Source organism: Populus nigra, chromosome 7, assembly GCF_951802175.1.
Source record: "Populus nigra chromosome 7, ddPopNigr1.1, whole genome shotgun sequence".
Classification (NCBI taxonomy): domain Eukaryota; kingdom Viridiplantae; phylum Streptophyta; class Magnoliopsida; order Malpighiales; family Salicaceae; genus Populus; species Populus nigra.
Genome location: NC_084858.1, coordinates 20,780,408 through 20,924,586, shown reverse-complemented (window position 1 = coordinate 20,924,586; position 144,179 = coordinate 20,780,408). Strand labels below are relative to the sequence as shown.

The window sequence follows — 144,179 nt, the reverse complement described above, 5'->3', positions numbered from 1 at the left end:
TATATTTAATTAAATAAATAAAAAATCATATATATCAATAATTATATAAAAAAGGTGTTTACGTATCTATTGAATTTTTTTCACTACAAGTTGGATATTTTTTCTTTAACACAAGAGAATAAATATGTAAATATTATTAACGTGTTTTTTTTACCAATTTATATATAATTAATTATTTAATATGTATTGAAATATTTTTTAAAAAATACATATTTAAAAAGGTATCAATAAAAAAAAAAAAAAAGTAATCCATGCATCTAGCTCGTGTCATGGTTTAAACTTATAAAATGTTAATCAAATTCTTGACTTGATCCAAGTTTTAAATTCAACTATGTGAGTATTTGCTTCAATGTAACATTTTTGATTTGACAAGTTTAAACTTGTCATCTTGGTTATAGACTCCACTTAGTTGAATTGTTTTTTAATTTTATCTTATAATAAAAAAAATATATAAATCAATCTATAATTAACTTAATATTAAATGATAAAAAAAACTCACATTTAAATAATAAAATTAAATAAATAAAAAATAAAAAATAAAAAAACCAATAAAAAAATCTAGTCATAGTGGGCTGGCCTTTATGAGTAGAATTTAAACTTAACTCAATGCTAGCTACTTGAGCAACAACACAAAGTTGTTAACTGAATAACTAAAACAATATATCAACTTGGTTAATTGATGATATAAACATATAATCCCACCTATTTTTTTGTTGTATTTATAATTCCTCATCATAAAAATGAAATAATACTATTATTAGTTAATTTTTTTTTAAAGGATTAGAGTACAAACCTCAGTTTGGTCACGATCAGATATAAAATTTTCAAGGATTCTCTAATTTCCAAAGCAGGTATCTTATCTTTGATAACACTAAAAAGAAGAAGTTAATGAAAAATCAACCTAAAAATACCACAAAAAAAAAATCAGGTAGCCAAAGAGAGTGAAGGACTTCAAGATGTGAATTATTAAATAATTACTACCTTCATAAATCCTAATTAAGAACACTACTAGAAAATCAATAAATATAAATGGAAATACTGAGGGAATATTTCTGTCGCACGTGTGCGGCGTCGCGGCGATCGCCCTCCACACTCAATTGTGTGTGGTATCTGGAAAATATGGGGAGACAAGGAATTCCTATCTCTTATCAGTGTAAAATGGAATGAGAGTCGCCACCTAGTATTTTGGTCATTAGGAACCCTAACTGGTCTCAGAGATCGAGTACGGAGACTGGTTGCGTAAAGGGAAGGTATTAGCACCCCAAATACGCCCTACCTAAGGTAAGTTGCAATGTTTTATTTATCTGATCAAAATCTAAGGTTTGGTAGCGTTTTTCTAATTGTTTGTCCTGACTGTCTAAGATTCAAGAAAAGCCCTCCTAAAAAAGGAGGTTCTTATCTTAATGGAGTAAAACCTAACTATTCTCGTCAAAAATAAAAAAAGCTATCTTTTTAATATCAGGAGTACATTTTACGTATAAATTCGTAATCCCGGATATTAAAAGAAAATAAAATAATTTTTTTGGATTTTTTTGAAATATTGGCCAAATTCTCGTGACTTTAATAAACTGGTTATTAAAGCCAAAATGCATGCTAAAATATTTTTTTGAAGTTTTCTTTGTTGTATGAAAATATGATGTAATTTTTTCTTTGAGAGACTTGGCCATATGCATGAAAACAAAAAAAAAATATTTTTTTAAGTTTTGACGAAAACCGGGTACTTTAATACCAGATTTGTATTTTTATGATATAAAAAATACAGACCGATATTAATCAAAATGGCGTAGAAAAATACGCGGGAAAATCACACATTTTCAAAAATGATTTTTGAATATAATTTTTTTTTTAAACTGGGCTGACCCGGCCCAAAAAGAGGTTGGGCCGAAATCAACCCAAAAAATAAAATCGGGCCAGGACCGGCCCAAAAAAGAACCTACTCGTGGCTGGACTCAACCCAGCCGCGTGGGCTGGGCTCATGTTCCAGCCTAAAAAAACCCAACAGGTGGTTACTGTTATATATACACACAGTAACCAACTAATTATTTTCCACTTTGCTGCGGAACGTGAATTCCTCAAGTTCTGCATGCAAATGGTGAACACAGCAGAGGAGCCAGAAAAGGGGAGGAGATTACCTGGAGTGAGGGAGCGTGGTTGCTGTCTCCGGTGGTGGTGGTGGCGGGTCACGGCTGAGGACGATGGTTCTTCCTCTTCTCCTGTATGCTTCCTTTTCACGCCGCTGTGTTTCCTTTCTCTTCTCCTCTTCGTCTACCTCAGCTTCCCCCTATTTTTCTGTTCTTCTTTTATTATCTGCTGGTGGTGGTGGCAGCTACTGGGACTGCTGACGGTGGTTGGGAAACCAGGTGGCAGCTGTTGTGATGATGGTTTTGCAGCGGTTCTTCTTCTCTGTTTTGTGTTCCTCCCCCTGTCTGTTTCTGTTCTCCTATTGCTCTCGCTTCTGCTGCTCCTTCTTCGGTCTCTGACAATGGTGGAGCGGCTGTCGTTGATGGTGCTGCTGGGTGGTGGCCGAAGGCCACGGTGGAGAGAGAGGAGGAGCTGCTGGGAACTGAGAAGGATGATTTTTTTATAACTTTGGACCCGAAAACCCCCCCTGTTTCTGCTTCGTTCCCTCTCTTTTTCTGTTTTTTTTCTCTTCTATCTGGCCTCTGTTTTCTATTCCTTTCTCCCTTCTCTCATCTTGCTTCCCTCTCTGTCTCTGCCCTTCTCTTCTTCTCCAAAATTTTGCCACCCTCTTCTCTTCGTCTCTCTTCCTCTATTTATAAGCAGTAAAAGAAGGAGCCCCCCCCTGCTCTGTCCCATCGTGGTGCAGGGGGGAAAACGGGCTACCTTACCTGTGCAGGGTAAGGTGGCCGGCTGTTTGCAGGGCATGGTGTCCCTCTCTTTTATTTATCACGTTGGCAGGGTATGTGGGAGTATGGGCTGTTGTCAGTTTTATGCAAGTGGGAGGGAGATAAACTGAGCGGGAAAAGATTTAAAATCTTCTTCTTCCCTGCCTCTGCATGGGCAGGGAAAAAGGGGAACAGTGCCGTTCAAAACGACACTGTTTTGGTTTTTTTTTTAAGGAAAAGAAATGTAATTTGGAAGAAGAAAAAAAATTTGGGAGTGACACAAAAATGGGTTATGACAATTTCCGTCGGTAAATTTTCAAGGAATTTTACCGACGGCAATATTCCCTCGGTATATATTGAGGGAATTACAGTGGGAAAAAAATTAAAACAAAGCAAAAAAAATGATGACTTGTCATTTTTACAAACGAAATTACCGATGAAATTATGTCGGTAAAATCATTGGTAAACTGTGAATACTATTCATCATGTCAATTACAAAGGGAATCACCGACGGACAATTCCGTCATTATTTTCCAGAGAGCTCCAGAACTGTTCACTTTCTAATTGCACTGTTAATTATACTTCTCTACGGATAAAATCACTGACGGATTGAAAAGTTGTCGATGTTATTTGGCGATTTTCTGAAAAAATTCAATTAATTTAAAATTTTCATTTAAATATTACAGACGGAATCACTGACGGATTGAAAAATCATCAGTGATTGTTAGTGGTTTCTGAAAACTTTTTATGAAATTAAATATGACAGACGGAATTACCAACGAAATAATTAAAAAATATTAATATTTAATTATCCTTTGGTAAAACCATCGCTAACGCATCCCAATAAAAAACCTGAATCCTCTTTTTTCACAAGAGACATGCTCATTTCTTATTCGTCTTCTTCTACTTCTTCTTCTTCTTCTTCTTCCCTATGTGTAAAAAATATCAATATCTATTTCTTTCTCTTCTCTTCTCTCCTCATCTTTTTCTCTTCTCCTCCATGCTCGGGTATGTCTTCTTCTTCTTTCTTCTTTTATCCTCTTATTTTTTTTAATTGATATGCTTTACGGATATGTTTTTCTCTCCTTAGCTTCACTTGCAACTACATTAAGGTAACATTTTTCTTTTTTCTTCTTTTTTCATGATTTTTTTCACTATATTTGTTTTTTTATTTTATTTTTAATTGTTTTTGTTCTTAATAATTGTATGAATGTTGTTGTGAGATTTTACTTTTCATATGAGATCAATTTTTAGTTGATTTATTTATAGGATTTTTAAATTTTTAGCAATCACAACTTTATTTTTTTCATATGAATTTTTTTAGTTGAATTTATTGTTTCGTTTTATTTATTTGTTGTAAATTTTTTGATTTGATTTTCTTCTTTTTTCCAAGCATTTTGAGTATATATTATAGAGTGTTAATTTAATTATTTTATAATTTTATAAAATGGATTTTTTTAAATGTTTTTAAATAATTACCGACAGAATTACCGTTGATATTTTTCAAGGGATATACTGAAGCAATGAAGCGGGTAATTTTTTTAACGCGTCTATTCCGTCAGTAAATCCATCGGTAATAATATTTTTTATTACCAACAAATTTACTGACAAATAAAAAATTACCGATGAAAGATTTATCGACAGAGTGTTTTTATCGATGATTTTATTGGTAAATTAATTACCGACAAAATATATATCTTATACCAACAGAAAAATTCTGTCGATAAAATTATTAAATGTTGTAATGTAAATTCTATTAGGACATCATCAAAAAAGAAAAATAACTTTCCAACGTAGAAAAACACACAAAGAAGAACTAACGGTACATGTTCTGCGCAACTAATGATCATTATACATACCTTAATCCCAAGGCAAAGCAACATAAAATCCAAATTATAAATTTCAGTATGGTGGGTGATTCGCTTCCTGAGAATTATTTTCGAATGACTTGTAAAAGTATTAAGGAAGGAAAATCTTTTCTCAACCACCAAGCAAGAATGATTTATGTCGAACATTCAAATATATCCAGAAGATGGAAATATACCTATATATATATATATATCCTCAAAAAGAAAAATAGAAAAAAATATTATGTTCCAATAACGTTGCACATACATGGTACACCACTTTTTCCAGGCACTTTTGTTCTTATTTTTGTACCTTTCTATACAGACCCAGTAAAAGTACCATTTATACTGTATTTGCTAACTTCACATGTAGAAAATTATTATTTTAAAAAATAATGTTCCAAATATGTAAAAAAAAAAAGATATTTGAAAAACAATGAATATATCCTCCTACAGGAGATAGGAGATAGCATCGGGAATTTTTTTACAACAGCGAAAGCTTGACGAGCAATGTTGCAGGGAGGTAACAGCATAGCTATTAAATTTGGACCAATCTGGTACGTTGACTCATGATCTAGAGATCTGATGCAGACCAGGTGGCAAGACTCATATTTAAGACACCCAAAACAACAAAAAGGCTTGACATTGCTAGGTCATAAATTTCACAACTGGGCACTTTAAGTTTTTTATGTAACGATTGGAGTTTCATTCCCGTTTCCTCATGTAGCTTTTATTTCCCTAATTAATTTGAGGTTGTTTGCTTTAGGAGTTTAAGAGTTTAATTTTCTTTTCATTTCTCCATTCAACTTTTATTTCCTAGTTAATGCAGGATTGTTTCCTGATCTAAGGAAGTTGTTTTTAGGAGTCTAAGAGGTCAGTTTCTCTATTTATTTGATGGTAATCGCTTTGCGACAGATATGATGGAATAAAAATAAAAAAACTTCTTTGAGTAGTTAACTCAAAAATCTTTTTTTTTTTGTTTTCTGCGGAATTACAGATCGAAGAAACCCTTGTGTTTTGGAACGCGTGTGAGTTCCGTTCTAGTCTGCATCAAGATTTGATAAAATCTGATTGAGATTTGTTTTTTTAGCTAAAGATTTTTTTTTTATTTCTTAGTTGGTTATTAACTTTTTTTTTAAAATTTTACTATATAAATATTAAAAAAATATTTTATTTTTTCAAAGTGGATATTTTAAAGCTCTTTAATATATATATTCTATGTTCATAAAAAAATATTATTTTTTCAATGTGGGATTTGAAACCATTTATTTAATATATATACTCTATGTTCACAAGAAAAAAATTGTGTTTTTTCAATGTGAGATAAAACATATTTTTGAATTAAATACTTCAATTTAAAAGGATAATATACTAATATAGTATCTTTTCAATGTGGGATGAAAAATCTTTAGAAATAATCTTTTAAATTTCATTATTTATAACATGTATAGCCTATATTCACATGGATTATTTCATAATTTTTTCATATAAAATATTAAAACTTCAAATATTTTTTTAAATTTTTCCGGATTGATTCGAGTTGAGTTAGGTCAACCCATGTAACCCAGGTCCTGACTTCTTGGCCGGGTCAACCCTGGATCGGGTCTAATAACTATGGGTAAAAGGTCTATGGATCCCAAAATAAGCTATATTGATGAAAGATGTTGAATTTATTAAGAATTCTTATCAATCTATAGACTTATTAATTTTGACTTTAATATTAAAAAATTAAATACAAAATTATCTGTTTAGATAATATATATATATATATATATATATATATATATATATATATAGAGAGAGAGAGAGAGAGAGAGAGAGAGAGAGAGTATTAATACATATTTGTTATAAAAAAAAAAAGTCATAGAGAGGATAATTGTATCTTGAAGAATAGAGAGAGCTATTCTCTTCCGATCGAAGACTGTATTAAAATTAAATAGGAAATATATTTTTAGGTTTCTTTGTTTGTAATAAAAATGTATAAGATGTTGGCGTCTGGTATCCCTTCCATAGGTGTCCCTTTTGCGTTTATCCCCTACGGTTCATGTGAGAAGGGTACAGGTATACTAGACAACGTCTAGTTATTGTCGTGAGATATAAGCGATGAAAATAGTGAATACATAAACATATTTTATTTAAAAGATAAAAATATAAAAATAGATTTGTTTTTAAGATAGATTTAAAGTTAATTTTTATACTTTTAAAACAGAAAATAGAGAATATGTGTCTAGAAATAATATTTATTATTTTTATTTATAAAATATCCTTGTAAAAAACTCTAAAGTTCAAAATATCAAACTAAAACATGTAAAAATAAAAATAATTATTATCATAGTTTTACCAACTTGAGGGTCAATCCATGACAAAACCTAGATCACTAATCGAGGCATAGGTCATAAGTCGAGTTGACCCGATTCAATGTAAGAATAAAAATGATTATGATAATAGTTTTAAAACACTATTTGGTGGTCGATCTCGGGCAAGGCTCGGTTCACGAGTGGAATTGACCATTGAACCAGGTCAACATAATAACAAAAATAATTATTAATATAGTTTTAAAACTTAACTCAAGAATTGACATAGGATAAGGTTCAAGTCACATGTTAGGAGGATCAACCTGTATTGACTCAGGTTAATATAAAATAAAAATAGTTATTATCATAGTTTTTAAAACTTGATTAGGGGGTCAACCAAGGAGCAAGACTCTAGTCATAGATCAAGTGGGTCAACTCGGGTTGACCCGGAGAAATGTAAGGATAAAAATTGTTATTATTGTAGTTTTAAAACCCTATTCAGGGTCAACTGAGGCAAGGCCCAGGTCACACGATTAGGAGGTTCAACACAGGTTAACCTGAGTCAATGTGTAGATAAAAATAGTTATTATCATAGTTTTAAAACCCGACTCGGGAGTCGACTCAAGATAAGATTCAAGTCATGAGTTAGGAGGGTCAACTCGGCTAGCCCAAAATTTTTAATGTTTTTTTCAAAAAAATCAATGGGACCCGTGTTTTATCCAAAGTTGACCTGAGTTTTTGACTGGGTTAGGTTGAGTCAATCCTTCCTTTATTTTTCTTATACTTGGACTACTTCAGGCTTCGAATCAACTCATCAAGTCGGTCATGGTTTTATAACTAGAGTTATTATAATATTATTAATTTCAACACTTAATATAAACTAAAGTAAAAATAAAATAAAATATTAAATTTATTTTTTAAAATATTTAAGTTTAATAATAATACATACTAAGGGCAAAATAAATTTTTTTTATATTTTATTTTGTTTTATCTATCATGACCAAATATAATACAAAAATAATCATTTTATCTTATATATGATTACTAAACATAATTATATCTATGTCTCATTTTATATCTTGCCTCCTCTATTCCCATTGTCTCTATCAATAATCAAAAACTACCTTAAAAAATAGCCAGGAATGGTGGAAGGTGACTAAAGTCCCGTTTGAATCAAAGAATGATGGTTTTATTGAAAATCCATAACTATATATAAAAACTTAAATTATGCATCAATAATATTTAATTCAACTAAAATATCTTGAAATTTTGTTCTCTTTATAACTAAAATTGGAATTTTAATAACGATTTTAATGTCTTTTTCGTTAAAGCTAATTATTAGTAATTTAATTAACTTTGTTTGTAAGAAATTAATTATTAGTATTTGTATTCATCCTATCTCTAATTAGGAAAGTTATTAAAAAAACAATACATAATTTCTAAATATAGTACGGAAATGACTATGCATTTATACTTTATTTAAAATAATAAAATTAATATTTTTTTTATTAAAAATTATTTTTGATATTAGCGCATCAAAATTATCTAAATAAACAAAAAAAATATTAATTTGAAGTAAAGAAAAAATAAAAATTTTTTAAATCTTTTTAAAAGTGTTTTTGAAACGTAAAAATAAAATTACCATTAATCTTTCATTAATTGTAAGGCTTCCTATAATTTCTTACCTTTCATTTATCCAGACAAGTGTTATTAGCAAATTAGTACTCTAGCATTTTATTTTTATTTTTCTTATTTTGTATTGTTAGAGTATTTTATTTTTTATTTAAATAATTATAATAGCTTTTTGAAAAATAAAAAAAATAAATGAATAAAAGTTAAATTTGTGAATTCTATTGTGTGTGTGTATTTGTTTTTTTGTAAATTTTAATTTCTGCGTCTTCTTGGGGTTTATATGTTTTCTATATTTTACCTAAAATTTTTAATTTATTTCAATTAATTAAATCCCGTATCTTTTATTTTTGTTTCACTTTGTGTAAATTTCAACTTCGTCAACAAAGTTTATGAAAAATCTTAATATCACCACGAATAGTGAAATGAAAATATTGAAAAAATCATCAAAGAAAGACAATTTTTTTTTTCAAAAAAAATATGATAATTTTTTCCCCACCAACATTATATAACATTCTTTCGACAATACAAAAATAAAATTAAACTAAAAACAGATATGATAAAAAATATTTTTAATTAATAAATAAAAGTATCAACCACCATTATCGCTATCTCTCACACACTCTTTCACTAGTGTGTGTGTATATATATATCTTGAACAAAAATCCTAGGAAAAAAACAATAATATCCCATATAAATTTAATTTTAGGGATTATGTTTTGAAAACCAGATGGCCAAGTATACTGGGTAGGGCAAGAAATTGGAAAACGCACAACAACCTCTCGGCTTTTGGATCTTCTTGTGGAAAATGCAGCTACGGGCTCATAAATACTCGTTGGGTCAAGTGCGGATAAGGACATAGATTCTTTGAAATTAGAATGTGATTGTCGATGCCTTGATGATATTCCTTAATAAGACCAAATTCCGTGTTTTTTTCTCCATTCATAGCATTAGATTATTATGTCGTACTTAATTTTATCAAATAAAATATAAATAGTAAAACTTAAATTTCTAATTAATTGGTCAAAGAACTATTTTAACTTTAAAATTAATTGGTGAAATTTTAATATATGATTTAATTTTTTTTAACAAAACAAAATAATAACAAGTATACACTCAACTATACTCGGAAAATGTCCATGTATTTGAACTTAGCAAATAGAAGACTCGGCAGGATTCATATAAAAGTCATATCTAGAAAATTTTCATTTGAATGCCAATTTATTCTTGGTCAATCAATTAAGTCAATGCTCAGGCCGGTCATTTTTAATTGACAAAGTAAAACGTATTCTCAGAGATAATTACAGTTATTCTCTCCCCATGATCACCTGTACAACTTTAATAGTCCCATTACTCCACATGGTTTCAAGTGAATTTCCAAGCCCCTTTTCATTTTTTCGTTAAATTTGCTCCAAAATGATCCTGATGACAACCATAGATGTAAATTTAGTCATGTTTTTGCTGATCATACCGTTTTCAGCTCTCCCAGCCATTACTGTTGCAGACCATCTTGTTACATCTTGCTCCGATAACACAAGCAACTACACTCTCAACGGTCCATTTGAGAGCAACCTCAAGCTTCTTCTTGAGAACTTGCCTTCCATCACTTCATTAACAGGTTTTAACCACACCTCTGTTGGAGATTTCCCTGCCAAGGTCTATGGCCAAGCACTGTGCAGAGGTGATGTCAACTCAAGTTCTTGTCAGGCTTGTGTGGAGTGTTGAAACTTAAACTCAATCCAGAAGGTCAAGGAAGGCAACCACCCACCGACCAGCCGCAGCCGCCAGCTGCAGCCGCTAGTCGCCTTCACACTTGAAGGTTGAATTTTCTTGTTTTGAATTCGTGTATAAATAGCAAGCTGAGCTTATGCTATTATGTGTGGAGAGAATAGAGAGAAATACTAGAGAGAAAGAGAGGGTGTGTATTGTTAAGCTTTTGTGTTAATTAATTGTAAGTTTGTGTTTTTGTAATAAAACCTTGTGTTTTATCCCCTCTGAGTGTTTCAAAGCCACCACCAGTGGTTCCTCCCACCAACAATTGGTATCAGAGCCCCGTTTGTCAGAAAACAGAAGTGTTTTGGGAGATATCTGAATTTTCAACGTTGTCCAAAACAAGTTTTGATCATTCCACAGTGTAGAGCTCCTCCATACGAGATCACTGACGCAAGAATCAGCTTGATCGGAGACGGAGGTAGACCACACGCGCCACCTAAAGATTCTGCACTGTTTGCCCAGTCGCAGCCACGCGCTCCAGAGGTTGAAGACGAGTGCCGTCCACGCGCGCCATATTCAAGCCGGTTAAGCCTCGCCGAGCCGCGCCGAAAGCCGAGCCCCAGCCGCGCCGAAGAATATTCCAGAGAATATTCTCTTTTCAAGCCGAGCCGCTCATTAGCCGTAGCCGAGCCGATAGAATATTCCACAGAATATTCCCGGTTCACCCCAGCGAACCGCCCGCCGTATAGAATTGGTTTTTTGACCGGTTCACCCATTTTCTGACCCGATTTATACAAAGTCAGGCCGGTTCGCTACTATTTCGACCATTCCGGATCGATCTACAGTGTCTGTTTTGCCAAATTCAATTCCCAGAAGGTGATATAGGCATTTAAAGAGCAAAATGACTACAGAAAGTACACAAACACTCATCCCGAAGCTGACCAAAGACAACTATGATAGTTGGTGCATCAGATTAAAGGCATTCCTTGGTTCAAAAGAGCGTTTGGAGATTGTACACTATGGTTATGATGAACCAGAATCCAAAGAAAAAGAAGATGCTTTACAAGAGGCAGAGAAGCTAGCCTTGAAAGTCAGCAGAAAGAAAGACAACAAAGCAAAGACGATCATCTATCAAGGTCTTGATGAAGACACATTCGAGATCATTGCTTCCGCTGAAATATCACATGATATATGGGAGGCTCTCCAACAAAAATACAAAGGTGCTGACAGAATCAAGAAGATTTGTCTTCAATCTTTGCGAGGTGAATTTGAGTTATTGCAAATGAAGTCCTCGGAGTCTATTTCTGATTATCACACAAGAATTATGGTGATAGTCAATCAGATGAGGAGAAATGGAGAAGCCATCGTCGATTCCCGAATTACTGAGAAAATTTTAAGATCCCTAGATCCAAAATTTGATTTTGTTGTTGTCGCGATTGAAGAGTCCAAGGAAGTGGACAAGTTGACAGTTGATGAGCTTATGAGTTCTTTGCAAGCTCATGAGCAGAAGATTGTAAAGCGAAATGGAGATAAGACCATCGAGCATGCCTTACAAGCAAAGCTGTCTCTCAAGGATAGATATGAGCAAGGGGAGACTTCAACAAGTGGATATACCACTCAAGCAGGAAGTCAACAATCCAGAGGAGGATTCCAGAGATTCCAAGGAAGAGGTTCTTGGAATACAAGCTTTAGAGGAAGAGGTGGTAGAAACACCACCAGAGGAGGTCGAGGACAACAAGCATTTACTTCTAGAGAAAGAGGAGGCGGTTACAATAACCGTGACAAGAGGAATATCCAATGTTATAGTTGCAATCAATTTGGGCACTATAGCACTGAATGCAGAAGGAAAGCTCCGTTGGAGATACGTGAGCAAGCCAACTATGCAGAGAAGGATGACAGAGAAGAAGCTGCATTACTTGTCCAACAAGGACTTGGTGAGAAACAGGAGAACATGTGGTATCTAGATACTGGAGCCAGCAATCACATGTGTGGCTACCGAGAGTTATTTGGTGATCTAGATGAGACCAAGCAAGGTCTAGTTACTTTTGGAGATACCTCAAAGGTTCCATTCAAAGGTAAAGGCAACATCCCAATCAAATTGAAGAATGGCGATTCCAGCTACATCGCCGATGTGTATTATGTCCCAGCCATAAAGCAGAACCTGATCAGCTTAGGTCAACTTTTGGAGAGAGGATATACTTTTTACTCGAAGAATTGTCATCTGACAATTAGAGACAACAATTGGAGATTAATTGCCTATGTGAAAATGTCCAAGAATAGGATGTTTCCTTTGAACATCCAGTATGATGCAGCAAGGTGTTTGAGTGCCATCACCAACAGTGAAGAATGGCTTTGGCACCTGAGGCTTGGACATCTGAATTTCACAAGTCTGAAGATGCTAGCAAGCAAGAAGATGGTCAAAGGTTTGCCCCACATTGATCATCCAGATGAAGTCTGTGAAAGTTGTGTCCTCAGCAAACATCACAGATCCAGTTTTGCCAAAGAAGTCAACTGGAAAACAAAGAGGCCACTGGAGTTAGTACACACAGATGTGTGTGGCCCAATAACGCCTATGTTGACTGGACAAAATAGGTACTTCCTCACTTTTATTGATGATTTTAGTAGAAAGACGTGGATATACTTTATGAAGAGGAAGTCAGAAGTATTCAATTGTTTTAAAGATTTTAAAGCAATTATGGAGAAGCAAAGTGGCTACATGATCAGAACCGTGAGATCTGATCAAGGTGGAGAATATATAGCAAATGATTTTGAAGCCTTCTGTATACAACAAGGCATCAGACATCAAACAACGCCTGCATATACACCATAGCTGAATGGTGTAGCTGAAAGGAAGAATCGCACGATTCTTGACATAGCAAGAAGTCTGCTCAATGCAAAGAAGTTGCCCAAGCAATACTGGGTTGAAGCTGTATCATGTGCAGTGTATTTACTGAATCGCTGCCCAACCAGAAGTTTGCAAGCTGTCACTCTAGAAGAAGCATGAAGTTGTCACAAACCAAGTGTTACTCATCTACGAGTCTTTGGTTGTGTGGCATATGCAAAGATCCCAGATGTAAGAAGGAGAAAGCTCGATGATAAAAGCGAGAAATGCATCTTTGTCGGATATGGTGAAAGAAGGATGGGATACAAGCTATATAATCCCATCACGAAGAAGGTGATTATGAGTAGAGATGTTATCTTTGAAGAAGATAAATCTTGGCAATAGACTGATGATGAAGAAGCAGTCAGATGGATCAACATTGATTTGATCCTTGAAGATGAAGTGGAAGTACCAACAGTACTTACAGAAGGTCCAATAGTACCAGCAGAGTCACAAAGTCCAGAACACAGATTCCCTGTATTCAACAGGAGAAACACACCAGAATCATCATCAACACCAGCATCAACATCCTCATCGTCAGAAGGACCAAGAAGGATGAGAAATCTAGACGAGTTGTACGATGCCACGCAAGTCATCGAAGATACAACTCTATTTTGTTTCTTTGCAAATAGTGACCCACTTAGCTTTAATGAAGCTATCACAGAAGAGAAGTGGATAAAAACAATGGATGAAGAAATACATGCCATTGAGAAGAATGATACCTGGAAGCTGACTTATCTACCAGAAAACAAGAAAGCAATAGGTGTCAAATGGGTCTACAAGACAAAGAAAAATGCAAAAGGAGAAGTGCAAAGATACAAAGCCAGATTAGTGGCTAAAGGCTACAAACAGAGAGAAGGCATTGATTATGGAGAAGTATTTGCTCCAGTAGCCCGGCTAGAGACAATTAGACTGATGATCTCACTAGCTGCACAACATAGATGGAAGATCTATCAACTCGATGTGAAGTCAGCATTTCTGGATGGCTTCCTAGAAGAAGAGATCTATGTTGAACAACCACTTGGATACATTGAAGCTGAAAATGAAGGCAAAGTATACAAGTTGAAGAAAGCTCTCTACAGTTTGAAGCAAGCTCTGCGTGCTTGGAATACTAGAATTGACAGGTATTTTCAAGATAATGGATTTGAAAAATGTCCATATGAACACACAATATATGTGAAGAAAGGAGCAGATGGCAGCATCTTTTTTGCGTGCCTATATGTTGATGATTTGATATTCACCGACAACAACCCTACCATGTTTGAAGACTTCAAACGAAGCATGGTACAGGAGTTTGAGATGACTGACATTGGTCTAATGTCACATTTTCTTGGCTTGGAAGTAACGCAGAAAGAAGAAGGGATTTTTGTATCCCAAAGCAGTTACGCCAAAGAGAATGGAGTAGAATTGAGGAAGAGTAAGGTTGGAAATGTTGATCCAACTTACTTCAAAAGCTTAGTAGGAAGCTTGAGGTACTTGACATGTACCAGACCGGATATACTCTACGGAGTCGGACTCATCAGCAGATACATGGAGACGCCAGACCAGTCTCACTTAAATGCAGCCAAGAGAATTCTTCGCTACATCAAAGGCACAATGAATGAAGGTATGTTTTATACCTCAAGTAAAGACTTTAATCTTGTAGGCTACTCGGATAGTGATTGGGGTAGAGATTTGGATGAAAGGAAAAGCACAACAGGGTTTGTCTTTTTCATGGGAGACACATCTTTCACATGGTCATCCAAGAAGCAATCGATTGTAACATTATCAAGCTGTGAAGCTGAGTATGTTGCTACCAACTCAGCCATATGCCACTCAATATGGTTAAGGAATATGCTGAAGTTTTTGGGATTTCCTCAAGAAAATCCTACGAAGATTTATATTGACAATCGATCAGCAATCGCATTGGCAAAGAACCTAGTGTATCATGAGAGGAGCAAACACATTGATACATGTCATCACTTTATCCGGGAACATGTGAAGAATGAAGAAGTCCAACTGATATCTTGCAACACAAATGATCAAGTTGCTGACATCTTCACAAAGCCATTAAAAGGAGAAGTATTTATCCGATTAAAGTTCATGCTTGGCATGATATCCCTCGATTGAGTTTAAAGGGGAGATTTGTTGAAACTTAAACTCAATCCAGAAGGTCAAGGAAGGCAACCACCCACCGACCAGCCGCAGCCGCCAGCCGCCTCCACACCCGCAGTCACCAGCCGCCTTCACACTTGAAGGTTGAATTTTCTTGTTTTGAATTCGTGTATAAATAGCAAGCTGAGCTTATGCTATCATGTGTGGAGAGAATAGAGAGAAACACTAGAGAGAAAGAGAGGATGTGTATTGTTAAGCTTTTGTGTTAATTAATTGTAAGATTGTGTTTTTGTAATAAAACCTTGTGTTTTATCCCCTCTGAGTGTTTCAAAACCACCACCAGTGGTTCCTCCCACCAACATGGAGAAGGCAAGCCAATAAATCTTTAATGATTGTAGAAATTATAAAGATGCAATCATATGGTATGAACTTTGCCAAGTTCACTACTCGTTTCAGAATATGACTTCCTTGTATGTTTATATAGGGAAGTATCCAGACTGGGATTCTCAGGAGAAATTTCTATCAGATCCAAAACATTTCTCTGATGTTCTAATCTACTTAATGACTAACCTGTCAACTGAGGCCGCTGTCAATCCTTCCAAGAACATGTTTGCAACTGGGTCAATCAAATTTAGAAGCGAAACCGTATATGGTCATGCACAGTGCACACGAGATATCATAGCAGATGATTGTCAAACATGTTTGACAACTGCTTTGGCTGAACTCAAAGGATGCTGTTCGTCACGGCAAGGTGGAATTATTGTTAGCAGGAATTGCGACGTGAGATTTGAGCTGTACAAATATTACAATGCCTCGAGTTACTCGTTAACATATCCGAATCCTAAAGGTTAGTGAACAGAAATTTTTTTGCTGAAAATCTGTGAGCGAAAAGAAGTAATCATGTCTTGCATTAATGACTGACATGGTTATTCTTAATTCTTGCCTATGACGGATAACATGCAGTGCAAAATTGTCCAGAATCTTAGTTTATTATTTTTGGAGATTAATATCTTTCTTCATAAATTGAATCTTATGCAAGTCTCTGCTTTGCATGGCAGGAAGTAATTGGAAGATTGGGATAGTGGCATTTGCTGCATTTGCTCCTGTAGTGGTGATTGTAATTGTCATTGGGTCTTGCATTGTCTGTCTGCTGAAAGAAAGAGGACAACAAAGGGGTAAATTAACTAAGCGATCAGCATATTGTTAGGCTAAATTGATATCAGAACTACAAAAGAGTAAAACTCCGATTCTTTGTCAGGCGTGGAAAGAAGTCACCCAGCATTATTACAGGAATTGGCCTGTCCAAGAGGGATCACAATGACAGATGAAGGTCAGTTGGTAAGTTCTGAGGACCTGCCTTTCATGGACTTAACTACTATCAGAGAAGCTACAGACAACTTCTCCGATTCCAATAAGCTTGGACAAGGTGGGTTTGGCACTGTTTATAAGGTAAGTGGTCAAGGGGCTTTGCTGTCATAATCCACTGAGATTCAGGAGTATGTCTTTCCAATCCATCCCTCTAGGAAAACCGAGTTTTTGTTCAGTTTGCCGTGGCTTAATATTGCTTCAGTTGATAATATTTGCCTCATTGCAAATTTGTTTCAGGGTGTGTTACCAGATGGGAAAGAAATAGCTGTTAAAAGGCTGTCAAGGAAGTCATGGCAAGGCTTAGAGGAGTTCAAGAATGAAGTCAAAGTAATTGCAAAATTACAGCACCGAAACCTGTATGAATTCTATGCATAACAAAAGCCTTGATATCTTTATCTTTGGTCTGTTCCTTTCATTTAGTTTGCCTTTGAATTCTTAAATATTACATTTTCAACAATTAAACGATGCAAGAGGCTGAAGTTTCTTCTTATTCAAATTTCAGATGCCGAAAGACAACCACTTCTTGATTGGGAGGCATGTTACAACATAGCTGGTGGGATTGCTAGAGGACTTCTTTACCTCCACGAGGATTCCCGGCTTAGAATCATTCACCGGGATTTGAAACCTAGCAATGTGCTACTAGACCATGAAATGGTTGCCAAGATATCAGATTTTGGCATGGCTAGAATTTTCTGCGAAAACCAGAACAAAGCCAACACTAGAAGAGTAGTAGGAACATTGTAAGCCCTCTTTTAATTTCTTTTTTTTTTTTACCTCTAATTTCTTTTTCTAGTTTGGTGATGATTTTAGTCCTAAATTCTTTTAACTTATCCAAAGTACGTCTTACGCACGAAACAGCGGATATATGGCTCCGGAGTACGCAATGGGAGGGCTATTCTCAGTGAAATCAGATGTCTTCAGCTTTGGTGTTATACTACTGGAGATCACAAGTGGGAAAAGAAGTAGTGGCTTTTATCTCTCAGAACATGGCCAGACACTCTTAGCATATGTTTGTACAATACATCGTTGCCATCAAAATTTCCATTCAAATAATTTTCAACCTATCAAAAAGAATTTGAAGCCTGAAAATTATAACTAGGTACTGTTATGATAGTTTTTTTCATGCAATTTGACAGGCGTGGAGATTGTGGAATGAAGGGAGAGAAATGGAATTAGTGGATCCTTCGTTGATGGACAGAAGTCAAACAGAAGGGATTGTGAGGTGCATACATGTTGGGCTGTTATGTGTGCAGGAAGATCCAGCAGACAGGCCAACAATGTCATTTGTGGTTCTAGCTTTGGGAAGTGACCCAATAGCTCTTCCTCAGCCGAAACAACCTGCTTTCTCTCTAGGTAAAATGGTTCCAATCTACAAGTCTTCACCGACAGATCCTTCTGTAAATCAAATGACTGTTTCTGGTATCACACCGCGCTGATTGTTAATAAGATTGCCACTGTTCTTGTCAATGTCTGTGCGGCAATTGGTGTGGTTCAGAATAGCTTGTTTTCTTAGCCATTTTGTTAAGATCTCAAAATGGTCAATAGAAGACCTCAAATTGTGTATAATAACAATGTGTCTGAATAGCTAGTTGGAATTATAAGGGGTTCTGACAAATTATAAGCCAGAAATAAATGGCATGAAGAGACACTATCCACTAATTTTAAAATAATTTTTTTTTTATATAAATATTAAGACGAAAATATATTAGATTGATTCAAATCAATTAAAATTAAAATGTAAACTTTGTAATCTGGATTATAAGACTGTTATAATCTCATAAAAAAAATATATTGAATTTAAATTCGCAATTAACTCAAATATTAAAAGATGAAATAAAAAAAATTAATTAAAAAAGAACAAAAAAACCTTGAATCAACCAAGTTAACCTACAAAACCTATTATCTGGATCATGAGATTACGATAACCTCAGAAAAAGTAAACCAAAAGAAATTATGAAGTTCAATCCTCTAATAAATCTAATATTAGGGATTAAATTAAAAAAATTAAATTAAAAATTAAAAAAAAGGAAAAAATTATTGTTTCAATTAACACTACTTTAGAAGGAGGTGAACAACGATTTTAATTATATTTTATATTTATATAAATATTAAATTTTTTTTTAACCAACCTAATAATAACAAAAAAATCAATGTGAAAATATATAAAAAATCTCTTAACGAACAATTTTAGATTTTTTACTTGTAATTATATTTTAGTAATTTTACTCTATATTAAAAATTAAAAAAAATTATTTATACTCAATGAATTTGGTCATGAATAATGATTCGTAGAGAAGATAAAATAATCATTGCATTATTTTATTAATTATTATTTTCGCTCACAGTAAACATTGTTTTTTCAAGGGGATTTAGGCTTTGTTAATGTTTTTCTAAGTAGGTTGAGAAAACGATAGGAATTGAGAGGGTTTTTATAGATATTTTTCTTCAGTTTATCAACAAAATCGTAATGGAAAGGAAACATTAAAAAAATTATATTGTTTAAGAGGTAAAATCAACGATTTTTTTATTTCAAAGGTTTTAAATTTTTTTTGTTGTTGAATTGCCAAAGAGAGAGGTGGCTCTCTCGACTCACAAGTTCACTTAAAGGGTTCATAAATTGGCATTGTCAAGGAATAATTAAGAGGTTGTATTTTAATAATTAAATCTATTCTTTTTTAAAAAAAAGTGCTATTACTTTCATTAATAATAGTTAAAAATATTATTGGTTATGCTATTATTTTAATTTTTGCATGGTTCGAATATGCTAGTATAGTTTATTTGGCATTGTTGTAGTTTTTATTTTTCAAAATACTTTTAAAATTACTTTTTATTGAAAAATATATCAAACTGATTTTTTAGGTGTTTTTTAATGATTTTGAGATGCTGATATTAAAAAAATAAAAAAAATAAAAAAATAATATTATTTTAATATATTTTCAATTGAAAAATATATTTAAAAAAAATACTATATACTACAATACTAAATACATAATTAGTTGAGTAGTTTAATGAGTGCCCTCATCATAGGCATGTGTGAAGAAGTCTTTTTTCCTTTGTTTATTATTAAAGAACTCTAAAACGCGTGGGATATTCACTGTAGTATTAGGTTTTTTTTTTACTTTTGTTTTTTTTTTACATGTTTTTTTTTTGCTTTCTTTTTACCCAAAATTGATTTCTTCTTCTTTTTTTTGTTTCTTTTTTTTAAAATTTTTTGTTTCAAAATTATCTTTGCTAATTTTTTTAAATATTGAGCTGATTGAAAATTTAACTACGTAGTTTTTTTTTTAAAACATTGTGGATTGCTATAATATTTTCATACATTGTTTTTTTATGATTTCTTTATTCTTTTTTTTTTCAAAATGATCTTTGTAGATTTTATTTTTTTTATATTAAGTTGGTTGAGAATTTAGCCTTGTAGTTTTAAAAAAAAAAAACAATATGGATTGCTACAGTGTTTCCCCTACATAATTTTTTGTTTTGCTGCAGTGTTTCCCCATATATATTTTTAAAAAATTATATTTATCGAATTTATTTTTTTAATATTGAGCTGATTGATAATCTAGCTTTAGTTTTCCCCATATGTTTTTTTATTTTTTTTTATTTTTCTTTTTTTCCAAAATTGTCATTTTTTACATATTTTTTTTTGTTTTTTTCAGAATTATTTTTGTTGATTTTATTTTTTTACTATTGAGCTGGTTGAAAATTTAGTTTTTTTGTCTTTTTCTTTAAAACACTGTAGCTTTCCCCACGTGTTTTTTTTTTTCACTTTTGTTTCCTTTTTTGTACATTTTTTTTCATTTCTTTTACCCAGAATTGACTTCTTTTTTTTTTTTTTTAGATAGCCTTTGTCATTTTTTTTTATATTTTGAACTGGTTGAGAGATTAGCTTTGTAGCTTTTTTTTAAAAAAAAAATACTATGGATTACTATAGTGTTTCCCTTACATGGTTTTTGTTTGGCTACAGTGTTTCCCCCACATGTTTTTTTTTAAATTATCCTTGTTAAATTTATTTTTTCAATATTGAGTTGGTTGAGAATTTAGGTTTAGCTTTAGCTTTCCCCATTTTATTTTATTTTTTAAATTTTCCCCACGTTTTTTCATTATAATTATAATTATAATTATTATTATATTGTATTATATTATATAACTGTTTTTTTCTTTTGTTTTTTCTTTTTATTTTTTTTAATGAATTTTTTTTGTTTGATTTAGTTTGTTAATTTTAATTTTTTTTATTTTGTTATCAGATTTTCATGATACGAATCTCGAGTTGATGGGTTAACTTGATTTGACGAGTTATTTTTTTCATTTAGTTTAGTTTGTTAAAGTTAATTTTCTTTCTATTTAATTATCAGACTTTTATACTTTCATAACACGTATCCTGGGCTTGACAGGTTAACTTGGTTTCATGGGTTAACCCGGTTAATTCTAGGTAAACCCGTCATTCTATTTAGTTATCAAACTTTCATGACGCAAATCCTAGGTTTTACGGGATAACCTGGTTTAAAAGGTTGACCCAATTAATTTAATGTTTTTTTCTTTTTCTTCATTAGTTTTTTCCTTCCTGTTGATTTTTTTTCTTTGTTTTTTTTAATTAATCTATTTAATTATCACACTTTTATGACACGACCTTATAGCCAGACCCACATCCAGTATTCTTGGGTCCGGTATTACAACCAGACTCACTTAAACTTGGGTCATGCAAGTTTAATTTTATTATTAATATTATAAATATTATTCTTAGGTCAAGCGTTGCAGCCAAACCCAAGATTCTTGGGTATAACTTTGCAGAAAAACCCAAGATTTTTAAATTTTTATTTTTTTAATATTTTTTATGCAAAAAAAATAACCCGCGGCATCGTGCGGGTATCAAAGCTAGTAATATAGCTAAAATACGTTGTGAAAGTACTGTAATTTTCCTTATATATTATCGTGGATTGCTATAGTGCTTTTTTTATTACTTTTTTTCCCAAAATTATCTTTGTCACTTTTATTTTTTTAATATTAAAATGGTTAAGAATTTAGCTTTGTAATATTTTTTCCTTTAAAACACTATGAATTGCTATAGTGTTTCTCCACATGATTTTTATGATTTTTTTTTAAAATTGTTTGTCGATTTTATTTTTTTAATATATATTGAGTTGGTTGAGAATTACAGCTTTAGCTTTTCTCATAAAACACTGTGGATTGCTACAGTGTTTTCCCACATGGTTTTTTTTCATTTTTTTTATAATTTTTTCCAAAATTATCTTTGTTGATTTTATTTTTTAATATTGAGCTGGTTAAGAATTACAATTATAATGTGGGGAAAACACTGTAGCTTTCCTCACAAATTACTGTGGATTGCTATAGTGTTTTCCCCACTTGATTTTTTTTAGTTTTTTTTAAATTGTCTTTGTCAATTTTTTTTTATATATTGAGATGGTTGAGAATTACAATTACAAGCAATATAAGTAAGGTTAAATCATGTTGGGAAAGCATTGTAGCTTTCCTCACACAACACTGTGGATTGCTACAGTGTTTTCTCATATGATTTTTTTTCTGATCTTTTTTGTTATGATTTTTTTTAAAATTATCTTTGTCGATTTTATTTTTTTAATATTGAGCTGGTTAGAATTTAACTTTGTAATTTTTTTCTTTAAAACACTGTGAATTGTTACAAGGTTTCCCTACATGGTTTTTTTTTGTTGTTTTTGTTATCATTTTTTCAAAAATTATCTTTGTCGATTTTATTTTTTTAATATTGAGTTGATTTAGAATTATAATTACAATAAAGCTAAATCATGTGGGAAAAACATTGTAAATTTTCTCGCAAAACACTATGGATTACTACATAGTCTCCCCACATGATTCTTTTTTTCTTATGATTTTTTTGAATTTTTTTTTAATATTGAACTGGTTGAGAATTACAATTACAAGTAATTACAAGTAAGGCTAAATCATATAGTAAAACATTATAGCTTTCCTCGCAAAACATTGTGGATTGCTATAGTGTTTCAAACATGGTTTTTTTTTCTTTTTTTGTGTTTTTTTTGTTATAATTTTTTTAAAATTATCTTTTTCAATTTTATTTTTTTAATATTGGGCTAATTGAGAATTTAGCTTTGTAATTTTTTTTAAAACATTGTGGATTGCTGTAGTGTTTTCCCACATGTTTTTTTTTGTTTTTTTATTATATTTTTTTTGAAAATTATCTTTGTTGATTTTATTTTTTTAATATTGAGTTGGTTGAGAATTATAATTACAATAGAGCTAAATCATGTGGGAAAAATATTGTAGTTTTCCACACAAAACATTGTGGATTGTTATAGTAATTCCTTACATGGTTTTATTTTGTTATGTTTTTTTTTTAAATTATCTTTGTTGATTTTACTGGGGAAAACAGTGTAGTTTTCCTCAGAAAATACTGTGGATTGCTATAGTGTTTCCCCTCATGGTTTTTTTTCAAAATTATCTTTGTCAATTTTTTTTTAATATTGAGCTGGTAACGAATTAAACTTTGTAATGTTTTTTCTTTTTATTAACAGAAAAGATAAATTATGTGAGGAAAACATTATATCTTTCTTCACAATTTACTAAGTGAATTTTATGAATAAAGAGATATAAAAAAATCCTAATAAATAATTACATAGTTATTCTATGAATTTTTAAACTAATTAGGAAAAATAACTTTAATAGGTATAATATTTAATTTTCTAAACTACATAAAATTTATAAAAACACCATTAAAAAATAATTTTCCAAACCATATAGAAATAAAAATAATTAATTTTATTTCTAAAAATCCCCCGCATCCTAAACAGATAGACGATCAAATAAACTGATTTATATTTGTTTCAATACACACAGCATATATAGTCATTACAATGCCTATGTAAGCAAGTATCCAAGTATGGAACTAACTCCAACCGAACCTCCTGAAGAATAGGATTCAAGCTATTGATAAGATTTGTATACAATGGAACTCTAATTATTGTGTTTCATTAGAACTCTGCAACATTATCTCTACTGTATATATATAACCTCTGATTCAATGAATAAAGATGAGTTTCTACGTTCCACAATCAGATTTCATCTCCACAGCCTATGACCACTCAGAGGTTCAATACACACAGCATAAAAATAATTTTAATTATTTTAAATACTGATATAAAAAATAAAAAAACATAAAAAATCATTATTATTATACATTTTAATTAAAAAAATATTTGTGAAAATTACTTCATACTATATCACCGAATACGTACCTCGAGGCTGAAATTTAAATTAATGAAGTAAAAGTGGGCCGATCGTAAATGCAGTTTCCTACAGTTTTCCAAGTACGAAATATGAATCACAAAACTAGTCTTGTTCAAACTCGGAATTGTCGTTCACAGACGAACATTGAATATTCATGAAACATTGGTTAAAACTTTGAGTCCAGGTCAAATATTCATTAACGTCCAGCCATGTTCTTAACAAATCTTACAAATTACATAAGACCTTCCTGGAAACTACACACCACGAATAGATCGCTGTCAAAAATTCAGTATTCATTGTCTAATATAGTTTTGTGGACCATAGCAAGTCCATTTTTCTTTTTCAACACACACATGCATGCATATATATTGTAAAAAATGGAAAAAAAATGAAGTTATGAAATAGGATGCAACTGTTTCATGAAGTTATGAAATAGGGTAAAAACTTGATTCGTATTTATTGATTTTTTTGGTTGAAATTTGATTTCATCCGAAAAATTTAATCTTATCGATGATCTTTAAGATCTTTGCTAATGTGTTGAGTTTTTTCCAAGGATATGAAATTAAATTTGATAATTAAATATGAATTTAATCCAAAATATTAATTAAAATTCAGTGGTGAGTGACTCATTTAATATTACCTTATATTCTTATAATTATTTGACGGGGGACTTCGTTCTATAACAATATTTTTCTTCTTGCCTTGATTTATCCCAATTCTTCCAAGAAAATTCCCATGTGCTATGCTTTTGGATGACCCACCATATTAGACTGCTTTATATATATAAATATGGCCTCCCGGCCGTAAAGAAGACAGAAAACAATTTCAGCTACACATTATAGATGATTCTTGATAGCTAGTGTCCAAATCTCAAAACACAAGATATGGGTCACAATTTCCTTCTTGTTAAAAAAAGTTTTCAAATGCTTTTGCTGTATTTTTCCATTGCCAACCTTCTTGATCTTGCTTATGCTGATCCTCCTTACAGACTTTGCTCGAACAAATCTAGTTATACAGATAATAGTCCATTTCAAAACAATCTCGTGACCCTCATGGCTTCTCTTTCTTCAAATGCTTCAGTTTCAAAAAATTTCAATACCTCTACTGGAATTGATCCAGACCGAGTGTATGCTCAATATATGTGCCTCAACTATGTAACAAATGAAAGCTGCCGTACCTGCGTAGCTGCAGCATCTCAAGATATCAGGCAGCTTTGTCCAGGAGATAAGGAAGCAGTTGTGTGGGGAGAGCTATGTCAATTGCGCTACTCGAATCAAAGATTCTTAGGCCACTTGGATGTTTCAGGAAACATTCCCCAATTTAATCCAAAGAACATTTCAAATCCAGAACATCTTAGTTTTGTAGTCAATAAAACCTTGAGTAGTCTTATCAAGAAGGCAGCTTTTGATTCTTCAGCGAATATGTATGCTACTAGAGACGAACCTTTCACTGATAGTGACAGCTTTTTCTCTCTAGTACAGTGCTCTACAGACTTGTCTCCAAATGATTGTTACAGATGCGTTGAGGTTGCCATAAAAAATGTTACGACTTGTTGCTATTTTTCTCGTGGAGCAAGGGTTTTAAGCCGCAGTTGCTATTTAAGGTATGAGTTATATGCCTTCTATGACGGCGCATCTGAATCTTCTCAAAGTCTGGTGACCGGAAAAGGTAATAATTTGCTTATAGATCAATTAAGACGTAAAAAGTGGTTATATTTGGTTGTATTTGCTAATAAAAAAACTATACTTCATGCACTGAAAATAATTTCTTTTCCCTAATGACAGGCAACGAAAGCAAAATATGGATAATTACCATCAGTACTGTGGCATCAACACTTTTGGTGGTAGCAATTTTAGGCTCCTTCTTCTGCCATCTTGCAATGAAATTCAGAAAGCGAAAATGCAAGGATTCTTCTTATGAAATTAATTCACTAACATGTTCTTTTTGGTTTTCTTTGTAACCCTTGTTGACTTCTTGGATCTTGTCATACAGGTAAGAAAGAAAATACTAGTCAAGATAGTAAATTTCGTGGGTTTGATCACCCAAACCGCAATGATTTCCAGCACCAAGATTTTCAGAGAGATGGCCTTAATGATCGGGAATCCGCAATTATGGATTTGGCATCCATAAATGCAGCTACCGATAACTTTTCTGAAGCAAACTTTCTTGGGCAAGGTGGTTTTGGCCCAGTATACAAGGTAAATGAATTACAATATCTTATGTTCAAGCTCAAATTACCTTACGAAGTACTCTAGAGAAGAGATAAAAGGAGGTTTTACTAATTCCTTTGTTGTGAATTTTTGAAGGGTATACTGAGTGATGGAAAGGAATTAGCAGTAAAGAGACTTTCAGCTTTGTCCGAGCAAGGCAAAAACGAGTTTACAAATGAAGTTCTGCTAATCATGAAACTTCAGCACAAAAATCTTGTTAAGCTTCTCGGTTTTTGTGTTGATGGAGGGGAAAAGCTTCTGGTCTATGAATTCATGCCTAACAACAGCCTAGACATGGTCCTCTTTGGTAACTAGTCCACTTTAATAAGTTTCTTAATGTTTTGAAATCAGAAATTTCCATTCATTGATCTCAGATAAAATATGCTGAAATCTTATTTCTCAAATACTGAATACAAGCAATAATTTGATTTCGTATCAATTTTGATTTAACTGTAGATCCGAGGAAAGGTGATCAACTTAGTTGGAGAAGTCGTATTCATATTATAAATGGGATTGCGAAGGGAACTCTTTATCTCCATGAGGATTCTAGACTTAGAATCATCCATCGGGACCTGAAAGCTAGCAATATCTTGTTGGACAATAACATGAATCCGAAGATTTCTGACTTCGGAATGGCAAGGATCATGGAAGCTAATGAAGGCGAAGCCAATACTGTTAGGATAGTGGGAACATAGTAAGTGAATTTTCACCTGAATTATCTTTGTATATTAAGTATAATCACTTCATTAGTTACCCGATTTCCTAGACAATAATAATATAACAAAGCATAATGACATGATCCATCATTTTCCGTGTTTCATGTTTCTAACTAATTTTCCGAGTCTGGAGTTTTTTGGGCCACCTCTGTTGGAGCACAGCACATAGGGCTTGTTGGATATTTACTTTTTCCAGGATTACTAAAACTTTCCTGTCCCTTCTGTTGAATAGTGGATACATGGCACCAGAGTATGCAATGGAGGGACATTACTCCACCAAATCTGATGTTTTTAGTTTTGGAGTTATTCTGCTGGAGATCATAACCGGAAGAAAGAATTCTGGATTCCACAAATCGAAACGTGCTCCTAGCCTCCTAGCTTATGTAAGTTTCTTCGGCATAGAATACACATAATCACTTACTTGACACTATGATAAAAATGTTTAGTTAAATGCACTTCCGAATCCTGAATCAGGCATGGGAATTATGGAACAATGGAAAGGAACTCGAGATGATAGATCCAGTGTTGGCTGATTCATGCTGCTCTGATGAATTTTCCCGATGCGTGCGTATCGGTTTATTATGCGTCCAAGAAGATGCTAGTGAAAGGCCAGCCATGTCGTCCGTTGTTTTAATGCTGAAAAGTGACAACTCAATTGATCTTCCCCAACCTCAACGGCCGGCCATTTTTGCTGGGAGATTTACAGACCACCACGAGGCAAAAGCTAATGATTGTTCTGTCAATGGCCTAACAGTTTCTGATATTTTACCTCGTTGATGAAGCTGGTGAATGAAGGGTGTGACCACGAAGCCCTCTTAGGTATGTCATTGTTTCTCAGTTACAAAACACGTTCATTGTTTCTCAGTTACAAAAATTGGTATGAAAGAGTAATAATGGAATGAAATCAATTATCTGTTAAAAAATTTGTTTAATATAATTGTTTTTTACAATATTTTGAATGTGGATACTGAATATTTGATTTGGTATTTACAATGATAATTGAAAATTTTGGTTGATAGTAATGTAAAAGGTATACATGGATGGAGGGACCATGAGTCACCAATCACTGAAAGTATAGGGACTTGGATGACCAAAATTCCAGTAAAGGAGTTGATATGACTAATTTTCAAAACTTGAGGGATTACAAATAATAAAACTAGTTTTATACTAACTAGCTCACACAACACTCACTATGAATAACTAAAGCACACTCAAAACACACCACACCACACCACACCAGGGGTGGAGATTGGAGAGGTTGGTAGGCCACGCCCCCCCCCCCCCCCCCCAAAAAAAAAAAAAAGCTCATTAATATTTTAATTTTTAAAACTAAAACTAGTAAATTTTAAATTTCAAAACTAAAACTAGTAAAATCTAAGTTTTGCTTTCCTTTAAAAAAAGTTATCTTAAAATTTTAATCCTTCTCACTCTGCACCACTCCTTAAGATTAATAACCTGATAAAAAATATTTTTAAAGTATTTTTTATTTAAAAATATATTAAAATAACATTTATTTTTTTAAAAAAATATTTTTAATATCAACATATAAAAATAAACTAAAAATATATATATAAATTAAAGTTAAAAACAATTAAAAAAACACAGTTTCACCCCCAATGCAATCACCACCTTAGTGTTCTCTAAACCACACTCAATTGATGGATGCAAAAAATTGGGAGAGGAAACTATTTATAGTATCTTTTTAACATAAAAAGCAAAACTAAAAAAGGTGCATTAATTCACCTCTCCCGAGTCCATGCAGATCGCACGATGAGATTGTGCATGCCATGAAATTTCAACTTGGTCCCGTGAAGACAAAGCATGCATTACACAGTTGAAGACAAAGCTGCTGGTTCCCTTTCATGTCGGTGCTGAGTATCGGTAGAAGATGCGAAGCTAGGGCAGACAAATACCGTGTTGATAACAAGTCAATTTTCGTGTATTGGATTCTTTTGCATGAATTATTAAAAAAAAAAAAGAGTACCAATGACAAGAGAAGAAACTTTTTTTAGTCAATAACTTAAATTCAATGTTACCTTATCTAATCATTGTTTAAAATGATTAACAAATTGAAGTCAAATTATCCATGCATCACATGTACATATGAACTTCATTAATGTAATGAAATTGGAGGATTACGCACGACCAAGTTGGATGACCCCACTTTACAATTACTTTTTTATCCTAGTATTAAATAATAAAGTGCATGCGTGATTTTAGTGGGTTTTTTTTCTTTAATTTCATTAGTTAATAAAACACATGTAAGGAACATGTGTAATTAATAATATTTGGTTATTATCTTAAAGTGAAATAGGTAGGGATAGTATGGATGAAAATGACATGTCTATGTTTTATTTCTTACTTTAGAAGTCTACATTCAAACTTAGTTGATTGGGGCATAGCTTCCTTTTCTCTTATAATCCGAATATCCCTTTTGTTTCTTCTTTTGAAATTCAAGTTTATGGATTAAGTTTTGAAATTCAAGAAAATATTAATATTAAAAATAATTTTAAAAAAACAAAAATACTTGTGAGGACATGGATTCTTCGAAATTAGAGTGAGATTATCGATGTCTTGATGTATTCCTTACTAGTTTTTAAGGGACCCCGAAGCCAGATTTTGCGGTGGCCCCCATAGCAAATAATGCTTGTGGTAACCATGCGACTGAATGAGAGAAAAACTAGGGAATTATTTATTGCTGATATTTACTATTATCACTTTATTCTTGTTGGAACATTTTCAACATTATCTATGAGTTATTATTTTTATTATACTGAATATTTATTTTATTAATCAAACTTACTGATCTTACTTTTTGTAAATGTTAAAAAAAAAAAAAGAAACTTTGAGGGTACCTTAACCACTTAAGTTTTGGATTTACGTTTTGAATTTACTCTCTGATGATCAAGAGTGTTCGAGTCTTTTTAGGGTCAGTAGAGGTTTATATAGTCATTAATTTTAGAGTATGTGAGATTAATCGAATTACGGATAAGTTGTTAAAATATTTATATTAATAATAATTAAAAAAAAAAGACAAGGAAAGGAAACCGGAGAGGGGAAATTAAGCCTGCATAGCTAAAATGAAATCGCAAGAGAAGACCTTTAGCGGAGACATGACTTTGGAAGGGAGCATATTTCATAATTTTGCACTTGATTATTTTTATTTTAATCTTTTTTTTAATTGTTAAATTTTTCTAGAATTTGTATGTAAGTGGTTTTATATAATAACATTTGATAAGGAAAATAATGAATGAATAAAAATTGATCGAGTTTTTGAACTTTCATATAACTTTGCCATGCTGTCTTCTTTGAGAATTTTTTAGTATGAATAAACTCTGTATCCTTTTTACTACCAGTCTTGTAAATTGTCATTAAAATGCAATTAATCTTTAAAAATTTTAAAAAATCACAACCCGTAAAATCCCAAATATAAATTAAAGCAAGAAACTTAATCTCCATTCAATTTAATTTTAAAAAATAAAATTAAAAAAAAACAATAAAAAAATGAGAACCAAACATGGAAAAAAATGATGATAAAATCACAAGAAATACATAAAATTTATAAGTCATTCTAAAAAAAAATCAAATGAATAAAAACTAAATAACAAGGTTAAAATTAAAAAAACTTTTCAATTTAAAGTAATTTTTCCAAATAAAACAAATAAAAGAGAGAACAAATCTCAAGAGAAAAGAAGTTTAAGGGTTAATGTGAATTTTTTTTATGGGCAACATGCAAACCGAGGCTGATAAGAGAGAAATGAAGGGAAAAAAAAGAAAATTGAACCGACATCAAATTTGACATAATTATTATATACGCACTATCTAGAAAGAAAAAATACCAAGACGCATCAAATAACATGGTAAAACAATGTTTTCAACCACTGTAGTTAGCCACACACATTATTCAAAAGTGACGAGGTAGCTGACACGCTGATGTAGCGATATATTTTTTAAATTTTATGTATATGAAAACAACATCACCTCCGGACCCGGTAAAAAATCATTATGAAATGATGAATTGACCCTGCAAAATTCAAGATACTGCCTGTCGAACTTGATGTCGATGTTATGAAGTAGATCTATTCCTTTGGATTGCGATGGTGAATTTAAAAGTATAGAGCTATTTTTGAAGCTAATATATTAGTGAATGAAGGGGATGTAAAGATTACGTTAGGAAATTTCGAGATTATGCACGAACCATGTGGCTAACAGACCATTAGGAAACATGGATGGCGAGAAGCACCAATCCTGGAATAAAGTACTAAATAGTGGCTTCGCTTTGGTAAAAGCACTTTGTTAAAGTAAGCAAGACTGAAAGGAGCCATCAACGGGTAAAGTAGCAAATGCCTGCGAGCAGGAGAGTCTTTATGGCTTTCCAACAATTGAAGAGCCATCCATTACAGGACTTTCTTTTCTTGTAACTTAAATGTCATTTGTTTGATGACTTATTTTCTCAATTTTATAGCAAAGGGAGAGTTTAATTTTTTATAATAAACCAGAGGACGAGTTTTTCTCAAATCCGGAGAGTATATTTTATAATTTCAAGTAAATTTGTCTTTATTCTAATCTTGTATTAATTGTAAAGGCTTCCTAGAATTTATTACCTTTAATTTATCCAGACAAGTCTTATTAGCAAATTAGTACTCTAGCATTTTATTTTAATTTTTCTTATTTTTTTATTATTAGAGTATTCCATTTTTTTTATTTAAATAATTATAATAGCCTTTTGACAAATAAAAAAATTAATGAATAAAAGTTAAATTTTTGCGTTCTATTGTGTTTTTTTTTTTTTTAAATTTTAATTTTTCCTGGGGTTTATATGTTTTCTATATTTTACCTAAAAAATTTAATTTATTTCAATTAATTAGATCCTGTATCTTTTTTTTTTACTTTGCATATAGGACAATTAATTTAACATCACATAAAGCATGATTATTTTTTGAAAAATCAAAATGCTCCTTGATGACAACATCAAAGAAAGAAAGAGACATGGTGGTGGAGATAGATCAGAATGGGGAGTGTTTTGATGAAGAAAATTAAAAGAGAGTTAAATAAATTTGAAAATTGATTTTTATTTAACTATATATAGTATTAACAAAGGAAAATACGAGATTACTAAATGACAATTGAAGGTGGTAATATTTGAGAATTTTTTTTTAAAAAAACTAACCCTATCAAGTTTTATCATATTTGTTCTAATAAACAAATATATTTTCGTTTTCATCTTTGTAATTTCAATTATTTAATTTCATTAATTTCCTTAATTACTTCTTTAATGAGATTGTGTTTTTTAATAATGCAATTAAAATCCACACACCCGACAGAAATGGGGGAGGGAGAAATTGGAACAAAGATGAAAGATGTAAGATCTAATTGAAACAAACCAAAGATTTTAGATGAAATTAAAATATATCCTTTATTTTTTTGAGTTTTTTAATAAGACCAAATTCCGTATTCTTTTCTCCATACGCAGCATTAAGACGTACAAGAAGACTTTTCATCAAGTGACTTTTCTCTATCCTTCGATGCACAAGCTGCATAAAATAGCAAGAGAAGACCTTCAACTCTTGAACCCCATCGAGGAAATAGCAACCATATGCGAATAGGCATTTGAGATTCTGAGTGGATAAGTCTGGACAGTACTCCTCGTGGCATGGAGTGTGACTCTTGAATGTATTTTCTCATAAATAAGACGACCGAAGAACAAGTCAATTTTGGTACAATCAGGGCGGAAGCAGGGGAGGTAATACAGGGGCGGCTCCTGAAAAACATTTTAAAATTTTTTATTATTTAATATTTTTTAATTTAAATAAATAAGCTTTTTAATAATATATATTATTATATTAATTTTGGCCCAACCCTGTAAAATACACCTAGCTCCGCCCCGGGTACAATGATCCCAATAGATAAGATTAATAAAGATGTTTGGGGTTGTGGGGTAATATGTTTTTTATTAATATTTTATTTTATTTTATTTTAAATTCATATTTTTAGTGTTTTTAAATTGTTTTAATATATTAATTAAAAAAATAAAAAAAATTATTTTTATACATCATCTACCACCCTCCAAACACTTCTTAATAGTCCTACTAAGAATTGAGAATAATTCAAAATCTAGATTAATTCAAGCAGGGAAATGGTTTGATAAAAAATTAAAAAAAAATCATCTAGAATAATCAAATATATAAAATGTCAGGGATTTCAGTGGAGATCACATACAACAACTTGTAACATTCCAACGCATGAGTTTTTCAAACTAAGAATATATTATTCCAATTCTTTTGTTAACAAATTCCGTTTTGAATATTCAATATTCAAACTCTTTTGAATATTCTGCTAATATTCTTAACAACAGTGCTGCATCTAATAATTAAGCTAATAATTGAAGTCATTTTATATCAGATTCTGAGTTTAGTAAGTAATATCATTCTATAAGAAATGATACCATGACTACTCTTTTCAAAAAACGCTCATGCTATCAAATTCTATTTATAAAATTTCACAGCATTAATCCAAGTAATGGATTTTGAATAAAATACTCCGTCGTTGTTTATAAAATATTAAAGAATATAACATAAATTATATTTTGAAGCTTTCCTTCACTATTTCAAATGATTTTTTTAGTATAATATTAGAGTTTTCATGATTAAAAGGTTATAAATTTGAATATGAAGACTTTTATTAATATTTTTATGTAAAGCCGCCAGAAGTTGCTTGCGTAAATGGAATGCCTTGCATAAATTTTTTGCTCATCTCAATCCTAGCTTTTTATTGCTTGTCTTGTCTAATTTTTGCTAAGATGTTCATCCAAAATATAATTATGACCAGGCATGCACTTTTAGCCATGTGTTTCTTGATTATACTTCTTTCAATGCTCTTTGCCCTTGTTCTTGCAGACCCTCTATTCACTATTTGTTCAACTACTGAATATGGTAACTATGATCTGAAAAGCCCATTCGGAAAGAACGTGAAGATTGTCCTTGAAACCTTGCCTTCCATTACTTCATCAACCGGCTATAACAGCACAGCTATCGGTGAATTCCCTGACAAAGTCACTGGCAAAGCACTTTGTAGGGGAGATGTCACTTCGAGTGCTTGTCAGACGTGTTTGAGAGATGCAAGCCAAAAACTGTTGAAAGATTGCGAAAGTAAAGAAGCAATCATATGGTATGAACGATGCCAAATTCACTACTCGTTTGAGAATATAACTTCATTGGATGTTTATGCCGGGAAGTATCCAGACATGGAATCTCATAATAAATCCGTATCAGATCCTGTTCATTTCTATGACAATGTAAGGTTCCTCATGGACAACCTGTCAAATGAGGCGGCGCTCAATCGTTCAAAGCTCATGTTTGAAACTGGGGAAATCAAGTTTTCAAGGAACGAAACCATATATGGCCATGTACAGTGCACTAGAGATATCAGAGAAGATGAGTGTCAGAAATGTTTGAGCTCTGCTTTGATTGATCTCAAGGGATGTTGTTCTTCAAAGCAAGGTGGAATTATTGTTAGTAGGAATTGCAATGTAAGATTTGAGCTGTACAAATACTACAACACCTCAAGTCACTTGATAACATTCCCAACTCCTAAAGGTGAGTAAACAGAATTTGTTTTTACTGATAAACTGTCAGCAAACAGAAGTTATGTTTTGATTGCACTTTAGTAAGAAAGGGCAGTACCACCAGTAACTCTTGGTGTTTCAAATGCTGGCTTTACTCATAATTACCAAATTTGTTAATGATTGATATTGTTACTATTAATTCATTCTTTGAAAGGTAATGTATTGGTACCAAATTGTCCAGAATCCTAGTCCATTATTAAATGATATGCTTTGCAAGGCAGGAGTAACTGGAAGATGGTGGCAATTATTGTGTTTATACCTACAATGGTGCTTACAATAGTCATTGGATCTTTCATTTTCTGTCTGAGGCGAAAAAGAAGAAGACAAAGAGGTATCTGAATCAAGGGATCACGTCTACTTTAATTAAATAGGTTAATTTACATCCGAATTCAAAAGTACTAAAACTCCTATTTTTTGGCAGACATGGAAAGAAGTCACCTAACATTTTTAAAGGAATCAGCAAGTCCAATAGGGTTCACAACGACAGAAGAAGGTCAGTTGGTAAGTTCTGAGGACCTGCCTTTCATGGACTTAAATACTATCAGAGCAGCCACAGACAACTTCTCCGACTCGAATAAGCTTGGACAAGGTGGGTTTGGCACTGTTTATAAGGTAAGTTGTAAAGGGGCTTGTCTGTCACAATCCACTGAGATTCAGCTGTCTTTGCAGTCCAACCCTCTAAAAGGAAAACCCAGTTTTTTATTCAGTTTGACATGGTTAAATATTGCTTCAGTTCACAAAATTTTCCTCATTGCAAATTGTTTCAGGGTATGTTAACAAATGTGAAAGAAATAGCTGTTAAAAGGCTTTCAATAAAGTCATGGCAAGGTTTAGAGGAGTTCAAGAATGAATTCATGCTAATTGAAAAATTACAACACCGAAACCTGGTGAGGCTGTTGGGATGTGGCATGGAAGGAGAGGAAAAGCTGCTCATATATGAGTTCATGCCTAACAAAAGCCTTGATATTTTTATCTTCGGTCTGTTCCATTCATTTATTTTGCCTTTGAATTCTTAAATTTTACATTTTCAACAATTAAATGACGCAAGAGGCTGAAGTTTCTTCTTATTCAAATTTCAGATGCCGAAAGACGTGCACAGCTTGATTGGGAGACATGTTACAACATAATTGGTGGCATTGCTAGAGGACTTCTTTATCTACACGAGGATTCGCGGCTTAGAATCATTCACCGGGATTTGAAACCTAGCAATGTTCTACTGGACCACGAAATGGTTGCCAAGATATCAGACTTTGGCATGGCCAGAATTTTCGGCGAAAACCAAAACAAAGCAAACACCAGAAGAGTAGTAGGAACGTTGTAAATCCTCTTTCTTCTCCGCTATTTCTTTTTTCTTGTATTCTGACGATTTTGATCCGTAATTTTAATCTCCTGGGGTTTTCTTACATGTGAAACAGCGGATACATGGCTCCAGAGTACGCAATGGAAGGAATATTCTCAGTGAAATCGGATGTCTTCAGCTTTGGTGTTATACTTCTTGAGATCATAAGTGGGAAAAGAAGCAGTGGTTTTTACCTCACAGAGCATGGCCAGACACTCTTAGCATATGTGCGTACAATATTTTCCCTACCCTTGAACATTTTCCCTTAATCTTGGCAGGTAATGTTATGACATATTATGAAACCAAATTCACAGGCATGGAGATTATGGATCGAAGGGAAGGCAATGGAGTTTGCGGATCCTTTGTTGGTGGAAAGAAGCCCAGCAGAAGGGATTTTGAGGTGCGTGCATATTGGGCTGTTATGTGTGCAGAAGGATCCAGCAGACAGGCCCACAATGTCATTTGTGGATTTAGCATTGGCAAGCGACCCAATAGCTCTTCCTCAACCCCAGCAACCAGCCTTTTCTCTTGTTAAAATTGTTCCAGCTGACAAGTCTTCATCAACAGATCGTTCAGTGAATCAGATGACAGTCTCTAGTTTCTTACCGAGGTGATTGTCAATGAAATTGCCACTATGTTAATGTGTCCGGCAACAGGCATGGTTGGGAATATATTATTTCACTAGTGTATAATAACAATGTGTCTGATATTCTTAACCACTTTGTTTATGTGCCATGCTTGTGAATGAACATATTCAACTTGTGTCTAATTTCAACAACAACAACAACGAGAAAATAGTGACATTTAGTTACTTGATTAGCACTTAATCTCCTAAAAATGAGCTAGGTTAGTAGTCCAGATGCAGTAGGTTGATTGGTATACCTAGGTAAATACAAATATGGGCTTAAAGCCTACTTTCCATCGGATTTTGTTTTTTTCGAAAATCAAAACAAAAGAATATTCAGATTTTATTAATGTGTATTTAGTTAAAAAAAATATAATCATAAATTAAAAAGTCTATGTATTTAATTAAATAAATCAAGAATCATATTTTTTAATAATTACAAAAAAAAAGTGTTGATGTATTTATTCGACTCTCCTCACTGCGAGTTGGATATTTTTTCTCTAATACAAGAGAATAAATGTGTAGGTATTGTTAATGTGTTTTTTTAACCAAAATATATTAAATTAATTATTTAATCTGTATTAAAAATTATTTTTTAAAAAATACATATTAAAAAATATATCAATTAAAAAAACAAAATTTTAAAAAAAAGTGATATACACACCTAGCCCATGTTTAAAAGGGATAGACAATATGTTATTTGCACTATTGACAGTGGAAAAAAAAAAAAAAGCTCAATCATGCATACCTGGAAGTGTAAAGTAAAAAATATCTCAAGTGTCAAGAATAAGAAATAATAAATTTTTTTAGAAAAAAATTTAAGGGAAAAAAGCAAAAAATTACAAAAGAATATAGATAAAATAAAAAGAATGTTGATAGATATGCCAAATTTAAGGGGAAAAAAGGAAAAAACAACAAAAGAATTCATGAAATGTTTTTTACAAATCTTCCATTCTATAGTACAGCTATAGTAAAAAAAAATTAAAAAATTATAAAATCGCCATTTCTCAAAGAAATTCAAAAATTACAAATGACTATTTCTACATTGATTTATCATTTCCTTTCAATATATATATATATATATATATATATATATTGTCAGTTGGAGGCTTACCAACTTGTATTTGAAAGGTGTAGATTTAAACCACTTTAATGAATGTGTTATAGCTGTATCTTGCATGAAAAAAATATTTGAATATAAAATAATAATATCTAAATTATTGAAAACTTTTTAATATTATTATTATATTCAACATAATAATTCAAACTTGAAAAATCATAATCTGACTTGTGTAGGTTTAAAAACAAAAAAAAAATAACAGAATTCTCAAGTTGACCTTAGAATACAAACCTTAATTAAGTCAACCTAAAGATATCTTATCTTAATTTGATAACACTAAAAAGAAGTTAATGAAAAACCAACCTAAAGATACCACAAAAGAACAAAAAAATCAGGTAGCCAAAGAGTGAAGTACTACAGGATGTGAATTATTACATAATTACTACCTTCATAAATCCTAATTAAGAAATTCTATTCAGACATCATCAAACAAGAAAAACAACTTTCCAACGTAGAAAAACGCACACAAAGAAGAACTAACGGTACATGGTCTGCGCAAGTAATGATCATTATACATACCTTAATCCCACGGCAAAGCAACATAAATTCCAAATTAGAAATTTCTGCATGATTCCGATAGTTGTGCTAATACTGGTGGCCGTGGGTGATTCGCTTCCTGAGAATTATTTTCGAATGACTTGTAAAAGTATTCAGTAAGGAAAATCTTTTCTCAACCACCAAGCAAGAATGCTTTATATATGTCGAACATTCACATATATCCAGAAGATATATATATATATATATATATATACACACACACACACACTCAAAAAGAAAATAGAACAAATGTTCCAATAACGTTGCACATACATGGTACAACACTTTTTCCAAGCACTTATGTTCTTATTTTTGTACCTCTCTATACGTACATACCCAGTAAAAGTACCATTTATAATGTATTTGCTAACTTCACATATAGAAAATTATTTTTAAAAAAATAATATTCAAAATATGTAAAAAAAAAAAGATATTTGAAAAACAATGAATATATCCTCCTACAGGAGTAATAGCATTGGGAATTTTTTTACAACAGTGAAAGCTTGACGAGCAATGTTGCATGGAGGTAAAAGGTCTACGGATCCCAAAATAAGCTATATTGATGAAAGATGTTGAATTTATTAAGAATTCATATCAATCTATAGACTTATTTTGACTTTAATGTTAAATAATTAAATACAAAATTAACTGTTTAGATAATATATTTAAATTCATTTTTTCAGGGGGGAGAGAGAGAGAGAGAGCGTATTAATACATATTTGTTATATATATATATATATATAAAAAAAAAGTCAAAGAGAGGAGAATTTCATTCCTGTTTAGATAAACGACGTGGATGATAATTGTATCATGTAGAATAGAGAGCTATTCTCGTCCGAAGACTCTCTATTAAAATTAATTAGGAAAGATATTTTTAGGTTTCTTTGTTTGTAATAAAAATGTATAAGATGTTGGCGTCTGGTATCCCTTCCAAAGGTCCCTTTGGCGTTTATACCCCTACGGTTCATGTGATAAGGGTACAAATATCTTATATAGTTATTGACGTGAGATACAAGGGATGAAGACAATGAAGATATAAATACATTTTGATTTAAGACATAGAGATATAGAGATAAATTTATTTTTGGAACATATTTGGAGTAAATTTTTATACTTTCAAAATAAAAAATACAAAGTGAATATGTTTTCAGAAATCATATTTATTATTTATATTTTTAAAATATCCTGTAAAAAACTCTCAATTCTAAAATATTCAAGACATGTAAAAATACAAATAATAATTATTATAATTTTAAAATCAAACTCGGGGGTCGATCTATAGTAGAGCCTAGATCACTAGTCGAGGCACGGGTCACAAGTCGGGTTGACCCGATTCAACATAAGAATAAAAATGGTTATGGTAATAGTTATAAAACACTATTTGGTGGTCGATCTCAGACAGGCTCAGTTCACAAGTGAGATTGATTATTGACCCAGGTGAACATAAGAATAAAAATGATTATTATCATAATTTTAAAACTCAACTCGAGAATTGACTTGGGATAAGGTCCTTGTCACATGTTAGAAGGATTAACCCGTGTTAACTCAGGTCAATATAAAATAAAAATGGTATCATAGTTTTAAAAACTTGATTAGAAGGTCAATCAAAGAGCAAGGCTCCAGAGCAATGTAAGAATAAAAATTATTATATCATAGATGTAAAACCCTATTCGGGGATCAATCAGGGCAAGGCTCAGGTCACATGATTGGGAGGGTCAACACATGTTAACCCTAGTCAACGTATAGATAAAAATAATTATTATCATAGTTTTAAAACCTGACTCGGGAGTTAACTCAATGTAAGATTCAGATCATGAGTCAGGAAGGTCAACTCGGATGACCCAAAATTTTTATTTTTTTTTCAAAAAATCAACGGGACTTGTGTTTTATCCCAAGTTAACCTGAGTTTTTTACTGAGTTAGGTCAAGTCAATCCTTCCTTTATTTTTTTTAAACTCGGACTAGCTCAGGCTCCGAATCAACCCATCAAGTCGGTTATGGTTTTATAACTAGGGTTATTATAATATTATTAATTTCAACAATATAAACTAAAGTAAAAATAAAATAAAATATCAAATTAATTTTTTTAATATGTAAGTTTGATAATAATATATATAAAGGGTAAAATAATTTTTTTCATATTTTATTTTGTCTTATCTACCATAATCAAATATAATACAGAGATAATCATTTTGTCTTGTATATCACTACCAAATATAATTTTTTCTTAGTCTTGTTTTATATCTTGTCTTCTCTATATCTATTATTTCTAAAAAAAATTTATTCTGGAACAGTAAACCAACATTATCTTAAAAAATAATAAGGAAGGGTGGCAGGTGACTAAAGTCCCGTTTGAAGCAAAGAATGATGGTTTTTTCGAATAAAGCTAATTAAAACCTAATCGTTTTAATAAATATTTTTATGCCTTTTCGTTTAAAGCTAATTTTTAGTAATTTAATTAACTTTGTTTGTAAGAAATTGATTTTTAGTATTTGTATTCATCCTATCTCTAATTAGGAAAGTTATTAAAACAACAATACATAATTTCTAAATATAGTATGGAAATGACGATGTATTTATACTTTATTTAAAATAATAAAATTAGTATTTTGTTTTATTAAAAAAGAAAGAACTTATAGAAATTTCAAAGAAAGGGATACAAAAGTAGCACAAACAATACGGCAAAGGGCACCGAATGATCTCTGCCCACTATCATTATCACTGAAGGACGACCTTTAGCACTTCTGCATGATTCCATATTTTTTTCAATAACTAAGACCCTTCAACATTTTTTTCCCTTACACAAACACGCAATAAAAGTACTGGCATGACTTTTCTCGTGAAGTGAAAAGGTTTAAAAGGTTTTAAAGGCATAACTAAGCACAGTCTCCAGTTTTTTGGGTTGAAAATTTAATCTTCAACCAATTTTTATGAATAAATAAATCCAATAAATACCATAAAAAATCTTTTTAAATTATTTAATTACCCTAAAACACACTAAAATAACCCCAAACAAATATGAAAATCAACCAAATAAAAAATCTCTAAACTGAGCCCAATCAATTTTTATAAACAAGATAAAAGTTTAAAACCAGTACAATCAAATCTTCATTATCAAATAGAATCGGTTGATACTATTAACAATGAGTTCCTTTATTGAGAAATAACTCACCTGGTAACGTTCTCTATTCTAACTATTTTCTATGAAGTTTCTCTCTCATCTCTCTAACATAAAAGAGCGAATAATGAAGAGATGAATTTTAGGATCAAAATAAAAATTTTAATAAATTTAAAATTGACCATGCATGTATTTTCACTTTTTTTTTCATTTTAGTCCTTTGTTTCTTAATTTTGTATTTTCATGATAATTTAAAATATAATTTCATCTAATTATACTATAAAAGAAAAAAAACATTGAAAATGAAAAAAGAAAAGGCAAGAGCTTCATTCTTTATATAAACAATGAAACCGACCTTAGTTGGTTTAATTGTTTTTATAATTATATCCAAAGACTCTTTGAAAATTAATTAAATAAAAGACTTTTAACTCTCTCTTTTTATGTAATAAAAAATAGAAGAAGTCGGAGTTTGGTATTCCCTCCATATGTAATCCTTTGGTGTTTATAGCATATATAAGATTCATGCGAGAAGGGTATAAATATTTTAAGATATGGCTAGGAATTGTGGCAAGTGAGTAAAGAGCCGTTTATTTTTTATGGTTTTGATATATTAATATTAAAATATATTTTTAAAAATAAAAAATATTATTTTATTATATTTTTAAATAAAAAATATTTTAAAAAATAATTGTTATTGTAAAAAACAATAGTGATAGCATCACTAAATATTATTAAAAAATAATTTTGTTAACATCATATCGGCCTCACACTTAAAAAGCCTAAAACCATGCACTAATATTGATACAAACATGTTTTTATACTATTTATCTTATAACCCACAACTATATATAAAAAGCATATATATTATATAAACATAGTTGATTTAAATAAATTTTATTAACTTTATAACTAAAATAGGAATTTTAATACTGATTTTTTATTTGTTTTTCATATAAAGATAATAATTAATAATTTAATTAATTTTTCCTTTTTTTCATAAAAGCTAATTGTTAGTAATTGTACTCATTCCATATCTAATTAAGAAAAAGACTAAAACAACAATATATAATTTATTAAAACTAGTTAATTTCTTTTTCTATATGCCACCTCATGCATTATACAAAATCTTAAATAATATAAAAAAAAACCTCTTAAATCATCCCTAACCTATATAATACATCATATATATAAACTTTATATTGATTATCAAAACTGTAAAATACTTTAAAACTAGTCATTGAAGGCCAATAATTCAAATATAAAATTATATCAAATCTTTAAGGATTTATGTTATGAAGTTCTCCTTATATATATATATATATATATATATATATATATATTCTTTATTTTCTAGCTACTAATTATAGCAGCAATCCATGAAAACTTAATAAAAAGTATTAAATATATAGGTGGATAATTCATGTGTGAAGCCCATGATAAGAACTCTAATAATTAAATACATGTAAGTTTTTGCATTTAATACTTGAGTGAACTTAGTTGTTGTCTAAAAGACTATTATATATTATATCGATGATATTGCCAACTAGTTTTTCAAGCAGTTGATTATAAATTCCTTTAAATATAGTATGAAATAATAATGATGTATTTGAATTTTAATATTTAGCACAATGAAATTACTATTTTTTTTTCTAAAAAAAGAAAAGAACTTATCAGTCAATAAAAAAGCTTCTAGAAATTTCAAAGAAATGGAGACAAATTAATTAGCGCTCGTCAACAAATCCAGAATGACTTTCTGTGTCCACTATCATTATCAAGAAGTGCCGGTGCTAATCCTCTCTGGTTATAGAAATTTCTAAGAAATGAACACAAAGTAGCAGAAAGCAACACGGCAAGGGACTCCATGGTCTCTGTCCCCACTATCATTGAATTTTTTCCAATCAGCAATAAATGAGATCACGACTTTTTTCATTGACTTAATCTCCAGTTTTACTAAGCTTCTCTCCATTCCTTGTCTACATTACCTCTCATCTGATAAAAGGATGAACTCTCTTTCTTCCACCATGAGGGCTGTTAGCTGGCTAGCTAGCTAGAGAGCTTGATCACCCAAAAGATGAATTCTCTCAAATTCTACATTATCCTGCTCCCGTTGCTTACCCTTGCTATTCTCACTCTAGCACAGGAGGATGCCAATTATCTCTATCATAATTGCCAAAACGCAACCACCTCCACAATAAACAGCACCTACCGAGTCAATCTAAATCTCCTCCTCTCTTCACTTGCCTCTAATGCAACCCTGAATAATACCATTGGATTCTACAACACCTCTTTCGGGAAGAACACTGATCAAGTGTACGGCCTGTTTATCTGCCGTGGCGATCTTAGCAACACTGTTTGCCAAAATTGTGTCACCTTCGCCACTGAAGATATAGTCCAGCGTTGCCCAATCGGAATAGCGTCCATTGTGTATTACGATGCGTGCATCCTACGTTACTCAAACAGGAACATTTTCTCTAAGGTGGATCAAAGCCCTGGTTTCTCCTTGTTAAACACACAAAATATCACAACCGAACCCCAGCGTTTTAATAATCTAGTGGGAGCCACCGCGAATGATTTGGCTGCTCGAGCTGCAAGTGCTCCTCCAGGTGCTAAAAAGTTTGCCGTGAACAAAACGTCTTTCAATGCGTTCCAAAATATATACAGCCTTGCCCAGTGCACACCGGATTTATCTAGCTCTGATTGCAATCGATGTCTCAGTGCAGCTATAGCTGGATTGCCCAATTGCTGCAGCAGCAAGATAGGAGGAAGAGTCTTGTTTCCTAGTTGTTATATTCATTATGAAATTACTGTATTTTATAATGCAACGGCAGTTGCAGCGGAGTCACCGCCTCCTCCTCCTCCGCCCGTGGTTCTTCCTTCTCCTCCAACTCCTCGTTCACCAGAAGGTAAAGTTATTTTGCACTATTTATTGTTTTTGTCAATATCTTCAGTGGCCACTTTCTAGCAAAGTCGTTACTATAGAGTGCACTCGTCGAAATTTTAATTTATTTCTTAGATTTTTTGGATGAGATTTATTTATTAAATTACAAAATACAAAATCATTAAATTATTTCGGAAAAAAAATTAATCCTTTTATAAATTTTAAAATTAAGCTACGGTTTGTTTATTTTTTTTTTCCTGGTCGGTTGATATTCTTGATTCAAATGTGATGGTTTTTGCCCAATTCTTGTAAGGTGTTGTTGCCATGTGATCTTACGATTTTATCCTCCAAAAAGCATCTCACATGTTTGAAAATCAATTCCTAGTCCTCGTTAGAGGAAAGTGTATCCCACGCCACGTGATAGTACCTCGGTACCTCCCAAATGGCTCGGTTGTGTATGGGATGGTCGTGGCCTCATCCTTTGAGATATTTATCCTCTTTGGTTATGGGGTCACACGATTTTTTGCGTGTTGTGCAAAACTTGCAACAAAATAAAATAAAATAACAAACACAATTATCTTTTAACTAGGCGTTGATGGTAATATTATCTATTTATTATAACCCACAGAATTATCTTTAACAATTTATATAGGGTTAGGTTGGTAATTTAATATTTTTTTCACAATAAAAATATTTATGTACCCCTACAATAAAAAAATATATATACTTAGGAGTGTTTTGGTATTTTAAATTTTTTTAAATAGTTAAATTATTTTTATACATTTAAAGATAAAATCATCATAACTCTCTCACATAGATATTTTCATCTTTTTATCATAGTTTTTTTTTTTAATATCATGTTAGTTTAGGGGCATTGTTTTATTTTCATAAATGTTTAATATTAAAAAAAATCTTATTGACACATGCTAATAACTCCCAAGTCCTCCAAACGGTGTGTGTGGGGTTTCTCGGCCATCAAATGCTTCTTTCACTAACATTGTGGAATCATCATGGTGTCCCCAACGTAATGGTGTGGCTCATGTTTCAAGATTCTTAATAGTTTGGCGTCAACAACTATTTTTTCTTTCTCTTCTCTTTCTCCTCACCTAGATTTTCATGTCAACCTGTTAGTAACTCTAGAACAATCCTTTAATTTTTTTAATTCTTCAGACTTGATCCCTATTCTTTTTATTAATTTTTTTTATCTTGAATAATTTATAAAATTGGTATGCCTTTCGATTTCATCCCTCTTCACTTGTTTTCATATTTTAAACTTGAGCACCGTTCTTTTGATTGTTATTTTTTTGTTTGAAATTATTTTTTAAAATTGATTTTGGTGTACAATTTCAACCTTCTTTTTTTTTTTCCTATCAAATTTAATCCTTACTCTTTTGATTGTCAATTTTTTTTTGTTTTGACAAGTTTTTTAAATTGATATTTTTAATTGGTTCGTAATGAAATTCTTCATTGAACTCGGATCCAGGGTTTCACACGATGCGAGTTTTAAAGAATTAACTGGTTTATGATGTTTCCTGTGTTTGCTTGGTTTTTTATTTTTCTTTGTCTATGTTAATTTTTTTTCTCATCTCATCTTTTAATATTTATTCAATTGGAATCTGGGTTATATATTTTTTTAGCTTGCTTTGTGCTAAATTTTTTTTTGGTTTTGAAAATCACCCCGTTATCTTGAGCCTTTTATTTATCGTTTTTTATTGGATTTTTTGGCTAATTCTTTAAATTGATGATATCTTTTCTTGATTTCATCCTTAAATAATTGAAATTAGTTTTTAAACAATTTATAAGATTAAAATTTATTTTCTATTTCATCTTTTTTTTTTGTCTTTCGGATTGTGTTCTCACTTTTTTTATTTCTATTTGTTTTATTTGAGATAACTGTTTAATTTATTTTCTTTCTCTAGAATTTTTCATTGATTTTAAAAATGACTTGGGTTTTCTCGAGTCTTTTTATTTTTTTTCTTTGTTGGGTCTATGGCCTAAGTTAGATTAAAAAAAAACAAAATTAAAAAATGTTTGCCTCATAAAATTACAAATATTTATCAACTTCACCCATTTCATTTTTTTTCTTTTAAATTTGGTTTTCATTATTTTTATTGTTAGTTGTTTTGTTTGAGATCACTTTTTAGATTGTTTATATATATATATATATATATATATATATATATATATAATTTCATCCTCCACGAGTTTCTTTTTCTATTATATTTGATTTCTATTCTTTTTATTGCTATCTTTTCTGCCTTTTCAAGTTTTTTACATTAATATTTGTTTCATGATTTCATCCTTTAAAATTAAATTGGTTGAGAATTAAGTTTCTTGATTCAACTCGGGTCCATGAATTCATCAATTGCGAGTTTTAGAGATTGGACCAAGTTTAGGAGGTGTGCTCGAGTTTCCTTAGTTTTTTTAAAAGATAATGTTTTTTATTTCTTAACCTTTTTTTAGTTTTGCATTATTATTTTTTACAGTTTATCTTCTATGAGATTAATCTCAGATTCATGACCAGGGTTACCGATTTCAAAGCTTAATAGGGGTTGCCTTTGTTTTGTTTTTTTTAAATAGATTTATTTTTATTTTATCTTTCAATATTTAATTTATTGAAAAGTGGTCTTTATACCTTTTCTTTTCCTTTCCTTTTATTGATTTATCTCGATCATATGCCCATAGTCATGAGGTTTGTAGGTAAATCCAGGTCGACTCATATCTTTTCCCGTTGTCTTTTTAAATTATATTTTATTTTTTTATTTTTTAACATTGAATTGTTTGATAATTGAGTTTCATGATTATATTCAATTTGCTTTCAAAAGTGGTCACTCTAGTATCACAATTAGGTCATAGATTTTGCATCATAACCTCGCTGGGTACATATCGAGTTTTTTCATCCTTTTTTAATTATTCTTCTTTTTTAATTTTTATCCTTCAACATTTTATTTGCTGGAAATTAAACTTCAACTTGTTTCTTTCTATTTTTCATTCTTTGAAGTTATTCTTATTTGATTTATTAAGAATTGGATTTTAAGCTTTTTTTCCTGCATTTTATTTATAAGATTATCTCAATATTATGTTAATGGTCATGAAGTTAGCAAGTTAATCCATTTTAATAGAGATTGTTTTTGAATTATTTTTTCTTTTGCCCTTCAACATTAGAGTTGTTTGATAATTCAGTAGGCTTCTTTTTACCTTTTTTATTTGATTTTTTTGTCAGTTTATTTAGTGTTGTTGTATTTTGTTAATCATGTCATTTGAATTACTAATTGAACCAATAACTTAATTCTCAAAAAAAATTTCCTTAGCATTTTTTTTCTATGTTGAAAAAATATTTGGTTTTTGTGGAACACAAATCTAGTACATTCTAAAGAGGGAACATAAATCTGAACTATCTCTTCAATCCCAATTTTTTTTTTATTCTTTATCCTGTTACTAAATATTTCAATTGAGTATATCCATGTCGTCCATCTGGACTATTAAATTTCAGTATAATAGTAAATGCAATGGTTTTGATAACCATCACTATTGCACGGATGTTATGAAAATAGGCATTGGTGCTTTCCCATGGCCTTTGAGAAAGTTTAACCAAATTGCGAAGGACATATTTTGATAGCATTTGATCATTCCATGAGAAAGCAATAATGAACTTATAAACCTGTTTCTAATTGTAAACGTGGTACAAAAGGTTAATTACTGGCTTGAAAGCCGCTTTTGACTTTAGATCATGGAAGGAAAGTTATAAACTCAGTAAAGTTCAGAATTTAGTCCAAGACTTGAATTATAAGTAAGATAAATTTAAACTAGTATGATTTCAAGATTTATTTTAAAAAACATTTAAAATGATATCAGGTTGGAAAAAAATTTAAAAAAACAAAAAACACTTATAAAAAATTTTATTCGGGTTTTGACTAGATTAATCAAGTTACAGGATAATCAAATTTGACATGGTTAACTTCCAACATGGTTTGATATAAAACCTTGCCTGAGCTAATTACCGGGTCAACGATTTGACTCGCCAAACCAAGCTAGGTTTATAGTATTTTTACTAAAAAAATTAGTTATCTAGAAATAATTTATTATCTTTTGTTCTTTGAAAAAATGTTTCTTGACATGTTTAAATATTTTCTTTTTTCTAATTTCTTAACCCCCTCCCCCCACCCCCCCAAAAAAAAAAAAAGAAAAAAAAACAAGAGCTCCCATGTCATTCACAAATGGATTCGTCTCTGTCTGAATATGCTTGTATGAGAAAGTTAAAAGCTTTTATGAATTACAATGCGTTTTTGAATGATACATGTTTCTTTATGCAGAGAAAGGCGGTGTCCCGACAGTTTTAATTATGGCCATTGTCATTCCCTTTGCTGTTTCTATCGCGCTTTTCTGCATGTGTTTCTGTTTCCTGAGGAGGGCAAGAAAGACCAGAGATTATGTGCCAGAAAATGATGGTAAAGAACATTAGAAATCTTTTTTAATTGGGAAACAAAAAAAAAAGCAGAGTCTTTTCTGTTTTGTACTCTGCCTAATAATATTTTCAAAAGCTCAAAGGAATATCTACTTGTGTTGTGTAGTTGGAGATGAGATTACCACCGAGGAGTCCTTGCAATTTGATTTGAGTACTATAGAAGCTGCCACGAACAATTTTTCCGCTGATAACAAGTTAGGTGAGGGAGGATTTGGTGAGGTTTACAAGGTAAGCAATTCGTAAAGCATTTAAATTTTCAAGAACAGGAAATACCTTGTTGCATTAGGATTTAAAAATCCCTTGCTCAACCATCGGTGAAAGTGCTTTCTCAGGGAACACTTCCTAATGGACACCAAATTGCTGTGAAGAGGCTATCAAAAAATTCTGGACAAGGTGCAGCAGAATTTAAGAATGAGGTTGTATTGGTAGCCAAGCTTCAACACAGGAATCTAGTGAGGGTGCAAGGGTTTTGCTTGGATGGAGAAGAAAAGATTCTTGTCTATGAATTTGTCAGCAACAAAAGCCTTGACTACTTTCTATATGGTATATATTGATGATTTTCTAAATGTTCTTCTCATTGCCTTTTAGTACGAGAAATGCATATTTGCCTCTAGGAATATAGTCGATTCTTCGTAATCAGGCATAATTGTCTTTGAAACAGTTGATCTGCACTCTGACTTGAAGGTTCTGTTTTCTTGATTTTATAGACCATGAAAGGCAAGGACTGTTGGACTGGTCCAGACGGTACAAAATAATAGGAGGCATTGCACGAGGAATTCTTTATCTTCACGAGGACTCTCGGCTACGAATTATACATCGTGACCTCAAAGCTAGCAATATTCTGCTAGATGGAGATATGAACCCCAAAATCTCAGATTTTGGCTTGGCTAGGATTTTCGTAGTTGATCAAACTCAAGCAAGTACCAATAGAATTGTTGGAACATAGTAAGTTCGGATCAAATTCCCATTGATTAGTAAATTCATCTGCTAACAGAGTTCTTTCATTTCGTTTTTTTCTAATCATTTCTCTGTTTTTCTGGTTTGTAGTGGTTATATGTCCCCAGAATATGCAATGCATGGGCGTTTCTCTGTGAAGTCTGATGTCTATAGCTTTGGTGTCTTAATCCTTGAGATTATAACCGGAAAGAAGAACAGTTCCTTCTATCAAACAGGGGGTGCTGCAGACCTTGTTAGCTATGTGAGTGCAAGTTTTTCTCTCTTGAAAACAAATAGCATAAGATGTAGCAACTTTTGACCATTCATTTCTCTTTTTTCAGGTTTGGAAACATTGGAGAGATGGGACACCATTGGAAGTGCTGGATCCAACTCTGACAGATACATATTCAAGAAATGAAGTAATTAGATGCCTCCACATTGGATTGTTATGTGTTCAGGAAGATCCAGCTATCAGACCCGCAATGGCAACAATTGTTCTCACACTCAATAGTTACTCGGTTACCTTACCATCACCGCAAGAGCCAGCTTTTTTTTTCCATAGCACTATAACAGATGAATTGAACAGTTCAAGCAAGGAATTTCTTTTCGAACATTCTAAAAGCAAGTCTGTTGCTTATTCTGTAGATGAAGCTTCAATTACTGAAGTATATCCTCGATAGGGAGTATATGTATTTTCTCTAAAATAAGCACTGGAAAAAAAAACATGAGGTTAATTTTTCAGTACCGAACACTTTAAAATTGTGATTTTCATTGTTGACAATAAAACACACAAGTATTTTGGATGAAATCTCCAAAGCTTTGTTGATTAGCTCACACTTAATTTACACACATTTATAATTCTAAATATATTGGCTCTTATATTTATAACGAAATTAATCCTTTAATTTTCATAATCTAATAAGAATTCTAACTAACTAATTAAGAATTATAATTAACCTTTTTTTATCACAAGGATTCCTACGTACACAATGATTATAATGATTATCTAACCATCTCTCTGATGTTTTTAAACACCCAATTTAACAATAAAAGATTTTCATTTAACCATTGGTTTTTCATCCTTTTAGAAGCTCTGTTAACTCTCTAGTATTGTTTTTCTTAATGATAACAATTTCATCATCCATAAACTTTTGTCACTTTATTTCTTTTACAGTATTTTCAAAAGTCATAGGATCACACAATGAAAATAAAGCAAAATAAGTAAATGAATCATCATATTAATTGATTTTAGTTGCCTCATAATTATTCATCCATGTAGGTCTTTTTGTAGCATGTTATGATCGTTGATTTTTTATAGGCTATAATTATTCATAATTATTCATCCATGTAGGTCTTTTTGCCTCATTACCTATTAACTGTTGTGATTTTTTATAGGCCTCTCCTTTTTCTCATCATTAAGTTTCTTTGTATCTAAAGCAACTTGTTCCAACTCTTTTTCTGCTTTTTTTTTTAAAAAAAAGAAGTAATATGTTGAAGCTCACTTCTCTTTTCTAACTCAAAGACTTTCTCTTCATTCCTTAAACAGCTTTCTATCTCTTCTTTCTCTTCTTGCCTTTTATCAATATTCCTTTCCAATTCCTTATTCTGCATCTCAATGACTAACATGAAGTCTTCATATTCCTTCTAAAATCTTGTTTGAACAATTCAAAATGTTCTTGCTACATTTTATATTTGAAATCTTTATACTTACGATTAAGTGTTCAACATCTTGTTAATGTTGATCTTGTATTGTTATTTTCTTTAGTTTAAGGCTGTCACATTCATTTTTTAGTAACCTAAAAATAATTTATCTCTCCTCTACTACATGTTCGACTTTATTTCTTAGCTCTTCATTTTTTTTTATTGATCAACTCTCACTCAGTTTCAAAATCATATTCATCCCGATCAATAAAAGTAAAGCCTTCTTTTCTCATTAGCATTAACATCACAAAACTTGATTAAATCTTAATAAGATTCATCTAAACAAGAGAAGATTGATTTATCTCCACTCATGTGATTGCTATACCTGGTGTCTAAATAATATAAATTTTGATGATATTTCTTATTTATATGCAAGCCATCAATAAAGACATTTTTTCTTTCTTTTATGTAAAATTAGATTTACCATCATTTCTATTCAAATTAACATGACATTCAGATTTGTAATGTCAATACCTATGACACCTAAAACATTCAACCTTTGATTTGTTCATTGGCTTTGGCTTGTAAAAAGTTAAATGATTATTATCATATTCTTTTTTCCCTCATTTGAGAATTAGAAGAATGATTATTGTCATAACCCATTTTTAGGTTATTCTTCAAATTCACTTTATCTCTTTCAAAAATACAAAAAAACAAAATATTCGGACTAAAAACAAAAACAAATCCAAAAAATAATAACAGTGAGAAGAGGATGTCGGAGCACCCAGAAAATAGCTAGAAATTGGTTGAGGATGATCAAAAAATTCAAAGATTAAAATTTGACAGTATATTTTTTACAGATGAAGAGCCTTGTTAACAAAGAAAATTCAATTTGAAAAAGAACGGTCCAAAAACAAATATTTATAGACTCAATTAAATTTTATTGGAGGTTTAATTGAATTTATGAAGGGTTTGATTGCAAGAAAAATTGATTTTTAAGTCAATTTGGGCTTTAATTGGAAGAAATTAAAGTTCTAGGGTTAAATTAGAATTTTTAAGAGTTGATTTGGTCAAATCAGGGGCTTAATTGCATAATTATTGAAGTTTGATGACCAATTAGGGACTTAATTGAATAAATTCGAAACCAATGACCAAAAGGGAAAAAGGCGCTAAAATCTGGGGCTTGATTTGAAGTTCTTCAGGGGTGAAATTGAACAAAATTGAAAGTTTGAAGCCAAGCAGGGGTGTAATTAGAGATAAATCACACATTGAAGGACTAAAGCGTAATTGACAGAAAAGTTATTGTTATCTTCTTCTTCAGAGAGCTTGCCCGAGGGGCCTCTTTCCCAAGGCATTTGACACCACGTTTCGTCCCCAAATTAGATGCAACTTCCACGAAAACGATCTTGTGATACCTGAATACACGTTAGTATAAACCATTCGGGCTGATCAAGGCTTCCGAGGCGACGACACCCCCCCAAAGTAGCCAACCCAACCAGCCATTTTCCTGCACAAAACTGGCGGTTCATCATTGCTTTTTTGAAGTAGTGGTTGGAGTGTTTTCGGGTCGAACTAAAGGCCAAAATTTGGCACTACAAGAGACAAAGTGTCCCTTTTCCACCACCTATAAATGAATGTGATTTTCATGCTTCAAAGGTGGAGAAATTTGGGTCCAAAGACAACCAAAAAACCAACCTCCCTAACCTGGTTTCTACTGCTAGCAGAACCTCTCTCTCTCCCCTCCACGGCGTTCAGCCACCAACATCATCACCACCAGCTTGAACACCTCCATCTCCATCACAAGCAACCGTCTAAATACCTCATATAGTGAGCGCACCGCCGATCCTCTCTCCTCTGCAACTTTTCTTCTTCCTTCACCAGCAACCGACACCGGCCACCGTTCCCTCCACCGAAGCCTACTGAGCCACCGGCCGAACCTCCTCGTCGCAGCCAAGCTTCCACCATAGGTCAGCCTCCTTCCCCTTCCCTTTCTTCTTCTTCTTCTTCTTCGGCGGGTGCTCCACTGTTCACGTTGCATGTGAACAGTGGAGAGTAATCCATTGTTAAAAAAAATTAAAAATTCCATAAAATCTTTCTAAAAAAATTTGTGATTTTCTCTTGTATTTTTCTATCTATTTTGCGTAATATTGATTTGTATTTTTATACCGTAAAGATACAAATCTGGTATTAAAATACCCGGTTTTCATCAAAACATTGCTAAAAATTATAAAATAAAAAAATATTTTATTTTCATGCATACGGCCAAGTCTCTCAAAGATAAGAAAAAAATCAACACATCATATTTTCATACAAAAAAATATACATGTTTTAGCATGCATTTTGGCTTTAATAACCAATTTATTAAAGCCATTAGAACTAGGCTAATATTTCAAAAATACCCAAAAAATATTTTGTTTCTTTTCTTTTAGTATCTGGATTATGAATTTATACGTAAAATATATTCTCGATATTAAAAATAAAGTTTCTTTTTTTTTACTGACGTTAGAACGGTTAGGTTTTTACTCGATAAGATAAGGACCTCCTTACTGAGGAGAACTTTTCTTAAACCTTAGATAGACCAACAATTAGAAATACAATAACACCTTAGCTTTTTATTAGACAATCAAACAATGCAGTTTACCTTAGGTAATGCATATTTAGGTTGTTAATACCTTTCTTTTATGCAACCAGTCTCCGTACCCGATCTCTGAGACCAATTAGGGTTGCTAGTGACCAATTTACTAGGTGGTGACTCCCTTTCCTGCTTTCCACTGATTAAAGACAAGGAATCCTTGTCTCCCCATATTCCATATTTGCTAGATACCTAGATGAAGTGGAATATTCACCGTAACGCCGAACACGTGCGACAATTATCTTTAAATTTCTGATGTTAAAATCTACTATTATTGTTCTTTGTTCTCCTTCCTCTTCCTTCTCAACCTAAAAAGTGATTATTAGATAAACTTGTAAAGCTTGCTCCTCTTTATCTCTCTTAATTCAACTTTTGCTCATGAATTAGCAAGGAACTTTGCAATTCATCAATAGAAAGTTCATCAATATTCTTATCTTTTTCCATTGAACTCATAATAAAATTGAATTTTGGTGTCAATGATCGAATAATTTTTTCTATGATGGTAATATCCTCTGTTTTATTGTCATGGATTTGCATCTTGTTAATGATTTTCATTGTTCTTGAAAGACAATCTATGACTAACTCTCCCATATTCACCCTAAGGAATTTAAACTTTTTTCGAAGTGCTTGAAGTTGTTGCGTCTTTGCTGTAGTTTTTCCTTTGTACTTTTTTATCATCAAATCCCAAATATCCTTATAAAGAATGTTTCCAACATTAATTGGTCAATCTATTGAAAAAAATAATTTATTTTTCCTTGAAATCTTTCAATCACTGCACTTTTATCTTTGTTTTTTACACATTTATTATTGTTGATCTGGATGGTGATTTAATTATTTCTTGAGAAATAATTTGTCAATATTCCTTAGGTCTTAAGAAGTTATTATTAACATGCTCTAATGATCATAATGAACATCAAAATGTGGAATGGATAGTTGAATAAAATTATAGAAGCCATGATTAGAGACTCTTTTCTACTTCTACTATTATTAGGGGCTAACTTGCTACCTTGCTAGTTGGATACTAATTGTTGGAAATTTTTGGTGCTTCAAAAGAACTTTTTTCTTCCTGCTGCGAAGAGTTTATCTTACTTGGTCTCTAATCAATCTAAGCTCAAATATCAATTATAAAAAATTAAAACACAAAAGTATTTAGATGAACCTCCCAAACTTTATTAACCAACTCACACTCATCAACACACTTATAATTTAGAATACATTGACCAAGGATTCTAATTAATTAGTCTTACATAAATCTTTTTTTTTTAATTAAGGAATCCTACCTAAAATAGGATTATAACTAATATCTAACATTCATGTCATGGTGTGCTATCATGATTAGTAGTTCACTAGCTACTACTTGATGAATTGACATAATGTATAACAAAAGAAAGAAATATGATTTGTCAAGTCTTAAAATTACAACCTTAAAACCCAGAGAAAACTATGTATGATATGTTCTAAATTTTAGTAATTTATAAAATTGTTTTGAAAATAACACATCAACTATTTATATAATGGCTAAACCAACCTATACTATAAAGCAAATTCAAACCAAAATTAACTAGAAAAATAAATAAATAAAACTAAAAATAACAAGAAAAATCAAGAAAATTCCTGGAGATTATCTATTGGGTAAAATTTGAACATGTTCACCATCTTAACTAGTGCTTATCAACCAATCTTTATAAGGAATAAGGACTGTAGACACTACCAGAATTCTTATATTTACCAACAGCATTTTCCGTCGGTATTTGTACTATCATTTCGTTAGCAGTTAATTTACCAACGGGATCACAGACATAAATGCTTCGTCGATGAATCTCTTGTTGATAATTTTTTACCTGTAGGTAAGTCTATCAGTAATAAAAAAATATTATGGCCGATGGATTTACTAACAGGAAAAGTGCGCTAAAAAAATTATCTGTTTCATTCCGTCGGTATTTCCCTCGAGAAGCTTGTCATATAACCGATAAAAATACCGTATGCAATTCCTTCGGTGATTATTTAAAAATATTTTTAAAAAATCTATTTAACAAAACTAGAAAATAATGAAATTAATATAAATCAATATTCCATAATACTCAGAACTGAGTTGCTTGAAAACAAAAGAAAGAAAATCAACTCAAACAAATTTACAACAAATAAATAACACAAAAAAATAAACAACAATAACAAATAAATAAATAAATCAACTAAAAATAATTTCATGTGCAAAAAATGAAGTTGTGATTGCTAAAAATTTAAAAATACTATAAATAAATCAACAAAAAATTGATCTCATATGAAAAAAGAAAATCTTACAACAACATTCATACAATTATTAAGAACAGAAAAATTTAAAAATAAAATAAAATAACAAATATAATGAAAAAACAAACACAAAAAAAGAAAAAAAAATCTTACCTTAATGTAGTTGCGAGTGAAGATGAGAAGAGGAGAAAAAAACAAATTAATAAAGTATGTTAATTAAAAAAAACACTGAGAAAAGAAAAGAAAGAAAGAGAAGAAGACATACTTGAGCGTAGAGGAGAAGAGAAGGAGTTGAGGAGAGGAGAGAGGAGAAAGAAAGAAAGAGATGTTGATGTTTTTCACATAATAATAATAATAATAATAATAATAAGAAAATGAGACCCGTCTGTTGTGAAATTAAGGATTCTAGTCTTTTTATTGGGGCATTTTACCTACAATAATTAAATATTAATATTTTTAATTCTTCCGTCGGTGATTCTATTTGTAATATTTAATTTTAATTTTCAATTTAATCGAAAATTTTTAGAAACCGCCAAATATCACCGACAACTTTTCAATCCATTGGTGATTCTATCTGTAATATTTAATTTAAATAATCATTTTAATAAAAAAATTTCAGAAACCAACCAAATAACATCAACGACTTTTCAATCCATTGGTGATTTTTTCTGTAAAGAACAGTAATTAACAGTGCAATTGAGAAGTGAACAGTTCCACAAGTCTTTGGAAAATACGGATAGAATTTATCCGTCAGTGATTTCATTTGTAATTGACATGATGAACAGTGCTAGGGAGAAGTGAACAGTTTACCAACGAGTTTATGGATAGATTTTACCGACGGTATTAATACCGTCGGTAATTCTATTGATATAAATGATGCGTCATCATACTTTTTAGCTTTGTTTTAATTCTTTTTTTTTTTACTGTAATTCCCTCAGTATATATCAAGGAAATATTTCTGTTGGTAAAATTCACTACAATTTACCAACGGAAACATTCCGTCAGTATTTATATTTGTATTTATCATTTTTCTAGTAGGGAGAACTTTATATCAAACTTTCAAATTGATAAATAATCAAATCAAAAGTTATGCTATGCTTTTTTTAGAAAGCTCCTTTTAACATGTCTAAACGTTTTTGGATGTGGTCTTGTTTATTTGATTTATGAATATATCCACTAGAGATTCCACGTCATGTATATTGTTTTAAATTCCGATATTATGGGTATGTATTCTAGCTGGTTGTTTTATTACAAAATTATAACCAACTAAAAGCATACTAGAGGAAGCTAAAAATTGCAAAATTAGCTTGTAAAGGACTTAAATACTTTAAATAAAATTATATTTGAATTAGCAAGTGTCAACTAAAACTAAGTTTCTTTTCGGACAATTTTAAGAGTATTTTCACATTGGTTTTAGGTATTCATAGTAATTTAACAAATTCTCTTAAATATTGTTATCCAAGATTTAAACTAAAGACAATAACAAACCTTCTTAATCATCCGTTGAACTTCTCGAGATTAAAATCCTTTTCTTTTGGAATACAATAATGCACTCGGATACATACAAAATTAAAATTTTATCGGTTAAGTTACTTAATCGATAAATTTAATTTAATTTTTTGTTTTGCTAGATTTTAAACAGATCAAAATATTAATGAAAAATGTATTTCTCACCATCTTTGTCTTTGAATTAAAATCCATGGTAATAATTGTACACACAGATTTTAATAAAAAAAAATAAACAAGGAAAAAGTGTAGATAAATAGTGTGTGATGGGTACAATTAATTTTATAAATAGGTTATCGTTTCTAAAATAATTTAGAAGAAATATAGATATACATATATGAATCTTATAATTAAAAACTTATTTGAAGCTGCACTATATACCTATTTATCTCAAAATTTTATTGCCATATATTATTCCCGGAATAATATATGGCAATAAAATTTTGACTTGCCAAATATCTTTATGAATATTTTATTTAATTATCATAAACATAAGATTCCACTTAATCCATAATTTTAAAATTACAAGGACCATCTTGCTATAAATTCGATAATTTGTGGTAGAAATATTTTCGATCCTACAATAACACAGAGAAAAAAAATCTCCTCAATAATTCGAAACAAGCCTGGAATGCTGACATCCTCAAAAGTAGAATGGAAGAGATGGAGAACACAAAAATTAAAAGACAAACTAAATTTATAAAATGAAGTTTTAAACCCACAAGTGGCCTTCCAATAATGAATTAAGGAATTGGGCACGAATTATCATAAACATAAGAATTCAAAATAAATTTAGTTGGGTCATTTTTAACCAAAAAACAAAAAAACAAATGATACATTGCTTATAATTGTAGACGGTAAGTCGCGTATGAGCACCAACTCGGAATCTGTCCCCTCTGTTGTGATGGCTAAAAAAACTTTGGAGGGTTTTTTTTGGGTTAAAAGTTTAATTTTTAATTAATTTTTACATAAAAAAACACTTTATAAATACTATAGAGACATTTCTAAACCGTTTAATTACCCTAAAACACATCAAAATAATCTAAAATAAATATGAAAATCAACCAAATAAAAAATCTTTAAACTGAGCCTAATTAATTTTTAAAAACAAGATAATAATTCAGAATCATCACAATTGAATCTTTATTGTCAAATAGAATCTTTTAACACCATGAATAATGAGTTTTTTTTGTTGAAAAATAGCTCACCTAATAACATTTTCTTTTCTAGTTGTTTTTCAATAAGTTTCTCTCTTATCTTTCTAATATGGAGACCAAAAAATGAACAAGATAAATTTTAGGATCAAAAGAAAAATTATAGTAATTTAAAATTGGCCATATATTTTTCTTTTTTACCATTTTAGTTCTTTATCTTTTAATTTTGCATTTTTATGATAATTTAAAATATAATTTCATCTAATTAGACTATATAAAGATTCCATTGAAAGAAAACAATATTGAAAAAAAAATAAAAAAAAAGAAGGCAAGAGCTTTATTGTTTATATAAACAATAAAACCGACCTCAGTTGGTTTAATTGTTTTTATAATTCTATCCAAAGACTCTTTGAAAATTAATTAAATAAAAGACTTTTAGCTTGCTTTTTATGTAATAAAAAATAGAAGAAGTCGGAGTTTGGTATCCCCTCCAAATGTAACCCTTTGGTGTTTATAGCATAAGGTTCATGCGACCTGCCTGAATAGAGATTTGTTAAAATTTTAATTTAAAAAAAATAGTTTTTTTTATATATATTTTTTGTTTTAATATATTAATGTTAAAAATATTATTTTAATATATTTAAGAATAAAAAATATTTTCAAAAATAATTTTAATACGGATTTTTTTATTTGTTTTTCATATAAAGCTAATAATTAATAATTTAATTAACTTTTCCTTTTTTTCATAAAATCTAATTATCAGTAATTGTACCCATTCCACATCTAATTAAGAAAAAGACTAAAACAACAACAATAATTTCTTAACACTAGCTAATTTCGTTTTCTATATGCCAACTCATGCATTATACAAAATCTTAAATATTATTAAAAAAAAAACCTCTTAAATCATCCCTAACCTATCAAGGTACGTGTAAGTTTGAGTTTTACAAACCTCAGGACTACTGAAAGTTAACATTGTTGTTAACTTTAGGATCCGTAGGATTAGTTAAAGTACGTGTAAGCTGGCTCAGACATCTATGTTAATCTAAAAAAAAATTACAAAGACCATGTTGCTATAAATTCGATAATTTGTGGTAGAAATATTTTCGATCCTACAATAACACAGAGAAAAAAATCCCTCAATAATTCGAAACAAGCCTGGAATGCTGACTTCCTCAAAAGTAGAATGGAAGAGATGTAGAACCCGAAAATTAAAAGACAGCCTAAATTTATAAAGTGAAGTTTTAAGCCCTCAAGTGGCCTTGCAATAATGAAATAAAGAAATAGTCATAGTACGCGCAAGCTGATCCGAATAGCCACATGAATGAAAAAAATAATGAAATAAAGAATTGAGCACGAATTATCCAACATCCCAAATTGCCATCAGTGATTGGCTTTGGGCCCAATTTGAAGGATCTCGAGTTCAAAATAAATTTAGTTGGGTAAACATACCAAATTGTACAACATCTTTTTTTGTTCGCTCTTATTTTATAAAAAAACCAAATGACACATTGTTTATAATAATGATAGATGAGAAGTTGCCTACTAAGCACCAAATCGGAATCTGTCCATCTATGTGATGGCAAAAAAATAATGGAGGAGTTTTTTTGGGTTGAAAATTTATTTTTTAATTAATTTAAAAAGAATATTTAATAAATTCCATAATGATATCTCGAAACCATTTAATTATCCTAAAACACATCAAAATAACCCAAAAAATAAACATTAACCAAATATAAAATCTCTAAACTGAGCCCAATCAATTTTTATAAGCAATATAAAGGTTTAAAATCAGCACAATCGAATCTCCATTATCAAATAGAATTTGTTAATTCCATAAACAATGACTTTCTCACCCGATAACATTTTCTTTTTTAGTTGTTTTCTAGTAAATTTCTCTCTCATCTCTCTAACATAGAAACCAAAAAATGAACAAAATAAATTTTAGGATTAAAATAAAAATTGTAGTAAATTTTAAATTAGCCATATATTTTTACCTTTTTTTTCATTTTAGTCCTCATCTATTTTTTAATTTTATATTTTTATGATAATTTAAAATATAATTTTATCTAATTAAACTACAAAAGGATTCCATTGAAAGAAAACAATTTTGAAAATGAAAAAAAGAGAAGGCAAGAGCTTTATTGTTTATATAAAGAATGAAACCGATCTTAGTTGGTTTAATTGTTTTTATAATTCTATCCAAAGACTCTTTGAAAATTAATTAAATTAAAGACTTTTAGCTTCCTTTTTATGTAATAAAAAATAGAAGAAGTCGGAGTTTGGTATCCCCTCCAAAGGCAACCCTTTGGTGTTTTTATAGCATAAGGTTCATGCGAGAAGGGTATAAATATTTTAATGCATGGCTAGGGATTGTGGCAAGTGACTAAAGTCCGGTTTGAAGCTACTCTTTAAAAGTGTGGTCTAAATACAGATTTGTTAAAAATTAATTTAAAAAAATTAATTTGTTTTATATATTTTTTTTATTTTAATATGTTAAAATGAAAAATATATTTTAAAAATAAAAAAATATTATTTTAATATATATCAAAACAAAAAATATTTTTAAAAATAACAACTGTCATATTATCAACTAACCTGAAAAGAAATGGTGGTGTCATCACCATATATTATTAAAATAATTGTTTTTTGTTAGCATTATATGGGCCTCACGCTTAAAAAGCCTAAAACTATGCACTAATATTGATACAAACATGTTTTTATACTATTTACCTTATAACCCATAACTATATATTAAAAGCATAGATATTATATAAAAATAGTTGATTTAACTAAATTTTATTAATTTTATAAATAAAATAGGAATTTTAATACGGATTTTTTATTTGTTTTTCATATAAAGCTAATAATTAATAATTTAATTAACTTTTCCCTTTTTTTCATAAAAGCTAATTATTAGTAATTGTACTCATTCCATATCTAATTAAGAAAAAGACTAAAACAACAATATATAATTTCTTAACACTAGTTAATTTCGTTTTCTATATGCCAACTCATGCATTATACAAAATCTTAAATAATATATATAAAAAAACCTCTTAAATCATCCCTAACCTATATAATACATCATATAAACTTTATATTGAATATCAAAACTGTAAAATTACTTTAAAACTAGTCATTGAAGGCCAATAATTCAAATCTAAAATTATATCAAATCTTTAAGGATTTATGTTTTGAAGTTCTCCTTTTATATATATATATATATATATATATATATATATATATATATATATATATATATATTCTTTATTTTCTAGCTACTAATTATAGCAGCGCGCAATCCATGAAAACTTAATAAAAAGTATTAAATAAATAGGTGAATAATTCATGTGTGAAGCCCATGATAAGAACTCTAATAATTAAATACATGTAAGTTTTTGCTTTTAATATTTGAGTGAACTTAGTTGTTGTCTAGAAGACTATTATATATTATTATATCGATGATATTGCCAACTACTTTTTCAAGCAGTTGATTATAAGTTCCTTTAAATATAGTATGAAATAATACTGATGTATTTGAATTTTATTTAGCATAATGAAATTACTATTTTTTTTTCTAAAAAAAGAAAAGAACTTATCAGTCAATAAAAACAGCTTATAGAAATTTCAAAGAAATAGAGACAAATTAGCGCTCGTCAACAAATCCAGAATACATCGCCATTCAAATGTTCTATAAGAACTTTCCACCAAGTCAACATTTGTTTTCTCTAAATGTGGCATGACCTTTTTCATTGACTTCAGTCTCCAGTCTTGTCCACGTTACCTTTACCAGATCTGATATATATATATATATACACTTTCTATTTATCCTGAGAATAATTAATATCTAAAAATTATAAAATTTAGCAAATTATTAAATTAATATTTCCTTACAATAGATCCTTAGTTATAGTTTTATGTTGTTGATTGATGAAAAATCTTTCGTTTATTAAAAGTGAACTAATAGGTAATTTTAAATAATGAGAAAAGAAAAGAAGATAAATAAGGATATGTTTTTATTAAAAGAAAAATTGCTGTTTTTCATCCATTATTATAGTGTATATTATTTAATTAATTAATAAAATGATATAAAATATTAAATGATTTTAATTAGTTATTCTAAAGAAATGATTGCGATCAATCAATAAGTGCCAGTGCTAATCCTCTCTGGTAGGAAGACAGCTTGATATAGAAATTTCTAAGAAATGAACACAAAGTAGCAGAAAGCAACACGGCAAGGGACTCCATGGTCTCTGTGACTCTGTCCAATATCATTGACTTTTTTCCCAATCAGAGAACAATAAATGTGGCGTGACTTCTTTCATTGACTTCAATCTCCAGTTTTGCTAAGCTTCTCTCCATTCCTTGTCCACATTACCTTTCATTTCATCTGATAAAAAGATTCAACTTTCTTTCTTCCACCGTGAGGGCTGCTAGCTAGCTGATCACCCAAAAGATGGATTCTCTCGAATTCTACGTTATCCTGCTCTCGTTGCTTACCCTTGCCATTATCACTCTAGCACAGGAGGATGCCAATTATCTCTATCATAATTGCCAAAACGCAACCACCTCCGCAATAAACAGCACCTACCGAGTCAATCTAAATCTCCTCCTCTCTTCACTTGCCTCGAATGCAACCCGGAATAATACCATTGGATTCTACAACACCTCTTTCGGGCAGAATACTGATCAAGTGTACGGCCTGTTTATCTGCCGTGGCGATCTTAGCAGCACTACTGTTTGCCAAAATTGTGTCACCTTCGCCACTGAAGATATAGTCCAGCGTTGCCCAATCGGAATAGCGTCCATTGTGTATTACGATGCGTGCATCCTACGTTACTCAAACAGGAACATTTTCTCTAAGGTGGATCAAAGCCCTGGTTTCTCCTTGTTAAACACACAGAATATCACAACCGAACCCCAGCGTTTTAATAATCTAGTGGGAGCCACCGCGAATGATTTGGCTGCTCGAGCTGCAAGTGCTCCTCCAGGTGCTAAAAAGTTTGCCGTGAACAAAACGTCTTTCAATGCGTTCCAAAATATATACAGCCTTGCCCAGTGCACACCGGATTTATCTAGCTCTGATTGCAATCGATGTCTCAGTGCAGCTATAGCTGGATTGCCCAATTGCTGCAGCAGCAAGATAGGAGGAAGAGTCATGTTTCCTAGTTGTTATATTCATTATGAAATTACTGAATTTTATAATGCAACGGCAGTTGCAGCGGAGTCACCGCCTCCTCCTCCTCCGCCCGTGGTTCTTCCTTCTCCTCCACCTCCTAGTTCAGTGACAATACCAGAAGGTAAAGTTATTTTGCACTATTTATTGTTTTTGTCAATATCTTTAATCCCCACTCTAACAAAATCGTTCCTATAGAATGCACTCGTCGAATTTTAAATTTATCTCTTAAATTTTTTGGATGAAATTTATTTATTAAATTAAAAAATACAAAATCCTTAAATTATTTTGGAAAAAAATTTAATCCTTTTGTAAATTTTAAAATTAAGCTACGGTTTGTTTTTTTTTTTTGTTTTTCCCTGGTCGGTTGATATTCTTGATTCAAATGTGATGGTTTCTTGTAAAGTATTCTTGCCATGTGATCTTACGATTTTATCCTCCAAAAGGCATCTCACATGTTTGAAAGTCAATTCCGAGTCCTCTAATGTGTATCCCACGCCATGAAAGTTCAATCCAAAGAGGTCCATTCTGGTGTTAGGTCAACATTTCTTTTCGGATCCCACCACGTCATAGTACCTCCAAAATTGTTCACGATTTTGTGCGTGTTGTGCAAAACTTCCAAAAAAAAAAAAAAAAAAACACTTGCAATATTTACCATGTTTGGATCAAGAATTCTCTACCTCCATGAACAATTTAAAAAAAATCCATCTAAATTAAGAAAAAAAAAACCTTGGAAGAACAAATCCCTCAAGTGAAGCCCTCTTAAGATAAACTTCTCAAAGCTACAACGGAATCGTCACGAATAGAGGAATTCTACACTACTTACTTTTCCTAGTAGAGATTTGCGACACGATTCAACAATTCAATTTTTGCTCATCAAGATTAAATCAATCTCTTTAATAGTTAAATATAGTGTAACGAGACTAGAAAATTCATCAGGTTTTTCCTTCTTACATCTTGAACTTAGATTAACAAATTAAAAAGAACCTGAGAAATTATTATAGCTCTAGAGACAAATCAAAATTGCTCCTTACTCAAAAAACATTTTAACTAGGCGTTGATTGTAATATTTACTATAACACAATTATCTTTAACAATTTATGTAGGGTTAGGTTGGTAATTTAATATTTTTTTCACAGTAAAAATATTTATGTACCCTACAATTAAAAATATATATGTTGCTTTTCTCTTAGGAGTGTTTTGGTATTTTTAATTTTTTTTAAATTGTTAAATTACTTTTATACCTTTAAAAATAAAATAAACATAACTCTCTTATATTGACATTTTCATCTTTTTATCATGGTTTCTTTTTTTTAATATCATGTTACTTTAGGGGCATTGTTTTATTTTCATAAATATTTAATATTAAAAAATTCTTACTAGCACGTGCTAGCAGCTCCTGAATCCTATAGTCGGTATGTGGGGGGTTGCTCGGCTACCAAATACTTCTTTCACTAAAATTGTTGGAATCATCATGGTGCCCCCGATGTAATGGTGTGGCTCGTGTTTCAAGATTTTTAATGGCTTGGCATCAACAACCATTTTTTCTTTCTTTTTTTCTCCTCACCTAGATTTTCACACCAACCCATTAATAACTCTAGAACAACCCCTTAATTTTTTAATTCTTCAAACTTAACCCTATTCTTTTTGTTACAATTTTTTTTATCTTGAATAATTTATAAAATTGGTATGCCTTTCGATTTCATCCCTCTACACTTTTTTTCATCTTTTAAACTTGATCACCCTTCTTTTGATTGTTATTTTTTTTGTTTGAAATTATTTTTAAAAATTGATTTTGCTTTACAATTTCATCCTTCTTTGTTTTTTTTTCTTATCAACTTTAATCCTCATTCTTTTGATTATCAATATTTTTTCTTTGACAAGTTTTTTAAATTGATATTTTTAATTGGTTCATAATAAAATTCTTAATTGAACCCGGATCTAAAATTTCACAGGATGCGAGTTTTGAAGAATTGACCAGGATTATAATGTTTCCTGGGTTTGCTTGGTTTTTTTATTTTTCTTTGTCTAAGTTAATTTTTTTTTCTCATCTCATCTTTCAATATTTATTCAATTGGAGTATGGGTTATATATTTTTTAGCTTGCTTTCTGCTAAATTTTTTGTTGGTTTTGAAAATGACCCAGTTATCTTGAGCTTTTTATTTATCTTTCTTTGTTGGATTTTTTTGGCTAATTCTTTAAATTGATATCTTTTTCTGATTTCATCCTTAAATATTTGAAATTATTTTTTAAACAATTTATAAGATTAAAATTCATTTTCTATTTCATCTCCCTTTATTTTTATTTTATTTTTATCTTTCGGATTGTATTCTCACTCTTTTGATTTCTATTTGTTTTATTTGACATAACTGTTTTAATTTATTTTCTTTCTCTATGATTTTTCATTGATTTTAAAAATGACTTAGGTTTTCTCGAGTCTTTTTATTTGTTATTCTTTATTGGATTTACTTTTGGTAATCAATATTAAATTAGTTGAGAATTGAGTTTCTTGATTCAGCCCGGGTTTGAGATTTAAAGGGCTGCGAGTTTAAGATCTTTGCCTATGTTTAAAAGGTTCGCCTAGTTTTTCTTGGGTTTTTTTTTTAAGTTTATGACTTTTTAATTTTATTATTCAATAGTTATATCATTAGTGATTAGACTTTTTATCTTCATTATGAGCCTTCTATATGATTTTTTTGAATGTTTTTTTTGTGGTTCCCATATTTTTGTTTTTATGTTTTCCATATGTCAACCTTTTTTTCATTGTTGGGTCTATGGCCCAAGTTACATTTTTTTTAAAATAAAATAAAAAATAATTGCCTCATAAAATTACAAATGTTTATCAATTTCACTCCTTCCATTTTTATTTTTATTTTGTCTTTTAAATTTCATCATCATTGTTTTGATTGTTATATGTTTTGTTTAAGATCACTTTTTATATTGTTTTACACACACACACACACACACACATAATTTCATCCTCCACGAGTGTTTTTTTTCTATTATACTTGATTTTTATTCTTTTTATTGTTATCTTTTCTGCTTTTTCAAGTTTTTTAAATTAATATTTTTTTCATGATTTCATCCTTTAAAATTAAATTGGTTGAGAATTAAGTTTCTTGATTCAACTCGGGTTTAGAAATTCATTAGTTGCGAGTTTTAGATATTGGACCACGTTTAGGAGGTGTGCTCGAGTTTCCTTAGTTTTTTTTGTTTTTTTAAGATAATGTTTTTTTATTTCTTAACCTTTTTTTTAGTTTTGCATTATTATTTTTTACAGTTTGTCTTCTATGAGATTAATCTTCGGTTTATGACCAGGTTACCGATTTCAGAGCTTAATAAGGGTTGACTTTGTTTTTTTTTTTAAATTGATTTATTTTTATTTTATCATTCAATATTTAATTTATTGGAAAGTGATTTTCATACCTTTTCTTTTCCTTTCCTTCTATTAGTTTATCTCGATCATATGCCTATAGTCATGAGGTTTGCAGGTAAATCCAGGTTGACTCATATCTTTTCTCGTTGCCTTTTTAAATTATATTTCATTTTTTTATCCTTCGACATTAAATTGTTTGATAATTGAGTTTCATGATTATATTCAATTTGATTTTTAAAGTGGTCACTCTAGTATCACAATTAGGTCATAGATTTTGTATCATAACCCCAGTGGGTGCGGATCGAGTTTTTCATCCTTTTTTTAATTATTTTTCTTTCTTAATTTTTATCCTTCAACATTTTATTTGCTGGAGATTGAACTTCAACTTGTTTCTTTTTAATTTTCATTTTTTGAAGTTATCATGTTCTCAATTGATTTATTAAGAATTGGACTTTGAGCTTTTTTTCTTGTATTTTTTTTATGAGATTATCTCAATTAATCTTATATCAATGGTCGTGAAGTTTGCAAATTAACCTGTTTTAATGTAGGCTTTTTTTTTCATTATTTTTTGTTTTTCCCTTCAACATTAGAGTTGTTTGATAATTCAGGTAGAGTCATATTAGGTTCTTTTTACCTTTTTTGTTTTACTTTTTTGCCAGTTTTTTTAGTTTATTTAGTGCTGTTGTATTTTGTTAATCATGTCATTTGAAATTACTAATTGAACTAACAACTCAATTCTAAAAAAAAAAAATTCCTTAGCATTTTTTTCTAGATTGAAAAAATATTTGGCATTCCCATGGACTTTGAGAAAGTTTAACCAAATTGCGAATGACATATTTGATAGCATTTGGTCATTCCATGAGAAAGAAATACTGAACTTATAACCCTGTTTCTAATTATAATGGATCCAAAATCAAATAGATATTCATGTTGGATTGTAAACGTGGTACAAAGGGATAATTACTAGCTTGAAAGCCGCTTTTGACTTTATATCATGGAAGCAAAGTTATCAAACCCAGTCAATTATATGAGATGATTCAGCTCAAGACTTGAATTATAAGTTGGTTAGTTTGTACAGGTAAATCTAATCTAGTATCATTCAATTGAGTTATAAAATAATCAAGTTTGACATGATTAACTCCCAGCACGATTTAATATAAAACCTTACTGAGTCCAGGTTTATAGCATTTTTACTAAAAAAATTAGTTATCCCCGCCCCCGCGCCCCCAAACCACCCCCCCCCCCCAAAAAAAAAAAAAAAGGTCCCATGTCATTCACAATGGATTCGTCTCTGTTTGAATATGCTTGTATGTTAAAGTTCAAAGCTTTTACGAATTACAATGCGTTTTTGAATGATACATGTTTCTTTTTGCAGAAAAAGGAGGTGTCTCAACAGTTTTAATTATAGCCATTGCCATTCCCATTGCTGTTTCTATCGCGCTTTTCAGCATGTGTCTCTGTTTCCTGAGGAGGGCAAGAAAGATCAGAGATTATGTGCCAGAAAATGATGGTAAAGAACTTTAGAAATCTTTTTTAATTGGGAAACAAAAAAATAAAAGCAGAGTCTTTTCTGTTTTGTACTCTGCCTAATAATATTTTCAGAAGCTCAAAGGAATATCTACTTGTGTTGTGTAGTTGGAGATGAGATTACCACCGAGGAGTCCTTGCAATTTGATTTGAGTACTATAGAAGCTGCCACGAACAATTTTTCCGCTGAGAACAAGTTAGGTGAAGGAGGATTTGGTGAGGTTTACAGGGTAAGCAATTCGTAAAGCATTTAAATTTTAAAAAACAGGAAATACCTTGTTGCATTAGGATTTGAAAATCCCTTGCTCAACCATCGGTGAAAGTGCTTTCTCAGGGAAGACTTCCTAATGGACAGCAAATTGCTGTGAAGAGGCTATCAAGAAATTCTGGACAAGGTGCAGCAGAATTTAAGAATGAGGTTGTATTGGTAGCCAAGCTTGAACACAGGAATCTAGTGAGGGTGCAAGGGTTTTGCTTGGAAGGAGAAGAAAAGATTATTGTCTATGAATTTTTCAGCAACAAAAGCCTTGACTACTTTCTATTTGGTATTTATTGATGATTTTCTCATTGCCTTTTAGTACGAGAAATGCATATTTGCCTCTAGGAATATAGTCGATTCTTCGTAATCAGGCACAATTGTCTTTGAAACAGTTGATCTGCACTCTGACTTGAAGGTTCTGTTTTCTTGATTTTATAGACCCTGAAAGGCAAGGACTGTTGGACTGGTCCAGACGGTACAAAATAATAGGAGGCGTTGCTCGAGGAATTCTTTATCTTCACGAGGACTCTTGGCTACGAATTATACATCGTGACCTCAAAGCTAGCAATATTCTGCTAGATGGAGATATGAACCCCAAAATCTCAGATTTTGGCTTGGCTAGGATTTTCGTAGTTGATCAAACTCAAGCAAGTACAACTAGAATTGTTGGAACATAGTAAGTTTGGATCTAATTCCCATTGATCAGTAAATTCATCTGCTGACAGAGTGCTTTCATTTCGTTTTTTCTAATCATTTCTCTGTTTCTCTTGTTTGTAGTGGTTATATGTCCCCAGAATATGCGATGCATGGGCGTTTCTCTGTCAAGTCTGATGTCTATAGCTTTGGTGTCTTAATCCTTGAGATTATAACCGGAAAGAAGAACAGTTCTTTCTATCAAACTGGGGGTGCTGCAGACCTTGTGAGCTATGTGAGTGCAAGTTTTTCTCTCTTGAAAGCAGATAGCATAAGATTTAGCAACTTTTGACCATTCAATTTTCTTTTTCCAGGTTTGGAAACATTGGAGAGATGGAACACCATTGGAAGTGCTGGATCCAACGATGACAGATACATATTCAAGAAATGAAGTAACTAGATGCATCCACATTGGATTGTTATGTGTTCAAGAAGATCCAGCTATCAGACCCGCAATGGCAACAATTGTTCTCACACTCAATAGTTACTCGGTTACCTTACCATCACCGCAAGAGCCTGCTTTTTTTATCCAACCAGAAAATAAAAATTGATTCATTTTGAATCTTGTTACTGTTTTATTAAGCTCATTTTCAGCTTAAGGAGTGCTTTAATTTCTATGCAATGGGAAGATGAAGAGACGTACGTGTAATTACACGAAGCCAAGATTACGCGTAATGCTACTTTAGAATCTTTTGAACTGAAAATGTTTGTTTGACATAAACAAAAGCAGTTAGTTAGTTAATTACTGAAAAACAAAATGTTTGTTTGACATAAACATTAGAAATCACATGTTTACTGAAATTGTTTGTTTGGCATAAACATTAGAAATCACATGTTTATGAAATGTGATTTAGTAAAATTTTAATTCTTTTATTTCAAGCAGTTAATTAGTTAGATGCAATTTTACTAATTGGTTGACTATTTCTTATAACAATTATAATTTTATAAAGTTTTTTTAAATATATTTTATAAATTAAAATATAAATTTTTATTTAATTTACTATTTTAAAAAATAAAAAATTTTATTTTAATATATTTTTAAATAAAAATCACTTTAAAAATAAGCTATTTGTAAAAACAACATAAAAACTTATCAAAAAGCATATTCCTTCTTACCGTCATGAAAGAATGTCAAAAGGGTCACTTATCATGATGAAAAGAAGTCGTCGTTAACTAGTTGGATGCTTACACTACGAGGGTTTATTTTATATTTTTATAAAAAATTCTATAAAAATTTATAATATAAAAATTAATATTTTTTTAATATTAATAATAATTTTATTTTCAAATTTATTAATAATAACAGATGAAGTGAACATTTCAAGCAAGGAATTTATTTTCGAACATTCTAAAAGCAAGTCTGTTGCTTATTCTGTAGATGAAGATTCAATTACTGAAGTATATCCTCGATAGGGAGTATATGTATTTTCTCTAAAATAAGCACTGGAAAAAAAAACATGAGGTTAATTTTTCAGCACCAAACACTTTAAAATTGTGACTTATTTACACACACTTATAATTCTGAATATATTGGCTCTTATCTTTATAGGAAAATTAATCCTTTAATTTTCATAATCTAATAAGAATTCTAACTAACTAATTAAAAATTCTAATTAACTAGTCTAACACAAATCTCTTTTTTTTTTTCTCAAGGATTCCTACCTACACAATGATTATAACGATTATCTCACAGTCTCTCATTAAACTTGATCTTTCATCCTTTTAGAAGCTCTGTTAATTCTCTAGTATTGTTTTTCTTAATGATAACAATTTTATCATCCATAAACTTTTGTTACTTTATTTCTTTTAAAGTATTTTCAGAAGTGATTGGATCACACAATGAGAATAAAGCAAAATGAATAATTGGATCATCATATTAATTGATTTTAGTTGCCTCATAATTATTCATCTATGTAGGTCTTTTTGTAACATGTTCTGATCGTTGATTATTATTTGCTGATGTTATCAATGGGACTTGATTACCTATTAACTATTGTGATTTTTTCATAGGCCTTTCCTTTTTCTCATCATTAAGTTTTTTTTATATCTAAAGCAACTTGTTTCAACTCTTTTTCTGTTTTATTTTTTTTTTTCAAAGAGAAGCAATATGTAAAAGCTCACTTCTCTTGTCTAACTCAAAGACTTTCTCTTAATTCCTTAAATAGCTTTCTATCTCTTCATGTCTTTTATCTTTTCTAACTCAAAGACTTTCTCTTAATTCCTTAAATAGCTTTCTATCTCTTCATGCCTTTTATAAATATTGCTTTCCAATTCCTTATTTTGCATCTCAATGACTAACAAGAAGTCTACATATTCCTTCTAAATCTTGTTTGAACAATTCAGAATGTTCATGCTACATTTTATATTTGAAATCTTCATACTTACGATTAAGTGACTCAACATCTTGCAAATGTTGATCTTGTATTTTTCTTTTCTCTAGTTTAAGGCTATCATGTTCATTTTTTAGTAACCTAAAAATAATTTATCTCTCCTCTACTACATGTTCGACTTCATTTCTTAGCTCTTTATTTTTATAATTGATCAACTCTCACTCAGATTCAAAATCATATTCATCCCGATCAATAAAAGTAAAGCCTTCTTTTCTCTCTAGGATTAACATAACAAAACTTGTTAAATCTTGATAAGATTCATCTAAACTAGAGAAGATTGATTTATCTGCACTCATGTGATTGCTATACCTGGTGTCTAAATACCATAAATTTTGATGATATTTCTTATTTATATGCAAGCCATCAATAAAGACATTTTTTCTTTCTTTAATGTAAAATTAGATTTACCATCATTTCTATTCAAATTAGCATGACATTTAGATTTGTAATGTCAATACCTGTGACTCCTGAAACATTTAACCTTTGATTTGTTCATTGGCTTTGGCTTGTAAAAAGTTAAATGATTATTGTCATATTTTTTTTCCCTTGTTTGAGAATTAGAAGAATGATTATCTTTAAATTTCTGATGTGAAAATCTACCATTATTGTTGTTTGTTCTCCTTCCTCTTCTTTCTCCACCTAAAAAGTGATTATTAGATAAAACTTGTAAAGCTTGCTCCTCTTTATCTTGTTGATTCAACTTTCGCTCATGAATTAGCAAGGAACTTTGCGATTCATCAATAGAAAGTTCATCAATATTCTTATCTTTTTAATTTCTATTGAACTCATAATAAAATTGAATTTTGGTGTCAATGATTGTATAATGTTTTCAATGATTGTAATATCCTCTGTTTTATTGTCATGGATTTGCATCTTGTTAATGATTTCCATTGTTCTTGAAAAGAAGTCTATGACTAACTCTCCCATATTCACCCTATGGAATTTGAACTTTTTTCAAAGTGCTTAAAGTTGTTGCCTCTTTACTCTAGTTTTTTCTTCGTACTTTTTTCTCATCAAATCCTAAATATCCTTAGAGGTTTCCTTATAAAGAATGTTTCCAACATTGATTGGTCAATCTATTGGAAAAAAATAACTTTTTTTTCCTTGAAATCTTTCGATCATTGCACTTCTATCTTTGTTTTTTACACAATTGTTATTATTGATCTGGATGGTAATTCAATTATTTCTTGAGAAACAATTTGTCAATATTCCTTAGGTCTTAAGAAGTTATTATTAACATACTACAATGATCATAATAGACATCAAAATGTGGAATGGATGGTTGAATAAAATTATAGAACCCATGATTAGAGACTCTTTTCTACTTCTACTGTTATTGGAGGCTAACTTGCTACTTGCTACTTGCTAGTTGGATACTAATTGTTGGAAATTTTTGGTGCTTCAAAAGAACTTTTTTCTTGCTGCTGCGAAGAGTTTATCTTACTTGGTCTCTAATCAATCTAAGCTCAAATATCAATTATCAAAAAAATAAAGCACAAAAGTATTTGGATGAACCTCCCCAACTTTATTAACTAGCTCACACTCATCAACACACACTTATAATTTTGAATACATTGACCAAGGATTCTAATTAAGTAATCTTACATAATGTTTTTTTTTTTAATTAAGGAATCCTACGTAAAATAGGATTATAACTAATATCTAACATTCATGTCATGGTGTGCTATCATGATTAGTAGTTCACTAGCTACTACTTGATGAATTGACATAATGTATAACAAAAGAAAGAAATATGATTTGTCAAGTTTTAAAATTACAACCTTAAAACCTAGAGAAAACTATGTTTGATATGTTTTAAAATTTAGTAATTTATAAAATTGTTTTGAAAAACACATCAACTATTTATATAATGGCTAAACCAACCTAGACTATAAAGGAAATTCAAACCAAAATTAACTAGAAAAATAAATAAATAAATCTAAAAATAACAAGAAAAATCAAGAAAATTCCTAGACATTATCTTTTAGGTAAAATTTGAACATGTTCACCATCTTAACTAGTGCTTATCAACCAATCTTTATTAGGAATAAGGACTGTAGACACTATTAGTATTTTTTTATTTACCGACAGAATTTTCCATCGGTATTTGTACTATCATTTCGTTGGCAATTAATTTACCGACGGGATCACAAACAGAAATGCTTCGTCGATGAATCTCTTGTTGATAATTTTTTGTCTGTCGGTAAGTCTGTCAGTAATAAAAAAATATTATTACCGATGGATTTACTGAAGGGAAAAGTACGCTAAAAAAATTATCCGCTTCATTCTGTTAGTATTTTCCTCGAGAAGCTTGTCATATAACTGATAAAAATACCGTATGCAATTCCTTCGATAATTATTTAAAAATATTTTTAAAAAATTCATTTAAAAAAACTAGAAAATAATTAAATTAATATAAATCAACACTCCATAATACTCAGAATTGAGCTGCTTGAAAAAAAATTCAACTCAAACAAATTTGCAAAAAATAAATAACACAAAAAAATAAACAAAAATAATAAATAAATAAATCAACTAAAAATAATTTCATATGAAAAAAATAAAGTTGTGATTGCTAAAAATTTTAAAATCCTATAAATAAATCAACTAAAAATTGATCTCATATGAAAAAAGAAAATCCTACAACAGTATTCATACAATTATTAAGAATGGAAAAATTTAAAAATAAAATAAAATAAAATAACAAATATAATGAAAAATCAAACACAAAAAATTAAAGAAGAAAAAAAATATTACTTTAATGTAGTTGCGAGTGAAGATGAGAAGAGGAAAAAAAACAAATTCATAAAGTATGTTTATTAAAAAAAAACTGAGAAAAGAAAAAAAAAAAGAGGGGAAGACATACTTGAGCGTGGAGGAGAAAAGAAGAAGTTGAGGAGAGAAGAGAGGAGAAAGAAAGAAAGAAAGAAAGAGATGTTGATATTTTTCACAAAATAATAATAATAATAATAATAATAATAATAATAATAAGAAGAAGAAGAGACTCATCTGTTGTGAAATTAGGGATTCTAGTCTTTTTATTAGGGCATTTTACCTAAGGATAATTAAATATTAATATTTTTAATTATTCCGTAGGTGATTTCATTTGTAATATTTAATTGAAATTTTTAATTTAATCGAAAAGTTTCAGAAACAACCAAATATCACCGACGACTTTTTAATCCGTTGATGATTCTGTCTGAAATATTTAATTTAAGTATTCATTTTAATCAAAAAATTTCAGAAACCCGCCAAATAACACCGATGACTTTTCAATCCGTCGGTAATTTTGTCTGTAAAAAACAGTAAATAACACGTCATCGTACTTTTTGGTTTTGTTTTAAATTTTTTTTCACTGTAATTCCTTCGGTATATATTAAAAGAATATTTCTATCGGTAAAATTCACTACAATTTACCGACGGAAATATTCTGTTAGTAATTATATTTGTATTTATCAATTTTCTAGTAGTAAGAACTTTATATCAAACTTTCAACTTGATAAATAATCAAATCAAAAGTTATGCCATGCTTTTGTTAGAAAGCTCCTTTTAACATGTCTAAACGTTTTTGGATTTGTTCTTGTTTATTTGATTTATGAATATATCCAGTTGAGATTCCACGCCATGTATATTGTTTTAAATTCCAATATGATGGGTATGTAATCTAGCTGGTTGTTTTATTACAAAATCATAACCAACTAAAAGCATACTAGAGGAAGCTAAAATACTTTAAATAAAATTATATTTGAATTAGCAAGTGTCAACTAAAACTAAGTTTCTTTTCGGACCATTTTAAGAATATTTTCACATTGGTTTTATGTATTCATAGTAATTTAACAAATTCTCTTAAATATTGTTATCCAAGATTTAAACTAAAGATTAAAATCCTTGAACTTAATCACCCGTTGAACTTCTCGAGATTAAAATAATGCACTCGGACACATACAAAATTGAAATTTAATCGGTAAAGTTACTAAATCAGTAAATTTAATTTAAGTTTTTGTTTTGCTAGATTTTAAACTTGATCAAAATATTAATGAAAAATGTGTTTCTCACCATCTTTGTCATTGAATTAAAATCCATGGTAATAATTGTACACACAGATTTTAATAAAAAAAAATAAACAAGGAAAAATGTAGCAAATATTCAATTTTATTAAAATTGTGTGTGATGGGTACAATTAATTTTATAAATAGATTATCCTTTCTAAAATAATTTAGAAGAAATATAGATATACATATATGAAGCTTATAATTAAAAACTTATTTGAAGCTGCACTATATACCTATTTATCTCAAAATTTTATTGCCATATATTATTCCCGGAATAATATATGGCAATAAAAGTTTGACTTGCCAAATATCTTTATGAATATTTTATTTAATTATCATAAACATAAGATGCCACTTCCTCAAAAATTCCTCAAAAGTAGAATGGAATGCTGACTTCCTCAAAAGTAGAATGGAAGAGATGGAGAACCCAAAAATTAAAAGACAAACTAAATTTATAAAATGAAGTTTTAAACCCACAAGTGGCCTTCTAATAATGAATTAAGGAATTGGGCACGAATTATCATAAACATAAGAGTTCAAAATAAATTTAGTTGGGTCATTTTAAAATAATAAAAAAAAAACAAATGATACATTGCTTATAATGGTAGACGATAACTTGCCTAATGAGCACCAACTCGGAATTTGTCCCCTCTGTGATGGCTAAAAAAACTTTGGAGGGTTTTCTTGGGTTGAAAATTTAATTTTTAATTAATTTTTATATTAAAAAACACTTTATAAATACTAATTATTAGTAATTGTAATCATTCTATATCTAATAATTAAAGCTAATAATTAATAATTTTTCATTAATATAAACGAGTAGATTTTTTATTTGTTTTTCATATAAAGCTAATAATTAATAATTTAATTAACTTTTCCCTTTTTTATAAAATCTAATCATTCCATATCTAATTAAGAAAAAGACTAAAACAACAATATATAATTTCTTAACACTAGTTAATTTCGTTTTCTATATGCCAACTCATGCATTATACAAAATCTTAAATAATATTAAAAAAACCCTCTTAAATCATCCCTAACCTATATAGTACATCATTTAAACTTTATATTGATTATCAAAACTGTAAAAATACTTTAAAACAAGTCATTGAAGGCCAATAATTCAAATCTAGAATTATATCAATTTTTTAAGGATTTATATTTTGAAGTTCTCCTTATAAATATATATAAATTCTTTATTTTGTAGCTACTATAATTATAGCATCAATCCATGAAAACCTAATAAAAAGTATTAAATATATAGGTGAATATATAATTCATGTGTGAAGCCCATGGTAAGAACTCTAATAATTAAATATATGTAAGTTTTTGCTTTTAATACTTGAGTGAACTTAGTTGTTGTCTAGAAGACTATTATATATTATATCGATGATATTGCCATCTAATTTTTCAAGCAGTTGATTATAAGTTCCTTTAAATATAGTATGAAATAATAATGAAATTACTATTTTTTTTTCTAAAAAAAGAAAAGAACTTATCAGTCAATAAAAACAGCTTATAGAAATTTCAAAGAAATGGAGACAAATTAGCGCTCGTCAACAAATCCAGAATACATTGCCATTCAAATGTTCAATAAGAACCTACCACATATATATATATATATGTGGTAGGTTACATGAACCTTGACCAGTGGTCATATAGTGGCAAGAGAGGGCAATTGCCTCCTTAAATTATAAAATCAGATTTATTAACAAACGTTTTGAAAAAAATTAAATTAACAAGCCTTTCTTCTAGTATTTATTTATTTATTTTCTTACATAAATTTTGATGAAATAAATATACTATTATGGATAGAGAGATGATTAATTTTCTAACAAAGACTGTTTATTTAACACATCCATCAATAATACAATTATTAAAATACAAAACTACTTCTCATTATAGAAATTTCTAAGAAATGAACACAAAGTAGCAGAAAGCAACACGGCGAGGGACTCCATGATCTCTGTCCGGCTGTCCCCACTATCATTACCTCTCATCTGATAAAAGGATGAACTCTCTTTCTTCCACCATGAGGGCTGTTAGCTAGCTAGAGAGCTTGATCACCCAAAAGATGAATTCTCTCAAATTCTACATTATCCTGCTCTCGTTCCTTACCCTTGCTATTATCACTCTAGCACAGGAGGATGCCAATCACCTCTATCATAATTGCCAAAACGCAACCACGTCCACAATAAACAGCACCTACCGAGTCAATCTAAATCTCCTCCTCTCTTCACTTGCCTCAAACGCAACCCGGAATAATACCAATGGATTCTACAACACCTCTTTCGGGCAGAACACTGATCAAGTGTACGGCCTGTTTATCTGCCGTGGCGATGTTAGCAACACTGTTTGCCAAAATTGTGTCACCTTCGCCACCAAAGATATAGTCCAGCGTTGCCCAATTGGAATAGTGTCCATTGTGTTTTACGATGCGTGCCATCTACGTTACTCAAACAGGAACATTTTCTCTAAGGTGAATCAAAGCCCTGCTTACTACAAGTGGAACTTACAGAATATCACAACCGAACCCCAGCGTTTTAACAATCTAGTGGGAGCCGCCGTGAATGATTTGGCTGCTCGAGCTGCAAGTGCTCCTCCAGGTGCTAAAAAGTTTGCTGTGAACAAAACGTCTTTCGATGCGTTCCAAAAGATATACAGCCTTGCCCAGTGCACACCGGATTTATCTAGCTCTGATTGCAATCGATGTCTCAGTGCAGCTATAGCTAGATTGCCCATTTGCTGCAGCAGCAAGATAGGAGGAAGAGTCTTGTTTCCTAGTTGTTATATTCATTATGAAATTACTGAATTTTATAATGCAACGGCAGTTGCAGCGGAGTCACCGCCTCCTCCTCCTCCGCCCGTGGCTCTTCCTTCTCCTCCACCTCCTCGTTCAGCGACAATACCAGAAGGTAAAGTTATTTTCCACTATTTATTGTTTTATTCAATATCTTTAATATTCCCCACTCTAACAAAATCGTTACTATATATAGAATGCACTCGTCGAAATTTAAATTTATCTCTTAAATTTTTTGGATGAAATTTATATATTAAATTACAAAATACAAAATCCTTAAGTCATTTTGGAAAAAAAAAATCAATCCTTTTGTAAATTTTAAAATTAAGCTACGGTTCGGTTTTTTTTTTTTTATTATCGCAGTTGGACTTTGTCTAAAACTTTAAAATAATTAAGTTATTGTTTAGTTGCGCATTTGCTTTAGCTCTTTGTCTGCCATTCAGATGTTCTATAAGAACTTTCCATCAAGTCAACATTTGTTTTCTCTTAATTATAGGTATCAAAATCGGCTTGGGTGTTGACCTGGTCAAAAAATCGGGTTTCAAGTTTTATGGATCAACCCGGAAAATTTTTTAAAAATATATATTTAAAGTTTTAATATTTTATATGAAAAAATTAAAAAATTTCATATAAATATAGACTATGTATATTATAAATAATAAAATTTAAAAGAATATTTTAAAAAAATCAATCCTTTTATAAATTTTAAAATTAATCTCCGGTTCTGATTTTTTTTTCCTGGTCAGTTGATATTCTTGATTCAAATGTGATGGTTGTGGCCCGATTCTTGTAAGGTATTGTTGCCATGTGATCTTACGATTTTATCCTCCAAAAGGCATCTCACATGTTTGAAAATCAATTCCTAGTCCTCGTTAGTATCCCACGCCACGTGATAGTACCTCCAAAATGGCTCGGTTGTGTACGTGATATTATTGCCATGTGATCTTACGATTTTTTGGGTGTTGTGCAAAACTTACAAAATAAAATAACAAACACTTGCAATATTTACAATAAAAAATAAAATAAAATAACAAACACTTGCAATATTTAACATGTTTGGATCAAGAATTGCCTACCTCCATGAACAATTTTAAAAAAACCCATCTGAAATAAGAAAAAAAACCTTGCAAGAACAAATCCCTAAAGTCAAGGCCTCTAAAGATAAACTTATCAAAGCTACCACACTACATATTTTTCCTAGTAGAGATTCGCGACACGATTCAACAATTCAATTTTTGCTCATCAAGATTAAATCAATTAATGTATCCCTACAATAAAAAAAAATATGTTGCCTTTCACTTAAGGGCATTTTGATATTTTTATTTTTTTAAATAGTTAAATTACTTTTATATTTTTAAAGATAAAATCAATATAACTCTCTCACATTAGCTTTTTATCTTTTTACCATGATTTTTTAATATCATTATAGTTCAGAGGAATTATTTTATATTAATAAATGTTAAATATTGTTTTTTAAAAAAACTTACTGGCGAGTGTTAGTAGCCCCCGAGTCCTTCAACCGGCGCGTGCAGGTTGCCCAGCCAACGAATGCTACCATCACTAACATTGTTGGAATTGTCATGGCACCCCAATGTAATAGGGCGGCTTGTGTTTCAAGATTTCCAATGGTGTGGCCTCGATAACCATTTGTCTACCCTCTTCTCTCTTTCTAGATTTAGATTTTCACGCCAGACCTTTAACAACTCTAGAAGAGCCTTTAATTTTTTAATTATTTAGATTTGATCTTTATTTTTTTTATTATAATTTTATTATCTTGAAAATTTTATAAAATTGGCATGCCTTTTCGATTTCATCTCTCTTCACTTTTTTCATCGATTAAATTTGATCATCGTTCTTTTAATTGCTATTTTTTTTATTCGAAATCATTTTTTAAATTGATTTTGCTTTACAATTTCATCCTCTGTTTTTTTCCTGTCAAATAATTTATCTTCATTCTTTTAATTGTCAATGTTTTTGCTTTGACAAGTTTTTTAAATTGGTTCGTAATAAACTTCTTGATTGAGCATGAATCCAGGATTTCACGGATTGCAAGTTTTAAAGATTTGACCAGGTTTATGTTGTTTTCCAGGTGTGCTTAGTTTTTTATTTTTCTTTGTCTAAGTTAATTTTTTGCCCGTCTCATCCTTCAATATTTATTCAATGAGAGATTGGGTTACATATTGTTTTAGCTTGCTTTCTACTAATTTTTTTGTTGGTTTTGAAAATAACCCAATTATCTTGAGCCTTTTATTTATCGTTCTTTGTTGGGTTTTTTTTGGCTAATTCTTGAAATTAATATCTTTTCCTGATTCCATCCTTAAATATTTGATATTATTTTTAAAACAACTTATAAGATTAATTTTTTTTTTCTATTTCATCTCCCTTTATTTTTTTTTTATCTTTTGGATTGTGTTCTCACTCTTTCGATTTCTATTTGTTTTATTTGAAATAACTTTTTAAATTTATTTTCTTTCTCTAGGATTTTTCATTGATCTAAAAAATAACTCATGTTTTCTCAAGTCATTTTATTTGTTTTTTTTGTTGGATTTACTTTCACTAATCAATATTAAATTAGTTAAGAATTGAGCTTTTTGATTTAGCCTGATCTAAAATTTCATGGGTTACGAGTTTAAGACATTTGCCTGGTTTTAAAAGTTTCATCCAGTTTTGTTTTGTTTTTTTTTAAGCTAATGACTTTTTATTTTGTTATTCAATATTTATATAATTAATTATTAGACTTTTGTTTTTTTTATTATGAGCCTTCTATATGATTTTTTTTAATGTTCATTTTTTTTCGGGTTCCTATATTTTTTTTATATTTTCCATATGTCACCTTTTGTTTTTCTTTGTTAGGTATATGGCCGGAGTCACATTTGTTTTTTAAAAAATAAAACATGCTTGCCTCATAAAATTACAAATGTTCTTCAATTTCACCCATTCTATTTTTTTATCTTTTAAATTTGGTCCTTATTATTTTGATTGCTATTTTGTTTTGTTTGGGATCATTTTTAGATTGTTTATATATATATATATATATATATATATATATATATATATATATATATATATATAATTTCATTCTCCATGAGTTTTTTTTTCTATCAAATTTAATCTCTATATTTTTTATTGTTATCTTTTTTTCTTTATCAAGTTTTTTAAATTAATATTTTTTCATGATTTTATCTTTTAAAATTAAAGTGGTTGAGAATTAAGTTTCTTGATTCAACTTGAATCCAGGAATTCATCAGTTGTGAGTTTTAGAGATTGGATCAGATTTAGAAGGTGTGCTCAGGTTTTCTTATTTTTTTTCTTTTCTTTTTCTTAAAGATAATATTTTTTTTTTATTTCTAAACCTTTTTTTAGTTTTGCTTTATTATTTTTTACGGTTTGTTTTCTATGAGATTAGTCTCGGATTCATGACTAGAGTCACTAGTTTCAAAGCTTAATAGGGGTTGCCTAGTTTTTGTTTTTTTTTTAAATTGGTTTATTTTTATTTCATCTTTCAACATTTGGTTTATTGAAAAGTGGTCTTCACATCTTTTCTTTTCCTTTCCTTTTATTGGTTTATTTCAATCATATGCCTATAGTTATAGGGTTTGCAGGTAAACCCAGGTTAACTCATATTTTTTCTCGTTGCCTTTTTAAATTATATTTCTCGTTATATAGTTTCATGATTATATTCAATTTTCTTTAAAATGTGGTCATTCTAGTATCATAACTAGGTCATAGATTTTGCATCTTAACCCTAGTGGGCACAAATCGAGTTTTTTCATCTTTTTTAATTATCTTTTTTTCTTAATTTTTATCTTTCAACATTTTACTTGTTAGAGATTTAACTTCAGTTTTTTTCTTTTTATTTTTCATTCTTTTGAATTATCATGTTCTCATTTAATTTATTAGGAATTGAACTTTAAGCATTTTTTCTTGCATTTTTTTTTCTCTATAAAATTATCTTAATCTTATGTCAATGGTCGTGAAGTTTGCAAGTTAACATGTTTTAACTCAAGCTTTTTTTTTAATTATATTTTATTTCGCCCTTCAATATTAGAGTTGCTTAATAACCCAGGTAAGCTCAAGTTAGGTTCATTTTATCTTTTTTATTTTATTTTTTTGTCAGATTCTTAAAACAAAATTCTTAATATTTTTTTCTAAATTGAAAAATTTTTTTGCTTACGCGGGCCACTAATCTAGTTTGAATTATAAAGAGGGAACATAAATCTGAACTATCTCTTCAATCCCTTTTTTTTTTTCTTTATCCTTTAAATAAATATTTCAAATAAGTTTATTGAGTATATCCATGTCGTCCATCTGGACTATTAAATTTCAGTATAATAGTAAATGCAATGGTTTTGATAACCATCATGCACTATTGCACGGATGTTATGAAAAGAGGCATTGGTGCATTCCCATGGCCTTGAATTATGAGTTGGGTTAGCTTGTACAGGTAAATCCAATCTAGTATCATTTTAAAATTTATTTGAAGAAACATTTAAAAAAAAATTAAGAGAACAAGTTATAAAGAGACTGATCAATCAAGTCACATAATAATCAAGTTTGACATAGTTAACTCTCAATGAGATTTAATATAAAACCTTGTCTAGGTTAATTACTGGGTCGGCAATTCGACTCACCAAACCAAGCCAGGTTTATAGTATTTTTATTAAAAAAAAAATTAGTTATCTAAAAATAATTTATTATCTTTATCTTCTGTTATTTGAAAAAATGTTTTTTGACATCGTTAAATATTTTCTTTTTTCCAATTTATTAACCCATCCACACCCCCCCCCCCCCAAAAAAAAAAAAGAAGAAGAAAAAAAAAAGAGCTCCCATGTCATTCACAATGGATTCGTCTCTGTTTGAATATGCTTGTATGTTAAAGTTAAAAGCTTTTATGAATTACAATGCGTTTTTGAATGATACATGTTTTTTTTTTGCAGAAAAAGGCGGTGTCTCAACAGTTTTAATTATAGCCATTGTCATTCCCATTGCTGTTTCTATCGCGCTTTTGAGCTTGTGTTTCTGTTTCCTGAGGAGGGCAAGAAAGACCAGAGATTATGTGCCAGAAAATGATGGTAAAGAACATTAGAAATCTTTTTTAATTGGGAAACAAAACAAAAGCAGTCTTTTCTGTTTTGTACTCTGCCTAATAATATTTTCAAAAGCTCAAAGTAATATCTACTTGTGTTGTGTAGTTGGAGATGAGATTACCGCCGAGGAGTCCTTGCAATTTGATTTGAGTACTATAGAAGCTGCCACGAACAATTTTTCCGCTGATAACAAGTTAGGTGAGGGAGGATTTGGTGAGGTTTACGAGGTAAGCAATTCGTAAAGCATTTAAATTTTCAAGAACAGGAAATACCTTGTTGCATTAGGATTTAAAAATCCCTTGCTCAACCATCGGTGAAAGTGCTTTCTCAGGGAACACTTCCTAATGGACACCAAATAGCTGTGAAGAGGCTATCAAAAAAATCTGGACAAGGTGCAGCAGAATTTAAGAATGAGGTTGTATTGGTAGCCAAGCTTCAACACAGGAATCTAGTGAGGGTGCAAGGGTTTTGCTTGGAAAGAGAAGAAAAGATTCTTGTCTATGAATTTGTCTGCAACAAAAGCCTTGACTACTTTCTATTTGGTATATATCGATGATTTTCTAAATGTTCTTCTTATTGCCTTTTAGTACGAGAAATGCATATTTGCCTCTAGGAATATAGTCGATTCTTCGTAATCAGGCACAGTTGTCTTTGAAACAGTTGATCTGCACTCTGACTTGAAGGTTCTGTTTTCTTGATTTTATAGACCCTGAAAGGCAAGGACTGTTGGACTGGTCCCGACGGTACAAAATAATAGGAGGCGTTGCTCGAGGAATTCTTTATCTTCACGAGGACTCTCGGCTACGAATTATACATCGTGACCTCAAAGCCAGCAATATTCTGCTAGATGGAGATATGAACCCCAAAATCTCAGATTTTGGCTTGGCTAGGATTTTCGTAGTTGATCAAACTCAAGCAAGTACAATTAGAATTGTTGGAACATAGTAAGTTTGGATCTAATTCCCATTGATCAGTAAATTCATCTTCTGACAGAGTGCTTTCATTTCGTTTTTTTCTAATCATTTCTTTGTTTTTCTGGTTTGTAGTGGTTATATGTCCCCAGAATATGCAATGCATGGGCGTTTCTCTGTCAAGTCTGATGTCTATAGCTTTGGTGTCTTAATCCTTGAGATTATAACCGGAAAGAAGAACAGTTCTTTCTATCAAACAGGGGGTGCTGTAGACCTTGTGAGCTATGTGAGTGCAAGTTTTTCTCTCTTGAAAACAAATAGCATAAGATGTAGCAACTTTTGACCATTCAATTTTCTTTTTTCAGGTTTGGAAACATTGGAGAGATGGGACACCATTGGAAGTGCTGGATCCAACTCTGACAGATACATATTCAAGAAATGAAGTAATTAGATGCATCCACATTGGATTGTTATGTGTTCAAGAAGATCCAGCTATCAGACCCGCAATGGCAGCAATTGTTCTCACACTCAATAGTTACTCCGTTACCTTACCATCACCGCAAGAGCCTGCTTTTTTTTTCCATAGCACTATAACAGATGAAGTGAACATTCAAGCAAGGAATTTCTTTTAGAACATTCTAAAAGCAAGTCTGTTGCTTATTCTGTAGATGAAGATTCAATTACTGAAGTCTATCCTCGATAGGGAGTATATGTATTTTCTCTAAAATGAGCATTGAGAAAAACATGAGGTCAATTTTTCAGTACCGAACACTTTAAAATTGTAATTTTTATTGTTTAAGAATAAAACACACAAGTATTTGGATGAATGTCCCAAATTTTATTGATTAGCTTCTACACACACTCCGTTGAATATATTAATCCTCAAGTTATAATAATCTAATAAAGATTCTAACTAACTAATTAACCAAAGATTCTAATTAGTTATTCTAACACAAATCTTTTTTTTAATCAAAGATTCCTACCTACACAATGATTATAACTAATATCTAACAATAATTAATATTCTTAAACACTCAATTTAACAATGAAAGATTTTATATATGTTATAATCGTTGATCATTATTTATTGAAGTTATCAGTGGAATTTGACCATCTACTGATTTTTTTGACGGACCTCTCTTTTTCTTATCATTAAATTTCTTTATAGCCAAAGCAATTTGTTCTAACTCTTCTTCTTTTTTCCATGAAAGAAGCAATACGTTGAAGCTTGTTTTTTTTTTTCCTTAGCTGAAAGGCTTTCTCTTTATTTAAAATAGCTTTTTATTTCTTCATCCTTTTTATCAATATTACTCTAAATCCTATAAAAAAGTCTCAATGACCAATAAAAAAGTCTGCATGTTACTTCTAAATCCTATCGAACGATTTAGAACATTCTTACTCTATTTTATTTATAAGATCTTCATATTCATGCTTAAGTGACTCAATATTTTGGTGATGTTGATCTCATATTCCTTTTTTCTCTGGTTGAAGACTATCACACTCATCTTTGAAAAACTTAGAAACAATTTATCTCTCATTGCTACACTTTCGACTTCCTTCCCCAGCTATTTACTTCTTTCGTTAATCAACTTTCACTCCGTTTAATATCATATTCATCCTACGATATGTACTGATCTTGTGCATTAGTAGCATGCATCGATTGTCGCGTTCATTTGCCATCTCACATTTATCCCAACCAGTTAGTTTGCCTCATTCAGATGGATCAAAATTTAATTTAATTACCTATATGAATGCATGGGTATATGCGGAACTCCCTTGGTATTATAGTGTGTGAAATCCTCCAACATTTTTATAAAGTCCGGGTGTGTGTGTGTGTTAATTTTCATATATCAATATAAATTATCTAATATAATTGACGATAGATTTTTAGGCATTGATACTAAATATTTCCTATGGACATTTTTTATACATAATAAAATTATATTTGAATTAGCAAGTGTCAACCAAAACTAAGTTTCTTTTCGGACAATTTTAAGAGTATTTTCACGTTGGTTTATTTAAAGTTACGTATTTGCTTTTACAGTCATGGTATTTTGGGCCACCTTTGGACTTTGGTACATGTAATTTAAGTTTTTGTTTTGCTGGATCTTAAACAAGATCAAAATATTCAAGAAAAATCCTTGTCTTTGAATTAAAATCCATGGTAATAATTGTACACACAAGTTTTAATAATAAAAATAATAATTGTGTGTGATGGGTACAATTTTCTAATAATAATTTTGAAACAAAAGAATTGTTGTTCCTCTTATACTTTTCTACGTGAATATTTGAAGACCAGAATCTTGATGAGTCAGCTAGATTTATATTGTTGGATCCAACACTTCTATGTCTTTGATCTCTCCTTATAGTCTTAAGTGTAGTTCTATAGAAGCACTGGGCTTGATGGGCTTTGGGCCAAATCTGAAGGATCTCAAGTTTAAAATAAACTTAGTTGGGTCAACAAGCCCAAATTGCACCACATTCCAGTAAGGTTTAATTTCCTCGTTGCTTCCCTCCCAGTCCTTCACATTTTCCTTTAGCAATTTTACTTTCAAAAGTTGATTTTAATTGAAGATGTTGAACCAAGAAGAGGTTAACGAGCACTGAAGAAGTCCATCAACAGGAATATGCGGGCTTTCGAGAATACTGTGAGAGAGATGATTTTTTTAAAATTGTTTTTTATTTAAAAATATAATATTTTTTAAAAAAATCAATTTTGATATTAATACATCAAAATGATCTAAAAATATCAAAAACATATTAATTTAAAGCAAAGAAAAAATAAAATAAAATTTCAATTTTTTTAAAAATACTTTTAAAATGCAAAAACAAACAAGGTTATAATTTAATTGCTGCATAATATATATAATCAATAAATTATATAATGAAAAGAACATAAATTAAATTATAAGGAAAAATAAATTGAAGAGTTATTTTAAAAAATTAGAATGATACGTAAAAATCTCAAGGAAAAGGAATTAAAAAAATTAAAAAATAAAAGGTCACCGGTATCGAACTAGGGTTTTATTATCCATGCACACTATCTAGGGATAGAAGGGATAGAGAGGATACGAGAGCTATTTCGAAAACTTAGAGTGATAAGCGTGAAGATCAAGAGGAAAAAAAGGAATAAAATAATAAAAGGTCATTGGTGTTAAATTGGGGTTTATTATCCACGTGTACTGTCTAGGGATAGAGGGGACACTAAAACGATTTAAATGTCATCTCGAAAGTCACCATTCCTCCTGCAAAAGATGCCATACACGTCAGCTACTCTTTTTTTATTGATATTTTATATATATTAAAACACTAAATTACTTTTTTTATTAACAATTGAGACTAATAAATTAATTTTTAACTACAGTAATTATTTAATTTGTTTTTCAAAAGAAGAGGTAATATTTTATGTACTCAAGAAATCTCAATATAAGATTAAAAAATATGTTAATCCGTACATTTTTCATAATGATGATATCAATGGGTGAGATATGAATAGGGCTTTTATATATATATATAAGCATGTGTTGCGCATATATGGTCATCAAGGTAAAATTCTTATCATGACTTTTGCTCTAGCCTAACTATAAAAAAAAATATGGAAGTTATTTTATTGGGACTCGATTGACATGATAGATACAAAAACAAGAAAAATCAAAGAAAAAAATGAATGACAAAGAAAAAAAAAGTATAGATGTGTAAATCCAAAAATTAGTATGAATTTAAAAAAATATATTTCAAGATGATATTTTATTAAAAAAACATTTAGATGGGAGCATATTAGATTAATACAGGTCAACACATATTAATATGCTAAACTTATGATCCGGGTTATAGACTGTTTTAGGTTCAATAACATTTTTTTTTCAATTTAATCATATGATTACAAAATATTAATATTAATTTAAAATCAATTAAATATTTGACACGACCAAAAGATTGATGTCTTTTCCCAAGTGCAGGAGTGTCGAAGTAATAAATAACCCGGCAAGACCGGGGTCGAACCACAGGGAGGTTAATTGTATAAATTATAGATAACAATAATACAAAAGTAACAACAACAACAACAATAATAATAGTGTTAATAATAATAGTGAAGAAGAAGAGGAAGAAGTTGATGAGAACTTTTGAGATGGAAGATTAACGTAGGATTAAACAATGATAACAACAAATGTCAAGGTTAGAGGATCCACTAATGGTACATCAAACAAGTATAGTATAAACTCTTATTATTCAATTGGAAACCACACACAAAGGAGGTTCCAATCAGATTATAAATTGTTAACATGATTACATTAGTTATCTTATTCGAATAATGTTAATACTTGTAAATGTTGTCAGGCATTCATGATTATAACTTATGTTAACAACAAATCAAGTTCCTTTCATAGCTCAGGTGTCGGTTATACCATACAGTATGGGCTATGAAAGTGCCAAGTATTTGTTGTACCAAATGTTATACAACATAAATCTAGATTAACCATTTAACAAGCAAAGTATTAAAAGTGAACAAGATAACAAATATAAAGCATGTTAGTATCCAACATTAAGGTCCATGTTAAGTTTATATTATACTTATTCTTACACCATTAGTGTACCCTTTTCACCTTGACATAATTAACTTAGTTAAACATAATGAAAGGAAGAGACATAAATAAACAAGGAAAGGAAATGAAAAGCATAAGCAAGAAATTAATATAAGCAAAACTTAAGCATTACAAAATATAAAGAGAGAGCAAGAGCATGATCTTGATCTCAAAACCAAGATGCCTAAATACATGGCAAATGCCTCCTTTTATAGGCCAAAATTCGGAACTATTGATTTGTTGACTAATTGATGAGTGGGTGGCCACATCTTGACTTGGTGACAATTCTTATCTTCTTGTCTGCCAAAAAGGTCATTGATGACGTCATAATTTGAACAAACTTGAATCATGAAAGTTCTAGGAAATTGTCTCATCTTTCCAGGGTAAAAATTTGAGATCATTTGGACTTCTAGAACTCAAGATATGGGCTGAACACTGAACAGTGTCTGGGCTGCAGGACAGATTCGGACTTCTTTGTTGTTGCTACAATTTGGACTTGAAAACGGCCTTTTTAAATCTTGGGCTCCACATGAAAGTTGTAGGCCTATGTCTTATCTTTCCATCCATATAAAATGGACCTAAATCCAAGATCTACAGCTCTAGATATGACCCAATTACCGAACAGTGTTCCAATTTGGACTGCACCAGCATCTCTTTTCTAAGTTTGGCCATCTCTTTGTCCTTTCAATTTCAGTACTTCAACCCATCAATCAATTCTTTCATTTATGTGATAGACCTGCATTTAAGATGAACATTTACCATAAATTAAAGGTATCTTATATAATTAGATATGTTATTATAAAACATGCTTTAGTTAAGGAGTTATTGATACTTTAAGTGCAAAATGATGATATAAAACCTTGATAAAAATGCACTTTTAAGTACTAATCACACCCCCCAACCAGCTTATTACTAGTCCCTAGTAATTAAAGCGTTAAAGTAGAAAAACAATTTGCAAATTCCACAAAGCAAGTCATTCATCATTCAACTTCCATTAATCTATCCAGATAAACAAACTCTCATTAAATTTATATATCTGCTCAATATCTCTTAAACAAAATATTAATAAACCTTCCTTGTTATGTGCTCAATGTATGAAACATAGATTATGGGGCTTTTGTTGGAAGAAAACAATATTTTGTTCTAATGTTTAAGGTTAACTTCCTTAGGTTGGGATTATTTTATTTTATTTTACTTTTTTTTTTTAATATCTATACATATAACATAAAACACAATGCATCTTTAACCCATGTGTTGTCTCCTTCACCTTCATTTTCCTTGTTTTTTCATTTTTTTTCCTAGTGCTTTGTTAATAACAAATAGAATAGTGAAAATTTTATTTACATGAAGGACAAATGAATACGAGGGAGACGAGAATATAAAATATAAAATGAAAATAGATTGTTTTTAAATAATATATAGTTATATTTTATAAAATAAGCTATATATAAATATAGGATATAATAACAAAAATTTATCATTACACCTTTTAGATTTTATTCTTTTATTGTAAGTAATTAATTATTTATATTTAATATTTTTATATATTAGATAAATTTTTTAAAAAAATAATTCATTAATAAATTATTTTCCAGTTCATTTTTCATAATATAACCAAACACCAAAAAATATTTTTTAGTTTATTTTTTATAACATTATCAAACATAAAAAAATAATTTAATTTTTTTTTAGCAAACAAACAACATCTAAAGTTGAATGGACAGAAGAGTGTGTTTGGTATTGTGATAGCTGTTGTGGTTGTGGTTTGAAAAAAGTTGTTTTATAAAAAATACTTTTAGTTGAGGTTGGTTTGAAAAAATAGGTGTTTAGTTAAAACTATGATTGAAATTAAGATTGAACAAAAAATAGTTTAAAGTGTTTGGTTAAGAATGCTTTTGAAATTGAGATTATAAAATAATTTTAAAAAATATATATTAATATTGATGGTTTTTAATTTAAATATTGTAGATTTAACTATTGTTATTACATTATGAAATAAATAATACTTTATATAAAATATTTTTTATTGTTCCATTAAAATATCTACAATTCCATCACGTATGAAATACATCCTACAAGGACTACAGTTTTTTGGGTTTCTTAAGTGTGCAATAACATCAGGTAAAATATAATCCAGAACAAAATTGGGATTGCGATCAAATTCTGCAAATGTTACGTCATCAAGCGGTCTCTGTCTAATTTATGTAATGTCATTGAATAATGTTAAACACTAGTTTTTCGAATAAAACATAATTAAAAAATAAAAAATAATTTTTATTTTACTGGATCAGATCTGATTTAATGCATTTTAAGCTTTGAATTGAAACCGGTCTGGCTAAAACCGATCTGACCAGAACAGTATAGCTGGTTACACTATTTACGTGAAGAGCGTAGCAAAGCTACATTGTTCATACTAATTAATTAGTATGAACAGTGTAACATGCATTTAGAAGAAGGCATGGCAAGGCTGTATTATACACTAAAATAAAAAATCTGAAATGGAAGCAAACTGAAAATTCGTACTAAACCCTCCCCAATAAAAGAAGATTGAATGGGCCATTGAAAGCAAATCCAGTTGAAGAGGCAAGAACGTTTGTCCAACACCCATCCCAACAAAAAGGTCCCTGAACATCCTGCAAAAATCCCGCTGCCGAGTTGGGAGCCTTTTTCATGGGCAGCCCTTCCAGCATAGTTATTAAATCCAGCTTGGCCTGGCGAGTCAACCTGGAACCCGGTCGATCCGGTGGCTGGACCGGTCCGGATTTAACAAAAAATCAGTTGTGGCAACAACCTAGCCAAACCCGGGCAACCCGGTGGGTCGATCAGGGACCCGGGCGAACCCGGACGAGACCAGGTTTTTTTTTTTTTCAAATGTGGGATTTGAAACACATTAGTATATATACTCTATGTTCCCAAGGAAAAAGTCATGTTTTTTCAATGCGGGATAAAAAACCTTTTGGTTTAAATACTTCAACTTAAAAGGATAACATAGTATTTTTTCAATGTTGGATTTAAACCCCTTTCATATATATACACTATGTTCCCATGAAAAAAACCATGTTTTTTCAATGTGGGATAAAAAACCTTTTGGTTTAAATACTTCAACTTAAAATGATAACATAGTATCTTTTCAATGTGGGATTTGAAGTCCTTTCATATATATACATTATGTTCCCATGAAAAAACCATGTTTTTTCAATATGGGATAACAAACCTTTTGGTTTAAATACTTCAACTTAAAAGGATAACATAATATCTTTTCAATATGGGATTTGAAGCCCTTACATATATATACTCCATGTTCCCATGAAAAAAATTATGTTTTTTCAATGTGGGATTTGAAACCCATTAGTATATATACTCTATGTTTCCATGGAAAAAGTTATGTTTTTTCAATGTGGGATAAAAAACTTTTTTATTTTAAATACTTTAACTTAAAAACTTAACATAATATCTTTTTAATGTGGGATAAAAAAACTTTTTAAAATATTCTTTTAAACTTCATAATATGTATAATCTATATTTACATATATTTTTTCATATGAAATATTATTTTTTTTTTTAAAATTTTTCTGGGTTAATCCGGGTTGATCCGAGTTGATCCGGGTTGACCCCTGAAACCCGGGACCCGGCCTCTTGACCGGGTCAACCCCGGACCGGTTTTAATAACTATGCTTGGACCTTCCAGCGCACCAACCTTTCAAATCAGACACAGAACTCGTCTAATCAGCTCCCATCCCCCAGAAACAGCAAGCCAAAATCGCAGCCAGAGATGACAGAAAAATATTTGGCAAGCCGTGCCAACACTGTAAATTGGAAAGATTCTCAACTCGTGATGGCTTCAATTGCGGGGGGGGGGGGGGGGGGGGGGGGGGGGGGACCAGGTGAAGAGAGGCCGCGTGGATGGCAGATGCAAAATGAGTTGCTGAGCAAACACGTAGCAGCCCAAGCCCAGCCAAACGAAGAGAAAAAAACGCCCAAGAGTAAAAACAACCACGCTACCAGCCCAAGCCCACCAACATCACCCAAAAAGACGGAAAAAAAGAAGCCAGGCAAGATCAGCTGAGCGTGAGGCAAAATGCACTGTTACAATAAATAGAGCGACATGGTGCTATTATTTTTTAAAATGTTTATATTAATTTAAAGTAGAAACAAAAATTAATTTTTTTTAAATCACAAAAGCACAAACAAGCAGTGAACAATGTAAACCTAATGAAAGTGGATGGACCAATGCTCCTTTAAGTCAACTGTAGCTCCTAAAAAAGCAATCCAGGTCTGCCGTTTGCATTAAGCTATACGCTCCTTTAAAATTAGGTTAATGGTTCCTACGATGAAATTCACAAAATGAAGCTTTACATTTTGTCGGTATTGCAGGAGATGGATTCTCCCTAATTTCATAATCGCTCTGGATCTCAAATAGCAGTTGCTTCTACTGCCCAAGATGGGAGCACTGCCAGCAATGGATGTTCATATAATATTGAATCAAGAGAGCTAAACAAACTCGACAGTTTCAGGAGATGGATGGATAAAGAGATTGGTGGATTGCCATGATTCTTTAATGGCCTCTCATTCAAGCAATTCTTGGAATACGGTAGGTGCTGAGAATGAAGACAAGAAAGTTTCCAGTTTATCCCACCATATTTTTACTGTTGAAGATTTGGAGATTTAGGTATGTGAAGTTGTAATCATTAATAAATTAAATATTTTATTTTTACGAGATTTGGATACAGTAAGGGTAATTTAAAAAAAAAAAAAAACATAATCTACCCCTTACTACTTGGATCTCTGAAAATAGTGTATATTTTAGGATTTTTATTTAAAAAAACTAAATGGCAAATTTATTTTTCTTTTTAATTTTCAGGTAAAGATCCCAAATTATGTCAGGTAACGACAAGAACCTTCCATATTCTACTTACACTCATCCTCAACATTATTAAAAAGAAAATTATTGATAATTAATTATTGATATCATTATTTTTATTATGATTATCAATATAATCATTATTAAAATAAACATCATTAATTGATAGTTAATTCCAATCCAAAAAAAAGCTAGAATTATAAAAAAAATGTTAAATTTAATATCATATTAATTCAAATAAAGAGAGGATGCCTCCTCTCCTCTCAACTTTGAAACATGTTCTTAAAGTTGGTGATGCATCCGTGGTCACTTTCTTCACTATCCCTTGATTTTCTAGGCCCCACCAGCTGACAAGTCAATTCAACAATTTTTCTGTGCAGGTCTTCTCTCTATCAGAAATTCCTGAATGCTTCTTTTTTAATGAGAAATCTCCTCATTGAATTGAAGTATAATTCAAAGTGATCAGTATTTTATCGTGGACTGTACAGTGCAGTTTACAGTAAAACGCTGAGCAGTTGCTTGCTTTTTTTTTTTTTTTTTTTGCTTTTTTACTTTTTTGTTATGCTGTTTTTTTTAAAAAAAAAACTGTTTTTTTCTTTATTTTTTTTAATGAATATATTTTTGGTTTAATTTTTTTTTGTTAATATTAAATTTTTTTCTATTTAGTTATCAAACTTTCATGACACGGGTTTCGAGTTTGACGGATTAACCCAGATTTTTTTTCTGGTTTTATTTTTAATTAATTATTTTTTCGAGTGCAGTCCACAGTGAAATGCTGAGCTAATTTTTTTTTTTTGCCTTTTACTTTGTTTTTTTAAGCAGTTTTTTTTCTTTGTTTTTTGTTAATGAATATTTTTTTGTTTAATTTTTTTTGTTAATGTTAAATTTTTTTCTATTTAGTTATCAAACTTTCATGACATGGGTTTCAGGTTTGACGGGTTAACCCGGATTTTTTTTCTGGTCTTTCTTTTTAATTAATTTTTTTTATTTATTATTGTAACATATACTAAAAGGCATCAGTGTTTTACTGTGCACTGCACAGTGCAGTCCACAGTAAAACACTGATTCTTTAGGCTTCTTTTTTTTTTTTTTTTAGTTTTCTAAGTTTTTTTAGCTGTTTGTTTTTATGTTTTTTGGGATTTTTTTTGCTTCTTTTTTTGTTTTTTAATTAATTTTTTTTGTTTAATTTAGTTTGTTAATGTTAAATTTCTTTCTATTTAGTTATTAGACTTTCATGACACATATCCCGAGTTTCATAGGTTAACCTGGTTTCACGGGTGAACCCAGTTAATTTCAGGTTGACCCGTCAATTTTTTTTTTTATTTTCATAAATATTTTTGTTTAATTTAGTTTGTTAATGTTAAATTTTTTTTATTTAGTTATCAGACTTTCATGACACAAATACTGGGTTTAACAGGTTAACATGGTTTGACGAGTTAACCCGGATTTTTTTTCTTTTTAATTAATTTTTTTTGTTCAGTTCAGTTTGTTAATATTCACTTTTTTTTATTTAGTTACCAAACATTCATGACACGGATCTCGGGTTAACTTGGTTTGACAGGTTAACCTGGTTTGACGAGTTAGCCCAGTTAATTCTGGGTTAACCCATTAATTTGTTTTTTTCTTTTTAATTATCAAACTTTCACGATACGAATTCAAGGTATAACGGGTTAACCTGGTTTGAAGGGTTAAACCAATTAATTCATATATTTTTTTTCTTTTTTTCATTAGTTTTTTTCTTCCTGTTGGTTTTTTTTTAACTAATCTATTTAATTATCACACTTTTATGACACGACCTTGCAGCCAGATCCACGTCCAATGCTATTGGGTCTGGTATTGCAGTCCAGACACTTTTATGCTAAGGGTTAACCCAAGTTTAATGTTATTATTAATATTATAAACATTACTCTTGGGTCAGGCGTTGCAACCAAACCTGAGACTCTTGGGTATAACTTTGTAAAAAAACCTAATACTTTTAGATCTTGACTATTTTTAAAATGTAAAAAATAATTGACCCGCGGCATCGCGCGGGACATATAACTAGTCCCTTACTATAGGAGCACATTGTTTTATGTCCTCATTCATTCATGGTTATTCCAATACTTGACACTAATAACCAAGAATTATTACCAACTGAAATAAATAGAAACAACACAAGAAAAACATTAAATACAGGCAACACAAAACAGGAAAAAAAAATCAAAACATAAAAATATTTTTCTAAATTAAATAGGATTAAGATATAAATAAAAAAACAAACAATTTTCCCTAAAAATCTTTGTGCATCAACTTATTAAGGATTTGTGTACTTCAAAGTATTCCATATGTATTGTACTGATTTTGTGCATTCGTAGTCTGAATTTTCATTTTCATCATCCATAATTTCACAAGTTAAAGGCACATTGATCCCATCCAGTAAGAGCTTGTTTGACAGTGTGGTTACGGGTGCTTTTTAAATAATTTTTTGTATTAAAATAAATGTCAATGATTTTTGTAAAAAAAAATTATTTTTGACATCAATACATCAAAACAATCCATAACGTACAAATCATATTAAATTTTAGCAAAAAAAAATTTAAATTTTTTAGGAACACGGGTTGAACCGTGTTCCCAAACATGCTCTAAGTTTGCCTCATTCAGATGGATCAAAATTTAAATGTATTTTTTGAATGCATGGATATATGTGGAGTTCCTTTGGTATTATACTCTGTGAAATAATAGCTTGAATAATTAATAAATTTTCATAGTAGTATTAATTTATAAGGATTAACTTTATTTATTTTAGATTTATGATGTGGCCACTAATTTTACATATAATTGTATATCATCAAATTATTACAAAATTAAATTTGAGTCCTAAAAAGTTGAAACTCTTTAAAGTTCATAAGAATCTACATTTTTCATCCAAAAAAATAAAAAATTGCTTGAATGTGCTCTTTTTTTATTTTTTGAAAAATGACACAGTTAAGTAAAATTAAGTTTTGAGAGCATGACATAAGTTGAAGAAATATTTAGGAAATAATATAATTTAAAACAACCGTTTTGTACATATATGTTATTCTCAATATTAGTTGTTTAGTTAAAATCAAGTTGCATGTCTTATGCAAGTTAATTAACTTTAACAAAAATCAACTCAAAATTTCATGAATATCTAGTGGTCAAAAGATAAGATTTAAAATCTAATGGTTAAGAAATAGAGAGTAGATAAAATGATGTGGCATGAGAGAGATATGAGAAAGAAAAAAAAAGAAAAAGAAAGAAAAGGTCATCGATGACACACCGATGCTCTATTTTTAATATATCCAATACTGTTAGAAGATATCGACAAAATAATTTCAACGACACCTTAGAAGACCACCAAACAAGGTCGCAATTAACTCTAAATTAATTCCAAATAAAACCCCTAACCAATTACGATCTCATTTGGTGGTCTTCCAACGAGTTGTTAGAATCGTGTCGTTAAAATCTTTTTAACAGTTTCGGGTGTGTAAAAAATCGAGCTCTGGTGTGTTCCTGATGACCAATTATTTCTTTTCCTTTTTTTCTTCTCTCATTCTCTCTGCCACCACATTCGCTTATCTTCTTTTTCTTTCTTGACCATTGAATCTTGAATCTCATCTTTTGACCATTTGATCTTTATAAAATTTGAGGATAACTTTTATATATGGTAATTAATTATGGATTTTAAAACAATAGATATTTCTAATAGCGGTTGTGTTCAAATATGCTATTTTCCTATTATTTTTTAACTTGTGATATTTTTCCATAACTTTTATCAAACTATTTTAAAATGTTAAAAGATCCCAAATTGCTTTTAACAAGTATTAGTTTATTTTATTTGAAAACATACCCTAATATATTCTACTTTTACATTCTGGTTTCTAATATCCTGATAACACTATTATGAGTTGGTTTGTGATTTGAAAAATAAAAAATTTGCAAGTCTGATATTCAAGATTAATTTCATATAAAGCCTTCGACGCAGTCTCTTGGGATTACCCGGATAATATCACGGGCTATATGTGGTTTGGCAGGAAATGGAGAAACATGATTTATGAATGTCTATCTTCCTTAAAACTCTTAGTTCTCATCAATGGATCCCTTTCAAATGAATTCTTTGTTCTGCGAGGGCTGCATCAAGGAGACCTAATACCCCCTTTTCTTTTTGACATAGCTGTTGAAGGCCTCTCAGTCCTTTTTCATAAGGCATCTATGGGAAACATTTTCAGAGGGTTACAGTTCGTTTCAAGACTTTTCCTCAGCCATTTGCAATATGCAGATGACAAGTAAATATTCATCCAGACATATATTGACCATTTACTTCAAGTCAAAAGAATATGAGATGGTTTGCTCTGAGTTCAGGCCTTCACATTAATTTCCATAAAAGCTCTATTATTGGTGTCAATGTAGAAGACCATTTGTGTTTGAGTTTGGCTAAGAATATTTTCTGCAAGTCTGACTCTCTTCTATGCAATTATCTTGGCACACCACTAGGGGCCAATCCATCTGGCATCTCCACTTGGAAACTAGTTATAGACAAATTTTGTAAAAGGCTTAATTAGTGGAAAGTGAGGTTGTTAAGCATGGCTGGGTGACTATGTCTCATCAAAAGTGTTCTCAACTCCCTCCCTATCTATTTTATGTCAGTATTCATGATGTCAAAAGGGGTATGCAAATTAATTTCGTCCATCCAAGGACGATTCTTATGGTGCAGCTGTAACAAGCAGAAATCTTTCTGCAAGATTTAATGGAGGCTGGTGATGCACGATAAGAAACAAGGAGGCCTCAGTGTAGGCTCTCTTATGTCAAAAAATAGAGCCCTGCTACTAAAATGGATTTGGAGACTTTCCTCTCCATGTTCAGGTTTATGGAAAACCATTATTGCTACTATGTACAATCCATTTTTTAAGAATGGGATTCCAATCTTTAACAAACACCCCTCCAAAATCTAGAGGGATATTATAAACATTCTTGAAACCAATGGTCATCATGTCTTTACTGCAAGTTTATTGTGGGTAATAGCATATTAACATCCTTTTGGCTAGACAACTGGATTGAAGATTTCCCTCTGAAAATATCCTTTCTTAGTCTATATCTTTTGTCTTCCTCAAAATCTGCTTTGATGGCTGACATGGGTAGATGGATCAATGGTATCTAGATGTGGTCTCTACAATGACATTACTCTCTATTCCAATTTGAACAAGAGTAGTTATCACTATTATCATCCTTATTGGATTCCAAGACTATGCTATGCTTCAAGTTGGACAAGAAAATTTGGACGCTCAATACAGATGGCCTCTTCAAAGTAAAATCCTGTTCCAATATGATGGATCAACTGCTCTATGGTGGTGCCCAACCATTTCATTCTTCAGTTTGGACAAAACAAGCCCCATCAAAAGTGCAATTATTTCTTTGGCTTCTTGTCCAAGACAAAGTATTTATCGAAGATTTCTTGTTGCAGCATGACTTTTTTACCCTTCAGGAATCAAGACGTGTACTTTGCAATAAAAACCTGAAATCTTCAAATCACTTCTTCATCCATTGCCACTTTGCTTGGAATCTATAGATGAAATTCCTTTCAAGATGGGGTATTAGCAGTGTTTTCCCAAAATCTGCTACCATTGATTTCCTGTGGTGAATGTGGTGAAAGGCAAACAACAAAATCTCTCATGAAAGCTTCTTTTCCCCTGCATTATATGGAATATTTGGCTTCATTGGAATGATATCATCTTTAATGGCGCTGCCCCAAATCTTCAAAACTGTTTTTCCATGGTCCTCCGAAGTTTCTCATTATGGCTGAGGCTTGATTCCAATTCTTTGGACCTCGATGGCGAGAATGTTCATATCAGCTGTGATGCCAACGGTTCTGCAGAAGGGAGGAGCTGATTTCTATTGTCTTTTCTTTTCTTTTGCCCCCATGTTTTCCTTCCCCTGTTTCAAAACCTTAAAAGCTTGTCTACTTTCTTTTTCTTTCCTTTGCAGCTAGAACTTCTGTAAGCTAGGCTATTATTTTTTTAGCCATTTTCTTAATAATACTATAGACTATTATCTAAAAAAAAAACTAGAAGTATCTCAAAACTCTAATTGACAGATAATTGCAAATGTAAATCCTGTCGTCTAAAAAACGTTTTGTAGAAAATTCAAAGAAATGTTCACACACAAGGAAAGCAGAGAGAAACGCAGCAAAGAACAGTGATTCATAATGACTCTCCGTACACGTTGAATACTTGTGTCTCCTTTAGCACTTTTGTTGCCAACAGTTTTCACGTAACAAATTTCCACAAATTAATTTGATTAGGATTCTTCCATATTTTTTTTCCATATTCTCATTGAATTTTAGATGAGTCAGTTCTGCACAGCAATGGAGTAGTTTAGAAAGTTGATCGAGACCTTTAGCTCGTACCTATTTTTACAGTGAATGCAAGCTTTATTTACTTCATTGACTTAAATCTTCACATATTCGCAGGGCTAGTAGCGAAAATAAGAGCTGCTAGCTAGAAAACTTGATCACCAAAAATGAAGTCTCTCAATTTCTTCATAGCTCTGCTCTCCTTGCTTAGCCTTGCTACTATCACTAAATCACAGGATCCTTCTTACCTCTATCATTCACGCAGTAACGAGACAACTTACACGGGAAACAGCACTTACCAAGCCAATTTAAATCTCCTTCTTTCTTCACTTGTGTCCAATGCAACCCGCAATAATCTTAATGGATTCTACAACTCCTCTATAGGGCTGGACCCTGATGATGTTTATGGCCTGTTTCTTTGCCGTGGCGACGTTAACAAAAATGCTTGCCAGAATTGCGTCGCCTTCGCTGTCGAAGAGGCAATCCAACGTTGCCCAGTTGAAAAAGTGGTCATTTTATGGTACGATTTGTGCCTCTTGCGCTACTCAAACAGGGCTTTTTTCTCTACCATGGACCAAGACCCAGGAGTGACCTTGGTTAACACTCAGAATATCGCATACGAACCTGAACGTTTTAACCGGCTAGTGGATACCACCATGAATGATACAGCCACTCAGGCTACAAGTGCTCCTTCAGGAGCTAAAAAGTTTGCAGCTATAGAAGTATATTTTAATGAGTTTCTAAACTTGTACAGCCTTGTTCAGTGCACACCGGACTTGTCAAGCTCCGATTGTAATCGATGTCTTAGGATAGCTATTTCTAGTTTGCCCAGTTGTTGTAGCCAAAGGGCAGGAGCAAGAGTCCTGTATCCAAGTTGTAATATTCGGTATGAAACCTTGAAGTTTTATAATATAACAACGGTTGCGGCAAAGCCACCACCACCTCCTCCCTCTCCATTGACAAGACCAAAAGGTAAAGATGGTTTGATTTTTTTTTCTGTCCAAATTAATTAGTTGGACCAACATAGTCTTTATTTGGTTTCAATTTAAACAATTGATTATAGTAGTCATTCCTTCATGATCAAGCAAATCTTTTTGTTGCTAATTTTGACTTGTAAGAAAAAGAGACGTATTAGGTTTTTTATTGTAACTTTAAAAAACGATTAAAAAATTAAATTCAATTCCTTTTCCAATTATTTATTTATGGCATATTTCTAAGAAAAATTACATTTTTTTAATTCACTAGAAAAATAATTTATTATTTTATAATTAAGAAGACAAAAATTAAAGATTAAATATTGCTTAAAATTCATTTTGTTTAATTTTTTGCAATCTTCTGGGTCTTGTAAATCACCAGATAGTCTAACATTATTCAAAGAAGGATTAGGAAATGGATTTATTGATGAAACATGCTGTGATAAATGGATAATATTTCAATTTAAGATTTCATGGAATTTTTTATTGCATTTATTTGAGCATTTCTATCTCTTACATAAAATTTATTTCCTTCCTAAGATTTTTCTTTGGATTTTTTTTTAAATGTGAACATAAATAGTTTTTTTTTTTCAAACAATTATAACTTGAATATAGATTTGCGATGTTTATATTTCCTGTCGGGTACTACACCAATTTTTTTAATTAAAAACAAGGGTGGAGAATTCATAGAATTATAACATTTTACACATCAAAGCATGTTTGTACTAATTAATTTTAAAAGGTTAGTATAATGGTTAAAAGAATTTACTCCTTTTTTAAGAAAAGAACTTTGGAGCCAGTGTCTAATTAAGAACATTTGTTTTTCTCTCTTTATGATTGTAATAATGCTACTATCTTTTAAAAATTATTCTTTAATAATAATAATAATAATTTATTATTATTATTATTATTAAAATATATTTTGAAGAATAAAATAATTAATTTTTTGACTAGGAATATAATATACATATACTTAAACTATGCATGTATTGTAAAATAGTCAATGGATAGAAGTATCCAAGACTTCGGATCAATTTTTATATTTTTTTTCTTGCCATTTCTGATTTTTAACTCATATAAAGTAAAAGCTTGTGCTTACCAATATAATTAATGGGGATCCAACCCTGTCCTTTCTTTTCTTTTTCAGTTTTCGTTCTTTCCATTCAATTGTTGAAGTATTATAGAATCAGTTTATCACATATATTTTATATAGACCTGATATATTTTTTTAAAATAAATGCTTATGAGTGTTGGTTTCGAGATTCAAATTTAAAAAGTTAGGGAAGGGAGTAGTACACTGAACCAATCCCTTTGGCCTTTTGTTCTCACTTTTTGATAGTAATAGCAATATTGCTGTCTCTTTCTCTCGTTTTAAATTTTCACCAAGAGAATCTAGTTTGAAAGAAGCTAATAAAACTCAAAATATGTAATTGTGATTCTTATTTTCTGAACATCCGAAATTATTATTTCATTTTCTTTAAGAAAAATATATGTATTAGAACTTAAAATATATCGTGAAGAATAAAGCAATTAATTATCTGACTGAATTATTGTGCACTGCATATGATTGACGACGCTTTTTTGTTTTCATTCAGGAAAAGGCCATGTTTCAATAATTGTGATTGTCATTCCCATTGCTGTTTCTATGGCGCTTTTCTGCATGGGGTTCAGTTTCCTGAGAAGAAGGGCACGAAAAAACAGAGTTTTCTTCCCAGAAAAAGATGGTAAAGAACATTAGAAATCTTTTCTAATTGGAACAAAACAGTGTATTTTCTGTTGTGTGCACTGCCGATGTTGGATAATAATATTCTCAAAAACTCAATCGAAGATCTATCTGTGTTGTGCAGTTGGAGATGAGAGTTCAGCTGTGGAGTCCTTGCAATTGCAATTTGATTTGAGTTCTATAGAAGCTGCCACAAACAATTTCTCCCCTGATAACAAGTTGGGTGAAGGAGGATTTGGTGAGGTTTACAAGGTAAGCAATTCGTGATGCGTTTAAATTTTGAAGAACAGAAAAGACCTTGTTGCATTAGGATTAAAGAAATTATGAAAAATTGCCTGCTCAGCCATTGATGAAAGTGCATTCTCAGGGAACACTTCCTCATGGACAACAAATAGCTGTGAAGAGGCTATCAAAATATTCTGGACAAGGTGCTGCAGAATTTAAGAATGAGGTCGTGTTGATAGCCAAGCTTCAGCATAGAAACCTAGTCAGGCTATAGGGCTATTGCCTGGAAGGGGCAGAGAAGATACTAATCTATGAGTTTGTTCCCAACAAGAGCCTCGACCACTTCCTATTTGGTTTGACTTTTCTTAACCAATATTTTGCGTGTGATGCATCCTGATTATTTATTTTTCTTAGCTCCATTCTGATTTTTATTTTTTTTGATAAATACATGAAGATCCTGGAAAACAAGGACTGTTGAATTGGTCACGTCGTTACAAAATCATAGGGGGGATTGCTCGAGGTCTTCTTTATCTTCATGAAGATTCCCGTCTCCGAATCATCCACCGTGATCTTAAAGCAAGCAATGTTTTGTTGGATGGGGAAATGAACCCCAAGATTGCAGATTTTGGTATGGCCAAGATTTTTGGAGGGGATCAAAGTCAAGGGATTACAAACCGAATTGCTGGAACATTGTAAGTACTTTGAAGGCCTAAATTCATGTTAAAAACTATATAAGGTCATGCCTTATTGTTGAAAAAATTCGACCAATAACATATATCGATAATCAATTGTTGTGCTTTTTCTTTTTCTTCTAAATATTAATTCATAAAAATCCCTTGCTTCACCAAATGATATAGGCTGAATCTACAAGTCATTAATTTTCAGATTTGATTCGACAATCCATGTAAGATGCCAAAATCATTTGAAAGTAGGAAAACTGATTCAGTTTCAATTAGCTAATTATGGTATATATTGAAGGGATTAATTGTTGATGTTCTTTTTCTGTAATCGATGCTGATTGTTGGATATACTCTAGTGGGTACATGTCTCCGGAGTACGCAATGCATGGACAGTACTCCGTCAAGTCAGACGTGTATAGTTTCGGTGTCTTGATACTCGAGATTATCAGTGGCAAAAAGAACAGCAGTTTCTATCAATCAGACAATGGCATGGACCTTCTACGCTATGTAAGAGAAAATTAATTGAACACATTTTTATTTTGTTCATGCCAAGATCAACGACGGGGAGAATAAGAGAATGTTTCTGAACATAGCTATTGATGGTTGCAGGCATGGAAACAATGGACAAATGGGACAGCACTGGAACTAATGGATGCAAGCTTAGGAGATTCCTACTCCAGAAATGAGATCACTAGATGCCTCCATATTGCCTTATTGTGTGGTCAAGAAGATCCAAAAAATAGACCAACATTGACAACAATAGTTCTCATGCTTACTAGTTTCTCTGTAACGCTACCATTGCCTCGGAAGCCGGCATATTGTGTGCAAAGCAGGCCGGGCTCGAGCTTACCAATAATAGGGCTGGAGTCTGACCGATCTACTTCCACATCGAAGCCTTTGTCCGTTAATGATATGTCAATCACAGAACTATATCCTCGTTAATGCAAAGAAATGAATCTTCAAAACAGCATGCATGTTAGTTTATACAGAAGGTAGGGGGAGAAAATTTATGAAAGCTGTAAGGTAGGGTTCATTATGATATATTTTCTTCCCAAAACAATTCAATGGAGAGCGCTTGTTCTTGCATTTTATGAACGTGGATTTCTAGTTGTCGGAACTTGACTTTGACGCTTATGTTGATTGTGTTCTCCAAAATTCAAAAAATGCAAAAATTTCCTAAAAATAAATGCACATTGACATTTTTATAATTTTTTACCCTTTCGCTTTTCGTTTTCACATTGATTTTTTTTTAAAATCAAACAATGAAAAAATTAAAAAGAAAATAAAAACGAGGATTAAAATTAAAAAAATAAGAGGTAATAATTTAAACATTGGAACCTTCTCTACCACAATATCTCCCACTACCGCCATCTTCAGTGCCTCATGACAACCCATCCACTAATCACCAACCAAGTTTCAAGCTCCTCCTCCCTAATCGCAGCCAACAAACCCAGTAATGCAATCCCTATTTCCTGTTGGGAATTCCGACCGGTGATGTACTGATATTTGCTCATAGGAGGCTTAAGCACAATGACACATTATTTAACGTGGTTCGGCAAAACCGCCTACATCCACGGGAGAAGTCATTGCATTATATAGGGAGAGTACAAGATTTACAACAATAGAGGAGGAGGAATCATCTCCTCTTTGGCAACTCTCAACCTCACTCTATTTCTCTCTTTTCAGTGCTGCAATGGCAGCTACTGCTGGCTGCCTTGGCAGCCCACTCTCTCCTACATTTCTCACATCTTTGGCTCTTCTTTTCATCTCTCAACTCTCTCATTTTGCTCTCACATAATGCCTCTATTTATAGGCATTTCATGGTGCTGCTCCACTTGTTCTTTTCTCAATAATGGTGGTTGCCAAACTTACCAAACTTTGACATTAGACAATGGTTGTTGGCTGCCACCAACAACCCACCATTGCAGCCATCTTCTTTGACAATGGTGGCTGCTGCAATTGTGGGTTGTTGCACATTAATGGCAACCAACCTAACATTCCCTCCATTCGCGGCAATTTCACGACAACTTCAACACCATAAGCCACCGACCAGCCATAATGATGGAAACCCTTAGCAACAAAACAGCTTTAATAACCTATCGAGGACCCAAACCACCACAATAGCGGCCTTGATTATTAATTTATTTTAAAAAAAAAGAGAAAGTTGTTACATTAGAGAGAGAAAGAAGAACGAAACTTTAGGTCGCCCTATCTCCTTCTGTAAGCGGCAATGAACAGCACCGCCAACACAAAAACAAAGACGAAAAGGAGGCACGCCTCCTAGACCCGCGCAGCACATGCAACGACGAGCCAAAAATTTTATTCTGCACTAGCACGTGTCTTGCACGCGCCTCCAATGCATCTTTTTTATCCAACCGCCTCAGCTCCCCTCTAACCACCTAATGAATTCTTGAACAATTTTTAATACATTATTGAATTTATGTTCCTTATTCTTTATGATTTTTATTTGATTGGTGGTTGCAGAAAATTAAAAGTAATGGGGTCCACACTTTTGAGTTAAAAAGAATGGAATGATGAGATTGGAAGGATTAGAATTGATTTTGGTTTTCAAGACGTGATGGTTTTGGCCTTGGTGTGGAAATGTCATGTGTATGTGTAGACATGTGTTTGTTCATTACAATGTCTAAGTTATTTTTTTAAATTAAATCAAAATATAAAAATAAATTTTAGAATCATTGAAAAATTTATATAATTATTAATTTTAAAATGATGCATATGTAAAACACAAATAAAAAATATGGAAAACACAAATTAAAAAAAAACATGAAAATGAAATGCTGACTTCTTTCTAAGTTGGAATGGAAGAGAAGGATAAGGCCCACTAGGCCTTCCATTAGGAAATTAAAGAATTGGGCATGAATGACCTAAGATTGAGAAAGCCCATCTATGTCATCACTGGCTGCTACTGGGCCAAGCCTTAATTAAGGATTGAATTCGGTTGGGCCACGTTTCACATGCCCAACAAGCCCGAATTGTACCCCATTCCAGTGAAGTCAACTTTCCTTGTTGCTTTCCTGGTGCTTGATTTTCTACCAGCGTTAAGTTTGTTTCCCTACTTTAGAGGTGTTCATGATTCATTTTCCTTCTTCTTTTCCACGACTACTGAGATACTTTACAGAGTTTTCAGCGGATATTATACGCATCGATCCGCCGACCATACGATCTGGCCCCCTATTTGACTGATGATTTTAATTTGCAGGCCCTACGATCATTGTCACCTTTTTCTCTACCTTGGAGGTGTTTTTGATGCATTTTTCTTCATCTTATTCCCACAATAACTTTAATTGGCAGACGCTACGATCGGGCACCGTGTTGACTCTGATGCTTTTCTTGTCACTATTACAGATTCAACGAACCCCTGTGTTTCTCACCTAAAACCAAACAACTAATTAAGGCCATTACTTTTCCATTCCTGCATTTGCTATCCTATTTCAAATAGAAGACTAACAGAACTTGATTTGTGAGAGATTGACAATACCCTCATTTTTAAGGCAACGAAAAACACTTTCGCTTTGGCCATCTGGTTTTCCTATTATACTACAACTACTTTAGATCTTCAGGGAATTCATGCTTCACATTTTCCTTTAAACCTCCTAAATGTTGCCAAGTTCAGCTAGTATTTCATTCTTTCAGCTATAAAGAAACCTTTACTCATTAATCCTCAACCTCTTTCACATTTATTGCATACTTGAGTACAGGATGGCCTATTCTATTTGGCTTTCGGTTTTCTATACGGTTATCTTGTACATTCCTTTAATCGCAGCCCAACAATTTGAATATCGATACCATATATGTACGAGTAATTATACTTATACTACGAATAGTTCTTTCCCATTAAACCTCAATGTCACTCTCTCTTCTCTCTACGAAAATGCCTCTCGTAGCGATGATTTTGGCAGCATCAGTGTCGGTCAGAATTCTGATAGAGTGTATGCGCTCTTCCTGTGCAGAGGAGATAACTCCCCTGAGTTATGTCAGGGTTGCATCAAGACCACCAGTGAAGCTATCATGATTCGCTGCCCGAATTACAAAGAAGCAATTATTTGGTATGATAGGTGCATGTTACGTTACTCCAACCGTTCTATATTCTCTGTTAAAGAGGAATCGCCGAGAGCATGGCTGTGGAATGTGAATGATATTGGAGATGCTACGGATCGAAATCAATTTAATGCCAATTTGGGAGGCTTGATGAACCAGCTTATTACTCGCGCTGCGTCTTCTAGTAATTTGTTTGCAATGGGAGACACAAATGGAACAGCATTTACCAGAATATATGGAATGGTACAATGCACTCCCGATATATCTCCATCTCAATGCAGAATATGCTTATCTGGTTGCGTGAGCTTTATTCCTACGTGCTGCAATGGAAAGCAAGGTGGTAATGTTCTCACACCAAGTTGCAGTATGAGGTTTGAAACTTACCCTTTCTACACTGCTCCGCCATCCCCACCCCCTCCTGCAAGTTCCCCATCTCCGCCAACACCACCAGCAACCTCTTTAAATCCCAGTGGTATGGATTTTATTCAGTACCACTTTTAAGACATGATTTCTACCATATTACCAAAAAACTGTTCATTTTTATGCAGGAGAAAGGAAGGCTTCATCACGGACAATTGTATACATTTCAGTTCCCACTAGTGCCTTTGTGGTGCTATTGTTCTCCTTATACTACTGTTATGTGCACAAGAAAGCAAGGAAGGAATACAACGCTATTCAAGAGGGAAATGGTATAGAAAACATATAGAGAAATCTACCCAATATTTTATTTTTGTTAGTCCAATTAATTTGCTATATCGGCAGCTGGCTTTGAACTGTTCTTTTTTTCCATTTCCTGTAGTTGGGGATGAAATCACTTCGGTCCAATCATTACAATTTCAATTGGGAACCATTGAAGCTGCTACAAATAATTTTGCTGAAGAGAACAAGATCGGTAAGGGTGGATTTGGCGATGTCTACAGGGTAAGAAGTTAAACTGACATACTTTTCCTGAGTTCAGTCGTTAAAATCTAAATTCAATCTAAATAATCATCCCGTTATATTCAGGGAACACTTCCTAATGGACAGCACATAGCTGTGAAGAGGCTATCAAAATATTCTGGACAAGGTGCCGCAGAATTTAAGAATGAGGTTGTATTGGTAGCCAAGCTTCAACACAGGAATCTAGTCAGGCTGTTGGGCTATTGCCTGCAAGGGGAAGAGAAGATATTAATCTATGAATTTGTTCCAAACAAGAGCCTCGACTACTTCCTATTTGGTTTGGCTTCTATTAACATATATTTTGTGTGTGATGCATCCTGATTATTTATTTTTCTTAGCTCCATCCGATTATTTAATTTTTTATATAAATTCATGCAGATCCTGCAAAACAAGGACTGTTGAATTGGTCAAGTCGTTACAAAATCATAGGGGGGATTGCTCGAGGTCTTCTTTATCTTCATGAAGATTCCCGTCTCCGAATCATCCACCGTGATCTTAAAGCAAGCAATGTTTTGTTGGATGGGGAAATGAACCCCAAGATTGCAGATTTTGGTATGGCCAAGATTTTTGGAGGGGATCAAAGTCAAGGAAATACCAGCAAAATCGCTGGAACATAGTAAGTACTTTTAAAGCCTATATGCAATATTTTGTTCATCTACACTGCCATATATTAAATCCTTATCTTAGAGTATATATTGAAGGCATTAATTGTTGATGTTATGTTTCTGTATCCTATGCTGATTGGTGGGCACTCTAGTGGTTACATGCCTCCAGAGTACGCAATGCACGGACAGTTCTCCGTTAAGTCGGACGTGTATAGTTTCGGTGTCTTGATACTCGAGATTATTAGTGGCAAAAAGAACAGCAGTTTCTATCAATCAGACAATGGCCTGGACCTTGTGAGCTATGTAAGAGAAACTTAATTGCACAAATTTTATTATATTTATGCTAAAACCAACGAGTATTTTTGAAAGGTGAGAAAAGGAAGAAGAATTTTCCATACATAGCTACTGATTGTTGCAGGCATGGAAACAATGGAAAAATGGGGCAGTACTGGAACTAATGGATTCAAGCTTCGGAGATTCTTTCTCCAGAAATGAGATCACTAGATGCGTCCATATTGGCTTATTGTGTGTTCAAGAAGATCCAAACGATAGACCCACGTTGTCAACAATAGTTCTCATGCTCACTAGTTTCTCTGTAACGCTACCATTGCCTCGAGAGCCGGCATACTTTGGGCAAAGCAGGACCGTCCCGACGTTTCCAACAACAGAGCTGGAGGCTGACCGATCTACTTCCAAGTCGAAGCCTTTGTCCGTGAATGATATGTCTATCACAGAACTATATCCTCGTTAATGCAAAGAAAATAATCTTCAAAACATGCATGCATGTCAGTTTATAAAGAGAGTTGGAGATGAAAATTTATGAATGCTGTAAGGTCTTAAAAATCAAGCAATTATTTTCTTATGATCCTCCAGGTTCATTATGATATATTCTATTGCCAAAACAATTCAATGAAGACTGCTTGTTCTAGCATTTTATGATTGCAGACTTCCATTGATTTTTATTTAATTAATTCTATGTCTTCTTAGTTGATCATTCAACACTAAGGTTCAATTTAGCTACAAAATCTGGAAATGCATAACTTTATGCAGTGTAACCTACTACCAGTTGGAATAGTTCATGGATAAATATCCTATTTTCAAATTGTACTACATTAAATGATAAGGCAATATAATGAAGCGTCAATTTTATTTAGGAAATACGGTACTGAAACAGAGTAAATTACAAACAGAGGAAATACGGTACTGAAACAGAGTAAATTACAAATTTTATTTAGGAAATACGGTACTTGTGTTATAAAATTTCATGAAAAAAATAAAATTGATTGAACACTATTTAATCAAAATAATAAAAAAAAATTAAAAATAGGCCAGGCAATAGCATAAGCATGTGTGCCTAAAGCATTAAAACAACGAGACTTAACCCACCCATTGGGCCTCTTTTATATATACACACACACACACTATCCACTTTTTTTTATATATATATTATCTATTGATATAAATTTCAACTATCAGAGAGTTGCTAGAAAGCCGGGACATGAGTATTTTATGTTAAAATTTAATTTTCAATAAATATTTTATTTAAAATGAATAGAAAACACTCAAAAACCTTTGAAACTCATTTATAACCTTAAATAACCCTAAGATTAGTATAAAAACCCAAAATTCAATAATGACAGTACCAAAAAATACCCTAATAAAACTCCTCTTATCGAATCAAACCTATTAACACTAAGATCAAACTTTTCATGGTTAGAATTGATATTAACCGATATTTTCTCTCTTTTAATTATGAATTCGATGACTCTCTCCATCTCTTCTTTTAAACCAAATATTAAAAAATAAAAAAATAAAATTTTAGACTAAAATTGAATATTAAAAAAAAAAAAACTAAAAATCTATAACTTAGAAAACAGAAGAACCAAAGTGAACTTTCTCATGAATTTTGAAACTGCCATCTTTTTTTTCCTTTCCACTTTACTCCTATTTCTTTTAATTGTTTCCTTTTTTAATAAATCTACTTAAATTTGTCATCAATTTAGCCCTAACAATTGAAATCAATAAAAAATTATTAATTATTTCTTAAAATGTAATTTTCTTTTATCCATAACTTGATATTAAAAAAAAATTGTTATTTTCTAACTAAGCTAACAATTCTGAATTTGAAGGCAACAATAATTTACCTTCTTTTAATATATATATATATATTTTTTGTAATTGTAATTTACCATAGGGTTTTGTTACTCCAAGTCTTCAATATCCAAGTTTTGAATTTCCAACACAATAAATGTAGTATTGTAGGTCATCGTGAAGGCCCAACTTTTATGAGAAAGTAGACAAATAATTTTTTCTTTCTTGACAAATATTCAACTAGACAAGTCTTCAAACCATAAAAGAAGTTCTATATATACGACAGAGTCAATTGTTTTTTTTTTTTTTTTTTTTTGCCGTGGCCAATGTGTTTAAATTTTCCACAAGGTTTTGCAGAATTTTTGAAAAATCTGATTTTCATGGAAAGTAGGGGACAATTTTTTCCAAGGAAATTAGGCCCTCGAGATCATTGGTCCGAGGAAAGCAGTCAGGAAGAGGACAAACATGAAAGTCACCACTTCACATTGTGATTGTGATCGTTTATCACTCGCCGCTTGTGCCATGAAACTATAAGCCAACCCACTTTTACCCCATCAAAATCACAGAGAAAGTGAGGTTGTGCGATGGCAATGCCACCATCAAAATTACTTACCTCTTTTTTTATGTCATTTTCGTTCTCCTCCTTGTCCTCAGTGTTTCACAATCAAAACAACTGTTTCACATTTGCTCAGAAAATGGTAACGTCACTTTTAGTAGTAACTACAAGTCAGACCTCAGTAACCCTCTCTCCTCTTCCTCTTCCAATACCAAAATCGATTACGGGTTTTACAATGCCTCGTATTGCCAAAAGACCAACAAAGCTACTTTTGGATGTACAGCACGAATAATGTTACCAAGGAATATGATCAGTTCCATGAGATGCTAAATGTCTTGTTAGGCAACCTACCAGGATTAGCAGCATCAGGTGATGCCAACATGCTGTAAGGGTAGGCTAGGAGGAAGGGTGATCAAACCTAGCTGTCTTTTTCGATACGAAAGAGACCCTTTCTATGATCTTGCAGCCACGAGAGGAGCACCAAGAGCCAGTACTTCGGACAAAATAGGAATTGCAACAATCATTACAAAAATCTCTTCTGTAAAGAAACATGGTATATCTTTTTACTGCTTCCAAATTTAGTTCAGGAATGATGAAATGCTCTAATTAATCACACGCCATTTTCTGGTCCATTTGCAGCTAAAACAGCCAGCATAGTCCAACCTACCAATTCCAATGTTTTTCCGGCGTTGCTTCTATGGTCCTTACAGCATGTATGAGCCGCTTGATAGCAAGTCATCTACCTGACGTCAATTTCTTATTTTGCAACCCTTTTTTTGGCAAAAAAAAATACAGTTGTTGTTCGTATGTAGTATGGTCATCAGGCGCTTCCTTCATACAATAAAAAATAAAATAATATATGCAAGCAACAATTGACTCAAATGTTTTTCCGGCGGGTGAAAGCAGCATAATAACAAACACCCCCTTACACTACGATTAGCATGGTCGGATGAAAGCAGCATGTGGCAAAAAAAAAAAAAAATTCTGAAAGATTAATAGAAATTAATAACTAAATTGAAAATGCTAGAGATACTTATAACGATTATTCACTACGATTAGTGTTTTATTAGTCATTCAATTTTATAATTATAATAATCACAATATATATAATAAATTTTAAAATCTTTCATTTTATTTAATAAATAAAACTTATTAAAAACAATTAGTGCACCCTACTATATATTACCCAAAAATATGTATTCAAGTCAAAATTCTTCAAAGAAGATTTTGAATTCAAACATTTAATGCCAAATTACACCGTCAAGAAAGCTTTGTTTTCTGATCTAATTAAACACATTTAACGCTCCAAGTGCTCTTTCTCTCTTTTATCAATGCCAGAGGCCTTCGATTTGGATTTATAGCCTGGATTCTTTGGCTGGCAGTGATTTGTATTTGATGGGAACACAAATTATAGTCGCTGTTGATCGATGATTATGTGCTGGATCGTTTTGGGTCACTTAGTAAAGGTGCCATTCAATAGTAAAAGCCAAACTTATGACTTCAGCTAGGAAATCAGCCATGCCTTTGCCAAGATGCAAGGTCCTTAACTTAGGGTGCCTCAATAAAATTTGAAAGGTTTCGGAAATTTCAGAGCTTTCTCCAATTTTTTTCACTTTTGGTGTCAAATTCGGTTTGCCCATTAACCACACATAGTGTTCGAACTTCAAATTCGTTTTCAATTGGCCCCATGACGTTTTGGAAAAAAGAATTTCTTTTCATCGTTGATAGCTCTAAGCTAGCAGCCTTCAATCGACTCAATGCTGAAATGTCAAGCAATGAATGCAAAAAAAAAGTGCTTAATTGACAAAACATGCAAGTGATTTTTTTTTATTATATTAGAAAATAATATAAATTATTTTTTATAACTCATCTAAGTTTAAACATTTAAGTTGGAAGGTTCTTTAACATGGCATTAAATTTATCATTCTTATTATTTTATTTGATAAAAATTAAGTATGAAATAATATGACATATATATACAAGTTTTAAATTTAAAATATTTTTATTTGAAAAATATATTAAAAATAATATAAATTATATTTTAAAATCTCACTTAATAATTTAAATTTTTAAATTAAATAATTACCTTACAAACGGGAATCCAAAGCAAAGGAGACAAAAAGTCTTTAAGATAAAACCAACAAGGACAATTTATTAAAAGGTCATTCAATTTCACGCGTATAGCCAATGACGAAGACATCCACCGTTTTTCCAAATCAACAAGGACAATTTATTACATGAAAATATCATGTATTTTTCACATATCTTGTTTTAAACAAACAATTCATATCTTTACTATATTTAAAAAATCTGAAACGTTAGATATATAACTAATTGAAAAGGTTTTATATATATATATATATATATATATATATATATATATAAGTGGTTAAGGATGCTGTCTTTCTTGATATAATAGCAGCCATGGTGTAATTAAATGTACTATATCTTTTGCATATATTTTTTTAAGAAAATTGCCATTGAAGACTACATTCAGCATAGCAGTGAAAGGAACAATTTTTTTTCATTACTTTCTATTTTAAAAATATATAAATTCATTCGTAAATTATTTTAATGATAGATTTATTTTTATGTTTGATAGATTTAAGGATAAAATTAACAAAGGGTAAATTCTTGTATAATTTTAGTAGATAATTCAACGCATATTTTCTTTCCACCGCGAGTCCACATTATAGACGGGGGCGGCGTGTAGGTGGTTGTGAGGGGCCACAGCCTTCCAATTTTTGCAGTCTTACATTACAATCCTTACACTTTAGTTTTTTTTAATAAGGTCTTATGTTAGCCCCCACGAAGTTTTGTGTGTTACATTAAAGTCCCCATCTTGTTCGTAACTTGCCCCTAAAAATTACAAAGTAATTTACCTATCCGCAGCTACTCATCATACATGTTATTTGATGTTAGAAGAAAATTCTTGGACACCACATATCATGATTCGATTGCTTGGTTCTTAAATATAGGTATCGCCATAAGTTGATTTCTTCGATTCAATATATATATATATATGTTGAATGAAAACTTGTTGGATATAAAATTGGAAAATTTTAGTAATGAGTCTTATAACTATTCTTGTATTTATTATACATTTTAACGAATAAATTCATTCAATTTAATTTAATTTAAACCGAATTATTCCACAACATGTAGATTGTTTACACATTGTATAGACAGCGCAGGGGCAAGCGCATAGACTTAGTTATTTTTTGTAGTGTGATGTAAGGTATTTCTTAAAAGAATATTTTGGTAGAAAATATATTAAAATTATTATTTTTTTATATTTTTATTTTAATATCAACACATTAAAATCATCAAAAAAACTAAAAAAAAAACACCAACTTGGGACTGAAGTGGAGGATAGATAAATTTACATGACGGTGGACATTTCCCTTTATATTTATTATGTGATTTCTTCCACAAAGACGATTGAACTTGAAAGAATCAGCCATCTATATAATCCAAGGAAACATAGCAGATTAGGATACAAATCCTTTCACATTAACTAAGTTCAATTTATTCCACGCGTGCATGACGAAGACAACGGCCAAAGCTGCTTTTCCTCATGGAAGACTGAGTTGGTTGAATACTTGCAAGAAAATGTTGTTTATATGCCACGTATACCAAGTCAAAGAAGACGATCAATCTTCATACCATAAATTTGTTTATTTAATTCGGAGATTCTTAGCATCGTAGACAAGTTTGCAAAGGAAGAGTGAGCGTATCATTAAGCTTATGGCTTTTTTGCAAATGCTTTTCCTTCTTTGTCCCATTTTCATGCATTTTATTGTTCCCATTACTGCTCAGCCTGATATCAACTTTCAACTTTGTGTAGCAGAGAACGGTAACTACACAGAAAATAGCACCTACCAGGCTAATCTCAAGTACCTACTCAACTCTGTTTACAGTAACACAGAAATCGATTACGGGTTTTACAATTTCTCTTACGGAGAAAGTTCTAACAAGGTTTATGCAATTGGACTCTGTCGAGGAGATGTCAAGCCTGATGCTTGCCGCGACTGCCTCAATTATTCTAGCCGGGTACTAACTGCACGCTGTCCAACTGAAAAGGAGGCTATCATAGGTTTGGACAATTGTATATTACGATACGCAAGCCGTTACATATTTGGCCTCAATGAAGTTGCGCCATACTTTTTCGTGCACAGCTTAACAAATGTCTCAGACGAAAAAGGATTCAACAGGTCTTTGAATAGCTTGTTGGATAGCCTACAAGATGAAGCTGCAGCTGGTGATTCTCGTCGTAAGTATGCAACGGGAAAAATCAGTGCACCAAACTTTCAGACTATATATGCACTTTCGCAGTGCACTCCTGATTTGTCACAGACAGAATGCAGTTCCTGCCTCCGAAATGCTTCCGCACGTGTTGGACAATGTTGTCAGGAAAGTCAAGGAGGAAGAGTCATTTATCCAAGCTGTAATTTTAGGTACGAGATTAACCAATTCTATGAAATCCCAACAGGTGAAGACCCATCTCCTCCTCCATCGAAAGGTACATATCCTGAAAATTTTAGCATCATTGTCTGCCTTAATTTTTAAAATGCTGTGAAAATGTCTAGCTTATACTGTTTCCAGTTATCAGACTAATTCCTGTGAAGTGACAATAGACATGTTATAACTGGATAATTTCATGGATTTTGCAGGAAAAAACAATACAGTCATCGTCATCATCATTCTTTCAGTTGTTATTTCTGTCATGGTGATTCTTATCATCAGCTTCTACACGTTTTCAGGAAAGAGGAAATCAAGAGAGAAAGTTAAAAGTAAGACATAATTTTTCTTTTTTGTTCATCTGGAAGCCCATTAGGTCTTGGACTATATATTGAATATTGTTTTTGGCATTTCAGAGCAAGTTTTTCCCTGGGCTGTTGAAGATTGATTTCTGAATATTCAATTCCTTTGTTCAATTCAGTAACTGCTTAAGTTTACGCCACATAAGAATCTGGTTCAATTCAATAGTTTTTTTTTTCTCTCCTACTTGCTGCTTCAGGTGGATCAGTGGATGATGAAATTACCAGAGTGGAATCCTTGCAATATAACTTAGAAATCATTCACCTTGCAACATATAATTTTTCTGAAGTTAATAAGCTTGGACAGGGTGGATTTGGTTCTGTGTACAAGGTACAGAATATCAAAATGTTATATATCAATTAGCATCCATCAAAAATGAGTTGACTGTGTTAATATATATATATATATATATATATATATATATATGCTAGAGATATTGATGTTTTTACTATATTTATTTTCCTAACTAATGAGAATCGAATTCTTGGAAGGTTAGTTTCAAGCATTCCTACATGGTTGTGGTCATAACTCCTAACACCCTTGTTGCTTTCAGGGTACCCTTCCCAACGGACAATACATAGCCGTGAAGAGACTATCTAGGGATTCCACGCAAGGAGAACAAGAATTCAAGAATGAAGTCCTGCTGGTGGCCAAACTTCAGCACAAGAATTTGGTTAGGCTCCTAGGCTTTTGCTTTGAGCAAGAGGAAAGGCTTCTTATCTACGAGTTTATGCCTAACTCAAGCCTCAACAACTTCATTTTCGGTGCGGCCATGCCTCCTCTTCCAAAACATTTCGATGGAGATTACTGTCTAAAAATAGAAAAAAGAGAAAGAACTAATTCCTGCAAACAAAGCATAAACCAGCAGTTCCTTTATTAAAGCATAGTACTTTTCGATTCATCTAACTGCCATAGTTTACTGAATTTTTAGATCAAACCAAGCGTTCACAATTGGACTGGGAACGACGTTACAAGATCATAGAAGGCATTTCTCGAGGACTTCTTTACCTTCATGAAGATTCTCGTCTCCGGATCATTCACCGTGACCTGAAACCTAGTAACATTTTGTTAGATGCAGAAATGAATGCTAAGATATCAGACTTTGGCATGGCAAGGCTGTTTGCAGGGGATCAAACCCAAGAAAGTACAAGCAGAGTTGTTGGAACCTTGTAAGTGTTTATCAGAAATCAGGGAATACCAAAGTTCCTTTGGTTAATTTTCTTTCTATTTGACTTCAACTAAAAGAATGCAATAACAAATTATTATTTGCAGTGGATACATGCCTCCAGAGTATGTAATGCGCGGACACTTCTCTGTCAAATCGGATATCTTTAGCTTTGGTGTGCTTGTTTTGGAAATTGTAAGTGGTAGAAAAAGAACTTTTATCAATGAGGGGGAGATGGAAGACCTTCTGACATATGTGAGTATGATACTGTCTGACTTGCATTTTTCTTGATCCAGATTGCCAGGAAAGACATCGAGCTAAGCACTTTCCTTCTAACACTCTGCTGTTCTTTTCTTAAAATTTTGCAGACGTGGGAAAATTGGAATAGCGGACCAAATTTAGATAAGCTGATAGATGCGACATTAAGGGCTGGCTCAAGAAATGAAATGTTGAGATGTATCCACGTTGGTTTACTATGTGTGCAGGAAAATGCACTTGATAGACCAAACATGGCTTCAGTTGTTATCATGCTAAGTTCTTACTCCGTCACTCTTCCAGTACCTCAGAAGCCTGCATTTTTTGCTCGCGGTACGGTACTGCCTGGGACATCATCAACTTGGACCGAGTCTGATCAATCCCGAAGTGCATCTGTCCCATTTTCAATCAATGAGGCTTCAATCTCTGAGCTCTACCCTCGGTAGAGTTTGCGGATGGAGGGTCCACCGTTAAGCATGCTATAATTTGTTCTGTATCTCAGGACTATTCTCTTGCATTGCAATGCTTGAAGTGTTTGCCTTTTCCTTTATTTTATTTTTATTTTTTTTGATTGCCGGAATAAAAGCATTTTATAATATTATAATGGGGTGATGGAAAGTGAGGTAACGGTTATTTTTTAAAATATTTTTTGGTAAAAAATACATCAAAATAATATTTTTTATTAATTTTTAAAATTTATTTTTGATATCAGCACATTAAAACAATTTAAATATATAAAAAATATATTTTAAAAAAATTTAAAAATTTTAACCAACTTGGTTTAATATTTTTTTATCAAATTTTTACTCATTGTTAGTTAGATAAATTTAGAATCCATGTAACATTCCAGGCTTTTATTTATAGTCCTATTTTCTTTTTCTTTTTTTTTTTATTCACGTGGGGTGTCCGGGCCAGCTTGTGCGCACCACGACTATTCCCCACGGCCCACTGGACATCCTGCAAGCCCAGGGATAGGTTAGGCACCGCGGGGGTGACAGACGTGCACATAGAGGGTCGAACCCGGAACGGGGGGGAAAAAGTCACACAATTGACCACAACAGCTAGGCCCTCAAGTACATAGTTCTATTTTCTTTGAACCTATTAAGTTGGATCACTGGGTCTAAGAAAATTCTTATAAAATTAATTTAGGTAATGAGTCAAGGAAGAAGAATTCCAAATTCACTCCGTAAATCAAGTTTAATAAAAATACTAAATAATAAAAATATTTTTTTAATATTTAAAAAAAAATATCTAATTTAACTTGTATCATAGCACGAAAAAAATAATAATTAGAATCCAAATAAAATTATGGGGTTTTCAAACTCAACTTTATATTAATTCATGTATTTTAATAGCAGATAGGATAAAATATTATTTCAGATATACCATTTAAAGCTTAAAATGTAAATCACACGTATAAAAAGAAGGGGGCTGTCTTTTAAGTGGCAGCAAAAGAAAACAAAAGACAGATAGAAAGTTTAGGGCCGGCTATCACCCGAGAGAGAAGCTCTCTGGACTGGATTATGGGTTAGAAGCTCGATGCTGAGTGATTCACGGAACTTCGGGCATAGAAGTTCGGAGTTCAACTTTTGGGGTATGGGGCTAGTGCTAGCTGGGCGAGACGAACTCTTTAGGAGGACCATTTTTACTGAGACGAGACAAGGAACCACCCATGTACTCGTAAAACATTTATAGTGTTTTTTTTAAATGAACCTATATCAATTTATGATAACATATGTTAAAAGGAATTGAATTTTCAATATAGCAATTAACAATGAAAACCCAAGCCCTTTTTAATTTTGGTCCTCAAAATTTTTTATGACTCTTTGTTTTTAATTTTGAATTTTTTTTTTTTAATTTTATCATTCATTAGGTTTACTAGGTACGAGACTTCATAATTTATTTTGATTTATTTTTTATAGAGTTATCTTAATCTTATGACTCAGGTTATAAATTTTACGGCGTGTTGACCCAAGTCATTATTTTTTTTCTTTTTTTAATTAATTTATTTCTCAACTTAATCATTCAACATTAAGTTGATTGAGAATTGAGTTTTATAATTGTTTTTAATTTTTTATGAGGTTATCATGGTCTCATGACTTGGGTTGTGAGTTTTATGAATTAACCATGTTGATTTAGGTAATTTTTTTAGTCTTTTTTTTATTAATTTATTTTCTCAAATCCATCTTTTAACAATGGAATAATTGAGAATTGGTCTTCAAAAATATTTTTTCATTTTCTTTCTATGAGGTTATAATGTTTTTATGATCCAAATTACGAGTTTTGCTGGTTAATCGGGTTGACTAAGGTTTTTTATGGTCTGTTATTTAATTGGATTTTTTTTTTCACTTTCATCTTTTAATATTAGGTTGATTCAAAATTAAACTTTATAATTTTGTTTATATTTACTTTTTTATAGGGTTATATCAGTCTTTTAACTCAGGTTTGATAAGTTCATCTAAGTTGACTCTAGTCATATTTTTGTTTTTTTAATTGATGTTTTTTAATTTAATCATTTAATATTAGATTGATTCGCAATTAGGCTTTATAAATTTTTTTATTTGCTTTCTATAGGGTTATCTCAGTCCCACAATTTAGGTTATGGATTTGACAAGTTAACTAAGGTTAATCTAGGTCAATCCAATATGTTTCGGTTCAATACTTTTTTAAAAAAATAAGATGTTATCTTAAGATTTTTTTAGTCCAATTACATTTTTAATGGTCATATGAATTGTTTTGAACCTGTCTAGTTGACTGAATCACATTACATGAACCCCTACACGATTTAATTTTTTTTACTAGAAATCATATTAGTAATATCAAGATATTTATTTACGTTAAAAATATTAATCTGACCCACAATATAGATAAGATAAGACAAATAATCTAGTATCAATCTATGATGATTAATTATCAAAGCATAGAGAAAAAGAAAAATCTTTAATGGCTGAATTTGTTCATGGACCAAATTGGTCCTATAAGACAGCCTGCTTTAAGGATATCAGAAAGGCCTGGATATGAGTCATGTAACCTAGACCGTTTCAATCAGACCCCATCTCAACTTGAGCCCAGGGGCGGAATCATGATTTTATACCATGGATCAATACCAATAAATTATAAAGTAGTCCCTCGTTGTTTACAAAAAGAATTAAATACCCTCTTTATTTTGAAATGTAATTAGTTAGTCCCTTTTATTCATTTCATGTTATTTTCAAATTTTCTGACAAATAGAAAGTTAAAAAAAAAAGTCAATGGTGTAGAAATAAAGATATTGTTTGAAACAAAGTAATACTTAAATTAGATATAATGAACACTAAGCAAAAGACTAATTAATTAGTTTTTAAACTAAATATACTATTTAATCCATTTTTCAAAACTAGAATGACTAATTTATTTATAATTTAATATATTTGCTAGTGCTGCAATTATAGCAAAAAACAATTAACAAATATTTGAATCAAAATACCTAAAAAACTCTCTAAAAACTTTAACAAACCATTTATAATCTTAAATAACCCTAAAATTAGTCCGAGAACCCAAAATTAACCCTAATTTAAAAACTTCTTAAGGTTATATCTATCATCTTAGATGATGAGAATGAAAAATAATACTCTAGTGGAACTTCTTTTATCGAATAATATCTGTTGCTCCAAAGATCGAACTTTTCATGATCAAAATCAATTTCAATCAAGATTTTTTTTTCTCGTCAACAAGAATCTGACAACTCTCCCTCCCCTCCCCTACCCTCTCTCAAATATAGAACTGAAAATTTTAAAAAATAAATAAAGGTTTGGACTAAAATTGAATATTAGAAAAATAAATAGACTAAAAATCTAAAAATTAAAAAGTATAAGGAGTAATGTGAACTTTCTGCATTAATTTTGAAAATGCCATCTTTTTTCTTTTCTTTTCCCTTTACTCTTATTTCTTTTAATTTTATCATTTTTTTACAAATTTATTTAAATTGGTAATCAATTTGATCCTAGAAGGATAAAATGTTTTTTTTTTAAAAAAAAATAGTGTGTTGTGCTATGGTAAAAACACCATTCTTTTTACCTTTTTCTACAATAATTACTCCCAGGTCTCGCTTTTCATTTTGCATTGTTGTCTTCGTAGCTGTTATTTTTTAAAAAACACGTAATTGATTTTTATATTGTTTTATGGATTTATTCGTATTGTTAATTGAAATTGAATTCGGTAGCTATTTATGAAATGTGTTGATTTTGTTTTTACAGTTTTAGGAGATGGAATGCTTCTCCGTGAGGGGAATTTTTTGTCTTTTGGGCATGAGAAAATAAATAGATGGAATCGGGTTTGGTTGATGGGCTTGCACCCTTTCATTTGTTTTCTCTACTCTCTTTTTTCCTGTTTTTTTCATTTTTCTGAATTTTTCATTTTTTTTAATTTGTACCTTCTTCTTTCTTTTTCCTCTATTGATTTTTATTTTCTCTCATTCTATCTTTTATTCTTTAATAACAGCAGCATGAAAAAAAAAACCTACTCACTTCGATAAATCTCTCAGATTATTTATTTTAAATACTACTCCACACCACTAGATTATTTCTATCAATTTGGTCTTGTTTGACTTTTCACTCCAATAAAAAAAACATAAATAATTAAAAATATCTCAGGTTATTTATTGATATTTTGGAAATAATATATTTATTTTATTTTAGAATGAATTATTTATCAAACTGATAGCAATAACCGAGTGGTGTGGAGTTTAATAATTGCTAAAAAAAATTGAGATGGGATTGAATCTTAATGCATGTTTCAGTTTTTTTCTTTAGGATTAAATATAATGCTTAATAGTATAATTGCATATCGTTATTTTATTTTAGAATGAAATATAATGCTTAATAGTAGAATTGTTATAATGGGCGATTATATTTAGCATGATTTTTTAAAATATGATAAATATGAATGCAACAATAATTTACCTTCTTCTTTTAATTTATTTTGTAATTGTAATTAACTACATGGTTTTGTTAGTCCAAGTCTCTAATATCCAAGTTTTGAATCTCCAATACAACTGCAAACGTAGGTTAGTAAAAGTGTAGACTCTATTTATTTTTGGGTTTTAAAAATATATTTAAAAAAATTTAAATTTTTTTATTTCAAATTAATATATTTTTAAATAAACAATATTTTTTTTCTTCTATGTATTCGACCAGACAAGTTCTAAGGAAAAAAAAAAGTTCTCTGCGACTGAGTCAATTGCCACAAGTCTCTGCATATTTTTTTTTAAATCTGATTTTTCTTGAAAGCAGGGGACAAATAACTTTTTCAAGGAAATTAGGCACTCAGAGATTGGTCCGAGGAAAGTAAGGGACCCATCGTTTTTTCCAAGGAAATTAAGCTGTCATAAAATGGACCAACAGGAAAAGACACCACTTCATATGGTGATAGTGACCATAAAGTGGACCAACAGGAAAAGACACCACAATAATTTACCTTCTTCTTTTAATTTATTTTGTAATTGTAATTAACTACATGCTTTTGTTAGTCCAAGTCTTTAATATCCAAGTTTTGAATCTCCAATGCAATTACAAAAATAGATCAAATTCTATTTGTTTTTTCATTTTAAAAATATATTTAAAAAAATTTATTTTTTTTTTATTTTTTTAAATTATATTTTTGATATTCATAGACAAACCAGTCTCTCTTTCTTCGTAAGAATTCGACCAGACAAGTCTTAAGACAAAAAAAAAAAAAAAGTTCTCTGCGACTGAGTCAATAGCCACAAGTCTTTGCAGATTTTTTTTAAATCTGATTTTCCTTGGAAAGCAGGGGACAAATAGCTTTTTCAAGGAAAATAGGCACTCAGAGATTGGTCCGAGGAAAGTAAGGGACCCATCTTTTTTTCCAAGGAAATTAAGCTGTCATAAAGTGGACCAACAGGAAAAGACACCACTTCATATGGTGATCGTGATCATTCCTCACTCACTACTTGTGCCGTGCATGAAACTGAGGACGTGAGGCTATGCAAAGGCAATGTCACCATCAAAATTACTCTTTTTTTATGTCATTTTCACTCACCTCCTTGTACTCAGTGTTTAACAATCAAAACAACTGTGTCACAGCTGTCCAGAAAGTTACGTGCGTCCAAATCAAACCTCAGTAACCTTATCTCCTCTTTCTTTTTCGATAACAAAATCGGCTACGGATTCTACAATGCCTCGTATGGCGAAAACACCAGGAAAGTTACTTTTGGATGTGATATATATGAATTTGAATGTAATCTTCATACTGATTGTTGAGGTTGGAAAAACTACAATGATTAGGGGGTTATTTGCAAGGCTGACGTGGAATTGATATTTTTGGAGAAAATGGTGATCTTGGCTGGAGAACTTGTAAACAAAGTCCCTCTGGTAGGGTTGGGTACCCTCAAATGCCTAGTTAGCTAAAGTAAAGAAGAATGAGCTTGAAAAGGGAGTGTTTTAAGTGTGACAGAGTTTGCATTTGAAAGAAAAATAAGATTAACGAGAGTAAGAGGTTAAGATCATGGAGTCCTTGTCCTAAGATTCATGGTTGTTTGTTTATATAACCATAAGTTTTGGAAAACTTGCTTGGAGAAAAAGGTCAAAAGATCAATCTACCCATCACCTATAATTTCATATATATAATGATCCAGGGATAAGTATTTTTGGAATTGACGAATGATCACTATTGAATTTAGGTGTTGACTAGATTATGTTTTGCTTAACGTTGTAGGTTGGATAAAATGTTTTTACATTAAAAAAACATCTAGGTATTGTTAATGTATTTTTTAGCAAAAATATTTTTTTTAACTATATAGTAATTGATTTTATATGATCTAATTAACTTGATATATTAAAAAAAAAACTAGAATAATAACTGATAAACATACAATTTGATTTAAAAAAATTAGGATGATATTTTTTAAAAAAAATATTGAAACAATAATATATTAGATTGACTTGGATCAACTCAGGTTAACCTGTAAAATTCATAACACAGATTATAAGACCATGATACTCTATAGAAAGCAAATGATATTTTTTTATTAAACTTAATTTTTAATCAACCTAATGTTAAAAGATGAAACTTAAAAAAAACTCAACTAAAAAAATGAATCGGATCAACTCGGGTTAACTTACCAAACATAAATCATAAGACCGAATAATCCTATAGAAAACAAATCAAAACGAATTATGAAACTCAATTCTCAATTAACTCAATGTTGAAGGATGAAATAAAAAAATTAATTAAAAAGAGGACATAAAAAACCACATGAGTCAACCAAACTCGTGACTTAGGTTATAAGACTAGGATAACCTCGTTGAATGCAAACTAAAATAAATTATGAAGTCTAATTCTTAATCAGGCTAATATTGATTGATGAAGCTAAAAAAGAATCAACTAAAAAAAGATAAAAAATTTCAAGTCAACTAGCCTAACCCACAACCCAGGTCATAAGACTGTGATAACCATTTATAAAGTAAATAAAAAATTACCAATTCTCAATCAACCTAGTTTTGAAGGATTAAAATGAAAAGAAACTATTAAAAAAATAATAAAAAATGACATAAGTCAACTCGAGTTAACCTACCAAACCTGAGTTAGAAGACTGTGATAATTCCATAGAAAGTGATTTAAAAAAGATCATAGAATATGATTCTCAATCAACATAATGCTGAGAGATGAAATTGAAAAACAATAATAAAAAAATAGACCAAACAAATGACCCGAGTCAACACGGCCAACTCATAAAATTCACGATCCAAGTTATGAGACCTGAATAAATTTATAGAAAGCAAATCGAAATAAATTATAAATTAAGATCCATACCCAGTAAACATAATTTTTAAGGATAAATATGAAAAAAAAAATAAAATAAGAAAAAAAGGCCCCAAATATTTGAGGACCAAAGTGGAAAAAAAAAGCTTGGCTTTTCATTGTTCATTGTTTTGTTCAACCATTAATTGATGAATTGAGTTAGTTATGGTCATTTGGGGCTTTGATGTACAATGCTTAAGAAAATAGAATTTTGATGTGGACTACAAATGAAGACACTCTCTCCGCTAGAAGACAATGCTCTCTCTCTCTTCACTACTTAAGATTTAATTTTTTTTGTTTTGTTCTTATATTCATTGGTGCTTTCATGTTTGTTTTGAGTTAGAATGCATGTTTTTGTGATTAAATTGGCATGAAATAAGAGATAATAAGGATTTTCAAAAGAAAAATTGGAAAAAAAAATATAATGGTTATTTTGCTTGCATTGTGGCTGGCTATAGGAGGTAGCTGAGGGAGATGAATACTTGTTTTAATTTTACGATATTGAGTGTTAAAGAATTAATGTGAAGGCTTAATAAATTGTAACTGGGATAGAGTTTTAGTTGGGTGCATGATTTACATGTTGGAGGGTATGCTTTGAAAAATGTGGATTAGAATTTTGAAACCTTGATTTGGGAATGTTAATTGAACAAATAGAATTTAGGATGAAATTGTACTGTTGATAATAAAGGAAGTTGATGTAAATGGAATAAAATTGAAACAAAAACATGGGTTCATTGTTTGTCACATGGTTAACCTAAGATTAAAAATTTGGGAGAATTGGATTTGATTAATTTTGTGTAATGTGGAGTTTTAATTAAGGAAATGTGAGTTTTCTCACGCACTGCACACGCCATCCAAGTCATACCTCCCCGATAACTTCAATCCATCACATTTCTTTTAGTTTCAATTACCCCTTAAACCTAAATATCTGTAGATCAACAAGATATTGTTTGTTTGGCAAGTATCAAAAGTTTTTCTTAAATCCAAACAACATATCAAAGGATACATTACATGTGCTAATTGGACCTATTATAAGGTAAAAGAGCTAAGAAAGCTAAAGAGGCATTTAATGAGTTAATTCAAGATATTTGGGTTTATTTCCTATAAGACTTCCTAGCTCAATTTATTTTTCTACTTACACAAATTATGTTTAATTTTTATAATATATTGTTTTACCCTGACAAGTATTATTTTCAATTTGATCGTTGGATTATTATTAGATTTTACTAGAAATATTCAGAGGTCTTGTTTTATATTGAGTTAAATTTTCAAATCAATCATATATTGAGAATGTCTTGCGATAAAGTCTAGAAGTTATTGTGTGGGAGTTATATTTGTTTCTTACTTGATTTAGGATTCATTTTTCTATTTTATTTAGAACTCTTTTTTTCTATTTTATTTAGGATATTTTACCGAGTATAAATAGAGTTATTTAGTTTGTATTTAGGTTTTTTAAAATTAATAAGACATGGATTAATTATTCATAAACAAAACTTGTATGTGAGAGTTTACTCTTAGTTCCTCATGGAACCACTCTTGACTTATAAAAAAATTAACTAAGTTTTGTGGCATCTTCTATACTTCTCATTCTCGTCTCGATTATAGACATTGGGTGATGGTTGGTTACTTATAGTTTTAATACCTCAGTGCGGTTTATCGTTGTGTCAAACTCAAGTCTAAATTTATCTTTTTTGAAAATGGTCAATTTGACTATAGATTTCTAAATTTTTATATCTACGGAGTTTGTATCACTAACCTTAAAAAAGGGTTGAATATTTGTTAAAGATTCAAATTAGATCTCCAAACCTCAAATTATTTTAAACCATTGAAATTAAATTTTATCTTGCTAAATTGAACAACAAAATATTTTCTAGACTTTGTGAGATCTCCCTATGTAGACATAAAAAAAATCACCAAGACCACTCACAAACTAGAACAACATAAAATGATCAAATTTTTTTAAAAAATTGATGATCAAAATATAAAAACCCAAAGAAAAAAACCAACTAGAAATTATACTGTGATCCACTGTGATTACTAACAGGGGCCACAGTAATTTCACATGCAATCTTAGTTTTTTAAATACAGCATTAAATCTGAACCTGTTGATCAAAAATATATAGGAGCCAAATTTATGAGCCAACTAAAATACTTTTAAGGTCAACTCCAAGGTTTAAAAAACTGTACGTTAAAGAGAATAAATGCTGCTTTTAATTTGGTTGTTAGAGATATATTTCTTTATCAGTCATCATATCGGTGCTCAAGAAAAGTGGTATACCATATACCCACTTCATCTTTTTTCTGTACAAATTAGAAAGAAAAAAAGAAGAAGCTACAGATCTCAATGCTCAAGATGTAATCTGATGAATTATGAATTAAAAGTTTCATTCTTCATTTTGAATATATTGTTCTTGTCATTGTTATAATGAAATCCAAATAAGTGCTGTAAGTTTTATTCACATATTTGATATTATATTCGAAATAAAAATGATATGAACAAATTTTATAAAAATGATATGTACTAACTTAATTGAAAAACAACATGGAATTGACGAAAGGAGTGAGCTATGAACAAATTTTAAACACATCGTTGAAACATATAGGTTATAAAAATATAAGGATTAATTAATTATTTTTACTAGACAAAAGGAACTAAATCAATTAACTCACAATGTGATGTGATCGTTGACTCATTTGCTTCTACTTGATCATAGACTCATGGACGACCTGACTTTTCCAGTCCATCCCAGTCTCAACACTGTTAATTGACGAGTGTAAAATGCATGATTGTCTTTCCTTGTTTAATGAATTCATCAGCTCTCCATCCACTACAAATCTAATTTAGTGTCTTGAGGAAGAGAGAGCAATGGTGCCCATGGATTTTTTAAGACAAACAAAGTTGTTGTCATTTGGTTACTTCATTGTGCACCTAGTTTCTCTAACCATAGCTCAACCTCAGGTCTTCTTGTCTTATAGCTGTCAAAATGATGTAGGTAACTACACTACCAACAGCAATTTCCATAGAAACCTCAGGAGTCTCCTGTCTTCCCTGGATTCCAATACCCAAATCGATCAAGGATTTTACAATACATCTGTTGGCCAAACTGGTCCTGAACAAGTAAATGCAATCGCACTTTGCAGAGGAGATGTTGATGTAAACGAATGTCGAAGTTGTATTGGAATAACTGCGGGTAAGATCTTACAGGTTTGTCCTAACCAGAAAGAGGCAATGGTAGTTTATATTACCTGCATGTTACGATACTCAAACAGATCCATATTTGGTGTCATGGAAGACCGTCCACTATCCCACTTTAACAACAGGGACAGTGTCACAGATGTGGATCAGTTCAATCAGGTTCTTTTAACATTAGTAAGAAGACTTAGAAGCACAGCTGCATCAGGGAACTCTCTTCGAAAGTTTGCTACAGGAACTGAATTAATAGCCGGATTTGGTACGTTATATGGACTTGTTCAATGCACGCCTGATTTATCTAAGCAGCAATGTGATTATTGCCTCGCTGGGGCTTTTCGGGAGATTGCAGTATGTTGTGGTGGAAAACAAGGAGCCATAATTATAACACCAAGCTGCAATATCAGGTTTGAAGTCTACCCTTTCTTTGGAGATACTCCTGCCACACTACAGTCTCCAACACCGCCATCACCAAAAGCACCATCAGCGCCTCCTCCTCCACCAGCAGACGGTATGCCCTGAAATATTGTTAATTTACATGGATTCCATTCTACAAGTGGTCTAATTGTGCAGCTCTGAATTAGCCTCCTTCCAGAATTGGTTACAGTTTAAAAAACATTAATTTATATTTAAATATAACTATTTTTCATGTCTATTTTCAGTTGAATACTCGACAAGTTGTCACTTGTTTGGCAAGAGCAGTAAAATAAGATTGAATAATGTCAACCAATTCTTCCCCTTCTGTCTTAAGTTCGTAGTTGGGGTCATCAGTTTAATTTTCTCTACTATTTTTCTAATTAAAATTTAGCAGTCAACTTACTTTTATTTAATACGGCTGCACTGGTTAATTTGTGCAGGAAAGAAGAGCAACAAAGCACGAACTACCATTATCATAGTTGTTCCAATAGGCGTTGTAATACTTATTTTTTGCATCTGCATCTTTTTAAAAATCCAGAAGCCAAAGGAAGCAGTACAAAGTAAGTAAAATGTTACATGTTGTCGGTTCTTTTCCATACAAGGCTTTCATATCATTTCTTATGCAAGCGGAAGCTAAAGATAACAATTAAACAAAGAACACATAATATTTTAATGGCCAAATAAAATTGTAGACGTGAGCCTTAAATTCACAAGTTTAGTCTCTCTAAAATAATGACAATGAAGTTTGTTTTTTAGGAGATTTACAAAGCCTAAAATCAAAAACCATATCTCAACTAGGAAATTAAAAAAAAAAACTCTGAAATTATAAAGGAAAGAAGCATAAAACAAGAAATATGAAAATAAAAAGGAAAATCACAAAAACCTGTCAAAACCAGAGGGCCTTTGTGAGATTTTCAATATCTAAAGATCTGACGGTCCACATAGAGACATATTAGCCACTGTAACAAAAATAAGTTTAGAAGCTATTGTAAAAATTTGAGTATGATCCAATGATCGGATCAAAAGTTATGGCCCTTTTAAGATGTTATTCTGGTCTGACATGACCACACCTCCTATTGGTCCTTGACCTATCCCATTAGTCTATAAATGCATCTGATAGGTTATCCATATAATCTTTCTACGGCAGATCCACATCTAGTTGTGGCATATTCATACATGACTACCCAGAATCACTTGTTATCGCAGGCTTAACTACATCACTTTCTAAGGCAAATCCTCATCTAGTTGGTCCTTGACCTTTTCATCAAGTTCTATTCCTCCCCTAAATAAGAAGTCAAGTGCTAGACATTGAAGACATCATAAGAACTTATATGATGAGGAAGGTGAATCCTGTAAGAATTGTCATTTATCTTCTATAACACCTTATAAAGATGTATCTTCTTTTCCTTCAAATTGTTATACTCACCCACTAAAAACCTGTCACGTGTAAGGACTGCCTATACCAAATCACCAACCTCAAACACCACTCTTTTACTATGAGTATAGGCTAGGGCTTTATATATATGGCATTGTTGTCATCGATAGTTTGCTTGACCTACTTGTCGCACCCTCGCGAGCGGGTCGCGACGTCGCGGCGATCCTCGATTGGTTTCGGGGTCTTTTGTTTTGATTGTGGATAAAGGGAGTCGCCACCTAGTATTATGGTCACTAGGAAACCTCACTGGTCTTTCAGAGATTCTAAGGCAAGGGACTGGTTGCGTAAAGGGAAGGTATTAGCACCCCTAGTACGCCCTACCTAAGGTAAGCTGCTTGGTGTTAATTTGGTTTGTCTTATAATTGCTATGGTGTTGGTGTTTTCTAATCCCATCAATTTTCCTAGGTTTGATTCAAACTAAATTTATTAAGATAGAAATCCAAGGAGATTCCATGTGCTTTAAAAGCTCATTTTTCCCTTAGTATTTCATACTCTTACGGCTCGTAAACTGCGGAGTAAAAAAAAAAAATTGAAATGTCCACGATTACAATCAAGGCTTCTTTCAAGGATGTGTAATGACTTATTATTCCTAGAAAAATATTTTGGATATTAACCACTTTGGGTTTCTTTATCCAAACATTAACAGCGAATAATAACAAATTATTCCCAATAATATTTTGGATATTCATCCCTTTGGGGTTTCTTTATCCAAACATTAACGGTGAATAATAACAAGTTATTCCCAATAATATTTTGGATATTCATCCCTTTGGGGTTTCTTTATCCAAACATTAACGGTGAATAATAACAAGTTATTCCCAATAATATTTTGGATATTCATCCCTTTGGGGTTTCTTTATCCAAACATTAACGGTGAATAATAGATTAATTCCCCCCAAAATAAGATTTTTATATTTTTTTGAATATTGGCCAATACCCTTTGGAGTTTTACAAACATGTTGTAAAATCCAGAAATGCAAGAAAACAATTTTTTTGTTGTGTTTAAGAAATCCATGCAAAAACACATTTTCAAAACTTCCAATATATTTTTTTTATATAAAAAAACATTCAAAACATGTTAGGGTATTGGCCGTATGCAACACAAAAAAAAACATTTTTCATATATTTTTTATTAAAAAAAAAAACACAAGCATCACAGTTAATGACAATTAATTGTGGGCTTGACGGGATTTAGCAAGGCTCAACCCGGTTACTGGCTCACACCAGTAACCGGTTCTGCCACTGTTGCATGCATATGCATGCTACAGTGGCAAGGTAATTAATTTAGCAAAAACCAGTGAAAGAGAGACTTACCTGCGAGGCAACGGCTGGAGGCGAAGTGGAGGGAGACGACTGGGCGCTGCTCATGAAGGACGCCCCTGCTCGCTATTCCCAGTGGAGACAGGTTTGCTGGCTGAAAGATGATTGTCTCAATGGTGGCCCTTCAGTGTTGCTACGAACAGTGCAATTTCTGCAGGGAAAAGAAGGATGCTGCTGGAGGAGCAACCTATGGCCCTGCTGCTTCTTGCACCCGGTGCAGAGAAGAAAACACGGCTACTGCTAGGGCGATGGGGAAGAGATATGGCAAGGAAGGCGACTAGGACCAGCTGCTGGTGCAGAGGCGAGACTGGTCACAACGCTGTTGCTGAAGGTTACAGTGCAGAGGCTGAAGCTGCTAAAGCTTGCAGTGCTGTCATGTTAATTTTTGGTGTTGCTATTGCAACGCTGTTGCAGAGGAAATAGCCAGTGAGGAGGAAGATTGCGGGAGAGCCGTTTCTGGGGGCTGTGTTGACAGAGAGGGAAGGTCGGTTGGCTGAAGAGGAAAATGGTGGGTTGTTGATGAGAGGGAAAGGCTGTTGGAGGCTTGGGGGTTCTGTGACCAAAATCTCCAAAGCTGGGGGAGCCGCTGGTGGCTGGCTTAGACTTGAAGATGAGAGGATGAAGAAGAGATGGAAAGGCAGAGGGGCTGGTGTGTTCTTTGGTCGGCTGAGGGGAAGAAGAAAACGAAGGGAAAAGGCTGGACTCGGGGAGAAGGGACTGTTGGTGCTGTGGTCGGGTATCTGTGGGGGTGCAGTGGCTGAGATGGAGAAATAAATGGGCTCTCGCTGGTGGCTGGCTTAGAGAGGAAAAAAATTAGAAAGATGGGGGCGACGACTTGGTTTAGGCCAGGAGAAAAAAATTAGATTTAGGGTTTTTTGTGTTTGCCCTAAATTTCTCTCTTTAAAAATTTGTCCTCTGTAAATTTTCCTCCTCCTCGGCATATGGCTGGATGTTCACTTATATAGAAAATCTCTACACATTTTATTTAAGGAAATATTGCAATAATTATTGTAGAGATTGTCTTCTATAACTAACACCAACAAATCCTATATATATAGTATTTTTTATTGCAGTGATTATTTTCCATAACCAGCACGAATCAAATCATATATCTATGGTATTGCAGTAATTATATATGATTCAGTAATTATTTCCTTGACATATTGCTTCTTTAACCCTGATGCTCTATGGTAACGCCACATGTAAACCCTTATTATTATTATTATTATTATTATTATTTATTTTTTATTTGAAAATTTATCAAAATATGGGTCAAAAATTGGGTAGCAACACTACTCATGAATGCCATGCAAGTAATTTGCCATATCAGTAGCTTGGATGCTTAATCATCCGATGCGAGGAACAAGAATTAGCTCTAATATTTCAGAAGGATTTTGTCCATAAACAATCTCAAAGGGACTCAGTTGGGTTGTCTGATTACGAGACCTATTATAAGAAAACTTCGCCTATGACAATGCTATATCCTAATACTTTGGCTTATCTCCAACCAGGCTTTGTAGTAAGTTGCTGAGGCTATGATTAATGACCCCTGTCTGCCCATCTGTCTAAGGGTGGTAAGCACTGTTAAAGTTCAATTGAGTTCCCATCCTTCCCCACGAACTCTTCCAAAAATTACTCATGAATTTGACATCTCTATCCAAAGTGATGGACTTGGGAATGCCATGCAAAGGAACCATCTCACTAAAGTAAAGTTGGGCTACCCGAGATACATCCATGGTCTTTCAGCAGGCTATAAAATGGGCCATCTTTAAGAACTTACTTAGGCTGCGTGATTGGTGTTTTAATGAAAAAGTGAACTCTTGCAAAAACAACATCCATTTTGCATGTCGACGACTTAGCTTATACTGCCCATTTATATACTTCAGAGCTTCGTGACCAGTAATTAAAATAAACTCCGTCTGCATAAGGTAATGCCTTCAATGCTTTAGAATATAAACAATAACGTAAAACTCTAGATCATATATGGAATAGTTCTTATTTAAGCTGGATAGTTTCTCACTAAAGAAGGCAATGAGACACCTATCCTGATTAAGAACTCCCTCAATGCCTACCCTAAAAGTATCATAATTTACTTCAAATAGCTTTTTAAAGTTTGGTAATGCCAAAAATGGAGCTTCAGTCATCTTCTGCTTCACTAGTTGAAAACTGGTTTCAGCCCCATCTATCCACTGAAAACTACATCCGTTTAGGCACTCAATAATGAATGTGATAAGGGAATTGAAGTTTGTGATAGATCTTCTATAAAAAAAATACAAGGCCATGAAAACTCCGAACATCATGAATGTTTTTTTGATGTCAACCACTCAAAAATCACAGACATCTTACTTTGATCAGCCTGAATACCATTAACAGATACAATAAAGCCTAAAAAAGAAACAGTATCAGTGAAGAACTTACATTTCTTTTAGTTGACATGCAATTTTTCCTCCCTCAAATTATTGAAAACAACTCGTAGGTGCTCCAAATAAGACTTCGGAGTGGGACTATAAATTAGGATTTAATCGAAATAGAGCATAATAAATCTGCCCATAAATGACCTCAATACCTGATGGATTAACCTCATGTATGTGCTTGGAGCATTAGACAATCCAAATGGCAAGATCATCCACTCATATAACTCATGGTGAGTTTTGAATTGTCTTCCATTAATCCCCTAGTTTGATTATGTTATGATGATGTCCACTTTTGATATCAATCTTGGAGAATACCTAGTCTAAAATGTCATCTAGATATGGTATAAGGTACCTGTATTTTACTGTAATATAGTTAATGGCCCAACTATTTACACACATATGCCATGACCCATCCTTTTTAGGGACTAAAAGGGTGGGCATTACTTAAGGATTCATACTTTCCTAGATATAACCTTTTTCCAGTAACTCCACTACCCGTCTCTGTAATTATTCGGCTTCTTTAGGGCTAAGTCTATAAGTTGTTTTATTTGGCAGGCTAGAACCTGACATTGAGTCAATTTGGTGTTGTATCTCTCTCATGGGAGGTAAATCTTAGGGCAACTCATTTGGCATTAAATTTGAAAATTCTTCCAACACAACCCATGCATCCTCGGGACAGTCATCCTAATCTTCCTCCTCCCTCATTGTACTCCTAAGTATTAGGGCAAATAACACTCGCTCACTCCTTATTTCCTCCATAAATTATGATGAAGACAACAAGTTCTTCCACCATCAGCCTTCGTTTCCATCTTCTCTCTCACAAGTGCCAAAACTATATGCTTCCCTTTAATGCTAAGGGTATAAGTATTCTTTTTTCCATCATGAACAATACTCCTATCAAACTGCCACGGCCTACCTAATAAAATATGACAATCATCTATTGATACCATATCACACCAAACACTATCAAAGCATTTTTTACCCATGGAAAAAGAAACAAAGCAGCGTTTATCCCCAATTACCCCGGTATCTCTATTCAACCATGTCAATTTGTAAGGTTTAGGGTGAATTCAGTCGTTAGCTAAAGTTTCCTCACTGCATTCACAAAGACCATATTCTCGCAGCTCCCACTATCTATGATCAAACTGCAAACTTTGTCTTTAACAGTGCATGTAGAGTGGAAGATAATACTATGCCTCCAATCCTTATCTGAATTACCCTTGGAAGTCAAAAAACTATTTCTGATTATAAGGGTTGTATTGCCATCTACAAGAAAAACATCCATATTGTTATATGAATCATCATTATTAGTGAAATTCATGGGCTCTTACTGCACTAGCATATTCTTTCCTAGATGACTCTTTGGTTTTCTACACTCATTAATCTGATGTCTCACCTCACCACATCTAAAACAGCAAAATCTAAAGCCAAAACCTTGCCCTATTGCCGTTGATTTTCTTGATTCAGCAAAGTCTGGTTTGTGGTTTGCCTTGGATCACTACTATGTCCTTTATTATTCTGTTCATCCCTATTTTTTTTTGCTAAAAGTCCTAGTAGCTTGCTGCTTCTCCACCATTAGAGCTTTTTGATATGCTTATAAAACCATCCACAAGGCCTAAAGACACGGTACATCCTGAATAGACTGACGTAAACCACTAAGATATCTTGCCACTAGATGCTCTTTTGTTTCTACAGATCATTCATGGAAACTAGTTGGTAGAACTCACTAGTGTAGTCATTGACAAATTTACCTCATTGTTTCAGCATGTGGAGCCTCTTATATAGAGTTTGGAAGTAGACAAAGGAAGAAAGTGTTCTCTCATCTTATTTTTCATCTTGTCCTAGCTTCTAGCCTTTCTTTATCTCTCTTGTCTGTTCATCAATTACTCCTACCATACAGATGACTTGCCCTTTAATCTAATTACAATCAATTTAACTAGTTTCTGTTCACACACTTTCTTATACTAAAAAAATCCTCTCAATCTTTTTCATCCGGTCTATGAATTCTTCCACCAGTAATTGAAAACTCAGGAATTTTGACATGAAAGCCAAAATCCCCAGATATGTTCTCTTCTCACTTAAAGGGTTATCTCTTTTGAATTCGCCTCTAATTTTCAGTAATGGCTAAGGACCCTAGGTCACTCTCCTAGTCCTAGTCACGCTGCTTCTGATCTTGTAGGTCCCTCTTCTTTAGCCTACAGATTAATTCATTGATCTGCGCGCCTTTATATGTCTTCAATGATATGACCTCCTGGACACAACCATGTCTTGGCTCCTCATCCCTTTCTTGGCTATGCCCTGCTCCACAACCATTTCCCATTATGGTTTGTTAGTGCACACAACAACAAACAAATCCTCTTCCACAGGATTGCAGCACACAACACAATAAACCTAGGATTATTGGGCTCTGATACCAACTAATAAAGGTAGAAGCTAAGGACAACAATGAAACAAAGAAAACATAATATTTTAATGGGCAAAAATACATACAGACGTGAGCCCCAAATTCAAAATTTTATTAAACTAATGATAATGAAGTTTGCCTCTTTAGGAGGTTTACATAGCCTTAAATAGGCCAGAAACCCTACCTTAACTAGGAAGAAAACAAAAATTCGAAATTACAACAAAAAGAAACATAGAATGAGAAATCCAAAAATAAAAAGGAAAAACACAAAATCTACCAAAACTAAAGGGTCTCGATGAGATTTTTGATATCTAAAGATTCGACGGTAGGGAAAATGACATTCAAAAACTCATGTAAAAATTTAAGCGCGATCGAACGATCGGATCAAAAGTCATAGCCTTTTTTAGCCGTTATTCTGATCTGGTATAATCAGACCTCCTCTTAGGCTTTGACCTATCCCACGGGTCCGTAAATATATTTGTTAAGTCATCCATGTAATCTATTTGGAGTAGATTCTCATCTAGTTGTGACAGATCTACACCTGACTGCCTGTCTAGGGCATAGTTTCATCTAGTTGTGGAAGATCCACACCTAACTGTCCAAAATCACTTGTTATCTTAGGCCTAATTACATCAAATTCTTTGTCCAAAATCATAAATTATTGTATCTTCAAATGCTTGAAATTTATGTTGGGACGAAATCCGCTAAATCCAAAAATAATAGAAAATAAAATTTATTGTAGTTTGACAATTTATTGTAAAAAACTTTTTGTATAAAAATAGGAATTATGGCCACTAATCAATCTCTCACACAAATACCTCGCTACCTAAAATCTGACTACATGCAAGGAATCTCTCACCACGCAACTATTAAGCCTCTCAAAAACATCACTTTGTGCATCAAAGAATTTCCAGGTATCCATACTAGAAACAATCACATCTTTTGACCTGTCCTTAATTTCCATCAAGATTTATGGTTCTACTACTCATAATTAATATTAAAAGCACCTCTAAAGTAGCCACTATCATAATCTATTTATACTAGCAATTAGGTTATTACTTTCTTAGTTAAGGAATTCTTTTAATATAATCACATTTTATTATTATTTAGAACATGCAATGGAATTTTATCCCATATAACAAGGCTATAATAACACACCGCCAATCTAACCTAAGCCATTTCATCAATTCAAGCAGCAATTCAACAAAACTCTCTCTTGGATTAAACTGAGACTAATCGTATTCTACTTGAACATTGAACATACTTCTTTAAAAAATTATATTTGAAATTTAACAAAGCAAAGTTCCTACGGACAAAAAATGCTTAAGAAATGCGTTGAATGTCGTATGCAAGTGTGTTAACTTGTTTGTTTTGTGAAGCTGTGGATGAAATAATAACAGCAGAATCCTTGCAATTCGACTTCGGTACTATTAGAGCTGCAACAGATAACTTTTCTGAGGAAAATAAGCTTGGACAAGGTGGATTTGGTTCTGTTTACAAGGTAATACTTAATTGAAGGATATCCATTGAGAAGCATAAATGCAAGAGAAATTCGCGGTGTTTGAAATGTAATATTTTCAGGGTACTCTTTCCAATGGACAAGAGGTAGCAGTCAAAAGACTTTCCAAGGATTCTGGACAAGGAGATTTAGAATTTAAAAATGAAGTCGTGTTGGTTGCCAAGCTACAACACCGGAATTTAGTTAGACTTCAAGGATTTTGCTTGCAAGGAATCGAAAGGCTTCTTATCTACGAGTTTGTGCCTAATGCCAGCCTTGATCACTTCATATTCAGTAAGGCTACAAGTTAAGCTGATTTTATTTTGCTTTCAGAACCTAATTATGTGCAAGACTACTTCAAAACTTTGACAAACTTTAATCTCTACAAAGTTAGATCCATATAACATTTAATCTCGTCCAATTATGTTGTCTCTAGATCAAGTGAGGCGAGAACAGTTGGACTGGGAAACGCGTTACAAGATCATTGGAGGCATTGCTCGTGGACTTCTTTACCTTCATGAGGACTCTCGCCTTCGAATCATCCATCGCGATCTCAAAGCTAGCAACATTTTATTGGATGCAGACATGAATCCTAGAATTTCCGATTTCGGGATGGCAAGATTGTTCGTGATGGATGAAACTCAAGGCAATACAAGTAGAATCGTGGGGACATAGTAAGTATCTAGACAAGCAGAGCATGTAGTTACAGTGATTACAATTATGATAACTTCTTACTGATAGCCTGCTTCAAATAGGGTAGCACAATGAAAACTGAAACTGCTAGAATCATCTTCAAACATTCGAATATAACCATGTTGGAGACAGTATTAACGTTAATTGAAATTGACCTCATCATTAATGTTGATACGCAGTGGCTACATGGCTCCAGAGTATGCGATGCATGGACGATTCTCAGTGAAATCAGACGTGTTTAGTTTCGGCGTGCTAATCTTGGAGATTGTGAGTGGTCAGAAAAACAAATGTTTTCGTAATGGTGAAACCGTAGAGGATTTATTGAGCTATGTAAGTATACACTCATCTATGGTTTTATAGATGCAACTTTCTTTTCTGCATACTGGCTTGTTTTCAGCTACGCAAGTTTGATAAATTAATGGTGACTGATCAATGTTGTAGGCATGGAGAAATTGGAGGGAAGGCACAGGTTTGAATGTTATAGACCCTGCTTTGAGCACTGGTTCAAGAACTGAAATGACGAGATGCATCCATATTGGTTTACTGTGTGTTCAAGAAAATATAGCTGATAGACCAACCATGGCTTCGATTGTTCTAATGCTAAGCAGCTATTCTCTTACTCTGCCAGTACCTTCTCAACCAGCATTTTTTATGAACAGCAGCACATATCAATCAGACATATCATCGTCAATGGACTACAATTCAAGGGTGACTCATTCCTCAGAGGCCAAAACAGCTCTCATTGTCAGCAAATGAGGCATCAATTACTGAGTTATACCCTCGTTAATAATGGTCTAGGAAGATCACAACCATATGTTTAAGAAATAGTGTTTTACACACACATTCTTGTGATGCCCGCGTCATTCGTTAAGAACTCAAATATAGTTTTCACTTTTGGTAGAATGAATTTCTATTTATTTTGTGGTTTTGACATCATGAAATACTTATAAGTTGGATTTACAATATTCTTGTAAAGGGGTAACTTGTCTAAAGTTTATTTGAACTCAATACCTTTTATTGATTCTTGTGTTCAATAAAACAAATTTAGTGGTGTGAAGGATGTTTAGTGGGCAAACAATTTTGCAAGAGTTTTCTGAAAGAGTCTACATTAAGAGCAAATCAAACCCTACAAAAAATACATATCGATGTTTATGGTCCTATCAAACCATGTTCGTTTGGTAAAAACTTATATTTTCTACTTTTTATTGATATTTATAGTAGAAAGCCTTGAGTATACTTTTTAAAAGAAAATGTTAATGTGTTTAGTTGTTTTAAGAAGTTTAAAGTATTAGTTAAAAAAAAAGTGATTATTTTATAAAATCATTTAGGACGGATAGGAGGGTGAATTTTGTTCTAATGATTTTAATGAGTTTTATGAAGATCATGGTATAAAGAGACTTCTAACGGTGCCTAGATCCCCACAACAAAATGACGTGGTGAAGATTGTGGTAGCACTACAAGATTTCACAGTTTTACCGACGAACATATTCCGTCGGTGTGTGATTAGAAGTTTGTTGGTGATTTATTTACCGACATCCTCACCGACGGAATATGTCTGTCACCTTTCCTTTCGTCGATGATTCCGCATTCCGTCGCTATATCAGTCGGAAAAACAAAAAAACCATTTGCCGATGGTTTTACAGACGAAATTTGTGCACCAAAAAAAAGATTCCCGCTTGAAATATACCGACAGATTTTTATTCCGTCGGTGATATCGTGAGTTACCAACGGATACAAACCGTCGGTAACTCTGTCGATAAATACCGACCGAATATATCCGTCTGTAAAGTCGTCGGTAAGTGTTGTAACTATTGTCAAATGCCGACAGATTAAGTCCGTCTATAAGGCTGTCGGTGAGTGTTTAAAATACCGACCGAATATATCCGTCTGTAAATGCGTCGGGAATGCTACTGTCAGTTGCCGACGGATTTATTCCGTTGGTAAAACCCTTGGTGATAGTTTTTTTTCTAATTTTGTTTTTAAAAAATTATTTAGAATATATAATATAAAACTATATAAATTAATGGTAATACAAACCAATTATGCAAATAAAATTTATATTGAACATCCAAAAGAAAAAAAATCAAAGTTATATAATATTCATTACAAACTGAATTTGTTTCAAAAAAAAATATTAAAGGAAATTTTGAAGGTAAATAATGTTTATTAAAAATTAATATAAAGGTGGAGCTGGAGGAGGAGGAGGTCCTGGAGGAGGCTGGCGGTTATACGGCCAAAAAGGATTAGGCGCACACGTTCCACTCTGTGTTGCCATGTTCATGACCATTTCGTGAAGCTCTTGATACTCCGCTTTTTGTTCTGCATGAGATGCTTTGAGTTGTGCGTACTCCGCTGATAGGTGGTCGTATTTTTTGGTGAGCTGAACTGTGTGTCGCTGCAAGGCCACGAACTCCTTCGATTGGGAGCTCCCAACCGTTGAAACACTACGGGTCGACCGCAAGTTGTTGGCTGTAGTGTTGGAGAGCTCGTAAAACCGATTTTTATCGGGTCCACCTGACGATCCAACCTCCATCCACAAATCCGGATTAAATTCCGGAATGGTCAAAATATCGTTCCCGTATCTCTCCCTCAACCGATTATTATTATAGGTCTCCTGAAAATAAAAAAAGTAATCATCATATTCAATTCAATAAACATAATAACTTACAAAACAAAATGGTTGAACAAACATACCACGAAATGTTGAGCACGGTTATCAACGAACTGTTGCGCCTCCTTTTGGCGGTCTTGACTCCGCACGTGTGTCTCCACAAACAGCTCTATCGGGCTCGGCTCACGTCCAAGAGACACAGCCTATAATGAAAAAAGATATATTAACAACAACTTAATTTAACGATATATTTCATTTAAATTAATCTTACCATCCATTTCGCATGTGCAGCAAACGGAATGGAGCCGCCAGTGTGCGTTGTCACCGAGCCATGAATTGGCCGATTCCGGTTGCCAGCACCGGACTGTGAGCGTCATGTGAACCGCTCAGACGTCACGTGCTCAAGATAGTGTAGCCATATATCTTCCGGGATGTATATCGGTTTGAAATCCCTCCAAACCGCAACATCATTCCAGCCTTGGAAACCCCTATCCCTCGCGGTTTTTTTTGCCCTTTTTTATGCTTCATACCAAAAATCACGCAACCAAAAATTACATTTCGAAATATAAATTTTTGTCTAAAAAAAATATTGTATTGTTTTCGATCTTACCTAGTTGCCGCGTGATTTTCCCACACCCTCCTCACAACAATGTTATGCTCACTGTCCCAGCAGAATTTATGCTGTGTATAAATAAACAAGTTTAAATAAAAATAATAATTTATTTACAATTATATTAATAATTTATTAGAAATAAGCTGAAAATTATAAATTAACACTAACCTGAAATCTGTCAAACCATGCAATGATTTGAGGCATCCATTCAGGATGCTTGGATATCTGACTCCATTGAAACAATGGAATCTCCATCGACGATTTAAACGCCGATGATATTACTCAGGCGGCCTCAATGTTTGTGAACCTGAAAATAAATGAAATAAATTAAATAGTGATTACTTCATAAATTATGTTGTAATTTTTGTTTTTTTTTAAATACAACCTTAACAAACTTACATTGAAAGGTCGTCCTTCCACTGTGCCTCGTACTTGCGGGTAAATTGATTCCGCTGCGAAGGCACGCTGCCTCTGCGCTGTGAAGTAGCACTAGAATAGGCAGCATCGATTGACGGCGCGGGTGGTGTAGGTGCCTCTTCTTGAGAGACACCTAAGGAAATATCATCATCGCTGCTAGACGAACTAGTTGCGACCGTACGTGAGCGACCAACTCTAGTTTTCATTCTACGCATCTCCATAATTTTATACAAATAATTCTATAATTAAATTAAAATGTTAAAAAAAAATTCGACAGCACCTCCCTTATACCGGATACTACCCAAATCCACAAACCTGCACATATTAACAAAAGCCACAACCAATTGACCCAATCTACACTAATTATTCCAACATATTCAATTACTAATCCTAAGGTAAATTCAACATTAAGAATTACAATTCAACAAATTATTCAATAATTATGCCAATACAACAATAAAATATATTCAATAAATAAAAAAAAACTGTAGACTAACAATTAAAATTAATGAAAAAAATTAAACATAAATCATGCAATAATAGAGTAAA

The 144,179-nt window shown here is 31.7% G+C and overlaps 6 protein-coding genes and 3 pseudogenes across 10 annotated transcripts; all 9 read left to right on the top strand.

Annotated features, from left to right (window-relative positions):
* The first annotated feature begins 9,947 nt into the window (after positions 1-9,947).
* On the top strand, positions 9,948-18,287 carry LOC133699314 (cysteine-rich receptor-like protein kinase 10; annotated as a pseudogene).
* A 6,447-nt stretch (positions 18,288-24,734) lies between these two features.
* Positions 24,735-28,936, top strand: LOC133699085 (cysteine-rich receptor-like protein kinase 10). Of its 2 annotated transcripts, XM_062122221.1 has the most exons (8): positions 24,735-25,576; positions 25,693-25,809; positions 25,901-26,106; positions 26,215-26,425; positions 26,575-26,812; positions 27,067-27,217; positions 27,309-27,653; positions 28,597-28,936. In XM_062122221.1, the coding sequence occupies exons 1-7, from the start codon at positions 24,793-24,795 to the stop codon at positions 27,609-27,611; spliced, it is 2,010 nt and encodes a 669-aa protein (XP_061978205.1). In that variant the 5' UTR covers positions 24,735-24,792; the 3' UTR covers positions 27,612-27,653; positions 28,597-28,936. The 2 variants fall into 2 exon arrangements, with proteins under 2 accessions (XP_061978205.1, XP_061978206.1); XM_062122222.1 differs by lacking the exon at positions 28,597-28,936 and having other exon boundaries at positions 27,309-27,786.
* A 4,647-nt stretch (positions 28,937-33,583) lies between these two features.
* Positions 33,584-36,546, top strand: LOC133699313 (cysteine-rich receptor-like protein kinase 15). Its single transcript, XM_062122523.1, has 7 exons — positions 33,584-34,429; positions 34,676-34,789; positions 34,880-35,070; positions 35,226-35,436; positions 35,538-35,775; positions 35,874-36,024; positions 36,112-36,546. Exons 1-7 carry the CDS (start codon positions 33,634-33,636, stop codon positions 36,409-36,411), a joined length of 2,001 nt encoding a protein of 666 aa, XP_061978507.1. The 5' UTR covers positions 33,584-33,633; the 3' UTR covers positions 36,412-36,546.
* Positions 36,547-43,146: 6,600 nt separating this feature from the next.
* Positions 43,147-50,216, top strand: LOC133699309 (cysteine-rich receptor-like protein kinase 10). 2 transcript variants are annotated; one of them, XM_062122521.1, is made up of 8 exons: positions 43,147-43,799; positions 43,917-44,099; positions 48,388-48,522; positions 48,646-48,767; positions 48,872-49,082; positions 49,247-49,484; positions 49,587-49,737; positions 49,817-50,216. In XM_062122521.1, exons 1-8 carry the CDS (start codon positions 43,268-43,270, stop codon positions 50,153-50,155), a joined length of 1,911 nt encoding a protein of 636 aa, XP_061978505.1. In that variant the 5' UTR covers positions 43,147-43,267; the 3' UTR covers positions 50,156-50,216. The 2 variants fall into 2 exon arrangements, with proteins under 2 accessions (XP_061978505.1, XP_061978504.1); XM_062122520.1 differs by having other exon boundaries at positions 43,147-44,099.
* A 12,781-nt stretch (positions 50,217-62,997) lies between these two features.
* Positions 62,998-85,759, top strand: LOC133699308 (cysteine-rich receptor-like protein kinase 10; annotated as a pseudogene).
* Positions 85,760-100,892: 15,133 nt separating this feature from the next.
* LOC133698736 (cysteine-rich receptor-like protein kinase 10) lies at positions 100,893-105,346 on the top strand (annotated as a pseudogene).
* A 2,394-nt stretch (positions 105,347-107,740) lies between these two features.
* LOC133698735 (cysteine-rich receptor-like protein kinase 10) lies at positions 107,741-110,861 on the top strand. 2 transcript variants are annotated; one of them, XM_062121770.1, is made up of 7 exons: positions 107,741-108,858; positions 108,935-109,075; positions 109,186-109,307; positions 109,392-109,602; positions 109,704-109,941; positions 110,083-110,233; positions 110,333-110,861. In XM_062121770.1, the coding sequence occupies exons 1-7, from the start codon at positions 108,048-108,050 to the stop codon at positions 110,423-110,425; spliced, it is 1,767 nt and encodes a 588-aa protein (XP_061977754.1). In that variant the 5' UTR covers positions 107,741-108,047; the 3' UTR covers positions 110,426-110,861. The 2 variants fall into 2 exon arrangements, with proteins under 2 accessions (XP_061977754.1, XP_061977753.1); XM_062121769.1 differs by having other exon boundaries at positions 107,746-108,858; positions 110,349-110,861.
* Positions 110,862-116,277: 5,416 nt separating this feature from the next.
* LOC133699710 (cysteine-rich receptor-like protein kinase 44) lies at positions 116,278-119,426 on the top strand. Its single transcript, XM_062123094.1, has 7 exons — positions 116,278-117,099; positions 117,251-117,370; positions 117,598-117,728; positions 117,952-118,162; positions 118,330-118,567; positions 118,671-118,818; positions 118,932-119,426. Exons 1-7 carry the CDS (start codon positions 116,325-116,327, stop codon positions 119,262-119,264), a joined length of 1,956 nt encoding a protein of 651 aa, XP_061979078.1. The 5' UTR covers positions 116,278-116,324; the 3' UTR covers positions 119,265-119,426.
* Positions 119,427-129,372: 9,946 nt separating this feature from the next.
* On the top strand, positions 129,373-141,049 carry LOC133699709 (cysteine-rich receptor-like protein kinase 10). 2 transcript variants are annotated; one of them, XM_062123093.1, is made up of 8 exons: positions 129,373-130,070; positions 130,161-130,319; positions 130,666-130,785; positions 139,178-139,299; positions 139,380-139,590; positions 139,733-139,970; positions 140,169-140,319; positions 140,431-141,049. In XM_062123093.1, the coding sequence occupies exons 1-8, from the start codon at positions 129,485-129,487 to the stop codon at positions 140,743-140,745; spliced, it is 1,902 nt and encodes a 633-aa protein (XP_061979077.1). In that variant the 5' UTR covers positions 129,373-129,484; the 3' UTR covers positions 140,746-141,049. The 2 variants fall into 2 exon arrangements, with proteins under 2 accessions (XP_061979077.1, XP_061979076.1); XM_062123092.1 differs by having other exon boundaries at positions 129,374-130,319.
* Positions 141,050-144,179: the final 3,130 nt, after the last annotated feature.

What these genes read in the sequence shown, in the direction of transcription:
- LOC133699085 (XM_062122221.1), top strand. Translation starts at nt 24,793, where the DNA reads ATGGGTCACAATTTCCTTCTTGTTAAAAAAAGTTTTCAAATGCTTTTG. An exon ending in GTTTTGGCCCAGTATACAAG is followed by an intron (nt 26,107 to 26,214) that starts GTAAATGAATTA and finishes GAATTTTTGAAG; the next exon opens with GGTATACTGAGTGATGGAAA. An exon ending in GTTAGGATAGTGGGAACATA is followed by an intron (nt 26,813 to 27,066) that starts GTAAGTGAATTT and finishes TCTGTTGAATAG; the next exon opens with TGGATACATGGCACCAGAGT.
- LOC133699313 (XM_062122523.1), top strand. Translation starts at nt 33,634, where the DNA reads ATGTTCATCCAAAATATAATTATGACCAGGCATGCACTTTTAGCCATG. An exon ending in CCTTGATATTTTTATCTTCG is followed by an intron (nt 35,437 to 35,537) that starts GTCTGTTCCATT and finishes TTCAAATTTCAG; the next exon opens with ATGCCGAAAGACGTGCACAG. An exon ending in GCCAGACACTCTTAGCATAT is followed by an intron (nt 36,025 to 36,111) that starts GTGCGTACAATA and finishes CCAAATTCACAG; the next exon opens with GCATGGAGATTATGGATCGA.
- LOC133699309 (XM_062122520.1), top strand. Translation starts at nt 43,268, where the DNA reads ATGAATTCTCTCAAATTCTACATTATCCTGCTCCCGTTGCTTACCCTT. An exon ending in CCTTGACTACTTTCTATATG is followed by an intron (nt 49,083 to 49,246) that starts GTATATATTGAT and finishes TTGATTTTATAG; the next exon opens with ACCATGAAAGGCAAGGACTG. An exon ending in CTGCAGACCTTGTTAGCTAT is followed by an intron (nt 49,738 to 49,816) that starts GTGAGTGCAAGT and finishes CTCTTTTTTCAG; the next exon opens with GTTTGGAAACATTGGAGAGA.
- LOC133698735 (XM_062121769.1), top strand. Translation starts at nt 108,048, where the DNA reads ATGGCCTATTCTATTTGGCTTTCGGTTTTCTATACGGTTATCTTGTAC. An exon ending in GATTTGGCGATGTCTACAGG is followed by an intron (nt 109,308 to 109,391) that starts GTAAGAAGTTAA and finishes CGTTATATTCAG; the next exon opens with GGAACACTTCCTAATGGACA. An exon ending in AGCAAAATCGCTGGAACATA is followed by an intron (nt 109,942 to 110,082) that starts GTAAGTACTTTT and finishes TGGGCACTCTAG; the next exon opens with TGGTTACATGCCTCCAGAGT.
- LOC133699710 (XM_062123094.1), top strand. Translation starts at nt 116,325, where the DNA reads ATGGCTTTTTTGCAAATGCTTTTCCTTCTTTGTCCCATTTTCATGCAT. An exon ending in AGCAGAGTTGTTGGAACCTT is followed by an intron (nt 118,568 to 118,670) that starts GTAAGTGTTTAT and finishes TATTATTTGCAG; the next exon opens with TGGATACATGCCTCCAGAGT. An exon ending in TGGAAGACCTTCTGACATAT is followed by an intron (nt 118,819 to 118,931) that starts GTGAGTATGATA and finishes AAAATTTTGCAG; the next exon opens with ACGTGGGAAAATTGGAATAG.
- LOC133699709 (XM_062123092.1), top strand. Translation starts at nt 129,485, where the DNA reads ATGGTGCCCATGGATTTTTTAAGACAAACAAAGTTGTTGTCATTTGGT. An exon ending in CCTTGATCACTTCATATTCA is followed by an intron (nt 139,591 to 139,732) that starts GTAAGGCTACAA and finishes TGTTGTCTCTAG; the next exon opens with ATCAAGTGAGGCGAGAACAG. An exon ending in AGTAGAATCGTGGGGACATA is followed by an intron (nt 139,971 to 140,168) that starts GTAAGTATCTAG and finishes GTTGATACGCAG; the next exon opens with TGGCTACATGGCTCCAGAGT.